Here is a 144,179-nt window from a genome sequence, read left to right on the forward strand (position 1 = left end):
AAACAACAACCCCAAGGGAAACTAAAGTAGCTGTCGCTTCTTTGCTTTAAGAACCGATCTCAAACCTTAAAAATGAGCAAAAAAAAAAAAAAAAAAAGAATTCTCACCATAGACAACTTTTATGGAGAGAGAATAGACCTCAAGCCCAGAGGTTCCAAAAGGCAAATCAAATCCAGATGAAGCCTCAAAAAGATGTCAGAGGTGGTCCTTATTTCACAAGCCTTTCTTGGAAGATTTCAAAAAAGATATTAAATAAGATAAGAAAAATGGGGAAAGGATACGAGATTTTTACAAGAGGGTATGGAAAATTTAAAACAAAAATTAGCTGAAGAAAACTCCTTTAAAAATAGATTTGATGAAATGAGTAAAGCATAAAACTCCTTACAAAACAGATATTAAAAAAAATTACTAATTTGTTGAAAAACAGACTTTGTGAAATGGAAAAAAAAATGAAATGAAAAAAACAATTCAATTGGCCAAAGACAAAAGGAGCTAAAAAAGGTAAATGAAGAAAATAATATACTAAAAATTAGAAATGAACATATGTAAGTGAATGACTCAATAAGACTTTAAGAATCAGTCAAACAAAAACAAAAAATTGAAAAAATAGAAGAAAATATTAAATACCTCCTAGAAAAAACAAATACCTCCTGTGAAAATAGATGTAGGAGAGACATGTTCCTGAAAGCCATGATGAAAAAAGAGCCTAGACATTATTTTTCAGGAAATCATCAAGGAATACTGCATTGATGTCCTAGAATCAAAAAGTAAAATAGCCATTGAAAGAATTCACCAATCATCTCCTGAAATAGACCCAAAAATGAAAACTCTAAGGAATACAATGGCTAAATTTCAGAACTATCAGACCAAAGAAATAATATCGCAAGCAGCCAATTCAAATACCAAGGAGCCACAATCAGGATAATCCAGGACTTTCATCCTTAAAGGATCAAAGGGCCTGGAATCAGATATTCTGAAAGGCAAAGGAACTTGGATTACAGCCAAGAATAAACTATCCAGCTAAACTGAGTATTATCGTTCAGGAAAGAAGATGGATATTTAGTGATACAGATAAATTTCATTTATTTATGATGAAAAGACCAGAGCTGAACAAAAAAAGTTAGTCTCCAAATACAGAAGTCAAGAGAAGCATAAAAAGATAAAAAGTAAAGTACTCTAAAGAATTATCATTCTGTTATGGCAGAGAATGCAGGTATAACTTGATTTTATTATGATAATATGAAAAAGAAACTAAAGATAGAAAGGGGATTGTACTAGAAAAATAGAAAATGGAAGTAAAATGAGGAAACTTATATCTCATGAAGAGGCAAAGAAGCCCTATTATAAAGGGGGAAAAGAAGAGAGGGGGAAGAACATTGTTTGAATCTTACTCTTATCAGATTTGGCCCTAAAAGAGAATATTAGACCTATATGGTTTCACAGGGAAACTAGTCTCATTTTATAAGGAAATGGAGAAAAAGGGGGGAAAGAAAGGGATAATAGTTAATAGAAGATAAAATAGAAATAGTAGGGGGAAAGTGAAAGAAAGGGGGAAGTACTCTAAAGAGGTAGAGCTGTCTTGGGGAGTTGGTGGTAAAAAGCAAAATACTGGGGAGAAAGGAAGGAAGAAAGGAAAGAAAAAGCATAACTTGGGGTAAATAAGATGGCAGGACCCACAGAATTAGGTGTTTTAGCTGTGAATGTGAATGGGATGAACTCCCCCATAAAACAGAAGTGGATAGCAGATTGGATTCAAAGCCAGAATCCTACAATATGTTGTATACAAGAAAAATAATTAAAGCAGAGTGATATATACTGAGTAAAGGTAAAAGACTGGGGCAGAATTTATTTTGCTTCAGATGAAGGAAAAAAAGCAGGAATAGTGATCCTGATCTCAGATCAAGCAAAATCAAAAACAGATTTAATTAAAGGAGATAAGGAAAGAAATGATATCTTACTAAATAGTACCATAGATAATGAAGCTATATCAATATTAAACATATATGCACCAAGTGGTATAACATCCAAATTCCTAGAGGAGAATTTAAGAGAGCTTCAGGAAGAAATAGTAAAACTACACTAGTTGGGATCTCAACCTTGCTCTCTCAGAATTAGATAAAATGAACCATAAAATAAATAAAAGGAAAACAGAATTTTAGAAAAGTTAGGTAGGATAGACCATTGGAGAAAATTAAATAGAGACAGTAAGTATACTTTTTCTTTTTTTAATACAATAATTACAAATATATTTATATACCTATTTTTTAAATTTTTTATATGATTTTTTATTATGATAATTTTTATTGACAGAACTCATGCCAGGGTAATTTTTTACATTATCCCTTGCACTCACTTCTGTTCCGATTTTCCCCCTCTCTCCCTCCACCCACTCCCCTAGATAACAAGCAGTCCTATATATGTTAAATATGTCACAGTATATCCTAGATACAATATATGTGTGCAGAACCGAACAGTTCTCTTGTTGCACAGGGAGAATTGGATTCAGAAGGTAAAAATAACCCGGGAAGAAAAACAAAAATGCAAACAATTTACATTCATTTCCCAGTGTTCTTTCTTTGGGTGTAGCTGCTTCTGTCCATCATTGATCAATTGAAACTGAGTTAGGTCTCTTTGTCAAAGAAATCCATTTCCATCAGAATACATCAGAATACATCTTCATACAGTATCGTTGTTGACATATATAATGATCTATTGGTTCTACTCATTTCACTTAGCATCAGTTCATGTAAGTCTCTCCAAGCCTCTCTGGTCATTCATCCTGCTGGTCATTTATTACAGAACAATAATATTCCATAATATTCATATACCACAATTTACCCAACCATTCTCCAATTGATGGGCATCTATTCATTTTCCAGTTTCTGGCCACTACAAGCAGGGCTGCCACAAACATTTTGGCACAAACAGGTCCCTTTCCCTTCTTTAGTATCTCTTTGGGGGTATAATCCCAGTAGTAGTACTGCTGGGTCAAAGAGTATGCACAGTTTAATAACCTTTGGGGCATAATTCCAAATTGCTCTCCAGAATGGTTGGATTCATCCACAAATCCACCAACAATGCATCAGTGTCCCACTTTTCCCGCATCCCCTGCAACATTCATCATTATTTTTTCCTGTCATCTTAGCCAATCTGACAGGTGTGTAGTGGTATCTCAGAGTTGTCTTAATTTGCATTTCTTTGATCAATAGTGATTTGGATCACTCTTTCATATGAGTGGTAATAGTTTCAATTTCATGATCTGAGAATTGTCTGTTCATATCCTTTGACCATTTATCAATTGGAAATGAGGCCTTTATCAGAACCTTTAACTGTGAAGATGTATTCCCAGTTTTATTGCTTCCCTTCTAATCTTGTTTGCATTAGTTTTGTTTGTACAAAGGCTTTTTAATTTGATGTAATCAAAATTTTCTATTTTGTGATCAATAATGGTCCCTAGTTCATCTTTGGTCATAAATTTCTTCTCCTTCACAGGTCTGAGATATAAACTATCCTATGTTCCTTTAATTTATTTATAATCTCGTTCTTTGTACCTAAATCATGCCTAATTTCTGCCATACTAATTTCCAGTTATCCCAGCAGTTTTTGTCAAATAATGAATTCTTATCCCAAAAGTTAGGTTTGTCAAACACTAGATTGCTATAGTTGACTATTCTGTCTTGTGAACCTAACCTGTTCCACTGATCAACTAATCTATTTCTTAGCCATTACCAAATGGTTTTGGTGACTGCTGCTTTATAATATAGATCAAGTACAGCGAGGCCACCTTCATTTGATTTTTTTTTTCATTAATTCCCTTGAGATTCTTGACCTTTTATTATTCCATATGAATTTTGTTGTTATTTTTTTCTAGATCATTAAAATATTTTCTTGGAAGTCTGATTGGTATAGCACTAAATAAATAGATTAGTTTAGGGAGTATTGTCACCTTTATTAGATTTGCTCAGCCTATCTAAGAGCACTTAATATTTTTCCAATTATTTAAGTCTGACTTTATTTGTGTGGAAAATTTTTTGTAATTTTGCTCATATAATTCCTGACTTTCCTTTGGCAGATAGATTCCCAAATATTTTATGCTGTCGACAGTTATTTTGAATGGAATTTCTCTTTGTATCTCTTGCTGTTGGATTTTGTTGGTGATGTATAAAAATGCTGAGGATTTATGGGGTAGCAGTTCATGGAACCTATACAAAAATTGACCATGTATTAAGACATAAAAACCTCAAAGTCAAATGCAGAAAAGCAGAAATATTAAATGATTTTTTTCTGATCATGATGCAATAAAAATTATATGCAGTAAAACGTCAGGGGGAAAATAGACCAAAAATTAATTGGAAATTAAATAATCTAATGCTAAAGAATGAATGGGAGAAACAACAAATCATAGACACAACCAAGAACTTCATCCAAGAGAATGACAATAATGAGACAACATACCAAACTTGTTGGATGCAGCCAAAGTGGTTATTAGGGGAAATTTTATATCTCTAAATGCTTAATGCATAAAATACAAAAAAAGAAGTTCAATGATTTGGGCTTGCAACTAAAAAAGCTAGAAAAAGACCAAATTAAAAACCCTCAATTAAATATCAAATTTGAAATTCTGAAAATAAAAGGGGAGATGAATAAAATTGAAAGTAAGAAAACTATTAAATTAATAAATAAAACAGAGTTGGGGGGAAAAAAACAACAAATAGATAAACCTTTAATTACATTTGATTAGAAAGAGGGAAGAAGAAAATCAAATTGTTAGTCTCAAAAATGAAAAGGGAGAACTTTCCACCAAATGAAGAGGAAATTAGAGCAATAATTATGAGTTATTTTGCCCAACCATATTTCAATAAATTTGATAAACTAAGTGCAATGGAGGAATATCTACAAAAATATAGATTGCCCAGGTTAACAGAAGAGGAAATAAATTGTTTAAATAGTCCCATTTTAGAAAAAGAAATTAAACAAGCTATTAATCAACTCCATAAGAAAAAAATCTCCAGTGATTTTCATGTGAATTCTACCCAATATTTAAAGATCAATTAATTCCAACATTATATAAACCAATTGAAAAAATAGGGAAAGGACTCCTACCAAATCTTTTTATGACACAGATATGGGGCTTATCCTGAAATCAGGTAGGATGAAAACAAAGAAAATTATAGACCAATTTCCCTAATGAATATTGATGCAAAAATATTAAATAAAATATTGGCAATGAGATTACAGACTGTCATCCCCAAGATAATACACTATAACCAAGTAGGATTTATACCAGGAATGTAGGGCTAGTTCAATATTAGGAAAACAATTAACATAATTGACTATACCAATAATGAAACTAACAAAAATCATATGATTATCTCAATAGATGCAGAAAAAGTGTTTGATAAAATTCAACATCCATTCCTATTAAAAACACTAGAGAGATAGGAATGAATGTATTTTTCCTTTAAATAATCTGTAGCATCTATTTAAAACCCTCAGCAAACATTACATGTAATTCAGACAGACTAGCACCATTCCCAACAAGATCAGGGTTGAAACAAGTTTTCACACCATCACCATTACTATTCAGTATTATATTAGAGATGTTAGTTTTGGCAATGAGAGAAAAAGAGATTAAAGGAATTAGAATAGGCAATGAGGAAACCAAATTATCACTGCAGATAATATGATGGTATATGTAGAGAACTCTAGAGAATCAACTAAAAAATCTATTAGAAACAATCCACAACTTTAACAAAGTTGTAGGATGCAAAATAAATCCACAGAAATCATCAGCATTTTTATATTACCAACAAAGTCCAACAGCAAGAGATACAAAGATAAATGCCATTTAAAATAATTGTTGATAGTATAAAATATTTGGGAATATTTTGGGAATCAAGGGAAAGTCAGGAACTATATGAACACAACTACAAAATACTTTCCACACAAAGTCACATCTAAACAACTGGAAAAATATCAAATGCTCTTAGATAGGTCAAGAAAATATGATAAAATGACAATACTGCCTAAATTAATCTAAATAACAATATTCTACAACAATCAATTCTGATGGACATGACTCTTTCCAACAATGAGATGTTTGAGGCCAGTTCCAATGATCTTGTGATGAAGAGACAAATTTACACCCAAAGAGAGGACCATTGGAACTGAGTGTGGATCACAACATAGCATTTTCATTCTTTGTTTTCTTTCTCATTTTTTCCTTTTTGATCAGATTTTTCTTGTGCAGCAAAATTATTGTATAAATATGTAAACATGTATTGGATTTAACATATATTTTAACATGTTAAACATATTTTGGATTACTTGCCATCTAGTGGAGGGAGTGGGGGGAAGAAGGGGAAAATTTGGAACACAAGGGTCAGGGTTGAAAAAATTATCCATGTATATGTTTTGAAACTAAAAAGCTTTAATTTAAAAAAGAAAAGAAATGGTTTAACCTTAGAAAAAAGAAAAAAAAAGACAAGAGAAGGGAATTTTAAAAAATAAAGGAATTAAAATAAGGAGTAGATGAAAGAAAGGAAGAGATAAAACTATCCTTAAATACTGATGATATGGAAGTTTACTTGAAAAATCTCAGGGAATCAGCAAGGAATTACACAACTGATAGATTCAGCAAAGCTGCAGGCTACAAAATAAATCCTCAAAATCAACAGGATTTCTATATAATAATAATAAAACAAAAGCAATAATAGGAAGAGAAATCCCATTTCAAATAACTACAAAATGAATAAAATATCTGTAGCTCAACCTCCCACTATAGCTTCTAAATGGGTATTATATATAAAGCTTAGTATAAAGAGATTATACTATTAAAAATTAAAAGAGAAAAAATATATATCTCATATCCATCAATAAGAGATGTATTCTGAGTCAAACAAAAGATAAGGATAATTACAAAAGTCAGACAACATTAATGCATCTAAGATAAGAAGAAAAGTGGTTAAGGAAGGAAAACATATCAAATTTCTCTGATAAGGATTTGGTATCCAACATATATAAACAATTAATGAATATATATATTTATATATGAGACAAATAGTTTCCAATAGATTCATGGTCAAAGGATATGAAGAATCATTTCTCAGAAGAAAAAAGTTAAGAGCAATCACAACTATGTAGGAAAAAAAAAGTGTTCCAAACCACTAATAAGAGAAATACATATCAAAATAACTTTGAGGTTTCCCTTACACCTTGTAAACTGGGCATCAATTGTTGTTCAGACATTTTTTAGTCATGTCTGATTCTTCAGAATTATATTTAGGGTTTTCTTGGCTAAAGTGGTTTGCCATTTCCTTCTTCAGTTCATTTTAAAATTAAGAAATTGAGGGCAACAGGGTTAGGTGACTGGCCCAGGATCACGCAGCTAGGAAGTCTCTGAGCCTAGATTTAGAAATATGAGTCTTTCTGACTTCAGGCTTGGCACTCTATATACTGTGCCACCTAGCTGCCCTGACCATCAATTTCGCTAAACAGATTGTTACATGAATGTAATGGAATAATATTATAAGAAATTATGTATGTGATAAATATATAGATAATTATGTGATTGGCATATATGAAATGACTAAGCCTAAATGAAAACTGCGGAAATAATGAATGCAGTAACTACAACAAAGTAAATGGAAAGAATATTGACACATCAAAAAATTAAAAAACAAATACAACAAAACTGTAATTATCAAGGGAGACTCAAATGAAAACATATGAGACAATACCACTTTTTGAAGTTGGAAGTCCACAGGTGTTACAAGATCCACGTGTTTTTGAACTTTCTCAATATATTGATCAGTTGTTTCCCCTGGAAAGAATACTCTTTGTAATATGTTGATTCTCAAGGTGGGACAGGGAGAGGGATACATGGGGTACCATGATAATGTAAGAAAAATATCAATAAATATTTTTTAAAAGAAACTAAAATTGTCTTAGCTAATTGTTGCATTCTTCTCTATGATTTCAGTTATTGGAAACAAGTCAAACCCCCTCCATTTCTGCTCCCTAAAAAAAAATCAAATAATTCTGATTCAGGAGCTACTGAATCTTGTAGTTGCCTGAATTGATATACCTTTTAAGTTCCTGGGCAAACTAACTAAGATGCTATGAAGCTGGACTAAGAAATTCCAGATTCCATCTTCCTGCTATATATAGCCTTTAAACCATCATTGGAAGCTTTAGTTCCCACTGTGAGGGAACAGGTGTGGCAGACATTTCTATTAGGCTTCCTCTGCTTTTCCTGCCTCCAGTTGCCTTGGGTAGAAGATAATAATAGTCAGCATTTATATTGCTCCTTAATGTTTGCAAATCATTTTATTGATATCCTCAAAATAACTCTGTGAAGCAGATGCTATTATTATCTTTCTCACTTTACAGATGGGTAAATTGTGACAGACAGAAATGAAGTGATTTGCCCAGTATCACACAACTAGTAAATATCTGCAGGATTTTGAACACAGGTCAAGAACTCCACTCTACTGTTGCAATTAGTTATGAATTAGTAACATGTGGATTAATTGAGTATTATCAATTAATGGCTTTTCTTTTTGGACTTTCTTTTAAATACTTCCTTTAAAGTGGGAAGGATGAGGACTATTGTTTTCAGCATAGAATGACTCATCTAGTTCTTTTGCAAAGAAAGCCTTTTTAGTGTCAGAGAAGTACCTGAGAGTGCCCTGGTTGTACTCATTTGAAAAAGGTGCCATAAAACAATCCAAAGTATTGCCTTTTATCCCTGTTTTAGGTATATTTTCGCATTATTTTAGTCTTTTAATTGGTCACATTTTCAATGCAATCCAATTCAACCCTATTCTCCCAACCCTTATTAAACACATATTTTCTGCCAAATACCATGCTATGAACTAGCAGTACAAAGACAATAATTAATTGTAGTTCCTTGTGAAGACCGCATATTTTAAAATCAGCCGGAGTCAGGAATTCAGGTTAGGGGAAAATCGTCAATCTTTATTCTCAGTGAAGAAAGATCGGAGGTGGAAGAGAATGGGCAATAGCAATGAGTGCAGCTGAGTCAAGAAGCTAGCTAGACCAGCAGCCACACGACCAGCAGCTACGAGCATAGAACCCAGGCCCAATCTCTCCCCGCCTCTCTTCCTGTCTCTCTGCCTCCCCCCACCAAAATCGTCATTTCCTATACAACACATCAGAATTTGCAAAGAGAGTGGGCGGGGGCCATTCTTTAACCAAGCATGTATATTAATAGAGTGTAGTCCAATTACTATTTAGCCTCACATGCTTGGGACCTCAGTGCATCAACTCAAGCCTCAGCCCATTACAGTTCCTTCCTTCAAGAAACTCACATTCTAATTAGAAGCAACAATATATATCAGGATAAGTACAATAAAAATACAAATTGGGATTGGGGCACTAACAATATTGTGGGCATCAATGACTAGCACTAGAAGGTGCTTCCACACTTATTGTTTCAATGATTGAGTTAAAATTTTAGTGATTTAATGGAGCCAGGGTTTACAAGAAGGGAAAGTAAAGAATACCATATTATAGGCATCAGAGTTTGTCTATGAAAAGGCATAGTCAATTCTCTTTGAATTAATGAAGGCAGAAGATGCAATAAAACATGAAAAAAGAAATTATTTGTTTTTTCCTAAAAGCAGTTAGGAGCAACTGTGGCTTTGTGAGCAGGGGAGTAACATAGAGGACTTGTATATTAAAAATAATATAAAAGCTATGTGAAGAATGTCTTGAGAAGAGAAGGCTAGGTGTTAAGGACACTTATTAGGAGGTAAGTAGGAGAAAATTGCAGTATTCTGACTGAGAGTTGATAAAGGTTTGAATTAAGATATCAGATATATGAAAAAAGGGCATGGAGGTGAGAGTTATTGTGGAGAGACAATCAACAAGATACAACCATTAATTAGATATGAGTTTAAGGAGAAGGAATGTAAAGAATGACTTTGAGGTTGAGAATTTAGATGGTTTTCAATCCTTCGACAGAGGGAAGACAGAAAATTATTTACAAATCATATTCAAAATTGTTTTCTAGTCACATCTCTTCTTGTTCCCTGGCCTACTTTAATTTCCACATTAAACAAACCACACACACACACACACACGTATGTATGTATATATATATGTGTGTGTGTGTGTATGTACATGAACAACTTGATCTCTTTTATCACCAATTCAATTGTCATTCAAGAAATGTTTATTAATTGTTTTGGAGGAAACACAGAAGAGTAGGATGGGACATCCAGGATGGGAACTTGTTAAAAAATGACTGGAGCACTCTTCAAATTATTGGCTCAATCTAGGGAATAAAAATTGGCCTACCATGCATGTGCCCAGAACAACCCATTCACTCTGAAAATGAAGTGCCCTTCAAATTATGAAGCACTGCATTTGGAAAGGATCAAGGATTTGGGCATGCATGACTCAGAACAATTTAATATTATTGGAGCACTTTGGGTGTTGTTTTATGATGATTGTCATTTCATTTTGGAAAGGAATCAGGTAAGTTTATGTTATAATCCCCAAAACATTAAATAATAATAATAATAAAGAAAAACCTTGAAGCCAAGAAACTGGGAGAAAAGAAAAGGAAAAATAATCCTTCATATATTGAGGTTCTCACCAATATAAAATGACTTTTTTTTCTATTGCAAAATATGTGCATGTGAAATCAGAGGAAGGAGCTCTCCCATTTACTATTTGGGTCAATTTGGGCAAATCGCTTCACCTCCCCAGGTCTCAGTTGTTTCATTTACAAAATGAGTGAATTGTATTGGCAGCTGTCTAAGGTCCTTTGTGACTTTAATTCTCAGCTTTGCCCCTCATGATCTATTTGATCTTGGAAAAATCACTTCATTCTAGCAGTCCTCAATTTCCATATATGAAATTTGGAAACAATAACACATGTTCTTCATTTCCTCTCAAATAGCTCATCAAAGTATAGAGATGATTCTGAGGTCTGGAAGGAAAGTTGTTATTACCTTTTGCCTGAACTCTTGCCTCCTAATTGATCTTTCTACATCATCTCACTCTACTCTCATCCTTCATAGAACTGCCAAAGTAATTAAAAAATATATGCAAGTGTGATTGTCATTCCCACACTTAGTAAACTCTAGTGGCTACCTTTTTGTTCATTTCAAATATTAATTCTTCCATTTGGTATTTAAAGCCCCTTAAACTTGTCCCCAATTATTTTCTTTATCTTTAATTATTGTATACTTATTAGTACACTGAAGTCCAATCAAATTGGTCTTCATATTGCCACAATTCAACCCATATCTTTATGCTCATATATAATTTGCTCCTCAAGCCCTGGATTGCACTCTTTCCCTACATTTACCTCATAGGATTTCTAGTTTCTTTCAAAATTCAGTTTATATACCATTTTGTATTGGAAATTTCTTCTAGTCTAATATCATCACTCTTAATGTTATGTATCATGCATATATTATAGGCATCAGGGAATATCTATGAAAAGGCAAAGTCAGTGTTCTTTGAATTAACAGAGGCAGAAGATGAAATAAAACATGAAAAATGGTCCTTTGTTTTCTCCTAAAAGCAATAGGAAACAACTGTGGCTTTGTGAACAGGGGAGTAACATAGAAGATTTCTGTATTAAAAATGTTAATATAAAAGCTATGTGAAAAATGCTTTGAGAAGAGAAGGATTGATGTTAAGGACACTTATTATTATTAGTAGGAGACCATTGCAGTATTCTGAATGAGAGTTGATGAAGGCTTGAAGATAGAAGATATATGAAAAAGGGGCATGGAGGTGAAAGTATGTATGTATATGCCTCTGTGTGTGTGTGTGTGTGTGTGTGTGTGTGTGTGTATACCTGCTGTCACCTTCAGCTAGATTGTAAGTTCCTTGAAAGGAGGCATAGTTTTACTTTTGCCTTTGAATCCCCAGGGCCTAACACAGTACCTGATATATTTAAGAATATATGTTTGTTGGTTAATTTGATTGATACCTGATTGATTACAAGCTCTGACTGGTCCTTTATCAAGTTGGAAATTTCATTCCAGCATTGGAATATAACATTCTCACTACAAAAGATGACCAATTTAATTAGGTCTATTTGACTGTTCTTGCCACAGCAAACAATCATGTACAAAAGTGTAGGGTCATTATAATAAAATGGAAAGACTGCTGGATTTGGTATCAGAGTTTTTGAATCCATAATTCAGACACTATCTGTATAGCCTTAGGTAATATACTAACCCCACAGCAACTTAGAGTCTAGGGAAAATAAGGCAATTGGATTAGATGACCTCTAGATGGTATCTTCATGATCTAAACATATGATACTAACGCCTTCTCCCCCTGTGGGTGGAACACCCACAATGAAAAAGTCAGACCTTGTGTAAAGTTTGAAAAAAGTAGCATGCTACTTTACAGAATTGTCATGAGGCAAGTATTTTGGAATCTTTAAAACATTATTGAAATGTGAGTTATTTTTTGAATACTTCAAAGCCTACCTCAAATCTTAAGTCCTTCATAAAGCCTTCCTTGATCCTTCCTACATTATTGTCCTTTAGAACTTGAAACTGCTAGTCTTAGAAGTCAGTATACTATTCATTTCTCATTGTCATTACTCTCTGTTTATTACAACCTCTCTTCCTGTGATAATCTCTCCATTCAAGTTTATTACCCAAATAATATCTTAATGGTAGTAGCTTACTATTATCCCCCTAGAAATTCCTTTTTTTCCTTTCTCAGATAACTCAGTTCCTGGCTCATAAATCAGCTAGATGGCACAGTAAAATAGAATGCTTTATCTGTAGTCAGTAAGAACTGACTCAGTTATTTACTAGCTGTGTGATCCTGTATAAGTCACTTAATTTTATTTGCCTCAGCTTCATCTTCTATAAAATGAGCTGGAGAAGGAAATAGCAAACCACTCCAGTATCTTTGCCAAAAAAGGGGGGGTCATGAAGAGTCAGAACTAAAAATGATTAAATAATAATACTTAGTTCATAATCTTCCATTCTGCGTCAGTTTTTAACTATGGAACTATAAAGTACACTTCCCTTCAAACACCCTAAATTCTCATTTGCTTAAAGTCCATTATCTAGTCTACCACTCTACCTTAGCTACACACAATGATGGTCACAGCTTTGAACTTGCCATCACCCCTAAGTATTCTTTTTTCAGTGATCAAAAATCTAGATCCTTTTAATCAAAAATCCCATCTCTCCTTATGTTTTTCTGCTCTTAAATATATATTTCATTCTCATTTGGGATCTGAAATTTCATCATCTCTCAGTACCTTCCAGGTTATTCTAATCTCATTTCTCTCCCTTGTGAATCTCAATCACATAGTTAATTCATTAAATTCTATATCATTTTTGCTTTCAGCTCCTCTCCCCACCCCACATCAGTGCAGATTTTGGCAAACCTTCCCTTCTTATCAAAACTAGATTTTCCCCAATATTTGCATTCTTTTTTTATTATAGCTTTTTTTTTTCATTTAGAAGTTATATGCATGGGTAATTTTACAACATTGACAATTGCAAAACCTTTTGTTCCAGTTTTCCCCTCCTTCCTCCCCTCCCCCAGATGGCAGATTGACCAATACATGTTAAATATGTTAAAGTATAAATTAAATACAATATAAGTATACATGTCCAAACAGTTATTTTGCTGTACAAAAAGAATCGGACTTTGAAATAGTGTACAATTAGCCTGTGAAGGAAATCAAAAATGCAGGCAGACAAAAATAGAGGAATTGGGAATTCTATGTAGTAGTTTATAGTCATCTCCCAGAGTTCTTTCACTGGGAGTAGCTGGTTCAATTCATTACTGCTCTATTGGAACTGATTTGGTTCATCTCATTGTTGAAGATGGCCACGTCCATCAGAATTGATCATCATATAGTATTGTTATTGAAGTATACAATGATCTTCTGGTCCTGCTCATTTCATTCAGCATCAGTTCATGTAAGTCTCTCCAGGCTTTCCAAAATCATCCTGTTGGTCATTTCTTACAGAACAATAATATTCCATAATATTCATATACCACAATTTATTCAGCCATTCTCCAATTAATGGGCATTCACTCAGTTTCCCAGTTTCTGGCCACTACAAAGAGGGCTGCCACAAACATTCTTGAACATACAGGTCTTTTTCCCTTCTTTAAAATCTCTTTGTCGTATAAGCCTAGTAGAAACACTGCTGGATTAAAGGGTATGCTCAGTTTGATACCTTTTTGAGCATAGTTCCAAATTGTTCTCCTGAATGATTGGATGTATTAACAATTCCACCAACAATGTATCAGTGTCCCAGTTTTCCCACATCCCCTCCAACATTCTGCATTATCTTTCCCTGTCATCCTAATTATTTGCATTCTTTGCTCTGAATCACTATTTGCATTTTGAAATGAAGGAAACCATGTAACCAAATTGAATGGGTCCTACACTGCATGTTTGCCTTAACTGAGCCTTGATGATTGTATGATGATATTTTCATTCCTCTTTTAAAGCTTTGTGTTTTACTCACAAAAGGAGGAAAGTGTGTTGGAGAAAAGCAGCCTCTTGGGTAAAATCATGAACAGGATGGCAGGATGCTGTGTGCCCAAATAGGGGCACTCACTCTCCCTTTAGTATCTCCTACTGTGGGAATCAAGGTTATTTCAAAATGGACTCCTTCCTTCCTCTCTGCCTCATGGCTCAATCAACCATTTTAGGACAAAACCTCTAATACAAAGTCCAGGGGATAAAAGAAATCTCTGAAGAACTTTCTTTCTCAAACTAGCATGACGGAGATAGAAAAAGAGAGATTTTGATTCCCAAGAGGAGTAGTCTGGTTCCCACTTTCTCTCACTGTGCAGTTATTATGGCAGACTCAGAGTGAATGAAGCTAATGATGTCTACTTGATAAGGAAAATGAAGAACACACTCCTAATCTCCACTACTGAGTTGTTGCTGAGTTGTCATTTGGAGCCACAGAGAACAGGTTTACCCTCTATGTACATTGACTATCTACTCTCATTGACAATATATATATTTCAACATTATTCTTCATTTTAACTACACCTTGTTTTGTGAAGATCTTTTATACTGAACTTTCTAGGGATTGATTGCCTTCAGTCTCTTTGTTCTTGGTAGTTCTGCCCAGGACAGAACATAGCAGGTACCATATCATGCTTTGGCACAGTACAGCCAGTGTTGGGTTATCAAACTCTGGAGAATTCATTCTGAACACCAACATCTGCCACTTATGCAGCTTCTGGTCTAGCTACTGAATTTCCTCTTCTGGCATCTGTCAATTTTTATTATCTCATGCTCCAGCACTTCATCATCAGTCAGATCCTCAGCATCTGAAAATTTTAGCACTTGGTTCCTCCTTGGCAAGGACTGCACTGTCTAGTTCTCTAAGTGATCATACTACTTCATGAGCAGCCAGTTGCTCTAGAAGGTCTTGGATATGTGGGACAAGTAGAAGGCATTGGATTCTTTAAAGCAGTTATTGAAAGGTCTCCAGGGAGAGATGAGTGACTAAACCCATCTTGCTCAAAAGTTGCTCCTCAGCTTTGTTGAACAAAGTCTTACTGTGTATGCCTGTAATGGCCTCTGGGTATAGTTGGCCCATTGCCTGACAGATTAACTTGGAGATGATAGGATCATACAGCAGGGCATATCAGGCATTCTAGGGCTTCCTGAAGTGTGAAGCAGCTGGTAAACTTCACACTCATATGGACAGATATCAGATCATTGGTATGTAAAATAGCACTGATGAATAAGAGATTGTCTGCTCCCTTCTAATGGCCCAGACCCTTGGTCACCTGTAGTAGCTACTTACTTTTCTTCATTTATTTAGTGTGGCTGAGAGCAAGGGCTAGACTGGTGTGTGTGTGGTGGTGGGGGATACTGGTGTCCTCAACACTTTGGATACCTTCTTTTCACTAGGAGAAGACTTATTCCCTGAGCAACACCTTGGTTTCACTCCTAGGGTACTCTTGGCCCAAGAGGATGATTTCACCAAGCTGCTTTCCACCAACTTATTATCAAATTTCTTCCTCTTAATAAACCTGAATAACTGATTCACTTACAAATACAGAAACTTAGAAAGACACAAAAAAGACAAAAGTCTTAAGAAGAGCTTCACTTCTGCCTGTCCAATGACTCTTCCTCTTCAGTGTCTATGGCAATTTATTTCAATTCATTGTTAATTGAATCAATCAGTAACAATTCATTATTAGATAAATCTAACAATCCCTATGGATCTTTGTTTGTCTTTCAAGTTCCTTAAAACCAAGCCAAAGGGTAAGGAATAGTCTTGCAAGTTTATTCTACCTTAGCTACACACAATGATGGTCACAGTTTTGAACTTGCCATTACCCATAAGTATTCCTTTTTAATGATCAAAAATATAGATTATTTTAATCAAAACTCCCATCTCTCCTTATGTCCTTCCTTTGACAGAATAACTTAAGAAGAAAGTCATTTCTGAATTACCAGCTCCAACACAATGTTCTCCATAGTGAAAGCAGCAGCCACAGGGCCTCAACTGATTTTCAATAGATAGGACTAATTCTGGATCTTGGGAGAAGATCTGATTCTTTTTATTTTTTTATTCCTAATTGGTTTCCTATCTCTGCCCCAATAGATACTCTTTACACTTTTCACTGTGCATTATCCAATACCACCTCCTCCATGAGATGATATCACTTCATGCTCCAACTGAGAAAATAAAGTCTGACAATCTATTTCCTTTTCTCTCCTTTCCTAAAGTTTTCAACTTCTGTATATCACTCTCTTATTGTCTCTTTATTTATTACAGTATCTGACAAAAACTTGACATTTTTCTTTAACAAGGCCAAATCATTTGTAATGGGCTGAAGTTTGAGTTGATGCACTGAGGTCTCAAGTACGTGAGGCTAAATAGTAATTGGACTATACTCTATTAATATACATGCAAGTCCTGATGTGTTGTAGAGGAAATGACGATTTTGGTGGGTGGAGGCAGAGAAAGGAACAGGAAGAGAAGCTGGGAGAGATTGGGCCTGGGTTCCTTTCTCCTAGCTGCTGGTCGTGTGGCTGCTGATCCAGTTAGCTTCTTGACTCAGCTGCACACATTGCTATCGCCGATTCTCTTCCGCCTCTGATCCTTCTTCACTGAGAATAAAGACTGACGATTTTCCCCTAACCTGAACTCCGGACTCCTGCTGATTTAAAAATACACGGTCTTCACAATCATTCATTTATATCCTTGATATTTACTAGGTCAACTAAACATTAACTCAAATCATGATTTTTAGAGCTTGATGATTTCTTAAGTTTATATGTTCACAATGAAATTTTAACAACGATCTCTTCAGAGCTAGTAAGTGAATAAACATTTATAAATGTCTACTGTGCTTCTGATGTTTATTAATAATAATAATATTTATTAATAATAATAATAAAAAAGAAAACAAAAAAAAGGGAAAGAAAAAACAATCTTCTGGCTACACATTTCCAATGCATAGAAGAGTATCTAGAGATACTCTAGAGGCTTTAATAATTAAATAATATAAAAGAAAAATAAATAAAATAATTAAACTCAATTCAAGTTTAATTATTTTTATGTTGCATAATATATGTGATTTAGGATATGCTTGGGATTATTAATAAAATTAGGCAATGAGATAAGAACTAACTTCTTCAGTGATAAGGTAAAATATATGAAACAGGCCCCATATTTGAAGTGAATTCAATCTAAATATCTACTGTGCTTAAGACACTGTGCCAAGCTCTAGGGATACAAATGGAATCCAAAAAAAGTCTATGCCTTCCAAAATTTTAATTCTACTAAGAGTGGTAAAACCTGAAAAGAAATAAATCTAATCCTCTTTGAGGATTGACAGAACACTAACAAATGGAAGTATCAGGAAAGGCCTCACCCAGGATGGAAAATGGCCTTGAAGGAAGATTGGTCATGAGGGCCTGAAGATTCTATTAGGCGGGTCCTTTTTCACTTCCCTGCTTAAAGTCACTCCTATAATATAATGATGATACTTCTATGCCTAAACAGGATCCCAAGACAGAGATTTTTCCATCAGCCCTAGACATGACTCCATACTATCTTGTAAGCACCTGATCATTAGAAATATCATTTTGGCAGCTGTGTGTAGGTTGGATTGGAAGGGGAGAGATTTTAGGCAAGGAGACCAATTAGGAGACTATTACAATAGTCCAGGTGTGAGAAGGAATGCTGAGAGTAAGGAATATGAAATTTGATTTAAATGGAGAATTATGAATGGGAATAATATGAAAGAACTATGAAAATATAGGTTGGAGCCAAATTGAAGGCTTCAAATGCCAGAGAAGAGCTTTTTTTTTTTTTTTTTTTTTTTTTTTTTTTTTTTTTTTACTTCACTGATATCAAAAAACTTTCTTTCTCTTTTTAATGTAGGCACTTAGGAAAATAAAATAAAACAGCAGTAAGGTCTTGGTAAAACATACCTTCTTGATAATCAGCTTCTTTTTAAACAAATTTAATAGCTTTTTATTTACAAGTTATGTGCATGGGTAATTTTACAGCATTGACAATTGACAAACCTTTTGTACCAATTTTCCCCTCCTTCCCCCCACCCCCTCCCCTAGATGGCAGGATGACCAATACATGTTAAATATATTAAAGTATAAATTAAATGCAAAATAAGTATACATGTCCAAACCGTTATTTTTCTGTACAAAAAGAATCAGACTCTGAAATATTGTACAATTAACCTGTGAAGGAAATAAAAAATGCAGGTGGACAAAAATATAGGAATTTGGAATTCAATGTAATGGTTCTTAGTCATTTCCAAGAGTTCTTTCGCTGGGTGTAGCTGGTTCAGTTCATTACTGCTCCATTGGAACTGATTTGGTTCATCTCATTGCTGAAGATGGCAGGTCCATCAGAATTGGTCATCATATAGTATTGTTGTTGAAGTATATCTCCTGGCCCTGCTCATTTCATTCAGCATCAGTTCGTGTAAGTTCAGAGAAGAACTTTTCTAAAAACATTCTAAAAGCAGCAGAGAACCAAATAAAATTCCAGCAGAAGACTGGCATAGTTAGATTCTTGTCTTTAGGAAAATATTTTCATGACTGCATAAAGCATGGATTCATTAAATCAGAAAGAGACTAGAAGCAGGGAAACCAATCTGAACGTTGTTGCAATATCCTGGTGAGAAGAGATGAAGCCCTGAGCTATAATGATAGTCACATGGGTAGAGTTATTTTGAAATTATGAAAAATTTTGAAAAAAATTATGAAAGATGTTATGAAAATAGAATGCACAAGATTTGGCAGCTGATTGGATAGAGGAAATGATGGAAGTCTCACGAATAACTCTGAAGTTTAAAACTCTGACCAATCAGAAATATAATGGTACTCGCCACAAAAAGAACAAAGTTGTAGGAAAGGAAGTTTTATGGCAGAAGAGAGTGAATTAAGTTGCAGACAAGTTGAGTTTCAGGTGTTTCCAAAAAAAAGAAAAGGATGATTATATTTGGATGTAAATTGTTTATGTGGGACTGAAACTTATGTAAGAGTTTAGGGAAGAACTGTTCTTTGTCAAACCAATATATGGTTGGAGTCACATGTACAGATAGATGCATCTAAGGTAGCTAAGGGAATTGATAAGAACTATGAGGGGGATGAAAGAAGAACCTACCATTAGAGAAGTGGGAATAAATAATGATGCCATCAAAACATCATGAAAGCTTAGGAAGTTGAGAATGTCCAAGAGAAAGGGAAATGTCACTATTGTTTAAAAAAAATCTATAGAAAGTTCAAGAAGGATGAGGAATGAAGATTGAAAAAAAGGTCATTGGCTTTTGAAGTACTTTAGTCAAGTTCATAGAGAAATGAATAGGAATTGAAGACTTAAAGGAAAGAAATATGCCATTCCCTCCACAAAAGTAAAGAAAGAAAAATTATGTATTTCAAAGCTTTCTTCAGTAAGAACCATGTAAATGGTGACTGAATTATCATAAATTTCCCATGAATATTAATAGTTTATAATCCTGGTCAGGAAACATATGAAACTTCAGTTTTGTGTGCTACATACTTTAAGTAGGATATTGATAAGAAAATTCATTCATGTAGTGATGATTAAGATGATTTTTAAAATGTACTTTCTACTTTCTAGATTTTCCCTCTGATTGGGTATTGCCTCCCAGAACTCCATTTTAAAGAAAAGGACCACCCTTGTCTTTATCTTCAGGATGAGATGACTCCCTGAGGTATACTTCACTCTTTGACTCTAATTATCTTAACCCACTTTTCAAATCTTTTTGGATATTGTCTTTCTCCATTAAAATGTAAATGCTTTGAGGGCAAGGACTGTATTTCTGCTTGTATTTACATGAAATATGTAGTACATAGTAAGAGCAATAAATTATTATTAGTTTGACGTTCCCCTCAATAATCAATACATTTATCAACATAGAAATCTCATGGTTTTCTTCTCCTTGGATCATAGCCCAGGTTATTAATACTTTTCATTCACAAAATGTGTGGCTAAAGAATAAGTACTGTTAATTATATCTTTGTCCAGTCGTCCCATGAACTGGGTAACATCTAATGTCTGGGACAACTTCAGAGTCCAAGAGGAGCATGATATTGCCGCATAAACCAGAAAGGTAACTTCTATGCTACCTCCTTTGTGTTCCAGTCAAATTGGAAAATAGGTGTTTTTTCCCCTCCAATTCAAGCTATCCTCAATGTCTAGAAATGGGAATAACTTCATCTTTCTCCTTGGATCATAGCCCAGGTTATTTATACTTTTCATTCACAAAATGTGTGGCTAAAGAATAAGTACTGTTAATTATATCTTTGTCCAGTCGTCCCATGAACTGGGTAACATCTAATGTCTGGGACAACTTCAGAGTCCAAGAGGAGCATGATATTGCCGCATAAACCAGAAAGGTAACTTCTATGCTACCTCCTTTGTGTTCCAGTCAAACTGGAAAATAGGTGTTTTTTCCCCTCCAATTCAAGCTATCCTCAATGTCTAGAAATGGGAATAACTTCATCTATCCCCAATTAATCTCTGCTTTTCAGCTCTTTAAGTCTGATCTCTTAACTCCGTGGCTTGTATTATATATAAGTAAAATTCTGTCTCCCAACCAAAGAACAACAGAATGGCATGATTTTTATTCTTGTTTTTCTATTCCTATTACCTAAGAGTTTTTCAAATAACAGATGCTGAATAAATGTTTGTTAAATTAGATTGAATTTGCTATGTATTTGTCACAAGTCATCACCAAATAGGTCACAGTTTGCTCATCTATAAAATGGATATACTAATATTGACATGACTTATTTTGAAGTTATGTTCTGAGAAATGCTTTTTTAAATTAGTAAAATAAAATAACAATAATAAACAGAGAAATTATGATGTTGTTAATTAACATCAGACCCAGCACAAAAGCCTGGCATTACATTTTCCCTTCAAAAACATTGCCTGCAATGATGCCAAATTTTTTCTCCAATAATCCTTCTTGTATTTCTGTCAGAGCATTTCTGTACGTTTTAAAATTTTACTCTAGTTCTGTTTAGGGTCATTTTCTCTCTTAGTTGTTTATCTTATTCTTTAGGAGTATGGATAGGAATTAAAATAGTGATTTTTATGAATTTCCTCTACCAATATGCTTGTATTTTTTCTTTTAACTCAGCATTTAAGAGAGTTGCCTAAAATATTGAGAGGTTAAGAGATTTGCCCATGGTCACACTATTATATGTCAGAGGCAGATCTTTCTGACTATATCAACTATACAATGTCTTCTCTCCTCTCTTTACTCCCTTTTAATATCTATGTCTACTTAATCCTGGATGTGTAAGAGTATTTTATAGTATTTCTGAATTTGCTAACATGTGTTAGAAAAATTATCTTCTAAAGTTCTACTGGCCAGACTTCTTATTTGGTGGACTTTGTTGTAGTTTCTACAGATGGACTTCATAATTTATTGGAATTTCAAGGCAAGATTTCAGTAATAGGGAAATAATGTCCATGTTGAGAAATTAATATCCAACTATCTTCAGGGAACTCCAGGCAAGTTGGTTCTTAGTAATGTATAAGGACTGAATAACCCTATTGTCCTAAGAAGCATGGAGCAAAAGATGTATTTGGTGGGGAGGAAGAAAGAGAACTGGAAGACAAAGAGAAAAATGTTGAAATTGTGAAGCCTTTTAACAATTTATACCAAGTTTTCATTATATGTAAATATTTAGCATAAAAATTTAACAATAATTCAGATTCTTGCTGAATAGTTAAAGGTTATAGTAAATAATTTGTCAATGAAGAGGGAGGCATGGTACCGGGGTGCCTATCTTCTGACATACTATTGAGGTTTGTGTCAGTTAAATGTTGACAATCTAAGAATTATGACCCAGTCTAAATGCCTGAGTCATGGCAGGGGGTTAAAAAAGAGAATATTTGAGAATAATGTGAATTAAAAAGGCAAGTTAGTTTAAATTTCTGTTTGGTACGGCCTGAGGCCTACAACTCCAATGGGAATACACTCTAGCTGGAGGGTTGATGAATGCCCTTAATGAAGTTGGACAACCTGGAATACATGCATAAAATGATTTTAAATATTGATATGATGTCATTGTGTGTCTGAAGAGATTGAAATGTTCATTCTCCAAGACAGACAGATTCCATCTAGTTTATTAAAGGAGAAAATGATTATTTACATTTAAAAATGTAATAAATGTGCAGATAGATGCCTAGGTAATAAAATAATTATTGCATTCGAGGAAAGAGAAACATTCAATCTTCTGGTGGGGGGGGGGGTGGGAGTGGAGTAGGGAAGATATGACTTAGATGCAAGTGGCTTTGAGTTTATAGCTGCTATTAAAAAGACACTGTCCCTTGCCTTTTTGATTACAGTCAGACATCCATAAAGTATGTGTAGTCAATGGACCCTCCTTCTACAGTTAATTACTTTTAACATGTTTATGTTGATGAGGAGGGAGGGATAGCTAAAATATTACAAGAGGGGGTGGATGGCTCTCACATTTTTCTGGGATGTGTCTATTACAACATTTCCATGACACTGCCTGGTTTTCAGAAACGCTTCTCAGTGAAGGGAAGAACTATGGCGTTATACTGGTAAGTTCAGTTCTGTTGTGATATGAGGATTTTTACGGAGAATGCCTCCGGGCAGCTGTCTGCCTCGTGTGTTCAGTATTACAGCTGTATAACCTGCTGAGGTAGAAGTGTATTAGAGGGAGCAGGGAGTGCAGAGTCAGCTGGAGGTTTTGAGTGCTAACTAGGCCGATGAACCAGAGGCAGACCAAGGTATAAAAATAAAATAACACCAGGCTATTTTATTTCTGCCTATGCATATAAGTTGGGAATGTTAATTGCACCTCTCCAGATGTTCGATTGTAGCTCTTGGAGAGCCATGTAAATACTGTGCTCACTATCCTATTACTTCCTATTAATCTCATGTCATTCTCTCAATGACTGGGTGTGTAAGACAGATAAATCAGACCAATCCATTCATGACAGGTTTCTCCAATATCAACCTCATTGCCATGGTCAAATCAAGAGGATGACACCAATTCATCAAAGCTGAGTTCATGCCATACAATTCACTCTTTTTACTGACATGTGTATGGCAAACTGATTTTGACAACTAGTTCAAATTATGTGACCCAAATCAACTTCCTTTAAGATACTTTCTTAACTCTTACTGCATCAATCTCTCTTTATTTTTTCCCTCTTTTTTCTATCTACTCCTCAGTCTTCTTCTAAATACTGTTACTGCTCTAGCTTGCTACTAGCATCAGAGTGAATTAAGAAAAGACTATCTAGTTCATGTATATATTTACAAAAGCCAGGGTGTCATGGTTTAACATATTTTATTCATTTAATGCACATTAATTAAAATCTCCTAATTATGAAGTCTTGTGTTAGAACCCAGAAAATGTATAACAAATAAGACACACTTTTTATCCTCAAGGAATGTGCAATTTAGAAAAGAAGAAAAAAATAATTCAGAAGAAACTATGATGTAATATGAAGCATGCTAAATACATAATGAGCAACAAACTGTGGGGGTTTGGGGAGTTTCAGGAAAGAAGAAATAATTTCTGACTATGGATAAGTAAAATATGTCTTCATAGAGATAGTAAAGGGGGATAAAGAAAAGGAGGAATGTATTCCAGAAGTAGTAGAAAGGTAACACAAGCAAAGATATAGAGTTGGAAAAAAGAGAAACATATTCAGGGAATGGTGAATTGTACAGTTTTGGGGGAAGAAATGAGATATAGAGCATAGAAAAGAATAGAATCGGACATTAAAACCTTCAAGGAAATGGCAGCTGATTCTCATACCATTAAAAGAGAGACAATTTTCCCAGAAAAATCTGTTCCTTTCTTTAATGAAAAACATTTTTTCTATATGTAAAGGGGATTCATTTTCCAACTTATCTCCATAAACCTGGACCAAAGTGTGCTCCTACCAACTTCAAAGGGAGGGCTATATTTAAATCACTTGCATTGAGGCATGAAGCAAAAGGGCAAAATTGCTTAATCATCTTTATTATCTTAAAATATATAGAAATTCAGTCAACCACTTTCTCCTGGTTTCATTTTTTAAACCTGTAAAGTTATTGTGGATTTTATTTAAAATGAATTTTAACAAAAGAAGGAAAGTAATAACAATATCTACCTGAATTATGGAAAATCATTATTGCCTCCCATTCAAACAGTTATAATTAGCATTAATGATGGTACTATAGAAAAATTGGATACTAGATGTGGAGTGGATGAGTCTTTCCATCACAGAATTTGTAATTTGAATATGATTATACATAATAACTAGTTTAACCTTCTCTTTTACGTAGAATACCGAGCCTCAAAGAGATTAAGAGATGTGCTCAAAACTAGTTAGTCTCTCCTCCCTGGTTTGTTTGAACTATGGCTTTGATCTCTTTTGAGTCTCAAAGGCAAAGTCTAAATTGAAATAACCACAGAATCTTAGAATTTCAGAATTGAAAAGAACTACAGAGTCCATCTATTCCAACCCCATGATTGAACCAGATTCAGCATTATGATATATGAGAAATGGTTTTCTGCTTGAAGACCTCCAGTGTAGGAGAGTATATTTTCTTTCAAAGCAGCCCTTTCCACTTTTCATAGTACTAACAGTTAGGAAATTTTTCCTTATATCTAAACTATACTTGGCACTTTTCAACTTTTATATAGTTCTGCCATCTGGAGACTAATAGAACCAATTTAAATCTCTCTTCTGTATGACAGTCTTTCAAATACTAGGAAACAGACATCATGCTCGGATTCTTGCCCCTAATTCTTCAATTCTCTTGAACAAGCATCCTCACTTCCTCCATACAATATTTATATACCATGGACTCAAGATCTTTCAGAATTTTGGCTCTCTGAACATCCCATCTTATCAATGCCTTCCCTAAACTGTAATAGCCAGGTCTGAACACAATACTCAAAACTGGAACCTGATTAGGGTAAATGTATAGTAATGACCATCTCCTTAGTTCTGGAATTCATGATTCTTAATTCAGTTCAAAAACATATTAATTTTTTGAAGGGGCAAAGGGAAAAAGGAGCTGCCATATCATATTGCTGATTCATATTTAGTCTGCAGTGCACCAAATCCCCCAGATCTTTTTTCAAGTCACTAACTGTCTCTTTTATCTAGAATTTGAGAAACCATTTTTTTTAATCCAATTGTAAGATTGTATACTTTAATTCCTATGAGAGGAATTAAAGTCCTTTTAGAAGCAGTAACTCAGTAGTTGGAAAACTGGGCCTGTTATTAGAATGATTTGGGTTTAAATACAAACTCAGATACCTATTAGTAGTGTAATCCTGGGGCAATTCATTTAACATCTGTCTGACTCAGTTTCCTCAATTGTAAAATGGATATTAACAATATAATATAATCTGGATCAAATGAGCTATTTCTAGAGAGATTAGCACATTCCTGGCACATATTGTTGTTCAGTCATTTCAATTATGGCCAACCTATTCTTTGTAATATCATTGTAGAGGGCAAATAAATGCTTATTCCTATGCTCTTCCCTCCCCCAATCTCTCCTAAATTTCTTCTTGTTATAATCCTGTTGTCCTTTTGGTTCCTGACTGAAAATTTGCTTTTCTCATGATCATTGATTAAAAATGTTAAAAAGCCAATCACTGAAATCTTAAGCAATACATTGAAGATCTCCTTTTGGGTTTGCATCAATAACTACACTTTGTGTCTGGTAATCCAACCAGATATGAATCCACTTAAATGGACTCCAGTGTTGTCAAACTCTAAAAGAAATTGGGGCAATTAAATCTTAAAGGAGTATCCTTATGGACTGCATATTGATATAGTTTTAAAATGTAATATTATCTGAATTATTATATTTTTATTTATTCTGTTAGATATTTCCCCATCACATTTTAATATGGTTCAGGCCACAGTAGGGAGTGGGTCACATATATTCTGCTGGTCACATGTTTGACATTTCTGAATTCATGTTTACATCTTTCAAACTTTTCCATAACAACAGCATAAGATCCAGTTATCATGATCTAGGTAGATTATATCCATAGTATTCTCTCTATCTATTAGATTACAAAAAAATATTTTAAAATGAAATGTTTCAATTACCATGGTTTATTCTTGCTCAAACTATGCTATCACTTTGTAATCACTGTTTACTTTTCTTGATATACACTAGTAATATTTTTTTAAATAAAACACTGACAATTTATCGGGAACCAAGTCAAACTTACAGTTTATAGTCTACAGACTCCATTTTCTTTACATTTTCTTAAAATGGGAGAGTAGTTCTCCTTCTGCAGTTCTTAATTTCTTCATTGTCTGTGAGCTTTCAAATATTACTAAAAATGATCTCTGGCAAATCTTTCATTATCCAAGATGGAATTCATCTGGTCCAGATGACTTGGATTCACTAATCATCTTCCTATCACTTTATTGATGTTGAGTAACAACTTCTTTGCTAACTTTATGTATTCTGTTTTTTTGCAGTCCAGTAGTAATTCTCCTTGATATATATATATATATATATATATATATATATATATATATATATATAAAATAAAAACAACAAAAAAAGAACAAATCTGCTCTGTCTCTGTTGTCAGTTGTTACTAACCCATGTACTAAAGCAATGATCCTTTACCTTCTTTGATCTTTTATTTCTCCATTATGACACTCCCTCCAAATTAATATATATATATATATATATATATATATATATATCCTTACATTTTTCTGTGTGTAGACCACAGAGGATCTAACTTTAGAGATCATTGTGAACACTGGCCATGAGAACCACCACTTAACAAAATCATTTTAAAATCATAGAAAAGATATGGGAACTTGTGTTTCTAATAGCAGGTAGTGGGTCTCAAAATATGTCTGGGGAATGGACTGAATTGAATGGAGAGATCTCATATTAATGGATTTGATCTGAATGTACATCTCAGTGACAGGCAAAAAATTATACATTTTTAATGAAATTGATTTTTTATATGTAAATCACTTAACAATTGTATTCTACAAAATAAATGCCACACAATAGTTTATCTTTAAAATATTATTCAATGCTTAACATTAAAGAAGGATGACTTAGTTCAGGCAAAGGTCCTTATGCATAAGATACCATTTGTTAAATCCATCTTTCCATAAATAAATTGTTCTTCAGTATTCCTTATCTGGATCTCTCAGCAGCCTCAGTTCATTCTGAGGGTTTACATTTCTGACATAACTTTTTTGGAATATGATAGGATTTTGTATTCATTCTCTGTAACTTGCCCTTGTCCTCACATTCTGTGTATAACTTTTAAGAATTTATGTCAATTAATTAGTTCTCTGTATGTACACATCACTGTCTTTCTACAATTTTTATTTTCCCTCATTAAGGGAATTATTTGCCTCTGTGCCATGAGAATTTCCTTCTTGAAAATTCTATATACATCCTGGATTTTTTTTTCCTTCGAGGAAATTTATTCCATGGAATTGTATCTATATTTCCTTTGAAAACTTTGAAATATCTTCTTAACTAATATAGAATATACATTTAGGTTACTTTTCTATTCCACAACCACTAATTCTAAATTATAGAGGTCACTTCTTTCAAGGGAAATATCATTTGCACTCTAGAAATCAATTCCAACTTATTAATAAAAATGTATCCAGAATAAACTTTCCCTTGTTGATTTCGTTGTCTTTTGAAGAATAAAATTATCATTAGTGTAGGACTTGAAAACCCTCAGGAATCATTGGATTCTCTGAGAAATGATAAGACTGTTACAGGACTTCAAAATCTGCTGGAATCATTGGATTCCCTAACACATAAAAAGACTTTTGCAGGACTTCAAAAACTTAGGGGGACCATTGGATTCCCTGACATGTGAAGCAATGGACAATAGATTGGTTTTGGACTATCTCTTGGCTGCTGAAGAAGGTGTATGCATGACTGTTATTTACATACCCTCCTTCTAGGACTTCTGGCGATCTTTTATAACACCATGTTGATTTATATTGTTTGCTGTTCCGCTACTTGTGTGTACAATTCATGTTTGTTACACCACATCGAGCCTGCACTGACTGAGGGGAGGATCATCCCTAATAGCCTCTGCGTTATTGCTATGTGCTTGTGTAATACCTCCCATGCTGATGGTTTTGTGCATAATAAGACCCTTCAGGCCAGAAACCCGCTAGCAACCCCCACTTCCCTTTGGTGCTTTTCATCTCCCTTCCTGAGAAGTCAGGGGGGGTCATGATCACCTCCTTTTTGGTGCTTTCACCTCCTTTCCTGAGAAGTCAAGGAGGGTGTGATCACCTCCCCTTGGGGGCTCTGACCTCCCTGAGGAGTCAGGGATGGCATGACCACCTGTGTTCTAAAACAAAAGAAAGCGGGAGATGTAATGGACTGAGGCTTGAGTTGATGCAATGAGGTCCCAAGTATGTGAGGCTAAATAGTAAGTGGACTTTATTAATATACATGCTTGGATAAAGAATGGCCCCCGCCCACTCTCTGTGCAAGTCCTGATGTGTTGTATAGGAAATGACGATTTTGGTGGGTGGAGGCACAGGGGCAGGAAGAGAGGCTGGGAGTGATTGCTGACTGGATTCTATTCTGGTAGCTGCTGGTCTCGTGGCTTCTGGTCTGGCTAGCTTCATGACTCAGTTCCCTTTTACCTCTGATCCCCTTCTACCTCCGATCTTTCTTCATCTCTGCTAAGAATAAAGATTGAGGATTTTCCCCTAAACTGAATTCCTGACTCCGGCTGATTTTAAAATACATGGTCTCACACATTAGTACTAACCAAAAAAAAAGTTTTAGCTCTTCTACTTTTGACAGAAAAAATGTTAGAACTTTAGGAAAATATGGGATTATGTAGGAAAAGAATTTACGATAGTTAAGAGGCCTGGGTTCAAATCCTCCCTCTCATACTTAGTAGCATTGTGATCCCGAGCAAGTCACTTTAGTTATGAAATGGAAATAATTTTGCACCAATTTAGTTCATTTAGGTTTTATGTGAAAAATGTTTGGCAAATGTGAGTTAACATTATAGAAGATTGAAATTCCTGAAATAGAAGAAATCTTAGAAATAAATATAACAATGTAAAAATCAGAGGGCCTTAGACATTGGTCATTAAATCTAACCTCATTATAAAAATAAAAATTCTATGACCTAAGCCTAAATGCTAGCTAGCAATAAGGTCAGAATTTATGTTCCCATTTTCATGCCCTATTCACTGAGTTAATCTCTTCTCATAGTATATGTTTGTGTGTCTTTTAAAGTCAAACAATATCTTTAAAGCTATTATCATTTGGTTTTCACAAAAGCCCAGTAAAGTAGCCATAGCAAAGTTTAATATCTTTCTCATCTCTGTTACACAGGTTAAAACAGTATCTTAACCCAAGGCTTTAAAACCAGCAAATTGTGCATTCAGTATTATAACACAAGCCTAAATTCAAAGCTTTGTACATGACATTCACAGAGTATTCTCAGAACTGGAAGAGATCACATTAATATTAAATAATAATACATTTAGGGTTAGAAGAACCTAAAAAATATTCTAGTCCAACTCCCCCAATTTTGTAGATGAGGAAAATGAGATTCAGTGGCCTGAATGAATGCTAGTCAGGAGCATATTTTAGTCACCAGAGAGTATAAGGAAATGTATATTCTCTCAACCTTCTATTACTATTACACGAAGCTATAGGGACTTAAACATACATTTCTTATCTCTTAGAATCTTTACTTTCCTTCAAAGCTGAGCTCAAACTCTGCCTCCTAATACCTAATTCCTCAAATATTAGCTTGTATTTATTTTGTATATACTTTTACATAGGAGTGTTGTTGTTGTTTGTCCTTTGTTCTTGAAGAAGATCATAACATCAAGGAGGTGAAGCCATGACATAAAAGTGAGTTGGATTTAATAAGAGAGGTTGGACAAGATCATCTGCCTCACTTTCCCCTCCAGAGCTGTCTGGGCCCAGTGACAAGATATAGATCAAGACAACTTGAGATGACCTAGATGAAATGAGAGGCCTTGGCCTTTTAAAACTAAGATCTTCAACAGATCTCAGTTTGGCTAAGGCTGCATTCATTCAGTGATTAAGGCTAAATCTCAATTGCAAGGTGGCAGCAGATAGAGCTCAAGGCTTGAATCAAAAGGATCTGAGGTCAAATGTGACCTTGAACATAGAAGGGTAAATGAACAGCCTTAAACCTGTCAGTGATTTATGAGGATGTATACCCTAATTATGGAAAGACTTTCCCCAGAAATTGTTCCAATGACATGAAGGTAGCTAAAGGTAGCATACTGGGCAGACAATGAAGGTGGCAGGGTCATCTATTGCATATCAGACCATCACCATTCATAATGAATTTTGTCCTTCCCCTGGCCTCTGATGATTCTAGAAGAGAAAGTGACACTAACAAGTTTCTGCCTCACCTAAATATAATTCATGTGTAAGTCAAGATATCACCTGTGATGTCATTAGTCCTCTTTGAAAATAATGAACAAGATCAAATTATAAAGGTTATTTTTTTTAAATCAAATATAAAACTTTATAATTGTTACTGTTATAAAATCAGAATTAAGAAGCAGAGCCAAGATGGCAGAAGCAATTGAACACTTCCTCTTAGCTCTCCCAGTCCAATCCTCTCAACAAAAAATTTTAAATGCCTCAAATCAAGGTGGAGCCAAGATGGCAGAGTACAGGCAGCAACCCAGATGAATTCTTCTAACATTCTCTTCCAAACAATTTTAAAATTAATTCAAATCAAATTTTGGAGCTGCAGACCAAAAAAAAAAAAAAGAAAGAAAAACCCGAAATCAGAGTAATATATATTTTTCCAGCTTCCAACAACTTAGGAGGTAAGCATGAAAGGTTTATTATTCTGGGTGGGAGTCATTCCAGCATACATGTAGCCAGAGTGGTACACCTTGGAGGCAGCCACAACAGGACTTTTAGGAGCTCTCAGAGGACAGAAAGTAAAATAGTTTGAAAACTGGTCAGAAATAGAGCAAGGGTAAGCCTTGGCTGGCACTGGCAGGCAGAGCTCTATTGCCCACACAAAATTCTGGATCATGGGTTTAACAAAAAAGGAAGCGTTTGTGAGAACTAAAGTCATGGTCATAGTTTCACAGAGAAACATTAGCAGTACCAGCTTCAGGGAAAGAGGAGCTAGTACTGGATAAAGACCAGAGCAAAAACCAGGGGAACAGTGATGGCACATCTCTCTGGATACCATAATTCAGAATTACCTTTAAAAAAGCAGTACCAAAAAAAAAAAAATATTCGCGCTTGAGAAAGTATTGCCCTACATTCAGGTGAACTAAGTTCAACTTTAACATAAAATTGCAGAATGTAAAAAACATACATAAATCATCAATATTTCTACATATTATTTTTTCCTTATTAAATCTTTTTATATTTCAAAACATATGCGTGATCTGGAATTGTGCCCAAAAAGTTATCAAACTGTGCATACCCTTCGATCCAGCAGTGCTACTACTGGGCTTATACCCCAAAGAGATACTAAAGAAGGGAAAGGGACCTGTATGCACCAAAATGTTTGTGGCAGCCCTGTTTGTAGTGGCTAGAAACTGGAAAACGAATGGATGCCTATTAATTGGAGAATGGTTGGGTAAATTGTGGTATATGAATGTTATGGAATATTATTGTTCTATAAGAAATGACCAGCAGTAAAGTTACCCATGCATATATCCTGTAAATAAAAGGTTATTAAATAAAAAAAAAAGAAAAGAAATGACCAACAGGATGAAGGCTTGGAGGCTTACATGAACTGATGCTAAGTGAAATGAGCAGAATCAGGAGATCATTATATACTTCAACAACAATACTGTATGAGGATGTATTCTGATGGAAGTGGATTTCTTTGACAAAGAGACCTAACCCAGTTTCAATTGATCAATGATGGAGAAGCAGCTATACCCAAAGAAAGAACACTGGGAAATGAATGCAAACTGTTTGCATTTTTGTTTTTCTTCCTGGGTTATTTCTACCTTCTGAATGCAATTCTCCCTGTGCAACAAGAGAACTATTCGGTTCTGCACACATATATTGTATCTAGGACATACTGTGACATATTTAACATATATAGGACTGCTTGCCATCTAGAGGAGGGGGTGGAGGGAGAGAGGGGAAAAATTGGAACAGAAGTGAGTGCAAGAGATAATGTTGTAAAAAAAATTACCCTGGCATGGCTTCTGTCAATAAAAAGTTTTTATAATAAAAAAAAAATGCGTGGATGTTTCTTCAACATTAGTTCTTGCAAAGCATTATGTTTCAATTTTCCCCCCTTCTCTCATGCCCTCCCCTAGATGGCAAGTACTCCAATATATGTTAAACATGGTAGAAATATGTTAAATTCAATATATGCCTACATATTTATGCAATTATGCCACACAAGAAATCAAACCAGTAAAAGAGAGAGAGAGAAAGAGAGAGAGAGAGAGAGAGAGAGAGAGAGAGAGAGAGAGAAGCAAATAAAATGCAAGCAAACAACAACAAAAAGAGTGAAAATGCTATGTTATGAACTACATTCAGTTCCCACAGTTCTCTCTCTGGGTGTAGATGGCTTGATTCATCACTGCAGAAGTAGAACTGGTTTGAATCATCTCATTGTTGAAGAGAGCCACATCCATCAAAATTAATCATCATAGTCTTCTTATTGCCATGTATAATGACTTCCTGGTTCTGTTCATTTCACTTAGCATCAGTTCATGTAAGTCTCTCCAGGTCTTTCTGAAATCATCCTGCTGGTCGTTTTTTACAGGACAATAATTTTCCATAATATCCATATACCATAATTTATTCAGCCATTCTCCAACTGATGGGCATTCACTCAGTTTCCAGTTTCTAGCCACTACAAAGAGGGCTGCTGTTGGAATCTTTACAAACTGTTAAGCCATTGGAGTTGATAGAGACAATAATTATCTAATTTGGCATGGTTCAATATGATTGATTTGATCTTAGAAGGAGATATTTTGGGCCAGAACTTGAAACAAGGTACTAAGTACAACTGATAGAAACGATGTTTGTGTTCACACCTTTAGAGAGCTCATAAGTATCTAAGTACTCAATGGAGTTCACACGTTTGGGAGATTTCAGGGCTTAGTATGGCTTAGTATGAGATATCCGAATTCACACCTCCCTTAGGGCCAGAGAGCACTCTGGGAGATAACCCAGAATCCCTCTCTCTCCAGAAGGAGAAGTTAACCTTTGGGAGTTCATATATATATATATATATATATATATATATATATATATATATATATACAGGAAGCTCTTAGAGCTTGAGAGAGTTTTTCTTGGGAACATTGACTGGGGTTGGAGAGGAGCACTCTGGAAGGAATTTCTCCGGAACATTGACTGGGGTTGGAGAGGAGCACTCTGGCAGGAAGCCCACAAGTCCTATCTTTGAGGCAAGAGAGATTCCTTGTATCTTCTACCTTGGTGCTGGCTGGAGGGTGAAGAAAGCAGAGGCAAAAGCCAAGGACAAAGCTGCAAGAGCTTTGCAGAGAGATAGGCCTCTGAGCTAACCCGGCTATATTGAAGGACACAATAAAAGATCTGAACTTTTATCACCTGGCTGTGTTTTGGAAAAAGAACACAACAGACTGCCATAAACATTTTTGCACATGTGGATTTCTCTCCTTCCTTTAAGATCTCTTTGGGATATAAGGCCAGTAGAAACACTGGTGGATCAAAGGGTATGCACAGTTTGATTACTTTTTGAGCATAGTTCCACATTGTTCTCTAGAATGGTTGGATCCATTCACAGTCCCACCAACAATGTATTAGTGCCCCAGTTTTCCACTCCCCTCCAACGTTCATCATTATCTTTTCCTGTTGTCTTAGGCAATCTGAGAGGTGTGTAGTGGTATCTAAGGTGTCTTAATTTGCATATCTCTGATCAATAGTAATTTAGAGCATCTTTTCATATGACTAGAAATAGTTTCAATTTCTTCATCTGAAAATTGTCTATTCATACCCTTTAACCATTTATCAACTGGAGAATGGCTTGAATTCTTATAAATTTGAGTCAATTCTTTATATATATTAGAAATGAGGCCTTTATCAGAACTTTTGAATATAAAAATGTTTTCCCAGTTTATTGCTTTCCTTTGAATCTTGTTTGCATTAGTTTTGTTTGTACAAAAACTTTTTAACTTAATATAATTGAAATTACCTATTTTTACCTTTTGTGTTTGTGTTGGATGTTTTATAACTTCTCTGCTAATCTATTGGCTTGCAACCAGGGCAGAATAGCCAATACTGCTGTAGATTCCTTCCTGTAGATTCTCCAGTGGACAGAGCCCACACTGCCCCAGGACTGTGTGTTGCCTTCAATAGGCATCTATGCTCAGCCTGCTTGCATTTGACTCACCTCCTTCTATGTCCAATTGAAACAGACATTTTCTGGAGATCTTCGAAATCATCTTCTTCTGGTAATGTGTTACACTCACAATATGGGCTCTGCCAGTCCAGAACTAATTCAGAGGCTGAATTTACTAGTTAGTCTGAGGGCTGTGGGAAGAGGTCAGAAAAAAACATGTGCCCTCTCTTCCATCTAGGCTCCACCCCCATTTCTACATATTATCAACAAAGTCCAGCAGGAAGAGAGAGAAAGAAAAATTCAATTTAGAATAAGTGGATATAATCCAAAATATTTGGGAGTTCAACTACCAAGACAAAGCCACTAATTATATAAATACAAATGGAAAATATTTTTCATACCATTAAAATCAGAACTAAATAATTGGAGAAATATTAATTGTTCATGAGTAAACTGAGCTCAATAATAACAATGGCAATCTTACCAAAATTAATTTATTCAATGCCAGAAAAATCAAACTATCAAAAATTACTTGCAGAGCTAGAAAAATAATAACAAGATTCATCTGGCAGAAGAAAAAATCAAAGATTTTTAATAGTCACATGAAAAAAATTCTCTAAATCCTTACTGATTAGAGAAATATAAATTGAAAAAAAAAAAAAAAGAACTCCAAGATGCTACTCATACCTATCAGATTGGTTAATATAATAGAAAAGAGAAATGAGAAAATTTAGAAGAGATTTGGAAGAATTGGGAAACTAATGTACTTTTGATAGAGTGACAAAATAATTCAACCGTTCTAGAAAATAATTTAGAAATATACTCAACGGGTGATAAAGCTGCATACCTTTTAGCCCAGTAAATGCCACTACTAGGTCTGTATCCCAAAAAGAACAAAGGAATGTGAAAAATACATATTTATAAAAATATTTATAACAGCTCTTTTTTGTTTTGTCAAGGAACTGGAAATCAAGGGGATGTTCATCAACTGGGGAATGCTTATAAAAATTGTGCTGTAGAATTGTGATGAAATATTATGATATTGGAAGAAGTGATGAGCAGAATAGTTTCAGAAAAATCTTGAAAGATATACGTACATATATGGGTATAGATGTATGTGTGTGTGTTTGTGTGTATATATAAACTGATGCAGGTTCAAGTGAACAGAACAAGGAGAACATTGCATGTAGTAACAGTATAATTAGCATCATTCTCTGTTAAAGACTTCACCACTCTGATCAAGGAACTGATCTGACTTCTGGGGGTGAAGCCAAGATATCAGAATGAAGCCAGGAAGCTGCTCCAGCTCTCATACCCTCAAAAACCACATGAAACCAAGCCTCTGAATAAAGTCTGACTAAATGAGACCACTATGTAGCTCAAGATAGATTGAAAAAATTGCAAGAAAGATCAATCTCACTAAATGAAAAAAGTGTTGAGCTTAGCTCAGAATCTAAGAAAGGCAGTCCTGGCTCATTAGTGGAGCAAACCAGTGGGGAAGTGCCCAGTCCCACCTTAGAAAGCAAATTCTGGGGAAACAGGCTATTTCCAAGAGAGAAGAGGCAAAGCTACCCCCTGAAAACATAAAGGGCTCCTGTGCTCAAAGTTCAAAGCACAAAGGGAACTGTTCAGGAAACCTAGGACAGTGCTCTCTTTGCCCCAGGGGCAGAACTTGACCACAAAAAAAAAAAAAAAAAAAAAAAAAAAAAAAAAAAAAAAAAAAAAAAAAAAAAAAAAAAAAACAGAAAATTCCTAGAGAAAAGGAAAAAATATTTGCTTTTAGCAAGAAACAGAAAAGAAACAACCATAGAAAGATGTTGTGTGACAGTGAAGACCAAAATATAATTCAAACAACAATAAAATGTCCACAGAGAAAATTTCAAAGAATGATATGAATTAGTCCCAATCCCAAACAGGCTTCTTGAAAGTGTAAATTAAAAAACTAGGTAGAAGAAAAGATGTGAAAGAGATTTTACAGCTATACAAGAGAGAGTCAACTTCTTGGAAAAGACGCTTAACTCTTCCTAGCTGTGTGACCCTGAGCAAATCACTTAACCCCAATTATCTCAGCAAAAAGAAGAGGAAGAAGAAGAGGAAGAGGAAGAAGAAGAGGAAGAGGAAGAAGAAGAGGAGGAAGAAGAGATGAGCACTGCCAAAGTGGGAATAGATATGCAAAACCTCACTGAAGAAAATAATATTTAAAATTTTTAAATTTAAAAAATTTAAATTGTTCAAGTAGAAACAAATGACTCCATGAGATATCATTTTTGATAATGAAAATGATAATGATAAAATAAAATGAATAAAAACAGAAAAAATAAGAATTATCTCATTGTAAAATGACAACAAACCTGGAAAATAAAACCAGGAGAGGTAATTTAAGAACTATTAGAATAACTAAAAGATATAATTAGAAAAGGATTCTAGACATATTTTAAGAAATTAAATGGAAACTACTTAAATATCTTGTATCCAGAGGGCAAAATAAAAATTAAAATAATTCATCCATCAATTACTAAAAGAGGACACCAAATTAAATCACTTAGGAATGCTATTGCCAAAATCCAAAGTCTTATTTAAGGAGAAAAAAACACTGTAAGCAACCAGAAAGGAAAAAATTCAAATTACAGGATAACACAAAATTTTGCATCTACCACTACTAAGAATCTGGGGCTTGGATACCCTTTGATCAGTGTCTTTACTGGGTCTGTATCCCAAATAAATCATAAAAAAGAAGGAGGGGGAAAGGACTCACATGTGCAAAAATCTTTATAACAGCCCTTTTTGTAATGCAGATACTCCATCAGCCAGCATCACATCATTCATATATGGAGCCAGTTGTAGCAGATAGAGAAATTTTGAATGCTGTGGATAAGTTCACTTACCTTGCTTGGCAGTATACATTTTAGGGATGTCTATGTTGACAATGAGAATGACATACACATTTCCAGAAAGACAATAACCACTGACCATGTAAAGAGCAATTAATTCTAATACAATTTAAATTGTTTAGGGAAATAGGTAAAGAACTTTTACCATATTGGGAAAAGATAACTATTATACAAAAATGATTTTCATACTTAAATCAAGGAGAATGAAAACAGAAACAAAACTATAGACTAATTTATCTAATGAATATTGATGTGAAAGAATATATCACAAAATAAAGACATGTGTGTATGTACATATGTGTATAAATGTGTGTGTACACACATATATGTATGTATGTATGTATGTATATCAAGATGAGACTTATACCAGAATATAGGGCTGGCTCAACAATTCAGAAAAACATAAGCAAAATTGATCATATTAACAACAAAACCAATAAGAATCATATGATTATATGAGTAAATATAATTTTTTTCACAAAATACAATACTCTTTCTCATTAAAAAAATATTAGAAAACAGGAATAAATGAAGCCTTTCTTAAAATGAAAAATGGTAGGTATTTAAAGTAAAAAGCAAATGTTATCTATAAAGATGATAAACTTAAAGCCATTTCAATAATATCAGGGGTTAAGCAAGAGTGTCCCTTATTACCACTAGTATTTAATATTATACTAAATATGTTACTATAATAATGACAATAAAAATAAGTTAAATGAATTAGAATAGGAAAAATAAAACAAAACTGACACTCCCTATAGATGATATGATGATATACTTAGAAATCCCTAGTGAGTTAACTTAAAAATTAATTGTGACAATTATCAATTTCAACAAAATTGGAGGATATAAAGTACCCCACAAAAAATAATTAGCATTTCTACTCTTGTCCAACAAAGTCCAGTAAGAAGATATATTGAAAATTTATTCAAAGTAACTGCACATTATGTAAAAGACTTGGGAGGAACAAAATGTCAAGAATATCAAGGGAATCAATTTAAAAAGAATTAAGGAAGTTGTTCTAGCAGTACCAGATATCAAACTATATTACTAAGAAGTAATCATCAAAACAATCTGGCACTGGATTTAAAAAAAAATGTTGTCTATCAATGGAACAGATTATGTAAACAATACATAGGAGGAAAAGACGACAATTTAGCATTTAATGATAATTTAAAGACTACAACTAGCATTTAATAAGTCCAGAATTCAAACTATTGGAGCAATAATTCTTTTGAGAAACACTATTAGGAAAACTGGAAATCAATCTGGCAAAAGCTAAACAAAGACGAAATTTTTCATAGATCTATAGCTAAGTCAAAAGCTTGCGACCAAACAAGAGTTAGAGATAATTGTGGGTGGGTGGGTGAATAAAATAATTTTGATTACATTAAATTAGAAATTGCACAAAGAAAACTAAGCCAGTAAAAATTAGAAGAATAGTAGTATAAAATTTTATAGATAGTTTCTTTGGTAAATAGCTCATTCCTCAAATATATAGGGAACTTAGTCAAATTTAGAAAAAACAAAAATTACTGGGGGACAGAGCCAAAATGGCAGGGAATAGAGAGGACTTTTTCTGAACTCTTCCTGGTGTTCCTCAGATCAATACCAGATGAAGCCTCTGAACAAGTTTTGAAATGACAGAACCCACAAATATTTGGATTGTAACAAATTTCCAACAGAAGATATTTTGAAACAACTTCAGAAAAGTCTGGGAGAAGCATTCAAGCTCACACACAGCACAGGGACCAAAGGCAGTGTGGAGTCCCTGTACCAGGGAATCTAAAAGGATACTCTTAACTAAAATACAGCAGCACTGACTATCCTGCCCTGGTTCAGAAGACAGTGGATCAGCAGATTAGCTGTGAGATATTCAATGCAAATTCAAAAGGCAAATAGTGAGCCTCTAAATCAGAATAACATGGAACTTGACCATGCCCAACCAGCACAGGAAGCAGTAACTTGGGCAGTACAAAGTTGAAATGCCTGTAGAAAAAGCTTGGCACAATCTTTCTTTCACCCTAAGATTAGACCTCAAATTTTAAAAATGAGCAAAAAAAAACAAAAAAACAAAAAGAACTCTGATTATAGGTAGCTTTTGTGGAAACAGAGAACAGACCTCAAATTCTGAGGACACTAAAGTCAAATAATCTGCAGAAAAAGCCACAAATGGTGATATAAATTGGTCCCAATCTCACAAGGCTCTCTGGAAAGAATTCAAAAAAACTTAAAAGGGAGTTTAAAAAGTTGGAGAAAGGAAATGAGAACTTTGCAGGAGACTTTGGGAAAAGAAACACAGAAGTTATCTGAAAATAACTCCCTAAAAAATAAATTTAATGCAATGGAAAAAGCATATAACTTCTTACAAAATAGATTTGAAAATGGAATCACTCACTGAAAAACAAAATTTATGAAATGGAAAAAAATTCCAATAAATAAAGCAACTCATTTAAAAGTTCAATTGAGAGTTAAAAAAAATCTGGGGTAGCAATCCTGATCTCAGATCAAGGAAAAGCAAAAATAGATCTAATTAAAAGAGATAGGGAAAGAAACTACATGTTGCTAAAGGGTACCATAATTAATGAAGTAACATCAATGCTAAACATATATGTACCAAGTGGAACAGTATCCAAATTCCCAAAGGAAAAGTTAAGAAAACTGCAAGAAGAATTAGAGAGCAAAATCATACCAGTAGGGGATCTAAACCTTGCTCTCTCAGATCTAGATATATCAAAATACAAAATAAAAAGAACTCGAGGAAGTTAATAGAATTTTTTAAAAGTTAGGTATGATAGATTTTTAGAGAAAATTGAATGGACAGAAAGGAATATGTATTTTTTTTTCTCAGTGGCACATGGAACCTATTGACTATGCATTAGGGAATAAAAACATCAAACTCAAATGCAGAAAGACAGAAATAGTAAATGCATCTTTTTCAGATCATAATTTGATAAAAATTACATGCAATAAAAGGCCAAGGGAAAACAGATAAAAAATTAATTAGAAACTAAATAATAAAATCCTAAAGAAAGAATGGTAAAAATGTTAATCATAAAAACAATTGATAATATCATCCAAGAGAATGGCAGTAATGAGACAACCTACCAAAATTTATGGGATTCAGCCAAAGCAATGCTTAGGGGAAGTTTTATATGTCTAGATGCTGGCTTGCATGAAAGAGAGAAAGAGAAGATAAATAAATTTAGTATAAAACAAAAAAGTTAGGAAAAGAACAAATTGGGGCAGCTAAGTGGTGCAGTGGATAGAGCACCAGCCCTGAAGTCAGGAGAACCTGAGTTCAAATCTGCTCTCAGACAATTAACACTTCTTAGCTGTGTGACGTTAGGCAAGTCATTTAACCCCAATTGCCTCAGCAAAAAAAAAAGAAAGAAAGAAAGAAAGAAAGAAAGAAAGAAAGAAAGAAAGAAAGAAAGAAAGGAAAGGAAAAAGGAAAAAGGAAAAAGGAAAGGAGAGGAGAGGAGAGGAGAGGAGAGGAAAGGAAAATAAAAGGAGAAATTAATAAAGCTCAAATAATTAATTAATAAAGCTCAAAGTAAGAAAACTATTCAATTAATAAAACTAAGAGTTAGTTTATGAAAAAAAAAATCAACAAAATGAATAAATCCTTACTTAATTTAATTAGAAAAGGAAAAAAATCAAATCATTAGTATCAAAAATAAAAAGGAAGACTGTTCCAAAAATGATAAAGAAATTAGAGCAATAATTAGGAGTTATTTTGTCCAATTATATCAAAAAATCTGATTATCCAAGTGAATTGGATAAATACCTACAAAATATGAATTGCCCAGATAAACAGAAGAGGAAGTAAATTGCTTAAATTGTCCCATTTTAGAAAAAAAGAAATCGAATAAGCTATTAATCAAATCCTTAAGAAAAAACTCCAGGGACAGATGAATTTATATGTGAATTCTACTAAACATTTAAAGAACAAGTAATTACAATACCATGCAAGGTGTTTGCAAAACGATGAAAGAAGAAATCCTATTAGATTCCTTTTATGACACAGATATGGAGCTAAACCAAATAGGGTGAAAACAGAGAAAGAAAATTACAGATCAATTTCCCTAATGAATATGGAAACAAAAATCTTAAATAAAATATTAACAAAAAGATTACAGCAAATTATCACCAGGATAATACATCATGACCAAGCAGGATTTATACCAGAATTCAGGGCTGGTTCAATATTAGGAAAAGTATTAGCATAATTGATTATAACAATAACTAAACTAACAAAAATCATATGGCTATCTCAATAGATGCAGAAAAACCATTTGACAAAATCCAACACCCATTCCTACAAGAAATACTAGAAAGTAGAGGAATAAATGGCATTTTTCTTAAAGTGCTCAATAGATGCTATTGAAACCATCAGCAACCATTATATGTAAGGAGGATAAACTAGAACCATTCCTCATAAGATAAATAAATAAATAAAGTTGCCCACTGTCACCATTACTAATCAATATTGTGTTAGAAATGTTAGCTTTGGCAGTAAGAGAAGAAAAAGAGATTAAAGGAATTAGAATAGGTAATAAGGAAACCAAGTTATCACTCTTCACCAATGACAGAATGGCACACCTGGAAAATCCAAAAGAATCAACTAAAAAACTATAGAAACAATTCACAACTTTAGCAAAGTTTCAGGATAAAAGTAAATCCACATAAAATCATCACCATATTTATTTTTTTTTCTTTCTCTTTTTTTTTTTAATAGCCTTTTATTTACAGGATATATACATGGGTAACTTTACAGCATTAACAATTGTCAAACCTCTTGTTCCAATTTTTCACCTCTTACCCCCCCACCCCCTCCCCTAGATGGCAGGATGACCAGTAGATGTTAAATATATTAAAATATAAATTAGATACACAATAAGTATACCTGACCAAAACGTTATTTTGCTGTAGAAAAAGAATTAGACTCTGAAATATTGTACAATTAGCTTGTGAAGGAAATCAAAAATGCAGGTGTGCATAAATATAGGGATTGGGAATTCAATGTAATGGTTTTTAGTCATCTCCCAGAGTTCTTTTTCTGGGCATAGCTAGTTCAGTTCATTACTGCTCCATTAGAAATGATTTGGTTGATCTCGTTGCTGAGGATGGCCTGATCCATCAGAACTGGTCATCATCTAGTATTGTTGTTGAAGTATATAATGATCTCCTGGTCCTGCTCATTTCACTCAGCATCAGTTCGTGTAAGTCTCTCCAGGCCTTTCTGAAATCATCCTGTTGGTCATTTCTTACAGAACAGTAATATTCCATAATTTTCATATACCACAATTTATTCAGCCATTCTCCAACTGATGGACATCCATTCAGTTTCCAGTTTCTAGCCACTACAAAAAGGGCTGCCACAAACATTCGTGCACATACAGGTCCCTTTCCCTTCTTTATAATCTCTTTGGGATATAATCCCAGTAGTAACACTGCTGGATCAAAGGGTATGCACAGTTTGATAACTTTTTGAGCATAGTTCCAAACTACTCTCCAAAATGGTTGGATTCGTTCACAACTCCACCAACAATGCATCAATGTCCCAGTTTTCCCGCATCCCCTCCAACAATCATCATTATTTTTTCCTGTCATCTTAGCCAATCTGACAGGTGTGTAGTGGTATCTTAGAGTTGTCTTAATTTGCATTTCTCTGATTAATAATGACTTGGAGCATCTTTTCATATGACTAGAAATAGTTTCAATTTCTTCATCTGAGAATTGTCTGTTCATATCCTTTGACCATTTTTACCATTTTTATATATTGCCAACAAAGTCCAGCAGAAAGAGATACAAAGAAAAATTTCATTTAAGATTAATGTAGGTAATATAAAATATTTGAGAGTCTGCCTGCCAAGGCAAAGTCAGGAAGTAGATAAATGCAATTACAAAACATTTTCCACACAAATAAAATAGATCTAATCAATTGGGAAAATATCAAGTACTCATGGGTAGGCTGAGCTAATATAATAATAATGACAGTACTACCTAAATTAATCTACTTATTCTATGTCATATCAAACAAACTCCCAAGAAATGATTCACAGAGCTAAAAAAAAAATAATAAAAAATTTCATCTGGAAGAATTCAAGGTCAAGAATTTCAAGGCAATTTTATGAAAAATACAAATGACGGTGGCTTAGCTTTATCAGACATAAAACTATATGATAAAGCAGCTGTCATCAAAACCATTTGGTATTGGCTAAGAAATAGAGTAGTCAACCAGTGAAAAAAGTTAGGGTCTCAAGACACAATAGTCAATGACTCTAATAATCTTGTATTTGATAACCCCAAAGAGCCCAGCTTCTGGGATAAGAACTCACTATTTGACAAAAATTGCTGGGAAAATTGGAAATTAGTATAGCAGAAACTAGACATTGATCCACACCTAACATACTATTCCTATATAAGTTCAAAATGGGTTCATGATTTACACATAAATAGTGATATTATAAGCAAATTTGGAGAGCAAAGGATATTCTACCTCTTAAATCTGTGAAGAAGGAAGAAATATGTAGCCAAAGAAGAACTACAGTATATTATGGAATGCAAAATGAATACTTTTTGCTGTATTAAGTTTAAAAGGTTTTGTACAGGGGGGGCGGAGCCAAGATGGCGGAGAAGACAAACGTGACTTTCTAAGCTCTTCTCTTACCCTCTTTATCAACATTATATCGAGCCTCAAAAATAGTCTTGACGCTACAATTCGTAAAGATAAGAAGTAGAACAACTCACCGGCTGAGAGAAAATCTGCAGTCTCGCCAAAAAAGGTTGGTTCCGGGGCCAGGGGGAAGATCAGCTCAGACGGGGAGAGAAATTAGGTTCTGAGGAGAACCCCAAACCGAAAGTGAAAGCACAGATCACAGCACAATTGCGCAGCCCCAACCCGCAGTACGGGCTTTTCCTTGGGGCAGCTGTGATCCTGCACGGCAGGAGGACACAGCCCGGATTAGCCTCCAATCTGCCCAGTGGGGAGCTCGGCTTGGGGCCATAGAGCTTTTCCAGGGCCGATTTGCATTGGGCAGAGACACTGGGGCAGAGTTCGGGGTGGTCTGTGGTCTGCGGTCAACTGCTAATACTCACAGTCCCACAAGAGGCTCCGGCCTGGGGCGGTGACACTTTCACCCCTTAGTCTCTAGCCGAGGGCAATCGATAATCCACTCAGCCCTACTAAGCAGTTTGATAGCTCGGCCAGTGCTGAATCCACTTCCTGTTGGGGGAAGGGAAAACTCTCACCCAGAGCACTCCCATACCTCGGAGCCGGAAATCGGTTTACATCTTTCCCTGCTCTGCAGAGGAAGCTGGTAACCCCCTTGCCTAGGAGACCTACCCTAAAGGCTTTAAAACATGAATAAAAAGATGAAAAGAACGATCGACAGCTTCTATGCAGAAAAAGAGCAGGTCAGCAAACCTGAAGAGACCTCAAACAGCAAAAATGCATCAGACTGTCTTCCTTTACATGATGCTCTCATAGAAGAGACCATTAAAAATCTCAAAGGAGAGTTAGAAGATAAATGGGGAAAGGAAAGAGAAGCCTTACAAGAGAGCAACAACTTCCTGAAATACGAATTGGAAAAAGTGCAGGGAAACAAAATTGGTGAATTGGAAAAAATAAAAAAATCTCAGGAAAGTAAGAATTGTGAATTGGAAAAAATAAAGAATTCACTAGAAAGTAGGATTTGTGAATTGAAAAGACAAAGAACACAAGAAAGTAGGATCTGTGAATTGAAAAGAAAATAATTCACTAAAATAAAATTAGTGAAATGGAAAAAATTCCACAGACCAAAACAATACATTTAAAAACTCAATTGGACATATACAGAAAGAAGTAAAAAATCTAATGAAGAAAATAATTTTAAAAATTAGAACTGAAACAATAGAAACTAATGATTCATTGAGACAACAAGAACTAGTCAAGCAAAACCGAAAATTGACAAACTGAAAAACCATGAATTATCTACTTGCAAAAACGACAGACTTGGAAAATAGATCTAGGAGAGATAATCTGAGGATTATTGGACTTTCCGAAAACCATGATGAAAAAAAGAGCCTAGATACTATTTTACAAGAAATCATCAAAGAGAACTGCCCAGATGTAATAGAATCAGAAGGTAAAATAGGCATTGAAAGAATTCATCGAACACCTTCTGAAAGAAACCCTAAAATAAAAACACCAAGGAATATTGTGGCCAAATTTCAGAACTATCAGATTAAGGAAAAAATTTTACAAGCAGCAAAAAAAAAAACATTTAAATACCGAGGTGCCACAATAAGGATCACCCAAGATCTGGCCGCCTCTACATTAAAGGAAAGAAGGGCCTGGAATATGATATTCCGAAAGGCACAAGAACTTGGGATGCAGCCAAGAATAAACTACCCAGCTAAGTTGAGCATTTTCTTCCAGGGAAGAATATGGAATTTAATGAAACAAATGAATTCCATTTGTTTCTGAAGAAAACCAGAAGTAAAACAAAAATTTAATCTCCAAACCATAGAACTCAAGAGATGCAGAAAGGTAAAATAACTCTTGAGAATTGTATTTCTGTTGTGGATATACAAAAAGGATACATGTATAATTTGATTGTACTGATATAAATAAAAAAGGGAAGTAGATGGAAAAGGGATGATGGCAGAATAAGTGGGAAGGAGGGATAAAAAAGAGGGAAACCACATCCCACAAAGAGGCAAAGGAAACTTATCATATCTGAGGGAATTTAGAGAGGGGAAACATTGTGTGAATCTTTACCTCATCAGAGTTGGCTCAAAGAAAAAAATAATTGACATTTGTTTGAGAGAAAATTTCTTGCCCCATTAAAAACGGGGAGAGGAAAAGGGAAAAGAAAAGAGTAATAAGGGAAGGAAGGGGAAAAGACTCAAAGGGGGCAGGAGGGATTATAAAGAGGGAAACATCGGTTACAAGAGGGGTACATAAGTTTAAAAGGGGGAAAGAGGGTTGGGGGAGGCAAGAATAAGTAAAGCACAATCTGGGGTTATTAGTATGGTAGGAAATACAGATTTAGTAAATCTAACCGTAAATGTGAATGGGATGAATTCCAAAAGAGGAGGCAGATAGCAGACTGGATCAAAGTCAGAACCCTACAATATGTTGTTTACAAGAAACACATTTAAAGCAGGGAGATACATATAGAGTAAAGGTAAAAAGGCTGGAGCAAAATCTATTATGCTTCAGGTGAAGTCAAAAAGAGGGTAGCCATCCCATCTCAGATCAGCAAAAGTAAAAATTGATCTAATTAAAAGAGATAAGGAAGGAAACTACATCCTGCTAAAGGGAGCATAAACAACGAAGCAATATCAATATTAAAATATATGCACCAATGGTATGGCATCCAACTTCCTAAAGGAGAAGTTAAGAGAGTTAAAGAAGAAATAGACAACAAAACTGTAATAGTGGGAGATCTCAACCTTGCACTCTCAGAATTAGACAAATCAAACCACAAAACAAATAATAAAGAAATTAAAGAAGTAAATAGAATAAGAAAATTAGATATGTTGGATCTTGAGAAAATTGAATGGAGATAGAAAGGAATATACTTTTCCTCAGCAGTTCATGGAACCTATTCAAAAATTGACCATATATTAGGACATAAAGACCTCAAATTAAAATGCAAGAAAGCAGAAATAGTAAATGCTTTCTTTCAGATCATGATGCAATAAAACTACATTCAACAAAAAAATTAGGGGAAATAGACCAAAAAGTAATTGAAACTAAACAATCTCATCTTAAAGAATGATTGGGTGAAGCAGCAAATTATAGATACAATTAATAATTTCACTCAAGATAATCACAATGATGAGACATCATACCAAAATTTATGGAATGCAGCCAAAGCGGTAATAAGGGGGAATTTTATATCCTTAGGGGCTTACTTGAATAAAACAGAGAAAGAAAAGATTAATGAATTGGGTTCTGAACTAAAAAACTAAAAAAGACCAAATTAAAACCCCAATCAAATACTAAAATTGGAAATTTAAAATTAAAAGGAGAAATTAATAATATTGAAAGTAAAACCTATTGAACTAATTAGTAAAACTAAGAGTTGGTTCTATGAAAAGCCAATAAAATAGATAAGCCTTGTAAATCTGATTAGGAAAAAGGAGGGAGGAAAATGAAATTAGAACTTAAAAATGAAAAGGAGAACTTTCCACCAAATGAAGAGAAATTAGAGAAAATAAGGAGTTATTTGTCAACTTTATGCCAATAAATTTGATAACCTATGAAATGGATGACACCCCAAAAATATAGATTTCTAGTAAAGAGGAGGAAGAAGTTGAATAGTCCCATTTCAGAAAAAGAAATAGAACAGGAATTAAACAACTCCCTAAGAAAATCCCAGGACCAGATGGATTTACATTGAATTTACCAAACATTAAAGTACAATTGGCTCTAATGCATATAAATTATTTGATAAAATAGGAAATGAAGGAGTCCTACCAAATTCCTTCTATGACACAGACATGGTACTGATACCTAAAACCAGGTAGGCTGAAAACAGAGAAAGAAAATATAGACCAATTCCTAAGAATATTGATGCAAAACTTTAAATAAGATATTAGCAAAAAGACCAGAAAAATCATCTCCAAGACAATACACTATGATCAAGTAGGATTTATACCAAGAATGCAGGGCTGGTTCAATATTAGGAAAACCATATAATATAATTGGCCATGTTAAGAACCAAATGAACAAAACCATATGATCATCTCAATAGATGCAGAAAAGCATTTGATAAAATCCAACATCATTTATTAAAAAACACTTGAGAAATAGGGAATAAATGGACTTTTCCCTTAAAATATGCAGCATCTATTTAAAACCATCAGTAAATATATGTAATGGGACAAACTGCAAACCATTCCTTAAAGATCTGGATGAAACAAGCACATATCACGCATTTAATATTGTATTAGAAACGAATAAGCAATAAGAGCTGAGAAAGAGATTAAAGGAATAAGAATAGCAATGAGGAAAACCAAATTATTCACTCTTGCCGATACATGATGGCTACTTAGAGAACCCTAGAGATTCTGCTAAAAAATTATTAGGAAATAATCCAAAATTTAAAAGTTTGGTTATAAAAATAAACCCACATAAGTCATCAGCATTCTTATATATCACTAAACAAATCAACAGTCAGAGTTACAGAGAAATCCATTAAAGTAATACGGATAATATAAAAATATTTAGGAATCTATCTGCCAAAAAATCAGAAACTTTAGGAGCAAAATTAAGACTACTTTTCACACAAATTAAGTCTGGATCTAACAATTTAATAAAATGCTCTTGGATAGGGCGAGCAAATATATAAGATACATATCTAAACTAATCTATTTATTTAGCGCTATACCAATTCAGACCCCAAAAACTATTTTAATGACCTAGGAAAAATAACAAAAAAGTTATATGGAAAACAAAAGTTCAAGAATTCAAGGAATTAATGAAAAATCAAATGAAGGTGGCTTAGCTTAAATTAGATCTAAAATTATATTATAGAGCAGCAAACCAAAACTATTTGGTATGGCTAAGGAACAGATTAGTTGATCAGTGGAATAGATTAGGTTCAAGGGATAAACAGTCACAAATATAGCAACCTAGTCTTTGAAAACCCAAAGAATCCCAGCTTTGGGATAAGAATACTGTTTGATAAAAATTGTGGAAAATTGGAAACTAATATGGCAGAAACTAGGCATTGATCCATACTTAACACGTACACCAAGATAAGGTCAAAAGGTTCATGACCTAGGCATAAAGAATGAAATATTAATAAATTAAGAAACAGGATAGTTTACCTCTCAGACTGTGGAAGGAAGGTCTTTATGACCAAGAACAGAGATCATTACTGGATCACAACTAGAAAATTTCATTTACCGAAAGTTTTTGACAAACAAACTAATGCAGACAAGATTGAAGGAAGCAATAAACTGAAATATTTTACAGTCAAGGTTCATAAAGGCCTCCTTCCTAAATATATAGAGAATTAACTCTAATTCATAAAAATCGATTCTCCAATTGAAAAATAAAGGATATGAAAGACACAGATGAAGAAATTGAAACTATTTCCTAGTCATATGAAAAGACATTCAAGTCATTATTAATCAGAGAAATGCAAATTAAGACAACTCAGATACGCACACAGTAGATTGGCTAAGATGACAGAAAAAAATAGATTGTTGGAGGGATGTGGGAAAACTGGGACATTGATGCATTGTTGGTGGAGTGTGACGAATCCACCATTTTGGAGAGTGAACTATGCTCAAAAAGTTATAAACCATGATACCCTTTGATCACAGTTTACACGGGCTTATATCCGAGATTATAAAGAAGGGAAAGGAAGTATGCACGAATGTTTGTGGCAGCCTTTTGTAGTGGCTAGAACTGAAAGGAATGAGTCCACGTTGAGAATGGTTGAATAAATTGTGGTACATGAATATTATGGAATATTAATGTTCTGTAAGAAATGACCAACAGGATGATTTTAGAAAGGCTTGAGAGACTTACACGAACTGATGCTGAGGAAATGAGCAGGACCAGGAGATCATTATATAAACCAACAATACTATATGATGACCAGTTCTGATGGACCAGGCCATCCTCAGCAACGAGATCAACCAAATCATTTCTAATGGAGCAGTAATGAACTGAACTAGCTATGCCCAGAAAAAGAACCTGGGAGATGACTAAAAACCATTACATTGAATTCCAATCCCTATATTTATCACACCTGCATTTTGATTCCTTCACAAGCTAATTGTACAATATTTCAGAGTCTGATTCTTTTTGTACAGCAACATAACGTTTTGGTCATGTATACTTATTGTGTATCTAATTTATATTTTAATATATTTAACATCTACTGGTCATCCTGCCATCTAGGGGAAGGGGTGGGGGGGATAAGAGTTGAAAAATTGGAACAAGAGGTTTGGCAATTGTTAATGCTGTAAAGTTACCCATGTATATATCCTGTAAATAAAAGGCTATTAAATAAAAAAATAAAAATAAAAGAAAAATTAAAGGTTTTGTACAAATAAACCCAATGCAGACAAGATTAAAAGGGAAGCAGTAAACTGCGAAAAGAAAATTTTTTCAAGAATTCTCATAAAGGCCTCATTTCTAAAATATAGAGAGAATTAACTCAAATTAATAAGAATTCAAGCCATTCTTCAATTGATAAATGGTCGAAGGTTGTGAATAAACAATTTTCAAATGAAGAAATTGAAAACATTTCTAGTCACATGAAAAGGTGCTCTATATCACTATTGATCAGAGAAATGCAAATTAAGATAACTCTGAGGTACAGCTATATATCTCTCAGATTGGCTAAGATGACAGGAGAAGATAATGATGAATGTTGGAGGAAATGAGGAAAAACTGGGACACTAATACATTGTTGGTAAAGTGGTAAACTGATTCAACAACTATTCTGGAGAACAATTTGGAACTATACCCAAAGAGCTATCAAACTGTGCATACCTTTGATCCAGCAGTGTCTCTAATGGGGTTGTATCCTAAAGAGATCTTAAAGGAGGAAACTGAACCCATATATGCAAAAAGATTTGTGTTGGCCCTTTTTGTAGTGGTAAGAAACTAGAAACTGAGTGGATACCCAAGAGTTGGAAAATGTCTGAGTAAATTAAGGTTTATGAATATTATGGAATATTATTGTTCTATAAGAAATAATCAGCAGGATTATTTTAGAGAGGCTTGAAGAGACTTACATGAACTGATGCTGAGTGAAGTGAGCAGAACCAGGAGATCATTATACATGGCAACAACAAGATCATGTGATGATCAATTCTGACAGACATGGCTCTTTTCAACAATGAGATGATTCAAATCAGTTTCAATGATCTTGTGATGAAGAAAGCCATCTGCACTCAGAGAGAGAACTGTGGGAACTGAGGGTGGATCAAAACATAGTATTTTCACATTTTTTGTTATTTGCTTGCATTGTTTTTTCTTTCTAGTTTTTTTTTCCTTTTTAATCTATTTTTTCTTTTTTTTAAGTTTTTATTTTCAAAACATATGCACAGATAATGTTTCAGTATTGGCCCTTGCATAGCCATGTGTTTCATAATTTCCCCTCCTTCCTCCTACCTCTTCCCTTAGATGGCATGCAATCCAATATATGTTAACACATGTTAGATACAATATGTGCAAACATATTTATACAATTCTCTTGTTGCATACTCATTGATTTGATTTTATTTATGCAGCATGATAATTGTGGAAATATGTGTAGAAAAATTATACATGTTTGACATATGTTGGAATACTTTCTGCCTAGGATAGTGTTTGAAGAAAAAGAGAAAATTTTGAAGGTTTTGCAAGGGTAAACATTGAAAACTGTTTATATATATATATATATATATATATATATATATATATATATATATGTTTTGAAAATAAAAAGGTTTTATAAAAAAGTTCAATTGTTCAAATGAAAAAGGAGATAAAAACTTAATTGAAGAAAATAATTCACAAAAAATTAGAATTAAACAAAAGGAAATGAATGACTAAATGAGACATCAAGAATCAAACAAAACCAAAAAATAAAAACTAGAAGAAAATTTAAAATACCTCATTGAAAAAAATTGACCTAGAATATAGATCCAGGAGAGTCAATCTAAGAACTATTGAACTACCTGAAAATCATGATGAAAAAAAAAAGAGAGAGATTAGACATCTTTCAGGAAATCATCAAGGAAAATTGCATTGATTTTCTGGAGGCAGAAGGTAAAAAAGCCATTGAAAGAATTCACTGATCACTTTCTGAAAGAGACCCCAAAATGAAAACTCCAGAGAACATCACAGCTAAATTCAGAATCATCAGATCAAGGAGAAAATATTTCAAGCAGACAGAAAGAAACAATTCAAATATCAAGAAGCCACAATCAGAATTACCCAGAATTTAGTAGCTTGTACTTTAAAGGATTTAATATCCTGGAATCTGATATTCTGAAATGCAACCAAACTCAGATTGCAGTCAAAAATCAACTATCCATCAAAATTAAGCATTATCTTTCAAGGTAAAAGATGGACATTCACTGAAATAGGTGAATTTCTTTTATTTCTGATGAAAAGACCAGAGCTGAACAGAAAATTTGATCTTTAAATACAGAACTCAAGAGAAGCATAAAAGGTAAAAAGGAAAGTAAAAAATAACTGTTGCTTTTAAAAGTTAAAAAGTTCTAGGGGAGGGGGGGGGGGGTAAGAGGTGAAAAATTGGAACAAGAGGTTTGGCAATTGTTAATGCTGTAAAGTTACCCATGCATATATCCTGTAAATAAAAGGCTATTAAATAAAAAATAAAAAAAAAATTAAAAAAAAGTTTAAAAGTTTACATCCATATACGTGAAGATAATATGCTTAACTCTTGAGAGCTGTATCTCTGTTATGGTCATACTTAGAGTATATAGATAAAATTTGATTTTATTGTGATAATACAAAAAAATAGAGGTGGAAAGGAAATTGTAGTGGAAGAAGAGGAAAATGGAGGTAAAGTGAGATAAATTATATCTCACAAAGAAGCAAAAAAAAGGCCTATTACAATTGAGGTAAAGAAGGGGGGATGAACATTGTTTGAACCTTATTCTTCGCAGATTTGGCTCAAAAAGAGAATATCAATGAGAAACTTGTCTAACTTAATAGGGAAGCAGGACAGGAAAGGGAAATGGAAAGGTGTGGGGGATGGAGCTAGTAGAAGGGAAAACAAAAGTAAAAGGGAAAAGGTATAAAAAGAGGGAGAGGCTGTAAATGGTAAAGGCTGTTTTAGGGAGGTACTGGTTAAAACTAAAATACTGGGGAGTAGAAAAAGGGAGAAAGGAAAGAGAAATTTATAATTTAGGGAAAACAAGATTATGGGTAATACAAAGTTAGTAATTGTAATTGTGAATATGAATGGAATGAACTCTCCCATAAAACAGAAGTGGTAAGCAGACTGGATGAAAAGCTAGAATTCTGATTCATTCAAGGGTAAATGTGGAAAATATCTATGCATGTGTTTTGAAAATTAAAAAATCCTTAATAAAAAAACACAAACTACTATTCTGTTTTTAAATTGTCAAGGTATATTAACAAGCCAATTTCAGAAAAAGAAATCAAAGCTAGCAATAGTCACATGAAAATGCAAATTAAAACAACTTTGAGATACCACCTCACATCTATCAGATTTCCTAAAATGGCAGAAAAGAAAAGCAAAAATTCAGGAAGGGAGCTGGAAAAATTCATTGTTGATGAAGTTTGGAAAATAATTATTTTCAAGTATGCCCCAAAATTCTAAAACAGTATATACTCTAACTCAACACCATGAGTAAGAGTGTTCCCCAAAAATATCAAAGTTAAAAGGAAAGAAACATATCTCCAAAACTATTTAAAGCAGCATTTTTGTGGGAAAGAATTAAAAACTTGGGGCAGCTAATTGACACAGTGAATAGAGCACCAGCCCTGAAGTCAGGAGAACCTGAGTTCAAATCTGCTTTCAGACAATTAACACTTCCTAGCTGTGTGACCCTGAGCAACTCACCTAACCCCAAATGCCTCAAAAACAACAACTACAAAGAATTAGAAACTGAAAGGATGCCCACTTCTTGAGGAAGAGCCAGTTATGTTGTGGTATATGAATATGATGGAATACTAGTGTAATGCAAGAAATTATGAAAAAAGAAATCTTCAGGAAAAAACTCAGGAAGACTTAAATAAAATGAAGGAAAATACAATGAGCAGGATTAAGAGAACATCATGCATAGAAACAGCTGCTTTTAAGGACAATCAATTGTGAAATATTTAGTAACTTTTATCACTGCAATGATTCAGGACAATTCCAAAGGACTCTTGATGAAAAATGCTAGCCTCATGCAGAGAGAGAAATGATGAACTGAAGTATATTTTCTTTCACTTTGTTTATTTTTCTGGCTTTTTACCCCTCTTTGGCTGCATGGATAGTGTGGAAATCTGTTTTGCATAACTTTATATAGATAGAGTATTTTTTTTTTTGCCTTCTCAATTGTTGGGAAAGGGGATGAGAGAATTCAAAAGTGAAAATATTTTTAAAATAAAAAATGTAATTGAAATAAACATCTGAAAAGAATCACACTAATCCAATCTAACATTAACTCTATTTTTTCTCACTCTTGACAACCTTGAGATGATAAAAGCTTTGGAGAGACTATGGCTATTTTTCCTTCAAAATTCCAACACTTCCCACCTCAGCATTTTATACATTCACAAAAAAGATCTCCAATGATAATTTAAAAGCAATGCTGCATGAACACAAACAATGTGAGTTTCAGGTAAATCACTCTGCTTCTGCATATCAATTCCTCAAATAATTCTTATGACTCCCTAAAAGGAGTGTATAATATCTCTGGGAGATTACATTTATTTTCTCTATATCAATCCATTATTTATAAAATAAAGATAATACATTTCCATAGATTTCTAAGTAATATATTTGTATCATAGCATTTCTAGATAATGTATAAGGATTTTTTTCTTATAAGAAGTGGGAATCATCTCAGCATTTCTGATTTAAAAAACTAATAGCTGTCGAATCCCATATGTGGGTCTGCATACAAATTAAGCTTGATATTCATTGCTTGAAAATTCAAGAGAAGGTTAAAAAAGAAGACTTAAGGTTGTGTTCTTGTCTGTGAATAAAAAGGCAGTCGTACCCAAAATAATCAATAAACATTTATTTTTTCCCTGCTAAAAATCCCATCTTCTACAAATGTCTTTTCTTTTAATGCTGGTGCCTTCTCTCTTTTGATTTTCTCCAATTCATCCTATTTATCTCTTGTTTGTACATAATTCTTTGTGTATTCTCACCCCATTTAGATTGTGAGGCATTATCTTTTATTTTTGTATACCTACATTTAGCACAGTGTATGGTACATAATAGACACATAATAAATACTTGATGACTTAACAAAATATGTGGAGGATGTCATTTTTAATGAATCCCTGTGAATCTATTGGCTATCTTCAGAAATAAATCCTATCCTTTAATAAAACCCATCCTAATTCTACCTGGTCTAATAAAACTCCATTCCTTATTGAGCCCAGTTCATGGGTTAGAGGACTAGAATTTAACATCCATTTCAATAAGCTTGGTGCAATGGGTTGTATATGCTACATATGGAATCAGAGGATCTCAGGCAGAGACCCTGGAAAGAACATAAGGATATTAGAAAGTGAATCAAACCTGGCATATGGAAACTGGGAGCAGATAATATGGCCTATGATGGGATAACTCTGTAACTTCTTTTCTCCTTCTGTTTTACTACACCTCTGATTTCATTACTATTAAGAAATCTAAATGAGGAAAGCCCTCTATTAATAGAGGAGAGTTGTCTAGGTCACTGAGGTGTTAAATAACTTGACCAAAATCACATAGATAGAATGTTTCAGGGATAAGATAGAGTCTTCCTGATTGAGGGTTAGTCTCTACCTATGAAACCATATTGCTTCACTGGTACCTTCTTTTAACCAATTATTCTTTTTTTATATATATCTGAGTTGTTTTATTTTTTTTAATTAGCATTTTATTTTTCCAGTTTATTACTTTCCTGTTTTTTTTTGTTTTGTTTTTGTTTTTGTTTGTTTTGTTTTGTTTTGTGGAGGCAATTGGAGTTGTGACTTACCCAGAGTCACACAGCTAGGAAATGTTAAGTGTCTGAGACCATATTTGAACTCAACTCCTCCTGACTTCAGAGTTAGTGCTCTATACACTGCATCAAAAACAATTTTTAACATTAATTTATAAAATAAAAGTTTGAGTTCCAAATTTTTCCCCTCCCTCCTTTTCTTCCCTAAAATAATAAGCAATTTGATATAGGTTTTATATGTAAAGTCATATAAAGCATATTTCCATATTAGTCATTTTGTGAAAGAAGAAATAGAACAAAAGAGAAAAAAATAGCTTTTCACTACATCAGTTCTTCCTCTGGATATGGACAGCATGTTTTATTTTATGTCCTTAGAATTGTCTTGGATCATTTCATTGCAAAAAAGAGCTAAGTATATCATAGTCGATCATGAAATGTTGATATTACTCTGTACAATATCCTTCAGAAACTCTTTACCCATTCAGTTCATGAAAGCCTTTCCAGGTTTTTCTGAAATCTACATTGTCATTATTTCTTTCATTTATTTGTTTCTTTGTATTTTTTTCCAGTTACAATTTTTTACATCTGTTTTTAAATTTTTATCACCACCACCAGTCCCCATTAAGAAATCACATGTAATATATGCAAAGCATTTTCATAAAAATCATGTTGTAAAAGAAAACATAGATAACCTACTCTAAAAAATGCTCAAGAAAAGTAAAAAAGAGAGAAAGAAAGAGATAAAGAGAGAGAGAGAGAAAGAGAGAGAGAGAGAGAGAGAGAGAATCTGGGTATGGATATGTTTTTTTTTTATCATAAGTCCTTCAGAATAGCTGTGAATCACACTGCTAAGAATAGCAAAGTTATTTACAATGGATCTTTTCAGAACATTGCAATTATATTGTATACAGTGCATGTCACTTTGTTTGAATTCATGGAAGACTTTCCAGGTTTTTTTTTTCCCTGAGAACATCCTGCTCATCATTTCCCATAGAACAATAATATCCCATCATAATTACAAACCACAGTTTATTCAACCATTCCCCAATAGATGGGCATCTCCTTAATTTCCAACTTTTGGACTCGGTTGGTACCAAGATCCTCCAGAGAACTAATCCGGATATAGCACTCTCTGAAGCCCTCCAAAATTCTCTTCCAAACTAGAAAATTGCTTCACAATTGACCTAGGATCATGCAAGCAGCTTGCTAGTCTTTAAGAAAAGGTCTATCTCACTTGGGTGGGAAAGGAGTGAGGCCCAAATGGGATAGCATCAGCCAGTCTCATAGCAAGAGACCTGAAGCAAATTCCAGTGCCTGGAGCAATTTCCTACAAGGTTTGACCCTTCTGTAAATTAGCAACCCCCTAGGAAATTGAGCAGTCTTCACACCACTGCAATGTCCAATACAGTGATCCCACCCATAGCACAAGCTACTAAGGAGTCCTTAATCCCATTGCTGATCCACAGGAAGGCCCTATCCTAGAGCTGCCCAACTGTGAGAGGCCCAACTTGCACCTGGGGCCTACTAGAAGAGAGAACTTGTTTTTGTAGCAACCCAACAGCAGGATCCTACCCTTAGGATCAAACACAAATAAAAGTATTTTCCAGGGCCTGATGACAGACAAGTTCTGTTTCCATAGCAACCTAGTAGTAGGGTCTCACTCCTGGAATAGAGAAGCTGCTAAACTCTAAATCCAGAAAAGGCCAATAAGAAAGCCCACCTCCCAAATATAAACCAGAAGGGAAACCTACATTGCAAAGGAAGCAAGCAGCTAAATCCTAAAGCCCATGGAAAGGAAGCAGTAAAACTCAGAGCCCCAGCAAAAAACTACATGAAACATTAAAGAATCAAATTGTGGTATATGAATATTATGGAATATTACTGTTCTGTAAGAAATGACCAACAGGATGATTTCAGAAAGGCCTGACGAACTGATGCTGAGTGAAACGAGCAGGACCAGGAGATCATTATATACTTTAACAACAATACTATATGATGACCATTTCTGATGGACCTGGCCATCCTCAGCAACGAGATCAACCAAATCATTTCTAATGGAGCAGTAATGAACTGAACTAGCTATGCCCAGAAAAAGAACTCTGGGAGATGACTAAAAACCATTACATTGAATTCCCAATCCCTATATTTATACCCACCTGCATTTTTGATTTCCTTCACAAGCTAATTGTACAATATTTCAGAGTCTGATTCTTTTTATACAGCAAAATAATGTTTTGGTCATGTATACTTATTGTGTATCTAATTTATATTTTAATGTATTTAACATCTACTGGTCATCCTGCCATCTAGGGGAGGGGGTGGGGGGTAAGAGGTGAAAAATTGGAGCAAGAGGTTTGGCAATTGTTAATGCTGTAAAGTTACCCATGCATATAACCTGTAAATAAAAGGCTATTAAATAAAAAATAATATAAAAAAAAGAAACATTAAAGAATCAAAGGCCATCTCTCACATAAAAACACAAAATGACAAAAATTGTAGAGAACCACAGATATTGGGGAACTCTGAGAAAAATATACTTGAAGCAAAGATACAGCAGGGTGTTAATTCAGTGTGATTAATGAGATAATGGTTCTCTAGTTCACACATACTTAGTGTGCTGTGTGCTGTAATAATGTAATCATGCTGAGGTATATAAGGGCTGAGGGGATTGGAAGTAGAGACATTCCATCTTTGACCATCCTCCTGGTGGCTCTCCTGCCTCCTGCACCCCTCCACTAAGATCAAGGCTGGTCCCAAGATCTTCCAGAGAGCTAGTACAAAAAAAATGACAAAAATATGAGCAACAAACAAAAAAGTATAGTGATAGGGAGGATCAAAGCATAAACTTAAGAGGACAAAAGTTTCAAAATGGCTACATATGATGCTTAAAGGAAAAAATGCAATTTGGTTTTAGATCCAAAAAGAATTCCTTAAAGAGCTTTAAAAAGATTTTAAAAAATATATTAGAAAAGTAGAAGAAAAATGAAGAACAAATGAGAGTAAATAAGGACATTAATGAGGGGAAAGAGTCAATAGCATATTAAAAAATATACAAAAATTTACCAAGGAAAACAATTCCCTAAAAACTAGAATTGATAAAATGGAAAAAAGTACAAAAATTCACTGAAGAAAGTAGTTCTTTAAAAATAAGAATAGAATGAAAGCAAAATAATAATAAATGAGATATCAAGATGATGAAACAAAATCAAAACAGTTTTAAAAAAAGAATTGAAGAATATATGAAATTTATCATTGGGAAAACAACCAACCTTGAAAATACATCCAGAAGTGGTTATATAAGAATTACTAGGCTACCTAAAAATTATGATTAAAAAAAGCCTTGAAAACATTTTTCATGATTTTAAATCATGGAGGAACACTGCCCTGAGATGTTGAAACAAAAGAGCAAAAGCAAGCCGTCAAAAAAAAAAAAAAAACAGTTCAAACAGTATGGAGTTGCAAACATGATTACACAGGATTTGGCAGATTCCACATTAAAGAACCAAAGAGCTTGGCATATGATATAACAGAAGGCAAAGGAATTCTTATTGCTACAAAGAATCATCACCCAACAAAAATTAATATTACTTTTCAGGGGAAGATGGGTATTTAATGAAAATGAGGATTTTCTAGCAATTCTAATTAAAAACCATCACTAAATAAAAAATTTGGCTTCCAGAAACTAGAAACTGAGTGCATGCCCATTAATTGGAGAATGGCTGAATAAATTGTGGTATATGAATGTTATGGAATATTGTTGTTCTGTAAGACATTTCTAGCAGGATGATTTCAGAAAGGCCTGGAGAGATTTACATGAACTAAAGCTGAGTGAAACAAGCAGCATCAGGAGAGCTTATATACTTCAACAACAATACTATATGATGATCAATTAGATTAAACAAATTAGTTCCAATAGAACAGTAATGAATTGAAACAGTTACACCCAGCAAAAGAACTCTGGGAAATGAGTGTGAACCATTACATACAATTCCCAATCCCTCTATTTTTGTTTGCCTGCATTTTTGATTTCCTTCACAGGTTAATTGTACACTATTTCAAAGTCTGATTCCTCTTGTGCAGCAAAATAACTGTATGGACATGTATACGTATATTGTATTTAACATATATTTTAACATATTTAACATGTATTGGTCTACCTGCCATCTGGGGGAAGGGGGTGAGGAAGGAGGGGGAAAATTGGAACAAAAGGTTTTGCAATTGTCAATGCTGAAAAAATTACCCATGCGTATATCTTGTAAATAAAAAAGTTATAATAAAAAAAAGGAAAGAAAAGATTTGGCTTCTAAATGCAAGACTCAAAGGAAACAGAAAAAGGTTAAAAAAGAAATAAGAGGAAATACAAGAAATTTAATTTAAACTGCATATATTTCCAAATAACAAATAATCTATGTAACTGAAACAATTTTATTACTAGAAGAGCAATTACAAGGAGTATATGTAGAGAAAGGGCGTGGATATAAGGTGAGTTTTATGATCCCCAAAAACAAAATAAAGGGATGAGAAAGAAATTTGCACTTGAAGAAGGAGGGGAAAAATTAAGTGGGAGAAATTATCCTTCATAAAAGCAGTATTAAAAAGAGATTTTATTATAGAGTTAGGAAAAATAATAACAAAATTCATCTGGAAGAAAAAAAGGTCAAGAATTTCAGGGAAATTATTGAAAAAAACTGCAAAGGAAGGTGGCCTAGTTGTACCAGACCTAAAACTATATCATAAAACAGTGCTTATCAAAACCATTTGGTACTAGCTAAGAAATAGAGTAAGAGATCATTGGAATAGGTTAGGTTAACAAGACTCAGTGATCAGTGACTATAATAATTTAATATTTGATAAACTCAAACTTTTTAGCTTTGGGGATAAAATCTCACTATTTTTCAAAAATTGTTGGGGAAACTGGGGAAAAAAAAGTATAGCAGAAATGAGATACTGGCCCACATTTAACACCAAGATAAGGTCAAAATGGGTTCCTGACTTAGACATAAAAAGGTGATACTATAAGCAAATTAGGAGGACAAAAGTTAATCTATTTCTCAGATCTTTGAAGAAGGGAGAAATTCATGGCCAAAGAATAAACACAAAATATTATAAAATGCAAAATGGATTATTTTGATTAGATTAAATTTTAAAAGTTTTATGCAAATAAAACAGTCAAGATTAAAAAAGAAATAATAAGCTGCGAAAACATTTTACACCCAGTGTTTTTGATAAAGACCTTATTTCTAAAATATGCAGATAATTGACTCAAATTTATAAGAATACAAGTCATTCCCCAATTAATAAGTGGCCAAAGGATATGAACAGACAATGTTCAGATGAAAAATTTAAAGCATTTCTAGTCATATGACAAAAATGTTCTAAATCATTATTAATTTGAGAAATGCAAATTAAGACAACTTCACACCTCTCAGATTAGCTAAAATGACAAGACAATATAGTGACAAATGTTGAAATAGATGTGGGAAAACTGGGACACCCTTCATTGCTGGTGGAGTTATGAACTGATTCAACCATTCTAGAAAGCAAGTTGGAACTATGACCAAAGGGCTTTAAAGCAGTACATACCCTTTGATCCAGCATTATCACTACTGGGTCTATATCCCATAAAGATAACAAAAATGGGAAAAGGACCCATATGTACAAAAATATTTGTAGCAGTCTTTTTTATAGTGCCAAGGAACTGGAAACTGAATGACATTGGCCAAGCAATTGAGGAGTATATAATCTAGAAATTATTCATTATTTCAAAAATGATGCCAATAGTACACTATCAATATGAAAGAAAAGTTCTTCTGAAAATCAATCCATTAATTTCCATCAATGAGCCATCAAAACCCACCAATGAGCCTGTCAGTTAGGGAATGGCTGAATAGTCATGGTATATAATGTAATAGAATATTATAGTTCTATAATAAATGATGAGCAGGCTGATTTCAGAAAAGGCTGGAAAGACTTACAAGAACTGATCCTAAGTGAAGTAAGCAGAACCAAGGAAACATTGCCACAGCAATTACAAAATTATGAGATGATCAACTGTGATGGACTTGACTCTTCTTCAATATTGGGGTGATTCAAGGCAATTACAATAGATTTGTGATGGCAAGAGCCATTCGCACATAGAGAAAAGCATGGAGATTGAATGTAATTCCAAAGTATACTATCTTCACCTTTGGTTGTTGTTGTTTGTTTGTTTATTTTTCACATTTTTTTCTTTTTGATCAGATTTTTTGTGCAGCATGACAAATATGGAAATATGTTTAGGAAAATTGAAAATGTTTAATCTATATTGGATGCTTGCTGTCTAGGGGAGGAGGTAAAGGAATAGAAGGAAAAAAAAGGTTTTTCAATATTGAATGTTAAAAAGCTATCTGCATGTATTTGGAAAGATAAAATAGCTATTACAATTTTAAAAAAATAAAAAAAATAAAAATTACAATTCAAAAAAAGACATTATAAAGGAAGGGAAGATAGCAAAGTTTAAACCTTACTCTCCTCAAAATTTACTCAAAGAAAGAATTACATACACAGTCAATTGGATATACAAATCTATCTTACAGTATAAGGAAGCAAAAAATGATGGAGATAAGAGAAGGGGAAAGGGAAATAAATAAAAGGGAGAGTATATTAAGTAAGCAATGATTAGAAATGAAACACTTGAGAAAAGGAAAAGATTGATGTGTAAGAGATACAGGGGAATAAACAAACAAAAAATAGCATGAAGTGAAATGAAGCTAGTAATCATAACTTTAAATTAGTTACTCCTCCATAAAATGAAAGCAGATAACTGAATGGACTAAAATCAGATTCCTGTAACATATTATATACAAAAAATACACATTTAAAAGCAGAGATATACCTATATGATAAAGGTATAGGACTGGAACAGAATCTATTATGCGTCAGCTGAAGCAAAAAAAGTAGGGGTATCAATTTTAATCTCAAACAATGCAAAGCAAAAATACATTTGTTTAAAAGAAATCAAGAAGAAAAGTATATATTGCTGAAATATACTATAGAAAATGAAGTCATATCAATGTTAAACATATATGGCCACAATGGTATAACATCTACATTTTTGAAGATGTTTAATGTTTTACATTAGGAATAAAGCTATACTAGCAGAGGACCAACTTTTTCTTCTCAGAACAAGATACAATAAACAATTTTTTAAAATGGACAAAAGAGAAAATAATGAAGTGAATAAAATTCTAAAAGAGTTGGGTATAGCAGCTCTCTGGAGAAAAATTGATAGGAATAGAATGGAATATATTTTTCTCAGTGGTAAATGTCAGCTATACAAAATATGGTCATGTAGTAGGACATAAAAACTTCAGAAATAAATGCAGAAAAGCAAAAATATTAAATGCATCTTTTCTCAGATCATAATGTAACAAAAATTACATTCAATAATTGACAATGGAAAAGATTACAAAATTAATTGAAAATCAAATAATCCAATCCTAAAAAAATAAGTAGGCCAATCACAGAAATAATCAATTATTTCATTAAATAAAATAACAAGTAAGCACACCAAAACTTATGGGATGTGGTCCAAGTGGTATTTAGGGGGAATTTATATGTCTAATTGCTCACATCAGGAAAATAAAGAAAAAAGTAGATCAATGAATTTTTCATGCAACAATAATAACAACAAAAGCCTAGAAAAAGAACAAATTAAAAATCACTACTTAAACACCAAATTGGAAATCTTGAAAATCAAATGGAAATTTAATAGAAATCAAAAATAAGAGAACTATTGATATAACAAATACAACTAAAACCTGTTTTATCAGAAAAATAAGCTAGAAAAAACACTTCATTAATTGGTTTGAAAAAGGGAAGTTTGCTTGTATCAAAAATAAAATGAGATAATTCATAACCAATAAAGAAAACAATAAAGAAGATAATTATTAGGAGCTATTTTGCCCAGCTGTATGCCAATAAATTTGACAATCTAAGTTAAATTGAACTTTCTAAGAAAAACACTTCCAGGACAGATGGAGTTAGCAGTGAATTCTACCAAACATTTTAAGAATAATCCCACTATAAAATCTATTTGAAAAAATAGGTGAAGGAAAAATCCAACCAATTTCCTATGTCACTAATACAATCTGATACCTAAACCAGGAAAAACCAAAACAGAGAAAGAACATTATAAACCAATTTTCCTAATGAATATTGATCCAAAAATTTTAAATAAAACATTAGGAAAGTGATTATAGTAATATATCACAAGGATCCTACAGTATGACCAGGTATGCCAGAAATGCAGGGCTGGTTCAATATTAGGAAAAGTAGCAGGGTAATTGACCATATCAATAGCAAAATGAAGAGAAATCTTGATTATCTCAACAGATGCAGAAAAAGCTTTTGAAAAATATAGACATTACAAGAATAAATGAAGCTTACTTGAAAATGATAAATAATATTTATATAAAACCATCAGCAAGTCTTATCTATAATGGGGATAAACTATTAGCTTCCCAACTACAATCAAAGGTAAAGCAAGGATGGCCTTTATCACTTCTATTCTTCAATATTATCTATAAATAATGTTTTCTATAGCAATAAGAGAAGAAGAAATAAAGAAATTATAAGAGGCAAAATTTCTGTTTTGTATAATTTGTATTTTTGTAATTATTCATCCATATCATTTAGATTGTCAGATTTCTTGGCATGTTAATTAGGCAAAATACCCTTAATAATTATCTTAATTTCCTCTATATTTGGTGGTTAATTCAACTTTCATTTTTGAGACTAGTGATTTGATTTTCTTTCTTTTTTCTGAAAGTAATTAATCAATGATTTTTCAATTTTATTGTTTTTCCCAAAAAAAAAACAAGCTTCTAGTTTTATCTATTAATTCCATGTTTTCCTTGCTTTTAATTTTATTAAACTATCCTTTGAGTTTTGGCATTTTCAATGTGATCTTAATTCGTGATTTTTTTTTATTTTTTATTTTCCAGTTATTTTGTTTTGGGGTTTTTGTTTTAGTTGCCTGCCCAATTCATTGATCTGCAATGAGGAAACAAACTATCATTCTTTACAGATGACATAATGTTATAATTGAAGAATCCTAGAGAATCAAGTAAAATTACTTAAAATTTTAAAAAATTTGAACAGAGTTGCAGCAAACAAAATAAAGCTATATAAATCACCAACATTTCTATATACTTTCAATATGTACCTACAAATTAATAGAGAATTATACAAACCCTACTAATCACTTAAAGAAAACTTTGAACTTTAATAAAAAAAACTTTTCTAAGTTATGACACTATACGATTATTGAAATCTTGAAGAGAGGTTAATATAGAATACAAAATGTTAAATGATACAGTAGGACAGTGGTGTCAAATTTAAAAAGAAATATAAAGATCCATGATAGCCACATATTAATTTAGTTTTAAAATGTAAAATCATCTATGTCTTATTGCGTTTTTATATGTTTAGTTAAGTATCTCTTCATTATATTTTAGTTCAATTCACTTTGCACTTGAGAATATGCCAAAAAATCTTCTGTGGAAAGTCCAGTATGAGAGCAGACATGGTTCTTGGATCTGAAAATGTTAGAATGCAAAACATTAAAACTGGAAGGGGCTTTAATGCATTAAATAATGAAACAGAGAATGAGAGACCTAAATTAAGTCTTAAAGAATTCTAAAATATATTTTAAAAGTGTTCATTTTCCAACCTCATTTAATGGATGAGAAAACTGACAAGTAGAGTGACAAAGACACTTAAGGTGCTCTGAGATGCTTCCAAATTATATTCCACATTCCATGAATCTATCCCTTATGTAGTATAATTCCTCTGATAAAAGAAAAAATGAAATATCTAAAATGCTTACTAAATGATTAGCAATCAAGAAAGAGCAAATAGTGATATTCAGTGTTCTCCTTGAGGGTCACCAACTAAAATGAAAGGGTCAGATTCTTCTTTCCAAAATAGCTGCAACTGATTTGTTAAACATTTGAAAAGATTTGTTATTGTTATCATTAGTGCCTTTTCAATTGTATGGCATTATAAGTATTATTTTCAGTTTCCTTAATACTTTCATTGAAAGGTAATTATGTTATGAATATTAACATTTAGAAGGATGTATTTATAACTGAATAAAGAGAAGTAGCACTTTCACAAATAAAAAGAATAATGATATTTTAGTTTATTTCTCCTCACTTCTATATTTACATTGATGTTATTTTATTGCTATACTTTACAAATTTTAAGTCACTAGCAAAAAATGTTTTGTTTTTCATCTTTAATTATGGTGTTTCAGTCATACAGCAGACATGGTTGTTTGGGTTAAAGATATATGTCTGGGTTAAAGATATATGTCAGTGATGTCATGGGTTCTATTTTCCTCTTTCCCCAACGTACTCCACACTAGAGAAAAGCAAAACTATTTTGGAAAATGTATCTCAAGGTTAAAAAGTAAGTTCGAAAATACAGTTTCTCTATTGTTTTTAAGTTGTATCCAACTATTTCTGACCCCATTTGGGATTTTCTCAGCACGAATACAATAATAAATGAAAAAAAAACCCAACAATATCAAATGTAGAGTTCATGAATACATTCTTCAGATAGAGTTGAAGGTCATTAGTATTCAATAGAATTGTAATCTTATTACAAAAATGTTACTTGTCTATTTTAACATAAAACTGTACCTATGTGAAAATTATTTTTGATATCTTGGTGTTCAGTTAAGGAAAATAAAATAGAAATTAAAATCAACAATTTGTTAGATCAAAGACCAAAATCAATTCTAAGTCAGATGAAAGAATAAACATGAGAAACATTGAAAGACTGTAAAGAATACTATATAAGAATACTTATATAGTTGGACAGATAGTATATTTAATTGAACCAGAATCTGTAGATGGATAATAAGATGGGTCTATGTTTGAATATGAGAAAAAGCATAGATGGATATATATTTGGGAAATTGGGCAGTGCATTCGACAATGTTAAGCTGTTCCTAGAGGCAAAAACTTATTTTAACATCAATTATTTTGGTGATACTATATATCTGTGAACTGTTGAATACTTCAATCTCTGGAAAACTAAATTTGCAGATATCTCAAAGGACAACAGAAAAATATAGCATGCATAAATCAACTATGGGGTTTTTCTAACAATTGGTTGCATATAAAAAGCAACATAAAAGACATTATTCAAAATATTATATATTTTATATATGTACATGTATATACATATATATATATATATGTGTGTAGGTTTATATATACAAGAGAAGGAACAGAGTTAATCATATAGTAAGAAGAAAGGATAAAATAGATGGCCAGATTAAGTGCTGAATTAATATCAGGTCAAAAAAAATAGTAATGGAATAATATCTCTGGTTTGTTTAGTAGACTACTATGGAGGATTTATGATAGAATATGGACAAAGATAAGAAGGCATAGGAAGATTTCAATATATACCTTAGAATACATACATTAATGACATCAAAGATTCCTGTACATTATTATATAATCTATTGATATACCACAAGGTCTTTAATGCTTGCCATTCTTGTTGACATTTCACTTTTAGGAATTCTAGGCTGCTCCATCTACCGCACAATTCAACTATTTTATATGTACTATTTCCTCCAATTTCACTGTGAGCTCCTTAAAAGTAGAGATTGTCTTATGTTTTCCTCATCTCTTGTATATAATCATAAGGCTTGGCATACAGTAAGTACCAAATAAATGCATTTTATTACTTTAATCATTAATATTTTAAAAACCTTCAAAACAGAGCACAATTTAAAATCAGAGAGATCATAACTTATCAAGAGAATTAGGCAGAATGTATATATGAATAGAGTAAAAGTAGTAAGAAAATCAGTGAATTTGAAATTAAGGAGACTTCTAAGGAAGTAATAGAAAAGAATTAGAGAATTTGGCAACAAAGAATAGTTATTTGTCTTCACTGTAGAATATGTGGGAAATGTATATTAGAAAAAAAGCTGGATAAGGTGAGTAAAGATTGCAGAAGACCAGGAATGTCCATAAAGAAGTTTGCATTTAATTTATAAGATAAAAGTTTATAGGATAAGTCCTACTTTTCACTTTTTACAGAGGGTGTGTGTGTGTGTGTGTGTGTGTGTGTGTGTGTATGTGTGTGTGTGTGTGTGTGTGTGTGTGTGTGTGTAAATATAGTAAAGAAAAATCAGAAGCAAAGAAAGAAAAAAGAAGAGATCATTTCATGGTGAGAATGTCATTCTCTCATTTGTGAATAAATATTACAAGAAAAAAAGGATAATACAAAACCCTTAGGCTGAAAGTTTAAGGGAGAAGGGAAGAGTTCAACAAAGATTAGCCAACCATAATAAAAATGCTAATAGTAATTTGTCAATAAAATATTCTTCCCATAATGATGTGGAACTAAACTTGAAGAAGTAAAGATTATGCTGTCAAGAACAGAATCTCTTGAAAAATTCAAATAATGCACAACTGCTTAATGATCATCCAAAAAGTATACATTGTGTCATCCAAAACCAAGCCATCAAAGTTTAGAGATACTCATTAGGAAGATTCACACATAATATAATGAAGTTTATTTTCTTATTTGACAATTTTATTTTGCCTTGAATAATATATTTAGCCAGCCATAATTTCAAAATAGTATTTTAAAGTGATATTCTTTCTTTCACCCTTTTTATTACGAATTTAACCATAATCAAGGTTACACCATACAAAGGACAATATACAATATACAAAGGACAGAAAAGGATTATATATTAAACTGTGAGCTTTTCTTATATGGTTCTAGTACAGTTATATACTTATAATGGTAAATTTAACATGATAGTAACAAAATTGTTTTTTCCCTACCTCTTTTCAACTGAGTATCCTTTAATTTTTCATTAGAATTCTTTGCTTTTCTTGCATCACTATAACTATTCAATCGTGATTATGCAATCAGGTCTTCCCTTCCCCTCTAAAAGAGGTAGGAAATAAAACTCACTTACAAACTGTGTTTGAAAATGATGGGTTCTGTGGCAGCTAATTGGTGCAGTGGATAGAGCACCAGCTCTGAAGTCAGAAGGACTTGAGTTCAAATCTGCCCTCAGACACTTAACACTGCTTAGCTATGTGACCCTGGGCAAGTCACTTAATCCCAATTGCCTCAGCTAAAACGAAAGAAAGAAAATGACTGATTCTCCACCACCTAATTTTAGCTATTAGGTAGAAAGCATACTTCACTATAAGTGTTTTGAAGTTTTCATTGGGACATTGCATTTCACAGAGTTTTTAAATTTTTAAAGATATTTTCTTTATATTATAGTGTCATTATAAAAATAATTCTCTTAGTATTCTCCTTGTGCTCAGTCCACTCTACAAGAGTTCATCTACATAATCTCAAATTTATCTAAATCTATTCCTTTCATCATTTTATTGCATTACAAATCCATTAGATTCGTAGAACATAATTTATCAAAAAATTTTGCAATTGATGAGGCACCACTTTGGTTCTAACTCTTTACTACAACCACAACAACACATAATGAATATTATATATATATATATATATATATATATATATATATATATATATATTCTTTTCCTTTGTCTTTGATCTTTTGGAGTGAAGGACAGACACAATTCGGTGACAGTTAATTTCCAGAATAGTTAGACCAGCTTACATTTGCAATCACAGTGTTTTGGTGTACCTACGCTAATATTACCCTTCCAACAGTTACCACTTTCTCTTTTGTGTCATTTTTGCAAATGTGATGAGAATATGCTGAAACTGTAAAAATACTTTAATTTGCGTTTATCTTATTAATGATTGTCTAATTACACTTTTTCAGATGATTATTGATAACTTGTACTTCTTTTGAAAAGTGCCTATCCATTGACCCACACCTAACACTGTATACCAAGGTAAGGTTGAAATGACTTCATGATATATACATAAAGAATGATATTATAAACAAATTAGAAGACTATATGATAGTTTACCTCTCATATCTATGGAGGAGGGTGGGATTTGTGACCAAAAAAAGACTAGAGATCATTATTGATCACAAAATAGATAATTTTGATTATATTAAACTAAAAAGGTTTTGTACTAATAAAACTAATGCAAACAAGATTAGAAGGGAAATAATAAATTGGGAAAACATTTTTACACTCAAAGGTTCTGATAAAGACCTCATTTCTAAAATATATAGAGAATTGACTCAAATTTATAATAGTTCAAGCCATTCTTCAATTGATAAATAGACAAAGGAACAGACAACTTTCAGATGAAGAAATTGAAACTATATGTAGTCACATGAAAAGATGCTCCAAATCATTACTGATCAAATGCAAATTAAGAAATTTCTGAGATACTACTACACGCCTGTCATATTAGCTAACATCACAAGAAACGATAATGACCAATGTTAGAGGGGATGTGGGAACCTGGGACATTGTCACATTGTTAATAGGATTGTGAATGAATCCCACCATTCTGGATAGCAGTTTCAAACTATGCTCAAAAAGTTATCAAACTGTGCATAGCTTTTGATCCAGCAGTATTTCTACTGGGATTATATCTCAAAGAGATCTTAAAGGAGGGAAAGGAACCCACATGTGCAAAAATATTTTGGCAGTCCTTTTCATAGTGGCAAGAAACTGGAAACTGAATGGATGCCTATCAATTGGAGAATGGCTGAATATATTATAGCATATGAATGTTATGGAATATTAATATTCTGTTAAAAAGGACCACCAGGACAATTTCAGAGAGGCTTGGAGAGACTTACAAGAACTGATGCTAAGTGAAATAAGCAGAACCAGATCATTATATACAGCAACAACAAGATGATCAATTATGATGGACATGGCTTTCTTCAATAATGAGATAATTCAAACCAATGCCATTTGTTCAGTAATGAAGAGAGCCGTCTATACCCAGAGAGAGAGGACTGTGGGAACTGAGTGTGGACCACAACATAGCATTGTTGTTTGCTTGCATTTTGTTTTCTTTCTCAATCTTTTTCCTTCCTTCTTGATCTGATTTTTCTTATGCAATAAGATAACTGTATAAATATGTATACATATATTGGATTTTATATATATATATATATATATATATATATATATATATATATATATATAATTTAACATATCTAACATGTACTGTCTGCCAGATGGGGAAAGGAGTGGGGAAAGGAGGGGAAAATTTGGAACAAAATGTTTTGCAAGTATTAATGTTGAAAAATTACCCATGCATATATTTTGAAAATAAAAACCTTTAATATAAAAATTAAAAATCAAATTAAAAAGTGTCTATCCATAACCATTGATCACTTATTTATTGAAACATTATAATGTTATATTTCTATCACATATTTACATCAACTCCATATATCTTAGATATCAAATCTTTTTCAGAGTCATTCACTCTTCATATTCCAACAGTATTCATTTTGCTTTCACAGAAATATTTAAATTTTATGAAATCATTATTGTCAGTTTCATCTTTTTATGATCATCTCTATCTTAGGTTTTCTCAATAACCTCCTCTCTTCCTCTCAGAATAGGGAAGGCATTAGCTTCTTTCTCCTCTAATTTGTTGGATTTGCATTTTTATATTTAGCTTATATATAAGGGATAAAATGTTTAACCCTTATAACTCTTACATTAGCCTTCGAATTTGGATTGGGTTTGTGAATTATATTGATGGAAAGATATCAATAGTTATTAAATGATATAGCTTCAAAGGAAAAAAAACTGAAGTAATAAGTTATTGTTGGGCCCTGATCTACCTTAATTGAATTTAGAGAACTCAGGTTAGGGAGATTAACAATGCCAAAGGGAGAGCACTCACCTGGAAAATAGTGTGGGAGAGACCTTTGTTCAAGCTTAGTTTAAAATGGATAAATAGAAAACAGAAGAAAGTTTATAGTCAGGAATTCCTAAAAGCAGCTGAACTAGAAGGCCTGGCATGAGTGTAACATTTGACATTATAAGGTGAGAAAAGCCCAGAGTTTAAAAGAAGTCCATAGAGAGTGAGGTCAAAAAAAGACTATGGTGTGAGAGAAAAAGAAGTTAAGGAATGATGATGATAGTGGTGGTGGTGATGATGAAACATCCTTAACGCATTTTTTATGAAAACAAGGTGATTCTGGTTTTCAATACTTTTAACTATAAATTGATTAATAATTTACAAAGCCTTTACAATGTACAAAATCCTTGCCAATATGTTATCTAACTTGATCCAAACAATTGCTATAAATATATCAGAAAAAGTGATTTGGGCTCCATTTGTTTCCCTTTCCCAGCAAATAATTCCCAAGACCTTTATCATTGGGCCAATAAAATTCTGTGTTGGGTTAATCCTTGAGAAAACAGACTAGATATCCTGAAGGGGAAAACAATTTATATGGGCTAGGAAGTACATAGCATTTCAGGTAAATTTCTAGCTCAATATGAACATGTAAATCTTTCTAAAATGATTTCTATAAGTGAAGAATGTGTGCATGTCTTAAACAATAATTTCAAAGAGACAAGCACACAATCATTCTTTTGAAGGAAATGAAGTTATATTCCAAGTCAATAATTATCTTAAGATACTGCTGGGAATTCTTGATAAGAGATTATAGAAAAAAATGCTATTGCCTATAGGAGATCTTTCCAGATCTTTCCATCTGCTAAGGTTCTTTTTTTGTGTGTTTTTTATTATAGCTTTTTATTTACAAGATATGTGCATGGTTAATTTCAGCACTGACAATTGAAAAACCTTTTGTTCCAATTTTTCCCCTCCCTCTCCTTACCCCCTCCCCTAGATGGCAGGTTGACCAATACATGTTAAATATGTTAAAATATAAGTTAAATACAATATATGTATACATGTCCACACAGTTATTTTGCTGTACAAAAAGAATCGGACTTTGAAAGAGTGCATAATTAGCCTGTGAAGGAAATCAAAAATGCAGGTGAACAAAAATAGAGGGATTGGGAATTCTATGTAGTGGTTCATAGTCATTTCCCAGAGTTCTTTCCCTGGGTGTAGCTGGTTCAATTCATTACTGCTCTATTGGAACTGATTTGGTTCATCTCATTGTTGAAGATGGCCACGTCCATCAGAATTGATCATCATATAGTATTGTTGTTGAAGTATACAATGATCTTCTGGTCCTGCCCATTTCACTCAGCCTCAGTTCATGTAAGTCTCTCCAGGCCTTTCTGAAATCATCCTGCTGGTCATTTCTTACAGAGCAATAATTTTCCATAATATTCATATACCACAATTTATTCAGCCATTCTCCAATTGATGGGCATCTATTCAGTTTCCAGTTTCTGGCCACTACAAAGATGGCTGCCACAAACATTTTTTGTACATACAGGTTCCTTTCCCTTTTTTAAGATTTCTTTGGGATATAAGCCCAGTAGTTACACTGCTGGATCAAAGGGTATGCACAGTTTGATAGCTTTTTGAGCATAGTTCCAAATTGCTCTCCAGAATGGTTGGATGTATTCACAATTCCACCAACAATATATCAGTGTCTCAGTTTTCTCACATCCCCTCCACCATTCTGCATTATCTTTCCCTGTCATTCTAGCCAGTCTGACAGGTATCTAGTGGTATCTCAGAGTTGTCTTAATTTTCATTTCTCTGATTATTAATGACTTGGAGCATCATTTCATATGGCTAGAAATAGTTTCAATTTCTTCATCTGAGAATTGTCTGTTCATATCCTTTGACCATTTATCAATTGGAGAATGGCTTGATTTCTTATAAATTAGAGTCAATTCTCTATATATTTTGGAAATGAGGCCTTTATCAGAACCTTTGACTGTAAAAATATTTTCCCAGTTTATCGCTTCCCTTCTACACTTGTCGGCATTAGATTTGTTTTTACAAAAAAATTTTCAATTTGATATAATAAAAATTTTCTATTTTGTGATCAATAATGATCTCTAGTTCTTCTTTGGTCATAAATTCCTTCCTCTTCCACAGGTCTCAGAAATAAACTATCCTATCTTCTTCTAATTTATTTATAATCTCATTCTTTATCCCTATTTCATGAACCCATTTTGATCTTATCTTGGTGTACAGTGTTAAGTGTGGGTCAATGCCTAGTTTCTGCTATACTAGTTTCCAATTTTCCCAGAAGTTTTTGTCAGACAGTGAGTTCTTATCCCAAAAGCTGGGGTCTTAGGGTTGTTAAGGTTCTTAACCCCATGCCATCCCCACATATTTTGTATGCATTTTTTGTCAACATATTACTTTATTTTTTATTGTAGCAAGTTTGTTTTTAATACACATTGCTTTATAAATCATGTTGGAAGAGAAAAATCAAAGCAAAAGAGAAAACCCATGGGAGAGATTAAAAATAAGAAGAAGAAAAAAGAAGTGAACATAGCATTTGTTAATTTAAATTCAGCCTCCTTAATTCTTTTTCTGGATGTAGACAACATTTTCAATCCAAAGTCTGTTGGGATTGCTTTGGATCACTGAACTACTGAGAAGAGCCAAGCCTTTCACAGTTGATCATTACACATTCTTGCTGATACTATGTACAATATAATCCTGTTTCTGCTTGTTTCGTCACAGCATCAGTTCATGTACATCTTTCCAGGCCTTTCTATAATAGAAATAGAAATAGAACAATAATATTCCATTACCTTCATGTACCACAATTTGTTCAGCCATTCCTCAAATGATGAGCATCCACTCCTTATCTAATTATTTGCTACCACAAAAAGAGCTGCTACAAACATTTTTACACATGTAGGTCCTTTTTCCTTCTTTATGACTTCGTTGGTATATAAACCCAGTAGTGGCACCACTGGGTCAAAGGGTATGCTCAGTTTTATAGCTCTTTGGGCACAGTTCCAGATTGTTCTCAAAAATGGTAGAATCACTTCACAACTTCACCAACAATGTATCAGTGGCTCCATTTTCCCACATCCCCTCCAACATCTATCATTATCTTTTCCTGTCATCTTAGCAATCTGAGAGATACAAGGACATTCTGTTTTGTCTACATATAAACCTCATAAGCTTCTTGGAAAAAATAATGTGTGTATTTTGAAATTCTATTTGAGTAAGAAAAAAAAAATGAGAGTAGGAAGTTAAGGAATGAATAAAGTAAAAACTGATGTGTGATTGGTCCAGTAGATACACAGGAAGAGAGTCAAAAATAAGAATTCTTGCCAATTACTTTGTAGAGAAAGTGACATTTCAGCTGATCAGATAGTGAGCTAGAGTTGGAAGCAAGAGTTAATTTTTGGACTTTTCAATCTGACTCTCAGTCAGTCAGAAAGAATTATTATTTATTTTTTAAATAACTTTTTATTGACAGAACCTATGCCAGGGTAGTTTTTTACAATATTATCCCTTGCACTCACTTCTGTTCCAATTTTTCCCCTCCCTCCCTCCGCCCTCTCCCCAAAGATGGCAAGCAGTCCTATACATGTTAAATAGATTGCAGTGGATCTTGGATATGTGTGCTGAACCAAACAGTTTTCTTGTTAGTCAAGGAGAATTGGATTTAGAAGGTATAAATAACCTGGAAAGAAGAACAAAAATACAAGCAGTTTACATTCATTTCCTAGTGTTCTTTCTTTGGGTGTAGCAGCTTCTGTCCATCCTTGATCAATTGAAACTCAGTTAGATCTTGTCTTTGTTGAAGAAATCCACTTCCATCAGAATACATCCTCATACAGTATCGCTGTTGAGGTATATAATGATTTCCTGGTTCTGCTCATTTCGCTCAGCATCAGTTCATATAAGTCTCGCCAATCCTCTCTGTATTCGTCCTGTTGGTCATTTCTTACAAAACAATAATATTCCATAACATTCATATACCACAATTTACTCAACCATTCTCCAATTGATGGGCATCCATTCATTTTCCAGCTTCTGGCCACTACAAACAGGGCTGCCACCAACATTTTGGCACATACAGGTCCCTTTCCCTTTTTTAGTATCTCTTTGGGATATAAGCCCAGTAGAGACACTGCTGGATCAAAGGGTATGCACAGTTTGATAACTTTTTGGGCATACTTCCAAATTGCTCTCCAGAATGGCTGGGTGTATTCACAATTCCACCAACAATGTATCAGTGTCTCTGTTTTCCCACATCCCCTCCAACATTCTGCATTATCTTTCCCTGTCATTCTGGCCAATCTGACAGGTGTATAGTGGTATCTCAGAGTTGTCTTAATTTGCATTTCTCTGATTAGTAGTGATTTGGAACACTCTTTCATATGAGTAGTAATAGTTTTAATTTCATCATCTGAAAATTGTCTGTTCATATGCTTTGACCATTTATCAATTGGAGAATAGCTTGATTTCTTATAAATTAGAGTCAATTCTCTATATATTTTGGAAATGAGTCCTTTATCAGATCCTTTGACTGTAAAAATGTTTTCCCAGTTTATTGTTTCCCTTCTAATCTTGCCTGCATTAGTTTTGTTTGTACAAAAACTTTTCAATTTGATATAATCAAAATTTTCAATTTTGTAGTCAATAATGATCTCTAGTTCTTCTTTGGTCATAAATTCCTTCCTCTTCCACAGGTCTGAGAGGTAAACTATCCTATGCTCTTCCAATTTATTTATGATCTCATTCTTTATGCCTAGATCATGAACCCATTTTGACCTTATCTTGGTGTACGGTGTTAAGTGTGGGTCAATGCCTAGTTTCTGCCATACTAATTTCCAATTTTCCCAGCAATTTTTGTCAAATAATGCATTCTTATCCCAAAAACTGGGGTCTTTGGGTTTGTCAAACACTAGATAATTAAGGTTATTGGCTGTTTTGTCCTTTGAACCTAACCTATTCCATTGATCAACTAGTCTATTTCTTAGCCAATACCAGATAGTTTTAGTAACCGCTGCCTTATAATATAATTTTAGATCTGGTACAGCTAGGCCACCTTCATTTGATTTTTTTTTCATTAATTCCCTTGAAATTCTTGACCTTTTGTTTTTCCATATGAACTTTGTTGTTATTTTTTCTAGGTCATCAAAATAGTTTTTGGGAAGTCTGATTGGTATAGCACTAAATAAATAGATTAGTTTAGGTAGTATTGTCATCTTTATTATATTTGCTCGCCCAATCCAAGAGCATTTAATATTTTTCCAGTTAGTTAGATCAGACTTAATTTGTGTGGAAAGTGTTTTGTAGTTTTGCTCATAAAGTTTCTGATTTTCCCTTGGCAGATAGATTCCTAAATATTTTATACTATCAGTAGTTACTTTAAATGGGATTTCTCTTTGTAACTCTGACTGTTGGATTTTGTTAGTGATATATAAGAATGCTGATGACTTATGTGGGTTTATTTTATAACCAGCAACTTTGCTAAAATTGTGGATTATTTCTAATAACTTTTTAGTAGAATCTCTGGGGTTCTCTAAGTATACCATCATATCATCAGCAAAGAGTGATAATTTGGTTTCCTCATTGCCTATTCTTATTCCTTTAATATCTTTCTCAGCTCTTATTGCCATAGCTAGCATTTCTAATACAATATTAAATAGTAATGGTGATAGTGGGCAACCTTGTTTCACTCCTGATCTTATTGGGAATGGTTGCAGTTTGTCCCCATTACATATGATGCTTACTGCTGGTTTTAAATAGATGCTGCTGATTATTTTAAGGAAAAGTCCATTTATTCCTATACTCTCAAGTGTTTTTAATAGGAATGGATGTTGGATTTTATCAAATGCTTTTTCTGCATCTATTGAGATGATCATATGGTTTTTGTTAGTTTGGTTATTAATATGGCCAATTATGCTGATAGTTTTCCTAATATTGAACCAGCCCTGCATTCCTGGTATAAATCCTACTTGATCATAGTGTATTATCTTGGAGATGATTTTCTGTAGTCTTTTTGCTAATATCTTATTTAAGATTTTAGCATCAATATTCATTATGGAGATTGGTCTATAGTTTTCTTTCTCTGTTTTCAACCTACCCAGTTTAGGTATCAGTACCATGTCTGTGTCATAGAAGGAATTTGGTAGGACTCCTTCATTCCCTATTTTATCAAATAATTTATATAGCATTGGGGCCAATTGTTCTTTAAATGTTTGGTAGAATTCACATGTAAATCCATCTGGTCCTGGGGATTTTTTCTTAGGGAGTTGTTTAATTGCCTGTTCTATTTCTTTTTCTGAAATGGGACTATTCAAGCAATTTACTTCCTCCTCTGTTACTCTGGGAAGTCTATATTTTTGGAGGTAGTCATCCATTTCACTTAAGTTATCAAATTTATTGGTGTAAAGTTGAGCAAAATAACTTCTTATTATTTCTCTAATTTCCTCTTCATTGGTGGAAAGTTCTCCCTTTTCATTTTTAAGACTACTAATTTCATTTTCCTCCCTCCTTTTTCTAATCAGATTTACCAAAGGTTTATCAATTTTATTGGTTTTTTCATAAAACCAACTCTTAGTTTTATTTATTAGTTCAATAGTTTTTTATTTTCAATATTATTAATTTCTCCTTTTAATTTTAGAATTTCAAGTTTAGTAATTGATTGGGGGTTTTAATTTGGTCTTTTTCTAGCTTTTTAAGTTGCAAGCCCAATTCATTGACCTTCTCTTTCTCTATTTTGTTCAAATAAGCCTCTAAGGATATAAAATTTCCCCTTATTACCACTTTGGCTGCATCCCACAAATTTTGGTATGATGTCTCACCGTTGTCATTATCTTGAGTGAAGTTATTAATTGTGTCTATAATTTGCTGTTTCACCCAATCATTCTTTAAGATGAGATTATTTAGTTTCCAATTACTTTTTGATTTATTTACACCTAACTTTTTGTTGAATGTAGTTTTATTGCATTGTGATCTGAAAAGAAAACATTTACTATTTCTGCCTTCCTACATTTAATTTTGAGGTCTTTATGTCCTAATATATGGTCAATTTTTGTGTAGGTTCCATGAGCTGCTGAGAAGAAAGTATACTCCTTTCTATCACCATTCAGTTTTCTCCAGAGATCTATCATACCTAGTCTTTCTAATATTCTATTTACTTCTTTAATTTCTTTCTTATTTGTTTTGTGATTTGATTTATCTAAATCTCAGAGTGCCAGATTGAGGTCTCCCACTATTATAGTTTTACTGTCTATTTCTTCTCGTAACTCTCTTAACTTCTCCTTTAGGAAGTTAGATGCTATACCACTTGGTGCATATATGTTTAATACTGATATTGCTTCATTGTCTATAGTACCTTTTAGCAAGATATACTTTCCTTCCTTATCTCTTTTAATTAGATCAATTTTTGCTTTTACTTGATCTTAATTCTCTTTTTCCTTTTCACTTTTCCTCTCCCACTTTTTAATGAGGTGAGAGAAGATTCTCTATAAAACAAATCTGTCAATTATTTCCTTTTTGAGCCAACTCTGATGAGAGTAAGATTCGCACAATGTTCCTCCCCCTCTCTAAGTTCCCTCAGATATGATAGGTTTCCTTTGCCTCATCGACGCATGAAGTTTCCCTCTTTTTATCTCCCCTTTCCCCTTTTTCTGACACTATCCCCTTTCCATTTCTACTTCCCTTTTTTATGCTATATCAGTAAAATCAAATTATACATTGATTTTTATATATATCCACAACAGAAATACAGTTCTCAAGAGTTCCTTTTATCTTTTTCTACTTGTCTTGAGTCCTGTTGTTGGAGATCAAATTTTTTGTTTAAGTCTGGTTTTTTCTTTAAAAACAGATGGAATTGCTCCTTTTCATTAAATGTCCAGCTTCTTCCATGGAAAAAAATGCTCAGCTTAGCTGGGTAGTTTATTCTTGGCTGCATTCCAAGTTCTTTTGCCTTTCGGAATATCAAATTCCAGGCCCTTCGATCCTTTAATGTTGAGGCAGCCAGATCTTGTGTGACCCTTATTGTGGCACCTTGGTATTTGAACTGTTTTTTCCTGGATGCTTGTAGAATTTTTTCTTTAATCTGAAAATTCTGAAGTTTGGCCACAATATTCCTCAGAGTCTTTATTTTAGGGTCTTTTTCAGAAGGTGTTCGATGGATTCTTTCCACGTCTATTTTACCTTCCGGTTCTATTACTTCTGGGCAGTTCTCTTTAATAATTTCCTGTAAAAATAGTATCTAGACTCTTTTTTTCATCATATTTTTCGGGTAGTCCGATGATCCTTAGGTTTTCTCTCCTTGATCTATTTTCCAGGTCCGTTGTTTTTTCAAGTAAATATTTGACATTTTTTTCCAATCTTTCATTTTTTTGGTTTTGATTGACTGATTCTTCCTGTCTCAATGAGTCAGTCATTTCTATTTGTTCAGTTCTGATTTTTAGCGTGTTATTTTCTTCATTAGCTTTTTTTACTTCTTTTTGTATGTGTCCGATTGATTTTTTAAGTGCGTCATTTTGCTCTATGGAATTTTTTTCCATTTCACTAATTTTTTTTTTTTTTTTTAGTGAGTTATTTTTTTTCTCCAATTCACAAATTCTGTTTCCCTGCACTTCTTGGGAGTTTTTTACCTTTTCCAGTTTACATTTCAGGGAGTTGTTTTCTTTTTCCACTTTGTCAAATTTTTCTTTTAGTGAGTTATATGTCTTTTCTGTACTCTCTTGCATAGCTTCTCTTTCCTTTCCCCATTTTTCTTCTAGTTCTCTTTTAAGGCTTTTAATAGTCTCTTCTAGGAAAGCCTTTTGTATTGGGGACCAACAATTGTCTGGAGACTGTCTGCTATTAGTCCCTTCAGGGTTAAAAAGCTGTTCTCTTTCTGAGTAGAAACTATCAATTGTCCTTTTGATTTTCTTACTAATTTTGTTAAAGCCTGTAGGATCTGCCTTCAGGGCCAGGAGGTTACCAGATTCCTCTGCAGAGCAGTGAGCGATGTATAGATGGGTAGCTGTCCTGCTAGCCGGCTGCAAAAAGCAGCAAGGTACTGGAGTGCTCTGGGAAAGAGTTCCCCACCTGGAAGTAACTCAGGCCTGCAGGGCAGAGCTAGGAAAGTGCCCTGCAAAGAACCCCTGCTGTGTGAGATAATGACTGCCCTGGGGCTAGATGCTGAGCAGTGAGTTTCACAATCCCAAGCCAAATCCCACCCTGGGGTCTTAGCAGTTGAGCAGTGAATGGATTTTCAGGGACCGGAAGTGTCTCTGCTCCGGGAAGCACAGTCCTGTTGGGGAAGTTCTATTGCCCCAGGCCAAGCCCCCCACTGTGCTGATTAGAGGCTGCCCAGGCTGTGCCCCCCTGCCATGTGGGTTTGTAACTGCCCCCACAAAAGCCCCGAACTGCAGGATGTGGCTGCAGGCTGTGTTTCAGTCTCCTGAGTCACTTCTGGGTTTGAGTAGCTACAGCCAGTGTCAGGTTCTGGCATTTTTTTAGAGTACCCTCTGTTCCAGGCTTTAATTTCTCTGCCAGTTTACTGCTTTGTAATCAAGGCAGAGCAGTTAGCCTATAGCAGAGTGGTCTCTATAACTTCTCTAGCCACAGAGATCACCCCCGCCCCTGGTCTGCTCAGGACGCTAGCCTCTCCATGCCTGAGCTGGTCTGTTTCTGGCCCCTTAGGACAAACCTTTTCTGGCGATCTTCCAGATTGACTTCATCAGGTAAGCTGTATGCTTCTGATCTTCATGAATTTAAGCAGTGAAGAGCTATTTCTGAGGCTGGATAATAGTTGGTTATGAGGGGAATGAGAGGAGCTTAGAAAGTCGTGTGTGCCTTCTCCGCCATTTTGGCTCCGCCCCCCCCAAGAAACTCTCCCAGAAAGAATTTTTAAGTACTTATTATGTGTCAGCAAGAGAGATGTCCTATGTATTTCTTTCAAGTATTATCTCAAGAATTTCCAATCTACTCTGACATTTTGTAAATTTTAAATGGTTGTATAAATTATGAGTCACAATTACTACTTTTGTAGTCAGATCACTTTGCAAAAGAGATGTGCCCAGCAAATATTATATTCTCCTTTGCTTTATTAGCCTGTTCCTCATCAAAAGTGGGCATGGCATATTGTTCTATTACTGCTCCAAATAGTAATAAGATAATAAAGTATCGCTAGATAATTATTCATTAAAAAAACCCTAAATGGTCACAAAGGGTTTAATATAACTAGAAAATGACCAACAAGCTTCTGAACAAAACAGTTCTTGGAGAAAATGCCTGCCACTAAGTTACATATGTATTATCGTCTCCATTTTACAAAAGAAGAGAATAAGATCCAGAAAGTGAGTGTGCTTTTTATTGCTTCTAAACCAAACATCTTTTGCCAAAGTTGTAGATTATAAATGGAGTGCCAGACTTGGATTAAGAAATACCTTTTTGGGAACTTGCCTCAGACAATTATGAGTTGTGTGAATCTGGACAAGTATCCATTTCAACAAGCCATATTTCCTCAACTGTAAAAAAGAGACAACAACAATAACAACAGCAACATTTACCTGTCAATGAGAAAATATATGCAAAGCTCTTTAAGAATCTGAAATTTCCAAATAAATCAAAGAGTTGATTTGGTTAATATTATTAATATTGATATTTTGTGAAATTTGATATTTATAAATTTAGGAAAATATTAATAAATAAATAAATAAATAATGAATAAAATTTTAAAAAATAGCTACAAGGTCATTCCATTATTAAGTAAACCTAATTATCCATGGAAAGTCTATTTATCAGATTAATGGTTCTTCATGGTGGGTTATACTGGAAAGAATATGGGATTTGGATTGAAAGAACACCTAGGTTCCAAACTGAGTACTGATAATTTGTAAGATTTCATTAAAATTATTTCCTCTGTCTGAAACTTTTTAAAGTGAAAAATGAAGCTAAAACCTACTCTATGTACAACACAGGATAATTGTGAGAAAAGTCCTTTGCATTTTAATAATGTATTATTTTATTAGTTTGTTGTACTTGGATCTACACAATTTTAGCCACATTTTCTGAATCTAAAATTGTCTCTAATAATGACTATATTATAGGGGTATGAGAATATTTCTGTGAAAAGATGTTTAATTATGAATTCAGATATTCATAAAAAATATCAAATTGACTAGGGTAAAAAGAGAGAGCAGAAGCACGAAGTAGATTTTGAGTTCTTGAAATTTAGATTATTCTTTCTTATGAAAAAGTAAGAATGCAAAAGATGCTGGGAAGATGGTTTCATGTTGAAATGTTATCTTGTAATGGGTTGAAACTGAGTTGATGCTCTGAGGTCCAAGCACTTAAGGCTAATTACCAATTGGATAATACTCTATTGGCATATGCTTGGAGAACTTCATGCAGGCTTGATCTGTTGGCTTAAAGAGAGATTGGGAGAAGGATTTAGAGGGTGGAGTAGGATAAGTAAGGTGGCTCTGGGCAGGAGAAGAAAGAGGAGATTCCTGTGTCCCCTCTCACTCCTCTGATTTCAAAAAAGAATAATGATTGCTTATCCTGACTCTGGCTGTTTCTAAAGTATTCAGGGTGCTAACGCAGTCATCACGTAATCTAAAGAAATTCTCCTTGTATTTTCCTTATCAGATTCTCTAAACTATTCTTAAAGTCGTTCCAGATTGGTAGGAAATTTCAGAATTTGAACACCATGGCATATGTTTCAATAGCATGAATATGGGAACAACTAGGTGATTCAGTGCATAGACACCAGTCCTGAATTCAGGAGTTCAAATCTGGTATTAGACACTTAATGCTTCCTAGCTGTGTGACCCTGGGCAAGTCATTTAACCCCAATTGCCTCAGGAAAAAAATGAATATGCAATAGTAAAACTTTTACATAAGAAGTAGAATTTTATTATAGACTGCAATAGCTAGGAAATATATTGAAGTAATATTAATAACAATAATGATAATGTGTCAATTGTATTATACTTCAAAAAGATTTTTTAAGACAAATACTTTATGAAGTCAATAAAGAATGCCTCATTATTCTTATTTTTACAGCTCAAATAGAGACCATAGACTTTGATGAGTACAAACAGGCTCACCTTTACTTTAAATTTTGTGTTTATATCTTTGCTTCATAACACTTTCATTAAGGAATATATTTCTTCTTTTTTCTTACCCAGGGAGGAAAGAAAGAATGAAGAAGAAAGAAAGAGAGGAAGGAAGGAAGGGAGGGAGGGAGAAAAGAAAGGAAGAAAGGAGGGAAGGAGGGTGGGAGAGAAGGGAGGAGGGAAGGAAGGATGAAGGGAGGAAAAGAAGAAAGGAAGGAAGGAAGGCAGGGAAGGAAGGAAGAAAGGGAGGCAGGAAGGAAGGAAGGAGGGAAGGAAGGAAGGAAGAAAAGATATTAATAATAGTTTAAACTTAAAAAAAACTTTGTTTATACTCTTTCATCATTTATCCATTTGGGAATGGGCTATTGCTCATATATTTCCACACCAGGGATTTTGAATGGAAAATATATAAAAAGTATCATTTTGCACCTCAGGGCAAATGTAGATTCCTGAAAAATCAAGAAGATTTGAGTTAGAACAGGTGTCATCCTGCCGCAATCCAAGAAGATTGAAGACTGCAGAGAATAATAATAATAATAATAATAATAATAATAATAATAAATGACTTAGTGTGAGAATTAATCTGTATGAAGTGCAAACATCTCTGGGCTAGTTCCACAGAAAAACCAAATAGGGAGCCCTGGAGCAAACTGGGTGTGGCTGAAAGCTCAGCAGGAGCCATAGAAACTTTTATCACCTGGATTTTTTGTCAAATTGGTCTCTGATTCTGAGAAAAATGGGTGAACCTCAGCTCAAGCCCAGCTATGCTACTGAGACATGGCTCTAGGCAAAAAGAAACCAACACTTGTGAGTACAGAGGCAGTGGGGCAGAAAGGCTGAGGGCTGCAGTCACTTGTTAGAGAATGGAGTTCTTGGTTTGGAGTTCCTGGTCAGAGGGGAAAGCTGAAGTGAAGCCAAAGACACCACATCCCCCACTTCAGGATTAAAAGTGATTACACTAATATCCCTTATCTTAAAAAAAAAAAATGAGCCACAAAGAAGAAAGAATCCCACTATAGAAACATCATATGGGAACAGGGAATACTGGGTTTATCTTCAGAGGAGAACATTGAAATAAAAAAATAAAGCTTTTACCCCAAAAGGTAACATGAAATTGTTCCATGCCCAGAGAGAATTTGCTGAAGAACTCAAAAAGGAACTTAGAAGTCAAATGAGAGACATTGAGGAAAAACTAAAACATTTACAAAAATTAAAAACATCCAAGAAAAACAATAAGATTATGAAAAAAATTTATCCAACTAGAAAGGGAGATACAGTCTCAAAGATAAAAATAACTATTTGAAAATTAGAATAGGGCAAGGGAAAGCTAGTGAAGCTTTGAGAGACCAAGAAATAACAAATTATAAAGAATGAAAAAATAAAGCAGAATATGAAATATAAGAAAAGTGAAAGATCTGAAGAACAGATTGAGAAAATATAAGAATAATTGGACTGCCCAAAAGTTGTGACCAAAAAAAGGACCTTGACACAATAATGCAAGAAATAATCCAAAAAAATTGTCCTGGAGTGATAGAACCTGAGGAGAAAGTAGAAATAAAAAAAAAAATTCACCAATCACCATCTCAACAAAATCCTTTGTGGATGACACATAGGAATATTATTGGCAAATTTTGAAACCCAAAAAACATTTTGCAAAAAACAAAGAAAAATAATTCAAACACTAACCACAATTAAAGACTACAAGTCCTGAAATCATATCTACTGACAGTCTGTATTGGGCCAGAAAGGTGTTAACTGAGTGGAATTAATAAAACAATGATTATCTAGTTTAGCATGGTGATTAATAGTTCTGTGGTTTGGTATGATTGATTTAATCTTACAACAAATAATGGTTCCCTGATAGTATAATGATTGATTTAGAATATATAAACTAGAGACAAACTCAGTCAGAGAGAGAAGACTTGACCACCATCCTGGTGGCTTTCCTTCACAGTCTATTTCCTTCACCTGGAGCTGGGCGAGGCTTCTGGAGGTCCTCCTGAATGGGTCCTGGTTTCAGTGGAGGAATGCAGAAAGCAGGAGAGCCACCATGAGGCTGATCAAAGATGGAATCTCTGTGGCTGACTTTGTCCTCAGTTTAAATACTCTATTACAATTACATCAATTGTAGAACTATTACATCACCATGCTAAGTAGTAAGTGTATGTAAATTAGATAACCATTGTCTCATCAATTCCACTGAGTTAACACCTTGTTATAGGATTAAATCAATCATACTGTGCCTTAAGAATACCTTCTCAGTGTTCCTGCTCTCTACAACAATCAAAAGAACAAAACCTGCAAGCCAAAAATATCATGTCTGGCAAAATCATCTATGATGATGGAGGAGAAAAAAATGAACATTCAATGAACTTGAAGATTTTCATGACTTTCTATCAACCAAACCTGAAGTTAATAGAAAATTTAACTTATAAGCCAGTATCAGAGAAATTGCAAGAAAATCAACATGGATAAATTGTTTGTCTTTTTTTTTTTAACATGAGAAATTTATAGCATATGTTTAAGATAGACATCAACAATACAACAACTCAAAAGAAAGATTGGGGCAGAATTAAGGTAAAAATAGTAATTATGTCATACAAATGAGATACAGAGGAAGAATAGATGCAGAGGCATTAGAGGGGGAAGAAGGGCTTGTAGTTCTGAAAACTTACACTGAGAATGGATTAAATAGACAACATTACATATATATCATGAAGAATATAGCACTCCTCCAAAATGTATAAAGAAATAAGGGGAATGGCATGAGCAGACAGAAAAGCAAAGGAAGAGGGAAAAAGACAAGGGAGGGATTCATGGGTGGGGGGAGTTTAAGTAATAGTAAGCAAGTTATAAGTAGAATTAATGCAAAGGATCAGCAGGGATAGGAAAGATATGTGTGTGTGTCTGTGTGTGTGTGTGTGTATGTGTGTATAAAATTTTTCTTAGCTAAAACCTGGTTGGGGATGGGGAGATGAAAAGGGAGAAATAAAGTTTAAAAGTTGCACATCAGAGAACAAAAGAACAATTTACAAGAAAACAAAGATGACAATCGTGAATATAATTTCTTCTACTAATATATATATAGTATATATTGTATACATATGTATGTATATATACATATATGCAATGTGTATATATATATTTTTTTCTTGAACTGGAATTTGTTTTTATATATTTTGAATCCTCCCTGATGTTCTGCTGGCACATAACAATGTTCTCTTTTGTTTTGTATTTCTTTTCTGTTTTTCTTTTTTCTTATTCTATTGCTTCAAATAAAATAAATTTGGAGAGAAAAAAAAACTTTGTTCATATTCTTTCATCACTTCTCCATTTGGGAATGGCTATTATTCCTCATGAGAGATTTTGAATGGGAAATATATCAACAAAAGTAAGAGATGAGCATTATGACAATTGACAACTACATTTTCAGTCAATTTGGTCCTATAGAAAATTTGATCCTATAGAAAATTAACTCTGTAAGAATAGCAGATAAATGAACAACATGAAGTGATTAATTGGAAACTGTTTCAAAGAATTTGACTCTAAGAGCTCTGCAAGGAGAAATCCTATCAATAGGCTGAGTCAAAGGGTTAAGGGTCAAGAAAAGGCTAAGAGAAGATCTCTGTGTGCTTTGGGGCAGTATCCAGATTTTACAAGGATAAGCAAAGCCAATTTTGTCTTGAAGAGTGCACAGACCTACTCCCTTGGTGGGCTTTATATTAAGTAGCAAATGAAGCCATGCCAAATGTTTGCATCTTTAAAGTGTTCAAGTTATTCTGCATCCCTGGGGCCACAACTATAGAATTGGGTGAGTGCTAACACAGAGAGGGGAAATAACTTGTCCAATGATACACTGAGTTAGTCACAGATCCAGGATTTGAATTGAGGTCTTCTAACCACCAGTTAATTGTAATTATGTGTGTGTGTGTGTGTGTGTGTGTGTGCGCGCGCATGTGTTTCCTAGATAGCAGAGGCTCTCAAAACCTTCTGTTTATACTCATTAAAAAAAATCTGAAAGCTATGAATGTTTGTATATACAACTTTCTTGTAAATACAATTAAAAATACAACTACAAAACAACATCATCCAAGGGGTAAATGTTCCAATACTCTGGAACTGAGCTCTGTCATTCCCATTAGTGTTAATGGGAGTCCCAGGGCTAAATCCCTCAGCGTCATGTGCAAAATTTACCCCCTAGAGTTTGCAGATGGAAAAGAGAGAGCAAGAAAGATTATCTCATGTACAAATAGAAAACAGAATGATAAAGCCAGAAATGGAATTCTGACCACACAATCTGGTGAGGTTTTCTTTTACAGCATATTCTTAAAGATTGTTCTATATTAGACCAATTTTCTTAAATCCTGGTTTCAACATTTATCATACACTTAAAAGAAATCTACCCATAACAATATTTAATGCAGAACTCCTTGCTCTCATCAACTAGTTAGCTATATTTTCTCCCTTTCATTCTTCCTTTTTCTTTCTTCCTTTCTATATTTATTTCACAGTCTCTTTATTTTCCTTTCTTTCTCCTGTTCATTCTCTCTTTTTTCTTTCTTTTCCTTTCTTTTCTCATTTCTCTTTTTCCTGATTTCTATCTTTCGTGAATTTTTTTATCATTTTGTTTCTTTCCTTTTTAATGTCTCCTTTTCTCTTTTCTTCCTTTCACTCATTCTTTCTTTTTTCATTATTTCTCCTATGTGTTCTTTCAGTTCTTTTTCCTACTTTTCCTTCCTCCTTTTCATTTGAATTGTAAAATTTTAATAATTTTCTAAGATCAAGTAATATTATTCAAATATATAAATCTACTTACTATAGGCAAGTTAAGAATACAAAATATTTCAGAGCTGAAAAGGACCCCAGAGGACATGTACTACATAGTCCAACCATCACCTGCAAAGAAATCCTCCCTAAAATGCCAGACAACTGTCCATGCAATTAACTTTCTTTGAGCCTCCAGTGATGTAGCACATATTTATTCCCAAGGCTGACACTTCATTTTTTAATCAATTGTTAAGGCTTTCTTTGTACCCACCCAGAAATTTGTCTATTAAGAACTTCTATCCATGGCACATCAGTTTTCAAAATTGTATAGACAAATTCCTTTATCAAATCTATAAAATACTAATTCTCTATTTTACTTTGAAAATGCTTTTGCAATGTGCAATATGAAATGTGGTGAACTGAAATAGTGTAAATAAACAAACAATTTTACTTACCATAAAGTATAGTACCTAATTAAAAGAAGTAAACAGATTTTTTTAAAATATCTAGCTAAATATGAACATATAATCTCACATCCATATACCTTCCCCACTGACCCACTGGAGCTCAGAAAAGCTATACAGTGAGGAAATAAAGAGAAACAAAGACAGACAGAGAGAAAGAAAGAGAGAGAGAGAGAGAGAGAGAGAGAGAGAGAGAGAGAGAGAGAGACATAGAGTTCTGCTTCAGCATATACCACAGAGATAAAGAACTATGTTGTTTTCTGCTGTTGCATCTTCTAAAAGAAAGAATAAATAGAAAACAATACTCCCAGTGTAGTCTGATAACAAACACTATCTATTATGGTCTGGATTGTATGATTGCTAGATGTTAAGTTTTTTATTAATATGCATTAAAATTGTATTACAAATTGGGGAGGTGGAGGCTGTGCTACTATGATAGAATGTTGACTCATATTGTGGATGTAGTCCATCAAAGGTCCCATTTTTTGGAATTGTTATGTCTCTCCTCCTGATATTCTGTTTATTTCACTACTTTCTGAATTGTAGTTGTAGAGTAGTATAGTGTAGCTTACAACAATTCTTTGTTGTTATCCCTAAAAATTGGTATGTTATTAAATTTATTTAAATATTTGGAGTTCTCAAGATCTTTATGGATTCTTCTCAGTCTTCAGAATTTTTAGTAATATATCCACACTTTTTGTCATGTGAAAATTTAAGAAAACCATCATTTATGTTTGTATTTAAATCTTTGATATTAATGTTGAAAAGGGGAGGGCTTCATTGCAAATCTAATTTCAAACTGGACATCAAATCATTAATGATTTTTCTTTTTTTCTAGTCATTCTAATATCTTCAAATATATGGAAAACATACTATCATCTATCTCAAATAGCATTATTTTATTCATAATAATATTTATAATCACATCTTATTCATAATAATCATATTTATTGAATATTTTGAACATATACTAAGCAATTATTTTGATAAGTTTTTTACGATCTAGCTAGCAATCATTTCCAAAAGAGGAAATTAGCAAACAATTAGTAAACATCATATCCATTTCTAGATGTTTACTAAACATCTATTTAATAAAATGTTCAAGAATTTTTCCAAAAATCAAAGACAAGGTCATTGAATCGCAGAATGTAGGATCTATTATCTTCTCTTATTTTGAAAACTGAGAAATGTGTCTTTTTCCAATCTTGCAATACCTTTCCCAACATCCATGACCTTTCAAAGATGACTGATAACAATGATATAGGCCAGTTTTTTTTTTCTTTTCTTTCCATATCTAAGGACAGTTTATTTGGTTCATTTACCTGTACTCATCAATAATATCTAACCTATTGTCTACTTTTTCAACATTTCCAGCTCAAAGATTTTATTCTCAAATTAGCAAAAATGAAAAGAAAAGAATTAATAACTCTACCCATTCTTTGAGTAGTCTGTTTTTCTATATATAGATTTTTTAAAAATCATTTTTGTTATTCTTTAACATTCCTTGCCAATCTCACAATATCTGATCACCACTGTTACTGGTTCTACTTTTACATATTTTATAATAATTATCTCTCACCTGCTCTTTTTTCTTTCTTCTGTACACACACACACACACACACACACACACACACACACACAATTTTTAACAAAAAAAATTAGATAAATTTTAATAATTAACATTTACATAGGATTTTAAATTCTTCAAAACACTTTAAATGTATTATAGCATAACAATCTCCATAAAGTAGGCACTCCCTCTATCTCCATTTTCCAGATAAGAAAATGGATAGAACTCTAATATTATGATTATACAACTGCTATGCATCAAAGGCATAATCTGAATTCAGGTCTTCTTTACTCCATTTAAGTAGAGTGCTCAGGAATTTCCCACCAAGCTGTACTCCTCTGGACTTCTCCATCATGCCTCCCTTCTCCAACACCTCCCTACTCCACACTCCCTTTTTTCCCCCTCTTTCCTTTTATTTGCTGTATACTTGATTAGAGTGTAAGATTCTGAAGAGTAAGGAGTACCTTTCTTTTTGCTTTCATTTGTAGCTCTAAGCACAATTGCTGGAATATAGTGAGTACTTAATAAGTGCTTATTGACTGGTTATACATTCAAAACTATAATAACTGTACCAATAAATGAATCAATGAATTAATCAATCAGCTTTAATATCAAGTATTCTAAATTCAAATAGGCAACTCACAATTAAGTCTTTGAATTTCCTAAATGAGGATACTAAGTAACCCAATAAGTTTATGTAGCCTTCTAATAAATCGAAAAACTTTGGACCAGGCCCATTACTGTAGGAGTAAGTTCTGACAAGTGAATATTAGGCACCCTAGAGCATTTGGGTAAATAAAAGAAACTGGGTTTATAAAAACAATCTACAATACCATTTTTACACTAGAGAGAACCAATGTAGCAAAGTGGAATGTTACACAAAATTCCCATCCCAGAAATGCCAAAGGTCTCTATTATCTCTATTAATTATCAACTTAATTAGAAAACTAGACTTTCACAAAACTAGCTAAAGGAACTATAGTCACTCAGGGAGATTATTCGTTAAAAAAAGCTTTAGAAGTCAAGATCCATATTTATGAATAGTGATCTTCTTTGTGTGATCTTGAACAAGTCACTTCATTATTTTAGACTACTTGTTCATCATTAAAATTAAAACAATAATAATAATGTTTCTACCTAGCTCAGTGTTGCTGCAAACATTTTTTTTTTCACAAGCTGAAAAATGCCATGTAAAGAGGAACAAAAATTATTATCTGGGCCTCAAAACAAAAACCACTTCTCATCAGTAAATGAGAGCATTGGAGACTAGATGATCTCTAAGGTTCCCTTCAATTCTAAATTCTGGGACTGAACTTATCTACAAATTATAGGCTTAGAGAATTTGTTTAAAGCATCTTGAGAGGTTAAGTGTCTTGCCCAGGATCACACAGCCAAAATGTGTCATTCATATACCTACATTTTCCAAGCTCCAAGTTCAATTTTCTATTCACCATACAACACTATTTTTCTTTGAGGGTCAGATAAAAATTATTCATAGAAAGAATTTCAACATAATAATAAAGCTATGTTGATGCAAGGATCACTTTCCTTATCAGCAAACAGCTGAGTAATTTGTTAAAATTTGACCGAGGCACTTTCAATTAAATGATCGGTGGATTATATTTAAAAGCATTGCTATTGAACACATTTTTCAGAGCTAGTTCACATGGTGTACCTGAGAAATAATCTTTTGGGGGACCTCTGCAAATAATTCATTTCACTTCTGTACTAGAGGTACAACCATAACCTTCTCAACTACTTTAAAATGAAGTGTGCAAGTAGAAAGACAGCTAAGATAGGAGAAAGGAGAATAAGAAAAATAAGCTTATATTTGAGGCAATATGTAAGTCAAGTTGAAAGTTATGAAAGATTTAGGTAAGCTCCCTTCTAACCACCTTCAGAATTCCCAGAGGCTTTTTGTTCCATGGTAGGTATTCTAATGGGGAAAAAAGCCTACACCTGACAGAAGACACATGAGCCAAGACAGCTCTGAAAAGGAGAGTGATTGATTCCATAACATTCCAAGGTAGCACATTTTATCTGTACATATAACCACTTCTCAGTGTTGGATTCTCTCATTTGCATAGGTAATTGAAAGCTTGTTAACAGCTCATTAAGAACACAGAAAGCCATGTGACAACTACAGAATCCAGGTAAAAGGAGACAGATTCTGTGAATTGAAGTATATTCAAAACTCAATCAAATCTCAAATTACAAATCAGAAAAAAATAATTAATTCATTAGGTTAAAATGAAGATAGCCATGTAATTCTTTTACATTTTTATTTATAATATTGCCACCCTTTTAAATCCAAGTCCATAATTTTATAATAAATATATACTCTGGTTGGATATTTGAAAGGACTGTATAATAAAATAACAATAATTAGAATAAATACAATGACAATTATGATAGTGGTGGTGGTGGTGAGAAATGAAATGTTGGTTTACAAAGCCATTTTTTAGTCATTATAATATTTGATCTTTTCAAAATCTCTGATGAAATAGTTAAAAGGAAAATTAATCTTATTTTACATCTCAGGAAACCAAGACTAATAAAGATAAGGTGATTGGTTCAAAGTCATACATTTAATACAGTACAGAGAAAGGAGTAAATACATATGTCCTCTCTCCAAACCAGTATTATTTTCACCATACTAAAGCATATGAGCCATAGTTTAATAGAAAATCTCATTAACGATGATTTCAGGTTTCTAAAAGCATACATTAAAGTGCTATGCCCTTTAAAATTTTGTTCTTAAAATTCACCTTTTTCATAAACACAAGTCATTTAGATACTGCAATCTAATTTTCTGCAAGTGAGAAAAATGTAAAGTGTAATTTGATTTTAGTCTATAAAAAGGAGATAAGTTTTCTGATTTGCACAGTTAGTAAATTTGGATGCTGCTTTTTGAAAAGAACATTTGAATATAAATAGTGCAAATAATTGTTATATCAGCAAATCTACTCTGAGTGTCAGATATACATACAGAAGTCTTCCTTTTTGAACTGTTTTCAGCTGGAAAGAATAACCAGTTCAGATTCAGAGACAGCAGGCTGCTTAAAGCCAAAAGCCTGGGCAGAATTCTCTGTAACCATAGTGTCATCTACTGCTAAGGATGGAGTGGGACCTCCTCTACTAAAGAAAACAAGAAAGATAGCTACATAGCTACATAATTCCATATGATGAGATTGAAATTTTCTCCTCCTTTTCTCCTAATTTTTTTCCTTCTCTTCATCCTTCTTTCCCAATGTTTCTTCCTTTTTGCTTTATAATTAACAATATATCACTATTATTATTAATTATAAGTATAGTAGAATGATTCTTTCTTAACCTTTTTTCTCATCCTTTGTGTCTTCCTTTTTCATCAAATCTTATACTTCCTTTACTCCACATGTACATTAATATATGAATAATAAGAATAATTAGAATGGTTAAAATAGAAAGAACCACTGAACCTAGAGGCAGGAGCTTTCAGTTCTAATATTGGATGGCCATAATAGTACATTAGTAGATCTGTAACTTGGGACAAGCAAGTGAAAGGCTAGGGCTATATATGAGAAAAAAACTTTCCTTCAGTTCTAACATTCTATGAACCTAATAATAACTTACATTTATATGGAGTTAGCAGAATACAAGGGGTTTTCTTCACAACAATCTTGTGGGTATAATATATAGATAGTATAATTATTTCCCCCCTATTTTTATTTGAGGAAATGAAGTTGACTGAGCAAGGTGAAATGACATATATTTTATCTAATGAGTGCTGGAAGCAGGATGGGGCCCCACATCTTCTGACTCCAAATCCAGTATTGTTGTTTTTCATAAAGTCTTGCTTAAACATTGTCTTTCTTCTTTTCTATTTTTGATTTTTTTATTTTGCATTATTCTTGTCTTCTCATATAAATTGCAAGATCCTTTAGAGTATAGATCATGTTTTTATTTAATTTATTTAGTATTTTATTTTCCTCAGTTATCTGTAAAACAAATTTTAAATTCATTTGTAAAACTTTGAGTTCCAAATTCTCTCTTTCTCCTTCCCCATCCTACCTCACTGAGAAGTAAAGTAATTCAATGTGGGTTATACATATGTAGTCATGCAAAACATTTCCATTAACAATCATGTTGTAAAAGAATACATAGAAAAAAACAAACAAAATAACTAAAGAAAAATACAAAAAGGTTTATTTTTTTTAAAATATGCTTCAGTATGTAATCAGACACCATACATTCTTTCTCTAGGGAGAACATGAGTCCTTCAAGCTTTTCTTGGATCACGTATAGCTGAGAAAAGCCAAATAATTCACAGCTGATTATCTTGCAATGTTGCTGCAACTTTGTACATAGTCCATTTCATTTTACATCAGTTCATGTAAGTCTTTCCAGGTTTTTCTGAGGGCATCCTTGTTTAATTTCCTAGAGCACAATAGTATTCCACCATACTATTACTACATCACATACCAAAATCTATTCAGCCATTAACCAACTGATGGGTAACCTCTCAATTTCCAATTCTTTGCCACCAAAAAAAAAGTTACTATTAATATTTTTGTACTTATGGGTCCTTTTTCCTTTTGTAATCACTTTTGAGACACAAACTTAGTAGTGAGAAATTTGAAATTATTCCCAAAGGGCTATAAAATAATGCATATCCTTGACAACAATAATTGGGTACCTCTCCCAGTGCCTATTAATAGTTAAATTTATAATACCTGGTAGATAAATATTAGTTGATTGATTGATTTGAAAATAGTTACATTTCTCCTTTTTATTGTAACTACTTAAGCTCAACCTCAAATGAAGGAGAGGTCTAGCCAGACACTGGAAACAGTTCTTGATATTTGAGAAAGGTATGAAGTAGCATGTTTTACAAAGATTGCTATTTTATTTACCCTTTCAATAATTTCCTAGGTATAAAATCTATTTTAGTTTCAATTCTGAGACATTTAAAAAACTGTGCTTAAAGTTAGGCCAACTAAATATTCTAAATCCCAAATCTATCACTTCCCACATTTTAGGTCTTGGAAATATCAAGTTATTCTAAACCGTACAGATGAAATGATTGAATGAATGAATTTATTTCTCATTTCTATATCTGTAGTTACTGTTCCATAATAATATTATAAGGATGGGGCAGCTAATTGGCACAGTGGATAGAGCACCAGCGCTGAAGTCAGGAGGATCTGAGTTCAATCTAATCTCAGACACTTAACACTTCCTAGCTGTGTGACTCTGGGCAAGTCACTTAACCCCAATTGCCTCAGCAAAAAACAAATAAACAAATAATAATAATACTATAATAAGTACTCTCCAGACTCACTATCCAGAGGTGTACTGGTTTCATATATCACTCTGTGGGTACAGGAGAACTGTGAGCAATTGGGGTATCCTTTCTTTAATACTATTAGCTTAAGCCCCCAGAGTTAGCCACTAGTGACCAAGCACCTGTTTCATTTAACCTATTAGCATGAATTAATTTTGGAAAAAGCAAAACAAAACAAAACAAAAATACAAATATTTACTACCATCATTCCTTCCTGTACCACCTCAGTCTTTGGGGTTAGTGAGCTCCTGTTTAATGTAGTTTTGACACAGCATTATACCCATCAAGTTCACATTTTAATGTAGCATCATCTTTGGATGAACTTCTGTATGGTCTATTTCTGGTTGGTTCTTGAATGTTGCTTGTCACTCCTTGCTTTTGGGGACATCCATCATGGATTAAACATAGAATTATAAAATTCATCATATGCTTGATATCCCAGTGACTTTAGATAGTTCCTTGTGTGTCATGCTTTTCCATCCTTTCAAAATTTACAAACTTTTAAATTCCAACTTTCATCACCACCAAACTTGAAAAAAGTCAAAATTAAAAAGAAGGGAATAAGACTTACTAATCGCTTTTGAATGCCTCCCAATTCTGGCTATAGCCAATCAAAGAGATTCATTTTCACATTATGGTGAGCCATCTAATAGGTTGTTGCTGTTTTATTTAATTGATTAGTTGTGTATGATGTTGTGACCTCACTTGAGGTTTTCTTGACAAAGATATTGGAATAGTTTGCCATTTCCTTCTCTAGCTCATTTTACAGATGACAAAACTGAGGCAAAGAGGATTTAATGACTTAGGCAGAGACACACATAGCTAATAAGTCTAGGCCAGAGTTGAACTTAGGTCTTCCTAACATCAGACACAATATTCTATCCACTATACCACTTAGCTCTGTCATCTAAAGGAATGAAGCCTGCAATGCTCATTTTCAGTCTGTTGGCCTAGAAATACTCTAGGGTGAAAAAAGCTCTATTTCTTTCAATTTATATAAAATGAGGATTAAAGCACAGCCTATCTTACAGGGATTTTCTCAGGATCAAATAGGATAATATTTGGAAAGGTCTTAGAACAATATCTGGCATATCATATATTATCATTATGATTATGATTATCACCCTCCACCAGAGCATACAGAAACAAGTACAAAGACATTTCTTAAAGATAACTTGGAAAGGTAAAAGATCCCATAGTAAATTTGTCAGGAGCTCAGAATTCTTTTCTCTTTTTCTTACATCATCTCCCCCCCGCCCCCCTGCAATACAATACTACAGAAACATGGAGCAAGTCCAATGGATAATTAGTTAAACTGATTTGCAAATTCTCAAACACTGATTCAACTGATGGACCCAAAAGCAAGGAGTGACAAAGTTTAAAAAAAAAAAGAATTTCTCATACAAGCACACATATGCAATTGTGAACTGATAAATGAGTCAGTCCTGTTAAAGAATATTTTTGAAGATTTAAGTTTACAAAGTATATTCTTCAAGGTGCACTAAAACTGGTCCTAAAATCTCACTTGTTTGTGCACAATCAGTATAATAATAGCTAGCATTTATATAGCATGTTAAGATTTTCAAATTTTATCTCACTTTGTCCTCACAGAAACCTTGAGAGATAAGTGCTGTGATTATATATTTCACAGTTGAAAAACTGAAGCAGATGGAGTTTAAGTCCCTTGCACAGGGACACATAGCTATTAAATATCTGAAGATAAATTTGAATTCAGGTTTTGCTGATTCTGGGTCCAGTGCTATATAAACTATGTTACTTATATAAGTCCTTGGTTTTTGACAGCCACAGAGACTCTGAGTTACTAAATGAAGGTTTACTACATATTAATTGTAGCATGAGAATACGTATAACCTATATAGTTGGAAGAGGTATCTGTACCTCTGAGGCATTTAGGTGACACAGTGAACAAAGTACCAAGTCTGAAGTTAAGAAGACCTGAGTTCAAATCCAGTCTCAGACCCTGGCTGTGTGAACCTGGACAAATCACTTAACCTCTTTGTCTTAGTTTCTTCATCTCTTAAATGGGAATAATAATAGCACCTGCCTTCTAGGGTTGATGTGAGGATTAAATGTGATAATTACAAAGTGCTTAGTATGGTACCTGACATTTAATAAGTGTTATAAAAATGTTAACTGCTGCTACTACTACTACTACAATTACTACTACTACTACTACTACTATTACTACTACTATTACTAGTGCTACTGTTGTTGTTATTATTATTATACATACATACCACTTGACAAAAGTCAACTATCAAAGAATGGGCAATGTGTAGTTTTGACCCATTCAATAAAAAAAATAAACAAAACAGAACATTGATACTTTCCAAGAAGTGAGCACTCTCTGTACTTAAGGAGTCTGAGGTATTTTTATATATTTTCCTCACTCATTACAGTCCCCTTCCCTCACCCTGGTTTCCTCTTCAAGGGTAAGACTTTTAATCAATGAAGATCCTTGTGCATGGACAGTAACATCATACTAGCTATGAATGACATGAGAGATATGCTGCAACCAAATACATGTAACCAGGTAGTAAAAGGGGCATTACAAAATTAATATTTCACCAGAGATATGTTGACATCATTTGAAAGTGCATACTCTATACAATAGCTATAAGAACATACACACACATGCACATACACACATATGTAGTCACAAATGCAACCACACAAAACAATTTGTTAATGCTTCATTATATGTAGCTATTTAAAATAAAAACTACTACTTTAACAAAGGTTATTAGATGATTGAGAGTTTCCTTTTTTGGCAATGTTCTCTTCCTCTAAAATAGCCAAAATAAGGTTTGTGTGAAGGCCAAAGGTAATTAACAATTATTCTGTTTTGACTTTTACTGTTATAGACAATATACAGCATCACCTTTCTTCTTTCAAACCCATCCACTCCCAAAACACATACATGCATCACATGCATTCTCATACACACACACACACACACACACACACACACACACAACTAGGGAAGATTTTTCTCCTCACGGTGACATCTGTCTCTGTGGCAGGTTCCTCAGGCGGTTCAGTTGGCAGCTTTGGAGTTACCACTAGGTCTGTCGTGTGGTTACACTGCTGACGGGCTGTCATTGCTGCCTCATTTTGCTAGACGCCATTTTCTTTTGATTTACCTTTTGATTTAGAAGAATTTGCATGCTTTCATCATTGGGTGGACAAAGTCCTGTGCACATCCCTGATGGCTCCCTCCTATGTAAGCAGCTGACAAAGAGGTATTTCCCTATGTGACTTAGTTCTTTGAGGTGTAAATTGAGTCTTGTTGCTGCTGGCCTATGCTAAACTCATTCCAGAAGCCATTACTTGAGAGAGGCAGGTGTAGACTGTTTGTCAGTACTCAAACCTCCTGAACTTCTCTTTCGCACCAAGAGATGATACTTTGTTGCTTCTCCCTTATGTTCATAGCCATTCAACCAATATCAAATGCCCTTCCATGACAATTAGTTTGAATCACACAGCCAGACAACTTGGTAATGTTATAATTTAAGGGTTAAGATATACTCATGCTGCCTTTCATACTCAAGCCTAAAATCTCATTAAAGTTCCTCTCTTCCTATCAGGAAAACTCTTTCTTTGGCTTTGTGCGCATCCAAACACAAAAATTCCAAATCACAGCTCTCCTTGCTTGCCAGGCTGAGGCAACAACAGGGTTAAATTGCTAATAGAGGTTTCGTGAGGTCTGCCAGGGCCCACTCTCCAGCACTTACATCTGTTCAACAATTATTACAGCATTTTTGTCATAAAAAATTCAACACCCTGAGTGTCGTGCTAGCAAAACCTGAAAATTTATGCAGTGAATAGAATAGCTAATTTCTCTGAGGAAATGTGAGGGGGGGTGGAAATTACAGATTTAACTTAAATTCTCAAGCACCGGCGTGCACACATCTGACTCCCTCTTGAGGTTTTGACACACGGTGGAACATAAGTAGGACTTACCAATCCCATTAGATCATAGAGACTCTGAAATCATGTTTCTACCTTTGGGAAAAAAAGGAAAAAAAATGTTTTAAAATGCCAAAGGTTGAATTTGTGTCCTTTCTCATTCTTTTATAAGATTTTCATTCATAATTTAAATAATTTATGCTTTCAATCCCAACTCTTACACATGGTCACAAGATTTGGATTTTAAAAGGATTATAGAAATCATCTAGGCCACCACCATCACTTAATTTAATTCAGACCAAAGTAATTGTCAGAAAACTAGAAGGTAAGGATTTGAATCCAGGTGGTTTATTACTGCCCCTCTTTTTGTAACTTGCCCAACTTAGGAACTGTGTCTCTCTGAATACCCAAAGAAACTGCTGAGATGAGGAGCAAGGATTCAAACAGCTCAAAGATTTTTTAATCTTCTTAATTCCATATAATGCTGTCTGATGCTTTCAATGGAAACTGTGTAATCTGCCTCCTCCTCCAAAAGGTTAGGAATATGGATTTTATGCTAAAATTAAAGCTGTCTATTTAGGATGCCAGTGGCCTGTAACAGCATGCTAGCGGCTATAGCCTTCTATTCTCTAGGGCCATGGTCTTACTTCCAGGACTGGTGGTTTGCTGTAGTAATGATGATTGCAGCCATGATGAACAAGGATTTCTTGCAGTGTAACAGTAGCAAAACAACTGGAAATATATGTATGTTTTCAGAATATCTATGTTCATAGTGTGACAAAAGTTTACAGAATAAAGGAAGTTTAGGAAGTCTCTGATTTCTTTAACCCCAAAATATGATTGCCAAAGGGAGTAACTATATGTGAACTGAGATCTCATCCATACAACCTCATAATACACAGTTTCTGAAATGATAAATATTATAATTGCTTATATAGACAATTTTTCCCCAGATGGGAATGAGCCCAGGATACAGAGAAGCACACAGTTTGCTCCTCCAAAATTTAGTGACTCAGAAAAATAATCCATTAATGTCACTTATCTTATAATGAAAAGTTTATGCACTTTTAACATAAAATCAATTAAGCCTTGCCTTGTTTTCCCTGACCTTGTTCTCCCAGAATAACACGAACCCAAATTAGTCCAAAAGCGTCATTATCCATAATATTTTAAATAGCCCTGAATTTGTACTTCTACAAATGGATATTGGGATTTGAAACAGAACATGGAATAATTGCCCCCTCCTTCTCTCCTATTCTGCCTCATACAACATTTGTGTGAAAGCCCAGAGAGCCTGGACAACCACCATGGGATTGGGGTGTTTTGGCAGGTATGACTCCAGTGTCAGAATCATTCTCCTTGTCCACCTCCTCAGGCAGTTGTGTTAATGGCCCAGGCGCTGCCTCTGGGTCTGTCATGTGGGGGAATACAGCCTGATGGGTTGTTTTCCAACAATGCCCTTCTGCATGCCATCTTCCTTTAACGCAGCTTTGGTCCTGAGAATAGTGTATATTGCTCACACCTAGAAATCCTGCATTAAACAGGCAGGCAGCACCATGGATAGGGAATTCTTAAAGGATGTAGGGAGATTACAAAGAGAAGACAGAGGTATAGTCCCTGTGTGAGTAGTTTTTAGTCTATATGATATTATCATTTGGCTTTTTGGCCTCTGTACAACCCAAACCACCCCCATTTGTTATCATTAGCCGTTTCTGAGATGGTGATATTGTACAGAGTGCTGGGTACAGATCAAAAGTATAGCATTATAATCTTGCCTCTGATACCTGGTTAATATGATATTGAACAAGTCACTGAATTTCTTCTATAAAATCAATACCTTAAATTACTTAACTTCAAAACTCTCTTAGACCCTACAATTCTATATTATCTTATCCTAAAGTCCATATTTAACATTTGACAAACTTCAATTTAGAATTTTAACTGCCTTCTATATGCAATGTGTAATACTGAAGATAAACAAAATTTTAAAATAACAGAGATTCTGCCCTTAAGTAATCTACAGTCTAGGATGAGGTGGGAAGGAACAAGATGTACAAACATAGTATAGTGTGTGTGACCTAGAATTTCATATAGGCAAAGTAAAGTCAGGTCAAATCCTATGAGAAATTTAAGAAAGGGGAAATCACTTTTCCATGACAGAAGGGAAGCATTAGGAAAGGCTTCATGAATAAGGAATCCACACTGTTGTATCATAAAGAATGGAAGGGGTGACAAAGGATTGAAACTCATTACGAGGATATTTTTTCTTTTCTGAAGATGACATGAACAATGAAAAATCAGGAAAAGTATAAGGCAATAGTACTCTACATTTCTATGATTCTAAACTCTATTCCTGCTCTAGTACTCTAGGTTCTATATTCTAAGAAGCCATCAAATCTATGCATTCTATAACATTAATGAGATTTATTTCCCACAGAATCTGTAAACCACACTTTAATCAGCAACTTAAGTTAAGAATAGGCTGGACTCCAGAAGCTTATATATTATCCAGGAACAGTGTCAAAATGTATGAAATAATTATTACAAAAAAAAAAAACAAGGCATAACAAATAATCTAGGGCTAATAGAGTATGTGATCCAAATAGTTAACTGGAAGAAAAGGAGAGATCCCAGGGGCTCATGATAAGAGGAAAAGACTTCATGGACATGTGTCCCTATAGAGTTCTGTGTTTTCTATATCCAAGTCAGGTAATTTGGTGCTAAAGAAGGAACACCTAATCTGGAGTCAGAAGATTGGCTTCAAATCATAATTCATCTATTTCCAAGTCATTTGACTATATCTGGGCAACATATTCCTCATTAATAAATTGAAAATGGTGTACTACATTACCTCTAACACTCCTTCAAATTCTAAATCTATCACCCTAAGAAAGACAGTGGTTTTATTTTCAACAGTCAAAACTAGTGTCAACACTATTTTATATAGTGTACCGCTCTGTTCTGTATACTGTTCTGTACCATACTGACAAACACTCAATCTATCATTTCTTTTCATTACACCTAAAACCTAGGATATGATTTAGAAAAAATTTTACAAGAAACCACCATTAATTTTTCTTTGTAATTAGGCCCTAATGTGACTTTTACAGTATATATTCTGTAACTCTTCCTATTCTCTACAGATCCTGGAGGGAGAGATGTGTTCAATTTAGGTTGTATCAAATTTCAGGAGTAATCCTGATGTTTAAGAAGATTAAGTCTCCCAGTAGCACCTGCATGAATGCCTGTAACTTCAAACCTTACCTTTCCCACTTTATATCTTTCAAAGTGCTCAAGATTCAGTACTTTGATTATCTTTGTTGGTATGAGTAAAGCAGGCACTAACTTGGATGAGTCAGAACATATCAAAGTTTTTTTCAGGCTCTACCAGCAACCCAAGGTTGTTCTTTGAAGACCAAATACAAAAATATAGCTTTTCCAAATTCTCACAGCAGAAATGCAATGATGCCATTTCTCCAGTATCCTCTTACAATCAAACCTGAGTCCATCACCTATCTCTATTTTCCTTTTCTTCAGTTCCTCTATTGTTTTCCTCACACAGTTGATCATCTCCTTTCATACTAATTTTCTCTCTCCTCTTTCTCCTTCTCCCCCTGTCTGTCTTTCTCTGTTTCTCTATCTCTCTATTTCTCTCTGTTCCTGTGTCACTGTCTCTCTCTCTCTCTCTCTCTCTCTCTCTCTCTCTCTCTCTCTTTCTTTCTGTCTCTGTGTATCTTTCTCTTTTTCTACCTCTCTCAGTCTCTCTGTCTACCTCTGTGTGTGTGTCTTTCTCTCTCTGTCTCAGTCTCTGTCTCTTTCTCTCTCTCTGTCTCTCTCTTCTGTCTCTCTGTTTTTCATAATTATACATCAGAAAATAAAAGAACTGATGGATTGGAAAAAACTTCAAAATTATAGAATGTATAATGATATTAGAATTAAAAAGAATGACCAGAATCAGAGAAAATATAAAGTGACAGAGTTGTAAAAATTTTAGATATGATTTAGATATGCTAACATTATGCCAAGGTTATCTACTTATGGTTAAATTCAAGTATCTAATCATTCTTTAAATTTCTCTTTTAGAGTTTCATTCCATCATTCAACTATCATTTGTTAATAATCTACTATGTCCAGAAACAGGACATCCTTCTAAATCCCAAGAAAAATGTAAAACTAATATATAATTGATAGAAAGCCTTTATTCTTCAAATCATTTGTAACATTTTATAATATAACCAAACTGAAAAGTTTTTGTACAAACAAAACTAATGTAGACAAGATTAGAAGGGAAGCAATAAACTAAGAAAATATTTTTACAGTCAAAGGTTCTGATAAAGGCCTCATTTCCAAAATATATAGAGAATTAACTCTAATTTATAAAAAATCAAGCCATTCTCCAATTGAAAAATGGTCAAAAGGATATAAACAGACAATTCTCAGATGAAGAAATTGAAACTATTTCTAGTCATATGAAAAGATGCTCCAAGTCATTATTAATCAGAGAAATGCAAATTAAGACAATTCTAAGATACCACTACACACCTGTCAGATTGGCTAAAATGACAGGAAAAATAATGATGATTGTTGGAGGGATGAGGAAAACTGGGACATTGATGCATTGTTGGTGGGTTGTGAACAATCCAACTATTTTGGAAAGTAGTTTGGAACTATCTCAAAAGTTATCAAACTGTCATACCCTTTGATCCAGCAATTTACTACTAGGATTATATCCCAAGAGATTATAAAGAAGGAAGGACCTGTATGTGCATGAATGTTTGTCAGCCCTGTAGGGCTAGAAACTGGAAACTGAATGGATGTCCATCAGTTGGAGAATGGTTGAATAAATTGTGGTATATGAAAATTATGGAATATTACTGTTCTGTGAAATGACCAACAGGATAATTTCAGAAAGGCCTGGAGACTTACATGAACTGATGCTGGAGTGAAATGAGCAGGACCAGGAGATCATTATATCTTCAACAACAATACTATATGATGACCAGTTCTGATGGATCAGGCCATCCTCAGCAACGAGATCAACCAAATCATTTCTAATGGAGCAGTAATGAACTGAATTAGCTATCCCAGAAAAAGAACTCTGGGAGATGACTAAAAACCATTACATTGAATTCCCAATCCTATATTTATCACACCTGCATTTTGATTTCCTTCACAAGCTAATTGTACAATATTTCAAGTCGATTCTTTTCTACAGCAAAATAACATTTTGGTCAGGTATACTATTATTTATCTAATTTATATTTTAATATATTTAACATCTACTGGTCATCCTGCCATCTGGGGGGGGGTAAGAGGTGAAAAATTGGAACAAGAGGTTTGGCAATGTTAATGCTGTAAACTTACCCATGTATATATCCTGTAAATAAAAGGCTATTAAATAAAAAAAAGAAAAAAAAGAAAAAAAAAGAAACTGGAAAGTGAATGGATGTCCATCAGTTGGAGAATGGCTGAATAAATTGTGGTATATGAATATTATGGAATATTACTGTTCTTAGAAATGACCAACAGGATGATTTTAGAAAGGCCTGGAGAGATTTACACGAACTGATCTGAGTGAAATGAAGCAGGACCAGGAGATCATTATATACTTCACAACAATACTATATCGACCAGTTCTGATGGACCTGGCCATCCTCAGCAACGAGATCAACCAAATCATTTCCAATGGAGCAGTAATGAACTAACCAGCTACGCCCAGAAAAGAACTCTGGGAATGACTAAAAACCATTACATTGAATTCCCAATCCCCATATTTATGCCACCTGCATTTTTATTTCCTTCAAACTAATTGTACAATATTTCAAGTCTGATTCTTTTATACAGCAAAATAATATTTTGGTCATGTATACTTATTATGTATCTAATTTATATTTTAATTATTTAACATCTATGGTCATCCTCCATCTACAGGAGGGTAGGGGTAAGAAAGGTGAAAATTGGAACAAGAGGTTTGGCAATTGTTAACGCTGTAAAGTTACCCATGCATATAACCTGTAAATAAAAGGCTATTAAATAAATAAATAAATAAATAAATAAATGATGAAAAACATTTATAATATAATCAATATTAGAGACAGGACACATAAACAAATATTTAATAACTAAATATTAAGTAATGTTCAAACTAAATTTTGATATGTTAACAGAAGAGGGATAAAGTGTTAAGTGAGATCCAAAGCAGAAAAGATCATTTTTCTTTTTTTTTTTTTTTTTTAATAGCCTTTTATTTACATGATATTACATGGGTAATTTTAACATTAACAATGCCAAACCTCTTGTTCAATTTTCCCTCCTCCCCAATCTAGAGGAATTAATAGATATTAAATATATTAAAATATAATTGATACACAATAAATACCGACAAAACGTTATTTAAAAAGAATCAACTCTGAAATATTAACCAATGTAAAGAGGAAATCAAAAGTGCGGTGTGCATAAATATAGGATTAGAATTCAATGTAATGGTTTTCATCCCAGGAAATTCTTTTCTGGGCATAGCTAGTTCAGTTCATTACTGCTCCATTAGAATGATTTGGTTTGATCTCGTTTGAAAGATGCCCTGATCCATCAGAACTGGTCATCATATAGTATTGTTGTTGAAGTATATAATATCTCCTGGTCCTCTCATTTCACTCAGCATCAGTTGTAAGTCTCTCAGGCCTTCTGATTATCCTTTGGTCATTTCTTACAGAACAGTAATATTCCATAATTTTCATACCCAATTTATTCAACCATTCTCAACTGATGGACATCATTCCATTTCAATTTTCCACTACAAAGGCTGCCACAAACATTCATTGCACATAGGGTCCCTTTTCCCTTCTTTATAATCTCTTTGGGATATAATCCAGTAAGTAACACTGCTGGATCAAAGGTATGCACAGTTTGATAACTTTTGAGCATAATTCCAAACTACTCTCCAAAATGGTTGGATTCGTTCACAACTCCACCAACAATGCATCAATGTCCCAGTTTCCCATCCTCCAACAATCATCATTATTTTTCCTTCATCTTAGCCAATCGACGGGTGTGTGTGAGTATCTTAGAGTTGTCTTAATTTGCATTTCCTGATTAATAATGACTTGGGCGTCTTTTCATATGACTAGAAATAGTTTCAATTTCTTCATCTGAAATTGTCTGTTCATATCCTTTGACCATTTTTCAATTGGAGAATGGCTCGATTTTTATAAATTAGAGTTAATTCTCTATATTTTGGAAATGGGGCCTTTATCAGAACCTTTGACTGTAAAATATTTTATTTTGCTTCCCTTCTAATCTTGTCCATTAGTTTTGTTTGTACAAAAACTTTTCAGTTTGGTATAATCAAATTTCTAGTTTGTGATCAGTAATGATCTCTAGTTCTCTTTAGTCATAAAGACCTTCCCTTACAAGTCTGAGAGGTAAACTATTCTGTTTCCTCTAATTTATTAATAATTTCATTCTTTATACCTACGTCATGAACCCATTTTGACCTTATCTTGGTGTGCAGCGTTAAGTATGGATCAATGCCTAGTTTCTGCCATATTAGTTTCCAATTTTCCCAGCAATTTTATCAAACAGTAAGTTCTTATCCCAAAGCTGGGATCTTTGGGTTTGTCAAAGACTAGGTTGCTATGTTTGTTGACTGTTTTATCCCTTGAACCTAATCTATTCCACTGATCAACTAATCTATTCCTTAGCCAATCCAAATAGTTTTGGTCACTGCTGCTCTATAATATAATTTTAGATCTGGTACAGCTAAGCACCATCATTTGATTTTTTTCATTAATTCCCTTGAAATTCTTGACCTTTTGTTTTTCCATATGAACTTTGTTTTATTTTTCTAGGTCATTAAAATAGTTTTGGGAGTCTGATTGGTATAGCGCTAAATAAATAGATTAGTTTAGGTAATATTGTCATCTTTATTATATTTGCTCGCCTATCCAAGAGCATTTAATATTTTCAATTGGTTAGATCAGACTGAATTTGTGTGACAAGTGGTCTGTAATTTTGCTCATAAAGTTTCCTGATTTTCCCTTGGCAGATAGATTCCTAAATATTTTATTATCAGTAGTTACTTTAAATGGAATTTCTCTTTGTAACTCTGACTGTTGGATTTTGTTAGTGATATATAAGAATGCTGATGACTTATGTGGGTTTATTTTATAACCAGCAACTTTGCTGAAGTTGTGGATTATTTCTAATAACTTTTTAGCAGAATCTCTGGGGTTCTCTAAGTATACCATCATGTCATCGGCAAAGAGTGATAATTTGGCTTCCTCATTGCCTGTTCTTATTCCTTTAATCTCTTTCTCAGCTCTTATTGCTATAGCTAGCGTTTCTAATACAATATTAAATAGTAATGGTGATAGTGGGCAACCTTGTTTCACTCCAGATCTTATTGGGAATGGTTGCAGTTTGTCTCCATTACATATGATGCTTACTGATGGTTTTAAATAGATGCTGATTATTTTAAGGAAAAGTCCATTTATTCCTATACTCTCAAGTGTTTTTTAATAGGAATGGATGTTGGATTTTATCAAATGCTTTTTCTGCATCTATTGAGATGATCATATGGTTTTTGTTCATTTGGTTATTAACATGGCCAATTATATTGATAGTTTTCCTAATATTGAACCAGCCCTGCATTCTTGGTATAAATCCTACTTGATCATAGTGTATTATCTTGGAGATGATTTTCTGTAGTCTTTTTCTAATATCTTATTTAAGATTTAGCATCAATATTCTTAGGGAGATTGGTCTATAATTTCTTTCTCTGTTTTCAGCCTACCTGGTTTAGGTATCATTACCATGTCTGTGTCATAGAAGAGGAATTTGGTAGGACTCCTTCATTTCCCTATTTTATCAAATAATTTATAGAGCATTGGGGCCAATTGTTCTTTAAATGTTTGGTAAAATTCACATTAAATCCATCTGGTCCTGGGGATTTTTTTAGGGAGTTGTTTAATTGCCTGTTCTATTTCTTTTCTGAAATGGGACTATTCAAGCAATTTACTTCCTCCTCTTGTTAGTCTGGAAGTCTGTATTTTGGGTAGTCATCCATTTCACTTAGGTTATCAAATTTCTTGGCATAAGTTGAGCAAAATAACTCCTTATTATTTCTCTAATTTCCTCTTCCTTGGTGGAAAGTTCTCCTTTTCATTTTAAGACTACTAATTTCATTTTCCTCCCTCCCTTTTCTAATCAGATTTCAAAGGCTTATCTATTTTATTGGCTTTTTCATAGAACCAACTCTTAGTTTTATTAATTAGTTCAATAGTTTTTTTACTTTCAATATTTTTAATTTCTCCTTTTAATTTTAGAATTTCCAATTTAGTATTTGATTGGGGATTTTTAATTTGGTCTTTTTTTAGTTTTTTTAGTTGCAAGCCCAATTCATTAATCGAAAAGATCATTTTTCAAAAGGAAATAAACTATATTTTGGCCTTTCGATTGTCAGTCCATATTCCTCAACCTCCCCCATCACTTCACAAAATGTAAGTTATTACAAAGTGAACAAGATTAGAGATAATGGATCATCTGGTCTGATCCTCTCACTTTAAGATAAAGAAATTTAACAATATGTAATTCATGTTGGATTATGATAGAAAAGAATTTAAGAAGTAAGGACATTCTAAGCAAAGGGAAATTCTAAAGAAGGAGATAGTGGAGATGGAGAACAGGGATGGAAGACTAGACATAGCCTGGGTTAAAGGCTTAATAGCTGATTGTTGAATTAAACTTATGTGAATTGAATTGAACTGATGACAGTAAGAGAACTATTCAAAGTTGCCTTATCTTAGAAAATCTTCCCCCCCCCCCCGAAATGTCCTTTATGCCAGTTTTCCCAAACTGAATGTCTGTTACATTTATGGCACACTGCTCCTATCAACATCTTTTTGTTATTGTTGTTCACAAAGACTTATTAATCCAATTACATAGTCAAATGAACAAAGATCTACATAACTTAACAATTTACAAGCAACCAAAGAGGGCTGCAGACATGAGTTTGTAAGTTCTGTTCTACATTATCAAAACTGACAGAAAGCACTAATATAGTCATGTGGACAACTTTGTTACCTTCTCCCACACACATATAATTTACCCAACAGTCAAATCATCTAATTCTCTGAGCCTCAGTTTCTTTCTTCATAAAATGGGAATAATAAAACTTAAACTGCTCATGTGACTTAGTTGAAAGTTTTTTCAAGACTGAAAGAGTGTGAGTGGTTAATATAATTCTTTATCATCATCCAACAGAAATTGTGACTAAATCAATACCCTTTTCTTCTACACTTAAATTTCTTAACACTTTCTTCTTTATTTTTCCAATCCATTAATTTTTCTACCACAAATATTATTCTTTGTTTTTTTTGTTTTGTTTTGTCTTGCTTTGCTTTTGATATTTCTAAGCATCATGGAAGCACCTTCCTAAAAACTGATGTTTCTAAAATTCCAGATTCCATCTATTTGGTCAAAGTATTTTTATTTATGCATTTCTTTATTCTTCCTAAGGTTCTACTTTGCTATCTAGCTGGGGACATTTGGGGAGAGACAGACAGACAGACAGACACAGAGAATGAGAGATAGAGAGAGGGAAAGAGGGAAGAAAGGAAGAAGGGAGGGAAGGAGAGAGGAAGGGAGAGGGAGAGAGCATATACCACTCACTCTGTATGACTCTTGTTTCCAAGGCTACTTCTACTTACCAAAGCTAGATTCACTCACATGTATATATGTGTGTATATATATATATATATATATATATATATATATATGTCTGTCTGTCTGTATGTGTGTGTGTTTATACAGAATTCCCCAAGTGAGAGAACCTACATGTTAGGAATGACTATAATTAGTAAACTACTATAAACACAGAGAGCTAAAAATAGACTGAACTCTGGTTAAAAGCTGCACAAAGGGTTTGTTGGTAAATTCTAACAAAAGAAACTCACAGGTCATAACTTTTTTTGACTTGTTTTAATAAATTAAGTAAGAAGGTCAGACAAGACGTTGATATTTGGGAGCTAAACCATCTAAAACAAAAATCAATCCCTTGATCAAGACAGGTATAATTAATTTTATATTAAAATGTAGGGAACTTATTTAGAAAATTTTCCATCCCTCTATTTTTCCCTATAGACTGAAATGTATCATATAAATAGATGCGGGAATGTATGTGTGTATGTACTTAGATATGTATATACAAATATATACTGATACATACATAGATATATTTTATATTTTTGGTCACTCTCTAGTGAAAGGCTTTTAATGGGAGAAAGAAAATGTAATTTCATACAGACTCTACAGCCTCCTCTGTGTTTTTCCTCATGATTTGTTGGACATGTATAACATAAATTTTGAAACTAATCATTTAACAAATTAAATTGGAACTTGGATTTTCTTGCTCTGCATGTAGCATTTCAGCAACAGGAGTAATAATAAGTGGATCAATAGTTTGTATGTGGTCTTGTATCTTCAGTATGTTAGCATTACTGTGATACCTCTATTGAAAATTGTGTCAACAAATTCCCATTTCAAGAACATTAAAGGAGGAAAAAAGAATATTCAATGTCAAGGATTTTACCACTACAAAAGATAGGCTATATATTTTATACTTTATATTACACTAGCCTTCTTTATTTTAAATAACCCCTGTTTTGATCAATTCAATGAGGAAAAATATTTTTGCATTGAATCTGTCAGCTGTCTCGTTCCATTATGGTCCATAAAACAGGCACTGGCTCATTCTATGAAGAAAAGCATTCTAGTTGGTTATTTTTCTTCCTCTTTCCTTTGATAAAGTAAAACATTAGGATTTGAGGGTAAAAGTAAGGAAAAAATGTGCAAGAAAAAAGGGAAAGAAAAACAAAAAAAAAGAGAAGAGAAAGAAAAGGTGTCCACATTTATCAGATGAAGAAGAAATTTATCTGGGGGAATTATTTCCAACCTATAGTTCTCAAACACAGCATGAAGAGACAGAAAAATGAAATTTTAGTCATTAGAATTTGACAGCTCCCAGTCATAATATGCTGACATGTCTAACGGGAATTAAGAGATTCTACCAGCAGAATGAACATTAATAATTTTTTAGGCAAATCATTTCTTTCAGCTCCATGAATCACAGTACATTAGAGGATCACTGGACACTTACAAATGACAGGTATAATACAACTCTTCTAGGCTTTGTATTCTTTGTTAAATAGTTTCCAACTATGAGCATTAATTATTATCTGAAAGGAAGCACTTTCATGGGGCAACGCAAAGGGGGGTCTATTCAGAGCAGAGGGAAGGTTTCAGGTTTCAACAGAAAGCCCACAAATTGCCCCTGAATTCTACCATTTATCCTCTCTCAAAATTAATCTGAAGTTTTAATTGGTTCTCTCTCTTAGATGTGAATGACAGCCCCTTCTTAGTTCCTTCACTGTCTACCTTATCTACCTTGCTATCCCCACATTCATATCTCTGTCAACACTTCCCAGATTTCTGTATTTTTATCCTTTTTTTCATGGAAACAGGGCTTGTGTAGCAAACAAAATTGACTTACATACAGAGCATGAATACTAGATAAAGATCATCTCAGATAATCAATGAGAATGTCACTACAACAAGGTGGTTACAGGAACAGGCAAAGTCCTATCCTAATGTAATGCACTGCCTGCTGGCAGTACCAACAAGCCTGGATGTTGCAGAGCTATCAGCGTGAGAGATACTCTGGAACTCAGATGACAATTATGCCAGATTTTATTACTGGCCTTAAACTTAACTTCCTGTTACTTAATATATTTTTGTGACCTGGGGGAACTCAAGCCTTTGTCCAAAATATCTCCTGTTCAAACTATTGCTAGCTAAAATATTACCATTTGATTAACAAAGTCCTGGAATCACCCCCCATTAGAACATAAAGAACATTAAAATCATCTGAAGCATTTTATAATTAACAACAATTCCAGCAAGTGATTCAGTTTCCATTTGGAAACCTAACAAGAGGAAACCTACTTCAGATGCACTCCAAACCATTTATAGCTAACTCTAATCTAGAGCACTTAAGAAACTATTTTGTCCAGCACTTAGTATAATAGCACCTGGCACATAGTGGGTAGTTAATAAATATTTGTTGTTAATTGATTGAAGAAGATCATCTCACCTTTGGACAAGTCTAATTGATACTAAAATTTGCCTTACATTGCCCCAAAAATTTGCCTTTGCAACTCCTATCCATTATTCTAAGTTGAACCAATGATATTTCAAATATTTAAAGACATCTGTTATGTGGCTCCTACTTCTCCTCTAAACTAGTTTTCTTGAAGAAAACCTTATAATTCAAGTCTTACATTTCTGGAAGGAATCTGCTATTCACCTTTCTTTGGACATAATCCAACTCACCAATATCTTTAAACTGGATGTAATTAGATAAGAGTTAGTTGATGAGACCACCACCCCCCTTTGCCTATATAAACTTTGAAGGCAATATTATAGTCTCTGAAAGATTTCTCTAACAAAATCTTTGGAATTCCAGGAAGAGCACTAAGGTAGTAAGAAAAATAATTTGCCCTCAAAGAAAAAGTGGTCCTTGCCAATAGATGGAACACTTGTGCAATCTGTTCAATGGTGGTGGGCATTTTGGATGGAAACTAAAGAATAAAATAGATTTACAATGTGATTTCTAAATATAAAGGATTCAGATAATAAATATCTGGTAAGAATTAAGCTCAAAGATTCCTACCTCCTGCAAACTAAACACTGATCCAATAGTCTGCCCAAGGCTCTAGAATTTATGGACATCTTGTAACTCTTAGCAATAGCTTTCTAGCTATATAAGAACTTGAATTCCCCTTAATTCCTGAGGTGACTTCAGAATGTGAAACTCTAAAGAATTATTGAGATAAGTGAAGTCTTCAGTTCCTTGTTATCTTCACTAAAGGAGGTAGAAATAGAAAAAGGAGGGGAAGACATTCCCAGCATGCATCTGCTAATGCACTTGGCAAGAAATAGAAGACTGATCCACAAACAGGCACACTGCAGATGGCTATGGATTTCATGTGGTGAATTAAGCTTTAGAGAATCTTTTAATGGTTATGTATTTTATGAAGAAGGCTCTTGGAAGTATATGAGGTATTAAAAAATATTTCCTGAATTTCATTTTTGACTACTTGATGGGAAGAAACTAAAGTATAATCACTGAAATACTGAGGAGTCAGTTTCCAATAATAGTCCACAAAGCATCCCAGCATCATTCTATTAAATATAAAATAGACATTAAGTTATAATAAGCATGGCAACGGGAGTAAGGGTGCCTGGATCCTAGGTGAAAACTTCCTAGTCAAATCAATTCCTCATTTTGTGCCCTACCTATTACATATGAATATTGACCTCGTGTTCCTCCATGGATCATTTTCAGCTCTAAAAGTTTTTATTTTAAGGTCTCTTGTGAGTCCTTACAATTCTAAAATTCCATAAACCTATTATTCTCTTATTCCTAAAGGTGCTTTAGATTTTTGAAAATTATATCAACAAACTACAAATGCCAGGAAGTTCTACTTAGCTAGATTGCTTTGGGTACAGACCAAGTGGTGAACTGACATTGTTACCTTTCTCAAAGAAGGTACCAGAGAAGTTGAGAATTTCACACATCCACAAACCTCGGTAATTGCTGAGTATGTCAAGAATCATCCTGCCAAATTTGGAAGAGGATTATGTTCAGAAAACAGACCACAAGAGATTATTTTAGACACTGTATATGCCTATTAAGTCATGGAGGGGTTTTGATCTGTAAGGTAGAATATGTTCATACTGAAGACATCAGAGATGTCTTTTAAAAGTATCAAAGAAAAACTATTATATGTAATAGGGATCAAATTTATTCTACTTGGCCTTGATGAAGAAAGAGGTGGGTAAAGAGGAACACAGAGATAAAGGGTGCGGGGAAAAAAGCAGAATGGAGAGGAGAAGGAAGAAGACAAAGAAGGAGGAGGAATAAGACTAGGAGAAGGAGGAAAATTAGGAGAAGGACAGATATAGAGAATACTATTCAAGATTAGTATTATAAGAATAAGCATATAATAATTACTATTGTTCAAATGGAATGAGCACCTAGGTGGCATGGTAGATAGAATACCCAGAGTGGAGTCAGGAAGATCTGAGTTAAAAATCCATCCTTAAACACAAACACTTACTAATTGTATGATCTTCATCAAGTCCCACTACCTCTATATGCCTGAGTTTTCTTAATTATATAGTGAAGATAAAAATAACTCCTGCCTCCCAGAATATTATAAGATAATAGTGATAATATCTTTTAAAAAATATGATCTGGCAAATTATATGTGCTATATAAAGGCTAATTATTAACATTATCATTATCAGGAGGAGGTAATGGGCAACCACAACTGGAGGTTTTCAAGGTCTGAATGATCACTTCTCATGGATATTGTAGAGAGTTTTCCTAATCAAATAGAGTTTGAACTAGATGATCCTATGAAGTCCACTTCCATTTCTGAGACTATAATTCAACAAATTATGACTCAATAAATAAAATAATTTGACAAGCCTTAAAAGTTTCTTTCACAATTGAAGATCAATATACTTCCAATTTGATTCAATTCAGAAAACATATTAGTCAACTAACTACTAACATTTATTAAGCACCTACTCTGTACTTCTGCCCTGTAATACCCTTCCCTTATGAGGACATTGTCTTATGTCGAATATATTGACTTCCTATATGATAAATGTATTTAATGACAAAAAAATTAATTTTAGCATACCAAAGGGCTAGGGATGCAATAAAAAAAAAACAAAAGATGGCTCTGGCTCTTAAGGAACTCACTCTTTAAATGGGAAGACAACATTCAAACAACTATATACAAACAAGATATTAACAAGATAAATTAGAAGGCACAGTGAAGTGTTCACGTGGTATAATGTATTGAACTAGGTTTAAGCCACAAAGGAAAAAATAGGCTTTTTCCCTCAAAAAGACTAAATTATACATTAAGGATGCAACATGTTAATCGATAAATAAATGCAAAGTATAAAGTAATTTCAAGAGGCAAGGAGTCCTAAACAGTAAGGGGAGTCATGAAAGGTTGCAAATAGGAGGTGGCATGTGAAATATTCTTTGAAAAAGGCTGGGAGCCTGTAAAACAAAGATGGAAGAATTTGTTGTATTCCAGATATAGGAGATATTTTATGGAAATACAACAGAACTGAGAAATGAAATGTAATATAAAAAGAATAGGCCAGTTTGAAATGAGCAGAATAGGTGAAAAGAAGTAATAAGAAATAAAATTCAAAATGAATGTAAGAGAGACACATTGTAAAGGACTTTAAATATCAGGCTAAAGATTTTTTATAATGCTTTTTATGTTTTGAACATATTCATAGAGTTTTCAGCATTCATCCTTGCAAAGCCTTGCATTCAAATTTTTTTCTACCTTCCCTGCCCTCACCCTCTATCCTTAATGGCAATTAATTCAATATAGGTTAAACATATGCAATTCTTCGACATTTATTCCCACAATTATAATGCTACACAAGAAAAATCAGATCAAAAATTTAAAAAATGAGTAAGAAAGCAAAATGCGAGCAAACAACAAAATTAAAATACTATATTTTGATTCACAGTCAATCCCCACAGTCCTCTCTCAGGGTACAGATGGTTCTCTTCATCACAAGACCATTGGAAGCGTCTTAAATTACCTTATTGTTGAAAAGAGTTATATCCATGAGAATTGATCATCATATAATCTTGTTTTTGATCTGTACAATGTTCTCTTAGTTCTACTCACTTAGCATCAGGTCGTGCAAGTCTCTCCAGATCTTTCTGAAATTATCCTGCTGATAGTTTCTTATAAAACAATAATATTCCATAACATTCATATGCCATAACTTATTCATACATTCTCCAGTTAAAGGGCATCCACTCATCTTCCAGTTCCTTGCTATCACAAAAAGAGCTTCTACAAATACTTTGCACAGGTGGGTCCTTTTCCCTTTTTTATGACCTCTTAGGAATACAGGAAGCTAATGATTTTTCAAATTCTAATAAATTCACTAGGGAATCATGGGAGACTTTTTAGGAGAGTAATATGGTTGATAAATATCTTAGAAATATCATCTTGTTGGCTGTGTGAAGGACAGATAAAAGAGGAAAAATTGAAAATATGTTGATCATTTATAATGTTATGGAAAAAGAGACAGTATGCAGAATAAGAAAAGCAAATAATTTAAAATCAAAAAGACCGGCCAAGATGGCAGAGAAGGCACAAGTGACTTTCTAAGCTTCTCTCATGCCCTCATGATCAACTATTAAATTCAGCCTCAAAAATAAGTACTTGACTGCTAAAATTCACAAAGATTAGAAGCATAAAAATTTATCAGCCAAAGATAATCTGGAAGATCTTCAGAGCAGATTTGTCCTGAGGGGTGGGAACAGACCAGCCTGGGCAGGGAGTTAGGAGAGACTAACATCTGGAACAGAACAGGGGCTGGAGTGACTTCTGTGGCTAGAGAAGCCTCTCCCATAGGCTAACTGCTCTACCTTAATTATAAAGCGTAAACCAACAGAGGAATTAAAGCCAAAGACAGAGGGTAATCTCTAAAAAATGCCAGAACCTGACAAGATCTGGCTATAACCACCCAAAACAGGAAGTGACCCAGCACAGACCATAACACAGCCCTGCAGCCATATTCTGCAGTACCAGGCTTTTGCAGGGGCAGTTCAAATCTGCACAACAGTGGGGCACAGCCCCAGGCAGCTTCTAATCTGCACAGTGCGGGGGCTTGGCCTGGGGCAATAGAACTTTCACAGCATGACCTTGCTTCCCTGGGCAGAAACACTTCAAGTCTATGTGGAACTTTTCACTGGTCAGCCACTAATACCCACAGCCCCACAGTAGGCTTTGCCCTGGAGTAGTGACACTTTCACTACTCATCTTCTAGACCCAGGGCAGTCATTAACCTGCATAGCAGGTTCTTTGCAAGGTACTTGAGCCTGGGTTATTTCTGGTGGGGAATGTTTTCCCATGGCTCCCTGCTCTTTGACTCTAATTTATAATAAATCAAGCCATTCTCCCATGATAAATGGTCAAAGGATATGAACAGACAATTCCCAGAGGAAGAAATTGAAACTATTTCTAGCCATATGAAAAGATGCCCCAAATCATTAATAATCAGAAAAATGCAAATTAAGACAACTCTGAGATACCACTACACACTTCTCGATTGGCTAGAATGACAGAGAAAGATAATGAGGAATGCTGGAGGGAATGTGGGAAAACAGGGACACTAATACATTGTTGGTAGAATTGTGAATACATCCAGTCATTCTAGAGAGCAATTTGGAACTATGCTCAAAAAGCTCTCAAACTGTGCATACCCTTTGATCCAGCAGTGTTACTACTGGGCTTATATCCCAAAGAAATCTTAAAAAGGTGAAAGGAACCTGTATGTATAATAACGTTTGTGGCAGCCCTCTTTCTAGTGGCCAGAAACTGGAAACTGGATAGATGCCCATCAATTGGAGAATGGATGAATAAATTGTGGCATATGAATATTATGGAATATTATTGCTCTGTAAGAAATGACCAGCAGGATGGTTTCAGAAAGGCCTGGAGAGACTTACATGAACTGATGCTGAGTGAAATGAGCAGGACCAGGAGATCATTATATACTTCAACAACAATACTATATGATGATCAATTCTGACAGACGTGGCCCTCTTCATCAATGAGATGAACCAAATAAGTTCCAATAGAGCAGTAATGAATTGAACCAGCTACACCCAGAGAAAGAACTCTGGGAGATGACTATGAACCACTACATAGAATTCCCAGTCCTTCTATTTTTGTCCACCTGCATTTTTGATTTCCTTCACAGGCTAATTGTACCTATTTCAAAGTCCGACTCTTTATACAGCAGAATAACTGTTTGGACATGTATACATATATTGTATTTATATATTTTTATATATTTTATATATTTATACATATATTTTATTTATATAATATATATAATTTATATTTATATATTTATTTAATAAATATTTATAAATATATATTTATATATTATATAAATATTTATATATTTTAACATATTTAATATGTATTGGTCAACCTGCCATCTGGGGGAAGGGGCAGGGTGAAGGACGGAAAAAGTTGGAACAAAGGGATTTGCAACTGTCAATGATGAAAAATTATTTATGCATATATCTTGTAAATAAAAAGCTATAATTAAAAAAATAAACAAAATCAAAAACACCTGAAGTTAAATGTTGCCTCAAATATTTAGTAACTGTGTAAACTTGAGAAAAATGCCCTTAATAGAAACAGGAAAATTCAATTAATATTTATATAGTACCAATAGTGTACATGGCTCTAATCTATTTGGTCATGTGAACTAAAATTACAGAATAAATAGCTATGATCAATAAATTAATGAATCAAAAGAAAACAAATATTTATTGAATATCTGGTATGTCTAAAGTCCTACACTAATTGTTAGGAGATGTATAAAAATGTGTAAATCTCAGGTTCTGTTCTCAGAGAACTTCAAGTCTAGATTTAAAGGCATAATTCAAAAGTTAATCATACATGTTAGAGAACAACATAAACTGAGTTCTATAGTTATTTAGCTTTTTTAAATTAGAATTTTTTTTCATATTGAGTGAAACTTCCAAATTAATGTTATTTTGGTGCTAACTCTTCTAATAAGTATTCCCTCTATTCTCCCTCTTGTCTATGCTGAATGGACAATCTTGCACCTCATGCCTCTCAGACTACTCTGTTTTATTTTTATACACTTTTTTAGTTTAGATTATAGTTATTGGAATTAATAGTCTAATTCCCTATAATACTGTAAACTCCTCGAGGTAGAGTCTATATCTTTTTCATCTTTGTTTCCAAGAGTTAATATAGTGTCTTATAATAATAAATTTTCCTTGACTCTACATGTTGTTTGACAGAATTTGGAGGTCTTCAAGGGAAAATTTGTATTCTAAGTCCAATGAAGCTTCCTAGAAAATACTGAAAGGATTATATTAACAACTTACCAGGAATCATGTGTGGCAATTGTGATGATAGCATTTCAATAAAGTCAGGAGTTTTTGCTAATCTAAGAGTCGCGAAAATAATTGTTATCCAAACTGGCCTCTGTCACTAGTAATTTGTCACAACTCCTCTTATAAATTAAATGTAAATGTAGAAAGAATGCTGACTGCAAGTCAAAAAATTGTGCGATCACATTAAACCACAACTTTGATGTTTCAAGTGGCTGGTAATAATTATAAAATATTTAGATCATCTAGAAATATTATTTTAATTGCTGATCATGCTAACAGACACGTGGCTGTAGAGAAAAATATACTGATCTCAGAGACAGAAATACCTGGGTTCAAATCTAACCTCTAATTTGTACAGTCAGAATGATCCTGGAAATGAGTCACTTGTCTCTCAATGCTCCAGACCAAAGCTTATTAAATTTGGGCAACAACCCCATACGTAGTTGCAAGAATTGAATGTAGGGGATCATGAAATTATGATTTATTATCAGTAAATCATTGATTTGTATATCTATTTTATATACTTATATATCTGGGCCTTATAAAAATCTATCAGGCTAAAAGGGATTATGAGCAGGAAAAGTTTAAGAAGCCCTGCTCTAGGAAACTCTTTAAAAAGTTAAGGTGCAACTTAGGTGCTGACCTGCCTTGGTAGAAAGAAATTCCTCCTTTTGAAGTTCTCTATATTGATGAAATTACAGGTCAAGTATCTAACAATAAGAGAAATAGTAATAATGCATATTTAACTAATGTTTTACAGTTACAGAGTTCAATATTTAGTGTGGGACCTTGGAAATAGCATCTGCTCAATATATGTCGAATGAAAAATGTGCATGAAACAACCATCCTGACTGCATAAAAAAAAGGTTGCTCATTTTTTAAAATCATCTTTCTGGAACAAAAAACATCAAGTCCAAAAACATAATATATAATATGGATAATGCACCAATAATATTTTGCCCTGATGTCTTTTAATCATGAAAACCATATTTTCTCATAGTTGTACCAGTAGAGTGTTATCCTCTAAGATATCCACTAATTAGTAAGATAAAGTAATTAGTCAACCAGCAAACATGTGTTTAGTGTAGCCTAATATGATTTATCTGTTAATCTTATCTTTTCCCCTTCAGACAAACTTCAGTAGAATTTTAGACCCTGAATTATCATTGACTTTCATGTGATATAGAAGGGAGCTCCTCATAAAAGGGAGCAAAAATGGGATCTCATAACTGAATGTGAAGATTGAAATATTATGATTTATAATCACCAAATGTTTGAATTGTATACCTGTTTTACATATCTATATGCCTGGGGTCACATAAAAAATTTCTCAGGTGAAAAGAGTCACAAGGAGGAAAATTTTAAGAATTCAACCATCTCATCTTGTAGCTGATAAAACTTAGGCCTAAAATGCTTAAAAAAATTGTTTAAGGTCATGTAGGTAGCAAGACAGAATATGGATTTGAATTTGGATCTCTGACTTTAGAACTAGAGGTCTTTTCTAGGGAACCCACTACCTTCCTGAATGATATTTGCTAGTTGTGTATCTATAGATCGTCAGATTAGAGTTCCTCACTTTTTTCATCTACTAATGTTGACATGTATCAGACACCATGCTATATATGCACTGGGAAGAAAATGATAAAGTGGGAGTACTTGTTCTTAAATTTATTTATATTTATATTATTAAATATTTCCCAATTTATATGTAAAATGTCTAATAATATTTATTTTTCGATTTTGAGATGTAAATTTTCTCTCTCCCTCCTGCCACTCCCCCCATCTTGAGGGACAAGAAATGTTATATGTATTATACATCTGAAGTCATGAAAAACAAATTTCCACATAAGGCATGGTGCAAAATAAAACAAATAAAAGCAAATTGGAAAAAACGAAGAATTTTTAAAAATTTGCTCAAATCTGCATTAAGATTTCATCAATTCTCTCTCTCTCTCTCTCTCTCTCTCTCTCTCTCTCTCTCTTGCTCGCTCAAAAGTGTTTTTCATCTTGGATCCTTTAATATTTTCTTAGGTCACTGTCTTGATTAAAGTAGCTAAGTTTTTCACAGTTGACCATCCTTTTAATATTGTACAATGTTCTCCTGATTCTTCTCATTTAAAATTTCAAAGGAGTGAAGTGGAAGTACTTATTGATATGAGTCTTCCTAAGTTTTTCTGAAACCATCTTGCTCTTTATTTTTTATATCACAATACAATAACTTGTTCAGCTATCCCCCAATTGATGGACATCTACTCTATTTCTAATTTTTTGCCACTAAAAAGAGTTGTAATAAATTTTTCTATAAAGAGGTTATTTTTCCATTTTTTTCTCTCTTTGAAATAAATATCTAGTAGTACTTTTGCTGGGTCAAAATATATACACAGTCTTATAGCCCTTTGGGCATAATTCCAAATTTGCTCTCCAAAATAACTGGATTACTTCACAACTCCATCAACATCCCTTCCAGCATTTAATTTCCTTTCTGTCATATTAGCAAACTTGATGTGTATAAGTTGGTCTCTCAGACTTATTCTAATTTATATTTCTCTAATCAATAGTGATTTAGAACATTTTTCATATATTACAGATAGATTTGATTTCTTCTGAATGCTGTTTGTCCATATTCTTTGACTATCAATTGGGGAATATTCTTATCAATTTGACTCATTTATATATTGATAAATGAGGCCTTTATCAGTCAAACTTGCTATACTTTTTCCAGTTTCCTTCTTTCTTTATAAACGTGAATGCATTGATTTTGTTTCTGCAATTTTTTAAAATTTAATTTAATAAAATTATCCATTCTATATCTCATAATGTTCTCTATTTACTTTTTGTTCATAAAATCTTCCCTTATCCATGAACCTGAAAGACAAATTATTCTATGCTCTTCATATTTGCTTATATCATCCTTTATTTCTAAATCACGAGCCCATTTTAACCTTATCTTGGTATACAGTATCAGGTGTTTATTGTATACTTAGTTTTACCAAACTGCTTTTCACTTTTCCTACCAATTTTTGTCAAAGTGATTTCTTGTCCCCACATCTTGGGTTTAGAGGTTTGTCAGACACGAGATTACAATGGTCATTTACTACTATATATTTTGTACCTAATCTATTCCATTGATCTTCCACTCTATTTCTTGGCCAGTACCAGATTACTTTGATGATTACCACTTTAGATTTCATACTGCTACACTGTCTTTCTTAACATTATTTTTCATTGATTATCCTTATGTTCCTGCTCTATTTTGCCCAAATAATTATTACTATTGCAGATATATCTTATTGGAAAATCAACTTTAAAAACTAGTGGAAATAACTTTTAACAAAGTTGCAGGATGTAAATTAAGTCTACATAAATGATCATCATTTCTATTTATTATCAACAAAATCCAGCAGGAAACGGCAGAAAAAGAATTCCCATTTAAAATAACTGTAGATTGTGTAAAAATAATTTGGAATCTACCTACCAAGGCAAAATTGGGAACAATATGAAGAAAATTATGAAACAATTTTCACTCAAATAAAGTCATATCTAAACAATTGGAGAAATATTAATTGCTCACAAGTAGGATGAATCAATGTAATAAAATAACAATTGTACTTAAATCAGTTTATTTATTCAATACCATTACAACCAAATTAGCTTTAAATTATTTATAAAGCTAGAAAATAAATAATAACAAAAGTGAAATGATTGAATAGAACAAGGAAGGGGACAGTGAAATAGTCTTCTAGTTCAAGAAAATTTGAAGATCAGCAGGAGGGGATCAGTCTCACTTGAGAAAAAAGGGAGGGGGAAGATGCAGTTCAGGAATAGAAGCTTTCCAGTGAGTTAGGAGCAAGCCTACCTCAGAAAACGAATGGTAGATCACAAACTTTACTGCAGTGGATCAAAATCCCCACGTGCCTTAGCATTGACAGGAAAGTTAGTGGACTCCAGCTCTGAAATCATCACATGCTTTGGTGTAACCCGAGCAAAAAATATATCTTGTGGCCAACCATCATGTGTTTTAGGGTACCACTGGAAGAAATACAGAAACAACACAAGTGTCCTCACCATACACCAGACAATAGCAGTAGGAATCCAGAACAGTGCCATGTTAGTTGACAGACCCCTACAGACTCCAGAAGAACTAGTCACCCCTTCCTACTCACTCTCAAAATAGCACCAGACAGGAGGTCCCTTGTAGGCATCAGGGCAACAGCAGTACAGCACCAGGCCAACAGCAAGAAACTGTAGGCCTTGGCAGAATAAGCCTGAGACAGTACTCCTTGTACCCTAAGAGTGAAATTTATATTTAAAAGTGAGAGAGATAGAGAAAAGCACAGAGAGAGAGAGACAGAGACAGAGACAGAGACAGAGAGGCAGACAGTGACAGAGACAGACACACACACACATGCAGAGGCAGGGACAGAGAAACAGAGACAGAAAAACAGAGTCAGAGAGAGAAATAGAGACAACAAAAGACAGACAAAAACAGACAGAGACAAAGACATAGAAAGATAGGAACAGGGAGACACAGAGACAAAGAGAAAGACAGAGAAAGATAGACAGAGAGTCAACAAATATTTCATGGAGCTTATGTTATGAAAAAAATATATTATTGAGTTATTGGTTCATTTTATTTTAAAAAAGGAAAGGCTAAAACCAAATAGATAGTATCAAAAATGAGAAGGGTGAAATCACCACCAATGAAGAAGAAATTAAAGCAATCATTGGGAAATGCCAATATGCCAATAAATCTCACAAGCTGAGTGAAATAGATGAATATTTATAAAAAAAAAGTATTACTTCAATTAACAGATAAGCAAACAGAAACCCCAAATAACCCTATCTTAGAAAAAAAAAAATTGAGCAAGCCATTAATGAACTCCCTAGGAAAAAATTCTTAGGACCATATTCAGGAGTGAATTCTATCAAACATGTAAATAACAATTTATTTCAATATAATTTCAAATATATGAAATATTAAGAAAAACAGGCAAAAAGTCCTAACAAACTCCTTTTATGACATAAATGTGGTGCTCATACACAAACAATAAGAAAGAAAATAGAGAAAGAAAATTATAGACCAATTTTCCTAATGACCATTGATGTAAAATTTTTGAATAAAATATTAGCAAGACAATTGCAACAATATATCATAAAGATTATTCCTTAAAACCAGATGGTATTTATACTAGGAATGCAAGAGTAGCTCAGTATTAGGAAAACTCTCAATGTAAGTGACCATACCAATAGCCAAATCAACAGAAATTATATGGTTACTTAAAAAGATGCTAGAAAAAAAATTTTGACAAAATACAGCAACCATTCCTATTAAAAAGATTAGAGAACATATATGTTCATATATGGATTCACTTTCTCCTCTGTAAACAGGGAACCTCAATTCCAAAAGTATCTGGCAGAGAGTAAGAGGAATATAAGAAGAGCTTATCGAACTGAATTGTGTAAAATATCAGAATTATATATAGATAAGATTAATCTATGAACAGAGAATCTTTATAAAAAAATTCCTACAAGACCTCATATCTTCACAATCAAACTTAGAAGTGATTGAAAGGGGGGCAGAGCCAAGATGGCGGAGAAGGTACAAGCAACTTTCTAAGCTCCTCTCATCCCCTGAACCAACTATTAAATTCAGCCTCAAAAATAGCTCTTCACTGCTAAAATTCATGAAGATTAGAAGCACTACAATTTACCAGCGGAAGATAATCTGGAAGATCACCAGGAAAGGTTTGTCCTGAAGGGCCAGGAACAGACTAGCTCAGGTAGCAAGAGGCTAGAGTCCTGAACAGACCAGGGGCGGGGTGATCTCTGTGGCTAGAGAAGTTATAGAGACCACTCTGCTATAGGCTAACTGCTCTGCCTTGAATACAAAGCAGTAAACTGGCAGAGAAATTAAAGCCTAAAACAGAGGGTACTCTAAAAAAACGCCAGAACCTAACAAGATCTGGCTGTAACCACCCAAACCCAGAAGTGACTCAGGCAAATTGTAACGCAGCCCTGCAGCCACATCCTGCAGTTCAGGGCTTTTGTGTACCTGCACAGCAGCAGGGGACAACCCGGGGAAGCCTCTAATCTACACAGAGGGAGGCTCGGCCTGAGGCAATAGAACTTCCCCAACAGGACTGTGCTTCCCTGGGCAGAGACACTTCCAGTCCCTGCAAATCCATTCACTGCTCAGCTGCTAATACCCACAGCCCTAGGGTGGGATTTGGCTTGGGGTAGTGAAACTCTCACTGCTCAGCATCTAGCCCCAGGGCAGTTGTTATCCCACACAGAGGGAGTTCTTTGCAGAGCACTTTCCCAGCTCTGCCCTGCAGACCTGAGTTACTTCCGGGTGGGGAACTCTTTCCCAGAGCACTCCTGTACCTCAGTGTTTTTTGTAGCTGGTTGGCAGGACAGCAACCAATCCATACACCTCTCACTGCTCTGCAGAGGAAGCTGGTAATCTCCTGGCCATGAAGGCAGACCCTACAGGCTTTAAAAAATGAGTAAAAAAATCAAAAGGATGATTGATAGTTTCTATACAGAAAGAGAGCAGCTTTTCAACCCCAAAGAGACTAATAGCAGACAGTGTCCAGACAATTGTTGGTCCCCAAAAAGCTCTCCTAGAAGAGACTGTTAAAAATTTTAAAAGAGAACTATAAGAAAAATGGGGAAAGGAAAGAGAAACTATGCAAGAGAGCAACAACTTCCTGAAATGTGAATTGGAAAAGGTAAAAAACTTCCAAGAAGTTCAAGGACACAGAATTTGTGAATTTAAAAAAGAAAATAACTAGCTAAAAAAAAAATTAGTGAAATGGAAAAAAAAACTCCATAGAGCAAAATTACTCATTTAAAAACTTAATTGTACATATACAAAAAGAAGTAAAAAAAAAAAAAAACTAATGAAGAAATAACTCACTAAAAATCAGAACTGAACAAATGGAAATGACTGATTCATTGAGACATCAAGAATCAGTCAAGCAAAACCAAAAAATTGAAAGATTGGAAAAAAATATCAAATACTTATTTGAAAAAACAATAGACCTGGAAAATAGATCTAAGAGAGATAATCTGAGGATCATTGGACTACCAAAAAATTATGATGAAAAAAAGATCCTAGATACTATTTTACAGGAAATCATCAAAGAGAACTGCCCAAAAGTAATAGAACCAGAAGGTAAAATAAACGTTGAAAGAATTCATCAAACATCTTCTGAAAAAGACCCTAAAATAAAGACTCTGAGGAATATTGTAGCCAAATTTCAGAATTTTCAGACTAAAGAAAAAATATTACAAGCAGCCTGGAAAAAACAATTCAAATACCAAGTTGCCACAATAAGGGTCACTCAAGATCTGGCTGCTTCAACATTAAAGGATTGAAGGGCCTGGAATCTGATATTCCAAAAGGCAAAAGAACTTGGTGTGCAGCCAAGAATAAACAGCTAAGCTGAGCATTTTTTTCCATGGAAGAAGATGGACATTTAATGAAACAGAGGAATTCCAAATTTTTCTAAGGAAAAAACCAGACTTAAACAAAAAATTTGATCTCCAACCACAGAATTTAAGAGAAGCAGAAAAGGGTAAAAGGAACTCTTGAGAATTGTATTTCTGTTGTGGATGTACATAAAAACCACATGTATAATTTGATTTTACTGATATAACATAAAAAAAGGAGGTAGAAATGGAAAGGGGATAGTGTTGGAAAAAAGGGAAAAGGGGAGATTAAAAAGAGGGAAATTACATCCTATGATGAAGCAAAGGAAACATATCATATCTGAAGGAACTTAGAGAGGAGGAAGAACATTGTGTGAATCCAACTCTCATCTGAGTTGGCTCAAAGAAGAAATAATTAACATATTTGTTTTACAGAAAATCTTCTCTCACCTCATTAAAAAGTGGGAGAGGAAAAGGGAAAAGGAAAAAGAGTAATAAGGGAAGGGTACAAGAAAGGGGAAGGGATTCAAAGGGAGGAGGCAGGGATCCTAAAGAAGGAGAGCTGCGTGACACAAGGGGGACCAATAAGTTTAATACTAGGGAAGGGGGAGAAGGAGGGCAAGAAAAAGAAAAGCATAATCTGAGGATATTAGGATAGCAGGAAATACAGAATTAGTAATTTTAACCATAAATGTGAATGAAATAAACTCTCCCATAAAGCAGAGGCAGATAGCAGACTGGATCACAAGTCAGAACCCTACAATATGTTGTTTACAGGAAACACATTTAAAACAGGGAGAAAATACAGAGTAAAGGTAAAAGGCTGAAGCAGAATCTTTATGCTTCAGGTGAAGTCAAAAAAGCAGAGGTAGCCATCCTTATCTCAGATCAAGCAAAAGCAAAAATTGATCTAATTAAAAGAGATAAGGAAGGAAACTATATCTTGCTAAAGGGAACTATAAACAATGAAGCAATATCAATATTAAACATGTATGCACCAAGTGGTATAGCATCTAACTTCCTAAAGCAGTTAAGAGAGTTGTGAAAAGAAATAGATAGCAAAACTATAATAGCAAGAGATCTCAATCTTGCTCTCTCAGAATTAGGTAAATCAAATCACAAAACAAATGAGAAAGAAATTAAAGAGGTAAATAGAATATTAGAAAAATTAGGTATGATAGATCTTTGGAAAAAACTGAATGGTGACAGAAAGGAGTATACTTTCTTCTCAGCAGTTCATGGAACCTATACAAAAATTGACCATATATTAGGACATAAAGACGTCAAAATTAAATGCAAGAAGGCAGAATTAGTAAATGGTTTCTTTTCAGATCACGATGCAATAAAAACTACATTCAACATAAAGTTAGGGGTAAATAGACCAAAAAGTAATTGGAAACTAAATAATCTCATCTTAAAGAATGATTGGGTGAAACAGCAAATTATAGACACAATTAATAATTTCACTTAAGATAATGACAACGATGAGACATAATACCAAAATTTGTGGGATGCAGCCAAAGCTAGGGAGATTTTATATCCTTAGAGGCTTACTTGAATAAAATAGAGAAAAAGAAGATCAATGAATTAGGCTTGCAACTTAAAAAGCTAGAAAAATACCAAATTAAAAACCCCCAATCAATTACTAAACTTGAAATTCTAAAATTAAAAGGAGAAATTAATAATATTGAAAGTACAAATACTATTAAACTAATAAATAAAACTAAGAGTTGGTTTTATAAAAAAAAACAATAAAATTGATAAACCTTTGGTAAATCTGATTAGAAAAAGGAGAGAGGAAAATCAAATTAGTAGTCTTAAAAATGAAAAGGGAGAACTTTTCACCAATGAAGAGGACATTAAAGAAATGATAAGGGGTTACTTTGCCCAACTTTATGCCAATAAATTTGATAACCTAAGATAAATGGATGACTACCTCCAAAAATACAGGGTTCCCAGATTAACAGAGTTTAAATAGTCCCATTTCAGAAAAAGAAATAGAACAAGCTATTAATCAACTCCCTAAAAAAAAAAACCCAGGACTCGATGGATTTACATGTGAATTCTACCAAACATTTAAAGAACAATTAGCCCCAATGATTTTTAAACTATTTGAAAAATTAGGGAATGAAGGAGTCCTACCAAATTCCTTTTATGACACAGACATGGTACTGATATCTCAACCAGGTAGGTTGAAAACAGAGAAAGAAAATTATAAACCAATCTCCCTAATGAATACTGAAGCTAAAATCTTAAATAAGATATTAGCAAAAAGATTACAAAAAATCATCCCCAGGATAATACACCACAATCAAGTAGGATTTATACCAGCTTTGCAGAGCTGGTTCAATATTAGGAAAACTATCAGTATAATTGGCCATATTAATAACCAAATTAACAAAAAACATATGATCATCTCAATAGTTGCAGAAAAAACATGTGGGAAAATCCAACATCCATTCCTATTAAAAACACTTTAGAGTATATGAATAAATGGACTTTTCCTTAAAATAATCAGTAGCATCTAGCTAAAACCAGCAGTAAGCATCATATGTAATGGGGACAAACTGCAACCATTCCCAATGATATCAGGAGTGAAACAAGGTTGCCTACTATCACTGTTACTATTTAATATTGTATTAGAAATGCTAGCTTTGGCAATAAGAGTTGAGAAAGAGATTAAAGGAATAAAAATAGACAATGAGGAAGCCAAATTATCACTCTTTGCTGATGATATGATGGTATACTTAGAGAACCCCAGAGAATCCACTAAAAAGTTATTAAAAACAATCCACACCTTTAACAAAATTGCAGGATACAAAATAAATGACATAAGTCATCAGTATTCTTATATATCACTAACAAAACCCAACAGTTAGAGTTACAAAGAGAAAGTCCATTTAAAGTAACTACTGATTGTATAAAATATTTAGGAATCTATCTAGCAAGGGAAAATCAGAAACTTTATGAGCAAAACTACAAAACACTTTCCACATAAATTAATTCTGATCTAACCAAGTAGAAAAATATTAAATGCTCTTCAATTCGGTGAGCAAATATTATAAAGATGACAATACTACTTAAACTAATCTATTTATTTAGCATTATACCAATCAGACTCCCCCAAAAAACTATTTTAATGACCTAGAAAAAATAACAATAAAGTTCATATGGAAAAACAAATGGTCAGGATTTTCAAGGGAATTAATGAAAAAAACAAAAACAAAAAACAAATGAAGGTGGCCTAGGTGTACCACATCTAAAATTATATTATAAAACAGCGGTTACCAAAACCATTTGGTATTGACTAAGAAATAGACAAGTTGTTCAGTGGAATAGGTTAGGTGCAAAAGACAAAACAGGCAATAACTTTAATTATCTAGTGTTTGACAAATCCAAAGACCTCAGTTTTGGGAATAAGAATGCATTATTTGACAATAATTTCTGGGAAAACTGGAAATTAGTATGGCAGAAACTAGGCATTGACCCACATTTAACATTGTACACCAAGATAAGGTCAAAATGGGCTCATGACCTAGGCATAAAGAATGAGATTATAAATAAATTGGAAGAGCATAGGATAGTTTACCTCTCAGATCTGTGGAAGAGGAAGGAATTTATGACCAAAGAAGAACTAGATATCATTATTGATTACAAAATAGAAAATTTTGATTATATCAAATTGAAAAATTTTTGTACAAACAAAACTAATGCAGACAAGATTAGAAGGGAAACAATAAACTGGGAAAACATTTTTACAGTCAAAGGTTCGATAAAGGCCTCATTTCTAAAATATATAGAGAATTGACTCTAATTTATAAGAAATCAAGCCATTCTCGAATTGATAAATGGTCAAAGGATATGAAAAGACAATTCTCAGAGGAAGAAATTGAAACTATTTCTAGCTGTATGAAAATATGCTCCAAGTCATTATTAATCAGAGAAATGCAAATTAACACTACTCTGAGATACCACTATATACCTGTCAGATTGGCTAGAATGACAGGGAAAGATAATGTGGAATTTTGGAGGGGATGTGGGAAAACAGAGACACCAATACATTGTTGGTGGAATTGTGAATACATCCAGCCATTCTGGAGAGCAATTTGGAACTATGCTCAAAAAGTTATCAAACTGTGCATACCCTTTGATCCAGCAGTGTTTCTACTGGGCTTATACCCCAAAGACATACTAAAGAAGGGAAAGGGACTTGTATGTACCAAAATGTTTGTAGCAGCCCTGTTTGTAATGGCTAGGAACTGGAAAATGCCCATCAATTGGAGAATGGTTGGGTCACTTGTGGTATATGAATGCTATGGAATATCATTGTTCTGTAAGAAATGACCAGCAGGACAAATATCGAGAGGATTGGAGAGATTTACATAAACTAATGCTAAGTGAAATGAGCAGAACCAGGAGATCATTATATGCTTCAACAACGATACTGTATGAGGATGTATTCTTATGAAAGTGGATTTCTTCGACAAAGAGATTTAACTCAGTTTCAGTTGATCAAGGATGGACAGAAGCAGCTACACCCAAAGAAAGAACATTGGGAAATGAATGTAAACTGTTTGCATTTTTATTTTTCTTCCCAGGTTATTTTTTACCTTCTAAATCCAATTCTTCCTGACTAACAAGTGGACTGTTCGGTTCTGCACACATATATTATATCTAAGATATTCGTTGACATATTCAACATGTATAGGACTGCTTGCCATCTGGGGGAGGGGATGAAGGAAGGAAGGAGGAAAGTCGGAACAGAGTGAATGTAAAGAATAATGTTGTAAAAAAAAATTACCCAGGCAAGGGTTCTGTCAATAAAAAGTTATAATAATAATGAAAAAAAAGAAAGGATTAAAAATTCAGATTATAGACTCTTTTAACTTTTCTTATTTTTTTAAATTGATTTGGCACACTCATTTCCAAAATATATAGAGAATTAACTCTAATTTATAAAAAAATCAAGCCATTCTCCAAATGAAAAATGGTCAAAGGATATGAACAGACAATTCTCAGATGAAGAAATTGAAACTATTTCTAGTCATATGAAAAGACATTCCAAGTCATTATTAATCAGAGAAATGCAAATTAAGACAACTCTAAGATACCACTACACACCTGTCAGATTGGCTAAAATGACACGGAAAAAATAATGATGATTGTTGGAGGGGATGGGGGAAAACTAGGACATTGATGCATTGTTGGTGGAGCTGCGAACGAGTCCAACCATTCTGGAGAGTAGTTTGGAACTATGTTCAAAAAGTTATCAAACTGTGCATACACTTTGATCCAGCAGTGTTACTACTGGATTATATCCCAAAGAGATTATAAAGAAGGGAAAGAGACCTGTATGTGCACGAATGTTTGTGGCAGCCCTTTTTGTAGTGGCTAGAAACTGGAAAGTGAATGGATGTCCATCAGTTGGAGAATGGCTGAATAAATTGTGGTATATGAATATTATGGAATATTACTGTTCTGTAAGAAATGACCAACAGGATGATTTTAGAAAGGCCTAGAGAGACTTACACGAACTGATGCTGAGTGAAATGAGCAGGACCAGGAGATCATTATATACTTCAACAACAATACTATATGATGACCAGTTCTGATGGACCAGGCCATCCTCAGCAACGAGATCAACCAAATCATTTCTAATGGAGCAGTAATGAACTGAACTAGCTATGCCCAGAAAAAAAGAACTCTGGGAGATGACTAAAAACCATTACATTGAATTCCCAATCCCTATATTTATGCACACCTGCATTTTTGATTTCCTTCACAAGCTAATTGTACAATATTTCAGAGTCTGATTCTTTTTGTACAGCAAAATAACGTTTTGGTCATGTATACTTATTGTGTATCTAATTTATATTTTAATATATTTAATATCTACTGGTCATCCTGCCATCTAGGGGAGGGGGTGGGGGGGTAAGAGGTGAAAAATTGGAACAAGAGGTTTGGCAATTGTTAATGCTGTAAAGTTACCCATGTATATATCCTGTAAATAAAAGGCTATTAAATAAAAAAAAATAAAAATAAAATAAAAAATAAATTGATTTGGCACAAAAGACTGACTTCATATATCTCCACCTATAAATCATATATTATAAAATAACATAATTAATGTTAAGATACTTTTGGTCTCCACTTGCTGTCCTTTATACTTCTCAATTCCTTGTTGTCTTTTTCAATATTACCACTAATCTCTTAATTTCACTCCCAGATTACTTTTTCTCATATGTCATTCTTCTTAACCCTTTTGAAGCATTTAATGATGTCAAATGACATCATTAACCATCCTACCAACAATACTCCTCCTCCATGAGTTTTTATAACCTCATTTTCTCTTGATTCTTGTTATGAAGATTTGTCTGACAGTTCTTTTTTATCAGATACATCTTCAATATATTTTTATATGACTTTTTATATGTTTCTTGAATTAGTGGTAATTGTTTATTTAAATGTATCATGCATCTTTCAAATTCTCTTCAGATAACCTACACTTTTGATACTTTTGCAATTATTATATTAAATTATCCAGTTTTTTTCTCATGTTGACTAGGACATTTTGAAGTGCTTGTGAGGTAGGGAGAAGGGAGAAGTTCAGAATCACTGAAAGTGCTACATGTCTCCAAGGTTATGCTGCAACTTCTTTCCTCTTCAATTACAAACCCAGCTCCTGTCCATCTATAGAATTGATCTAAAATTTGTGTGCTAATATGCTAAATCAGAGGGTTGCACATTCAATCACATATTGTCCTTTTGGAAAGTACATCCTCCAAACATTTCCATTTTGCTTTGTTTTACTTTCCTTTGTGGCTCACTAAAATGATCTGTTTCAATTGGGGATGGAATTCAGTGAGAAAGTCTTGTAATATTTTGAGTGCAGTAAACCAGATCTGGAAGATCTCACCAACAAGAAAAAATTATTCTTCTATTTGAATTCCATACAAGTATTCCTTGCAATGAGCACCTTGTGTTTAGACTCAGATAGATCTTCCTGATTTATGCCTTCCTTCATATTGATAATCTCAAGATTGCTGAACAAAGTTATCTTGGTTATTGAATATATCAAGGAATCCAGAATAAGATTGTAAAAGATCCTACCATATGCATAGGAGTAACTAATTAAGCACTCTGTTATGAATTACAGATATGACATGCTTTAAGATGTTAGAGCACACAGAATTCAGTGGGGGCTGAAGTAGTTAAGAATAGCTTTATGAAGGAAATATAATGTTCTCTTAACTTTAAAAGATTCATGGCAAAAGTCTGATATCCTGGGCCTTGAAGCTGGTTTAAAAAAAAAATGATCAAGTCTCCCTGGATAGGTTCCAGTTGTAATAGAACCTGTATTATTTCACTCACAGCTCCATCAATCTCCCCTGAATCTCTTCCTTGTGCTCTTTACATGTGGCCATGCTATCTCTGAATTTTCTGGAAATAATAGTCTCTCAAAGACTGATGCATCCTAGCATTACTGCACCAACACAATTTATGCCCCCATCTTAAGTGTCAATCTGAATTTATAATGTGCCAGCTCTATTATCACCATTAAAATTCTTAATTAAACTGCCAATATTTTCAATGATATAGTTCACTGATGTTTCAGAAATGAGGATTGTAAAAGTCTTCTTTCTCTATTACTTGCTTCATTCTCTTGTAAGGGTAGAGATACATTGAGTAAATCAATCAAATCATTAGACCTCACCTAGTGATAAGATTCTATATACTGATACATGTAAAAGATAAGTGCACACCTCTAGTGCTCCATAGGAATTAGGCTTATACACACACACCATCAGATGTGAGCATAAATCTATTCAGATTTGTTGAAGAATATGATCATGTTCTCTTGGACCTGTATAAAACTATTAAGCCAATTATATATATATATATATATATATATATATATATATATATATAGCAGGTGAGAGAAGAAAGTTTCCCAATTAAACTTAAGAAAGGGGAGGGTATGTTCAAAATTAGAGAATATATGTGGCATAAGGGTAGCTCTAAGTTCCTAGAAGTCCTATTGCTAGAATCTTCAGGATATTCTCCTAAGACACAATGTAGCTTTACTTTTCTAGGCTCATTCTAGAGCCCTAAATCTAAAATTTCTCCTATTTTGGTTCCCAATAAAGATGCTTCTGTCATTTGTTTTAAGGAAACTACTAAGATGCTAATAGGGAGGTGGAAATTCCAAAAGCCTTCATTTCCAAAAAGATTTAATGTGCCAAAAATTCTCCTAAAATCAAATTTAGGGGGAAGAAAAAAGATGGCCTCTTTGTCATCAAGTAATTTAATCTCATGCTTAGTTGATATAGTACATTCTTTCTGCTACCAGACATTACAATTTTTATTTACAACACATAAAAGTATTTTAACAGTTTTTAGAAAGCGTGACCAAGTGTCCAGTCACTCTTTGCAGGCTTTAAGTTGCATATAGTAAACTGTATAAGAGTAGTTCACAGATAAAAAAACACATTGAGATCTATACTCATCTAATACAAGTGTCAGGGTATAATCTTTTATCACTTAGTTTAGATGACTAGAGTGAATTAGTTGATATTTTCAGTTTACTACCCCATCCTTTTTTTCTTAATTCTAAGCTAAAGCTGATCTCTGACTGGAGAACAGGATAAAATATAAATAAAACTGAACTTGAAAAATGAAGAGCTGAATTGGAATCCCAATTCTGAGACTTACTGCTAATGTTATTCTGGGCAAATCACTATGCCACCTCATTCCTTAAGCCCCACAATTGTAAGAAACTCACAACATCCACCCCACATGACTGCAATAAGAAAGGGAATTTATAGACTTTAAAGTACTGTAGAAATGTGGGCGAATTGGAATTGGACAAAATAATGTCAGTATCTCATTTGACAAAAATTTGCATATAAAAGTTGAGACAGAAGAGTGGAGCTAAAATGGTAGATTAGAGGCAATAACTCAGATGAACTTTTTAAACACTTTACTCCAAACAAGCTTGAAATAAGATTTTGAATCAAATTTTGGAGTGGCAGAGCTAACAAAGGTAAAAGTGAGACATTTTTCCAGCTTAAGAAAATTTAGAAAGTCAGTGAGAGAGATCTGTGACACCTATGTAGGAGCCAGCCCAGAGCAAATGTGCAAAGGCAACACCATCCCTGGAATCAACTGTAATAGCCACAACAGCAGCAACTCTGGGAATTCTCTCTCAAAAATGGTAAGAAAAGGGACAGCTAGGTGGCACAGTGGATAGAGCAAGAGCCCTGAAGTCTGGAGGACCTGAGTCAAATCAGACACTTAACACTTCCTAGCTGTCACCCTAGGCAAGTCACTTAACCCCAATTGCCTCAGCAAAAAAAAAAAAAAAAAATGGTAAGAGGATCAGACAAAAACTCAAAGAATTAAATGGATTATTTTGTTGGCATCAGGTACAGCTGGCATCAAATTCTATGTCACAGGTTCAGGGAAGAAAGAAGAATTTATGAACAACCATAGGGAAGATTGACCTCTGATCATGTTCCAAGGAAGAGAAGAGAACAAAACTTGTAGGAGAAAGCAGGAGCCCTTCCCTGAGTAAAGATCAAAGCAAAGTCCAGATGAATGATAACCACACCTCTTCCTGGATCATAATGCCTTAGAAACACCAAAACCCTGCCTTCAGGTAAATAAGCCCAAGCTTGGCATAAGATTTAAAATCAAGAAATATTCTGGGAAAATGAGCAGACAATATCAGCAACAACAGCAATAAAATAACATCACCATAAAAATCTACTATAGTAGCACAAAAGACCAAGAAACAAATTCAGTAGAAATCAACAATGTAAACACAGCTACAGCCAAAGCCTCAGAAAAAAGAACATGTTTGACATGTACATAATAATAAAACATAAAGTTAAAAAAAAAAATAAAGCAGACCTTGAAGATTAAAAAAAACTTTTTAGCCATCACTTTAAGAAACATTATGCTACTAAAGAGAGAGTTGGCAATCTGCATTGGTGAAGAGATTATCCATATCAACAAAATCACATCTTTTGGAGAAATAAATTATAAGATCTTCCTACTTTTCATATCTCCTAAATAACTATATACTTCATTAAGGCAAGTTACATGTCTTATGCTTTTTAATAACTCTACGTTATGGTACAAATCAAATGCTTGATAATTTATTTTGAATTGGATTCATCCATATTTTTAGAATCCCTAATATTAATATTAAGGGGATTATAGTGCTATATGCTAATGGAGATAAGGACAATGTTTAAAATTCAGAATAAGAAATGTTTCTGTGAAAATATAAATGCCTCAAAAACAGTAAAGGTGATTAGTGTTACTGGCATTCACAAAAGAGTTCATAATTTTCATTCCTTTCTCTATATACTCCTTTACTCTTATATGCCATTTCCTTTTTGTTGTCCAGGGTCAGTTAACGTTCATTTCTCCTAACTCCACTGCCAAAACATAATCCATGTGTATGGGGGACAAATCCCATTCAGGGGTCCTCAAACTATGGTCTGAGGGCCAGATGCGGCAGCTGAGGACGTTTATCCCCCTCACCCAGGGCTGTGAAGTTTCTTTATTTAAAGCCCCACAAAACAAAGTTTTTGTTTTTACTATAGTCCAGCCCTCCAACAGTCTGAGGGAGAGTGAACTGGCCCCCCTATTTAAAAAGTTTGAGGACCACTGCGAGATGAATCATTTTCAGCTGAATGTGATTTGGTTTAAAACCTTTCATCTTCAATTTCAGGGATTGTTAAATTTAAACTCTACCTCTGATTGAAGATTAAAAGGTCCTAATATAAGTTAAAGTAAATCAAGGCTCAACTAGATAGTAAATATTGGGGATATTTTGTTTGCAAATGGCCATGATATTAAGAGAGTATTTTAAAACAGTATATAATGTGATAGATATATAGTTGTAACAGAACAGACCTTAAACAGGATACTTTAACTCCTTATAACTCAGTTTCCTAATAAGCAAAATGAGAATGAATACACACTAATTATTTCTCTTAAAAGACTCATAAATCAAATAAAAGAGAACTAAAACTACTATTAAAGTTAAGAATATATAATATTTCATCAAATATATTTTGATAAATATATTTGATATTTAATATTAAACAAATATTTTTGTAAACCAAAAGAGCTATTGATTTGCAAACATATTTGGTATGAGGAATTATTTTCTAAGAGTATGAGAGTAGGAGGGTGAGAAAATAGATTTCTCTTCATTTTTTTAAAAGAAGAAATTAGGTGCTAGAGATGCAAAATTCCATAAATTTCAATTCAGGTCACTACATTACTGAATCAATAGGGGAGAAATAATGAAAATTGTTTTGTTTTATAAAGTGTTTTATATTTTCCTTTTTTTCAATTGCATGAGAAAACAATTTTTAACATTCACTTTTCACTTTTCAGAGTTACAAATTACTTCCCTCCATCCCTCTCCTACCTTAAAAATGGCAAACAATATTGAGAGAGAATGTTCATGCGCAGTCGTGCAAAACATTTTCATATTAACCATGCTATAAAAGAAAATGGGCCAAAAACACAAGCAAAATAAAATTTAAACAAAGTATTCTTTGATCTGTATTCAGACTATTCAGTTCTGTCTTTGGAGGTATATAACTTTTATTAGCATAAGTCTTTTGGAATTGCCTTAAATGACTATTGCTGAGAATAGATAAGTCATTCAGGTGATTTTTACACAAAATTGTTATTATTATAAAGCTTCTAAGTGTATGAGCCTAGATTTGAACTCATATCTTTCTGACTACAGGTAAAGTGTTTTACCCAGTACACCATTTAGCTGCCTCTCTCATTTCTTCTAGCATAATAGTAGTCCATCACAACCATAACACATCAAATTTGTTCAGCCATTCCCCAATTGATGGGAATCACTTTTATTTTCAATCATATCACCACAAAAGAAGCTGTTATCAATATTTTAGAACAAATAGACTCTCTTCCTTTTTTCATGATCACTTTGTAAAACAGATCTAATGATGGTTTTTCTGGCTCAAATAATTTTGTAGCCCCTTGAGTGTAGTTTCAATTTTTTTTCCCAAAATGTTTGGCTCAGTTCACAACTGAGTGCTTGAATTTCTCTATTTTTCCCATTGGCTGCACCATTTTCTAGTTTTCTTTTCCATTGTATTAGCTAATCTGACATGTATAAAGCAGTAAGTCAGAGTTCTTTTAATTTGAATTAATTTAATCAATAGTGATTTGGAGCTTTTTTCAATATGACTATTGATAGCCTTGATTTCTTCTGAAAACCTTTCATATAATTCTTTAGATTATGTATTTAATTTGAAATTAATTTAAATCAATGTTTCATTCCCCTCCTGAATATAATTTTACTGCATCCTGATCTGAAAAAGTTGTATTTAATATTTCTTCTTTTCTGCATTTTATTGTGAGAATTCTATGTTCTAATACATAATTGATATTCTATTTTGCTTTTGCCTTTTCTGAAATCATGATTGCTATTGTTTTTTAGCATTAGCTAAAGCATAACGGATTCTGCTCAAGCCTAATGTGTATGTCTGTGTCTGTGTGTGTGTGCTTCAAGTGTTTTTTGTATATAATCCATTCTGCTTCTTTCTTCCATTTTATGAGTGAGTTCATCCCATTCACATTCACAATGATGATTACTGTGTATTTCCCTCTATCCTATTCTTTTCCTGTTAATCCTCCATATCTTATTTCACACTATACCTCCTCAAAAGTTTTTTCTGACAACCATCTCCCCAAACTGCCATTCCTTTAATCAGATAACCCCCTTTTTTATATTACCCTTCCCTCTCAGTTCCCTATAGGGCAAGACAGATTTTTATCACCACTGAGTTTGTATGCTATTTCCTCTTTGAGCCAGTTCCAATAAAAGTAAGGTCTTGATGTTGTCCACAATCCCATCTTCCTTTCCATTGCATATGTCCTTTCACTCCTCATTTTTGTGAGATAATTTTCTATATTTTCTCTCCCTTTTCCCTAATTCCAATGTATCTTTCTTTTGCATCCCTTAATTTTTATATTTTAATCACGCCATTATAGTCAAATCACATCCATGCTCTTTATGCATCCTTCTAAATATTCTAATGATAAAAGTTCTTACAAATTATAAGTATCATATTATCACATAGGAATAAGAATACAAATATTAACTTTATTGAAAGCCTTATGATTTTATTTTCTTGCTTCTCTTTTTATGCTTCTCAAGTCTTGTATCTGAAAGTCAGATTTTCTATTCAGGTCTGGCCTTTTTATCAGAAATACTTAAAAGTCCTCTATTTCATTAAACAGCTATTTTTCTCCTGAAGAATTATGCTCAGTTTTGCTAGATAAGTTTATCATTGGTAGTAATTCTATCTATTTTGCCCTCCAGAATATTATATCTCAAGCCCTCCAATCATTTAATATAGAAGCTTCTAAATCTTGTGTTATCTTGACTGTGACTTCAAGATATTTGAACTGTTTCTTTCTGGCTGTTTGAAGTATTTTGTCTATGTCCTTGAGCTCTAAAATTTGGCTATAACATTCCAGAGAGTTTTCATTTCGAAGTCACTTTCAGGAGGTGATCTATGTATTTTTTCAATTTTTATTTTACCCTCTTTTGAGGATATCAGGGCAGTTTTCTTTGTTATTTTCTTGAAATATGATGTCCAGCCTTATTTAAATTAATCATGGCCCCCAGGTGATGTAATAATTGTTAAATTATTTCTCTGTGATCTATTTTCCAGGATAGTTTTTTTTCCAATGAGATATATTAAATTTTCTTTAATTTTTTAAATGCTTTTGACTATGGCTTATTGCTTCTTATTTTCTTATGGAGTCATGACCATTCATTTCTCAATTCAAATTTTGAAGATATAATTTTTCTTTAGTAAACTTTTATATCTTCTCCATTTGGTCAATTCTTTTTAGAGAGTTAGTTCCTTAAATAAATTTTGGACCATTTTTTTCTTTCAAAAATTGTGCTTTTTCAGTGTTGTCTTCAGTGGATTTTTGGCCTTTTTTGCCACTTTGCCAATTGTTTTTGTTTGTTTTATTAAAGCTTTTTATTTTCAAAACATATGCATGGATAATTTTTCAACATTAACCTTTGTGAGGCAGGTAGGTGGCACAGTAGATAGAGTACCAGCTGTGAAGTCAGGAGGACCTGAGTTCAAATCTAGCCTCAGACATTTAACACATCCTAGCTGTGGACCCTGGGCAAGTCGCTAGACCCCAATTGCCTCAGCAAAGAAAAAAAAACATTAACCGTTGCAAAACCTTGAATTCCAATTCCTCCTCTTCCTCCCACCCCCTCCTGTAGATGGCAAATAATTCAATATATATTAAACATGGCTTTTTAAAAATCTAATATATGCATACATATTTATACAATTATCTTGCTACACAAGAAAATTCAAATCAAAAAGAAAAAAATGAGAAAAAAATAAAAAGCAAGCAAACAACAATAAAAAAAAAAAGGGTGAAAATACTGTGTTGTGATCCACACTCAGTTTCCACAGTCCTCTCTCTGGGTGTAAATGGTTTTCTTCGTCACAATTCTCTATATATTTTAGAAATGAGGTCTTTATCAGAACCTTTGAATGTAAAAATAATTTTTTTCCAATTTATTGCTTCCCTTCTAATCTTGTCTGCAATAGTTTTGTTTGTACAAAAACTTTTTAACTTAATATAATCAATATTATCTATTTTGTGTTCAGTAATGAAGTCTAGTTCTTCTTTGGCCACAAATTCCTTCCTTCTCCACAAGTCTGAGAGGTAACTATCCTTTGTTCTTCTAATTTGCTTATAATATCACTCTTAATATGAAAATCTGAATCCATTTCATCCATATCTTGATAGACAGGCCTATATCCAAAGCTAGAAAGGACTGCTGAGAACCTATCAGTTTCCAATCTAATGGTACAGCCTTAAAACAGGCAAAAAGACAACTTCAAATCTATATCACAATGGGGTATTAGAAAACTGTATTAGTAGAACTGGAGAAATAATCTGTAATATTTGTATTTTTATATTTCCTTTCTTTCTATTTAACTTGTAAATACATATAAATGTATTTATTGACACCCCCATGAGAGGGTAAATTCCTTAGAAATAAAAGCTGTTTAATTCTTTATTTATGTCCCAAGCACTTATTACACTGTCCAGCATATAGTAGGTGCTTAATAATTACTTATCTTAAATAAAATTTTGCTTATTTCATTAAATCTTTTCCAATTGTAAAAAAAAAAACTCTTAAAATTATTTTTTTAAATTGGAGTACCAAATTTTCTCCTTCCCTCCCACTTCCACTCCATTTACTGAGAAGACAAGCAATATATCAACTATACTATCTACAGTTATGAATTTTTTAATATGTTAACCATGCTGCATAATATGAAAGTAAGGAAAACAAACTGAAAAAAAGTGTATTTCCATCTCTATTCAGACTTTATCAGTTTTCTCTGTGAAGTAGACATCATCTGGGGGCTTTTGGAATTGTTTTTATATTGATTAGAGTAACTAAATCTTTCACAGTGCTTTGTAATTGCAATGGTGCCATTACTGTGCACAATATTCTCCTTATCCTGATCATTTCATTTCTGCATTAGTTCAGAAAGTCTCCTCAAGTGTTTTTTATTGTTTTTTTTTTTCTGAAAATATTTTTTCTCATCATTTCTCACAACACTATAATACTATTCCTTCATAAGCATAGGCCACAATTTGTTCAGTCATTCCCCAATTGGTGGGCATCCTTCAATCTTCAATTCTTTGCCACCACAAAAAGATCTGCTATAATTTTTATAAATAAATCAGTACTTTTCAATCAATTGCTTTAGGATACAGACTTAAGAGTGGCATTAGTGAGTTAAAGGGTATGCAGTTTTATAACCCTTTGGATTTAATTCCAAAATGTACTCCAGAAGGGTTAGACCACTTTACAGGACTACGTAATTTTTTATTAGTTTACCTATTTTATCATATTTTCTCCAGCATTTCTTATTTGCCTTTATTATCATATTTGCCAATCTTACAGATGTGAGAAATCTCAGACTCATTTTAATGTTTGTTTCTCTAATCAATATGAAGTTAGATAACTTTTTAATGTGACTATTGATTGCTTTGCTTTCTTTTGAAAACTACCTGTTCATTATCATTTGATAATGCTTTATGACTTTTGATGATTTTGATAAAAATATGATTTTTTCAATAAATCTGTCTTGGTTCCTATATATTAGAAAAATGAGGTTTGTAACAGTCAACTTTGCTATAATCTCCCTACCCCAGTTTTCTTAGTTTCTTTCCAATTTTGACTGGA

General features: G+C 33.5%; 1 pseudogene; it reads right to left on the reverse strand.

Annotated features, from left to right (window-relative positions):
* Positions 1 to 14,821: 14,821 nt before the first annotated feature.
* Positions 14,822 to 99,570, reverse strand: LOC100917118 (annotated as a pseudogene).
* Between the last annotated feature and the right edge of the window lie 44,609 nt (positions 99,571 to 144,179).

Source organism: Sarcophilus harrisii, chromosome 2 (assembly GCF_902635505.1).
Source record: "Sarcophilus harrisii chromosome 2, mSarHar1.11, whole genome shotgun sequence".
Taxonomy (NCBI): Eukaryota; Metazoa; Chordata; class Mammalia; order Dasyuromorphia; family Dasyuridae; genus Sarcophilus; species Sarcophilus harrisii.